Source organism: Hibiscus syriacus, unplaced genomic scaffold (genome assembly GCF_006381635.1).
Source record: "Hibiscus syriacus cultivar Baekdansim isolate YM2019G1 unplaced genomic scaffold, ASM638163v2 tig00112523_pilon, whole genome shotgun sequence".
In the NCBI taxonomy this organism is placed as follows: Eukaryota; Viridiplantae; Streptophyta; class Magnoliopsida; order Malvales; family Malvaceae; genus Hibiscus; species Hibiscus syriacus.
This window is the reverse complement of record NW_024063355.1, coordinates 71,469-215,647: the sequence shown is the minus strand read 5'-3', so window position 1 is coordinate 215,647 and position 144,179 is coordinate 71,469. Positions and strand designations below refer to the sequence as shown.

At 34.9% G+C, this 144,179-nt stretch overlaps 13 protein-coding genes, 1 long non-coding RNA gene and 5 pseudogenes across 21 annotated transcripts in view; 10 read left to right on the top strand and 9 right to left on the bottom strand.

Annotated features, from left to right (window-relative positions):
- Positions 1-4,792: 4,792 nt before the first annotated feature.
- On the bottom strand, positions 4,793-5,805 carry LOC120181374. Its single transcript, XM_039186525.1, has 3 exons — positions 5,272-5,805; positions 5,032-5,181; positions 4,793-4,915 (listed from the first exon to the last, which is right to left on the bottom strand). Exons 1-3 carry the CDS (start codon positions 5,803-5,805, stop codon positions 4,793-4,795), a joined length of 807 nt encoding a protein of 268 aa, XP_039042456.1.
- A 9,599-nt stretch (positions 5,806-15,404) lies between these two features.
- On the bottom strand, positions 15,405-17,616 carry LOC120181462 (annotated as a pseudogene).
- Positions 17,617-23,948: 6,332 nt separating this feature from the next.
- Positions 23,949-26,255, bottom strand: LOC120181464 (protein SPIRAL1-like 3). Its single transcript, XM_039186580.1, is given in 4 exon segments — positions 23,949-24,197; positions 24,932-25,105; positions 25,108-25,254; positions 26,147-26,255. Coding segments are annotated over 3 exon segments (372 nt in total). The 5' UTR covers positions 25,225-25,254; positions 26,147-26,255; the 3' UTR covers positions 23,949-24,116.
- Positions 26,256-29,986: 3,731 nt separating this feature from the next.
- On the bottom strand, positions 29,987-33,395 carry LOC120181465. Its single transcript, XR_005521755.1, has 3 exons — positions 31,997-33,395; positions 31,767-31,867; positions 29,987-31,527 (listed from the first exon to the last, which is right to left on the bottom strand). It is a non-coding gene; the product is annotated as an uncharacterized LOC120181465 (long non-coding RNA).
- A 5,549-nt stretch (positions 33,396-38,944) lies between these two features.
- On the top strand, positions 38,945-39,436 carry LOC120181373 (pentatricopeptide repeat-containing protein At2g37230-like). Its single transcript, XM_039186524.1, has one exon. It carries the CDS (start codon positions 38,945-38,947, stop codon positions 39,434-39,436), a length of 492 nt encoding a protein of 163 aa, XP_039042455.1.
- Positions 39,437-43,328: 3,892 nt separating this feature from the next.
- On the top strand, positions 43,329-49,737 carry LOC120181372 (annotated as a pseudogene).
- Positions 49,738-52,346: 2,609 nt separating this feature from the next.
- On the top strand, positions 52,347-56,794 carry LOC120181322 (glycine-rich RNA-binding protein 3, mitochondrial-like). Its single transcript, XM_039186485.1, has 6 exons — positions 52,347-52,456; positions 52,805-52,958; positions 53,048-53,116; positions 53,508-53,614; positions 54,816-55,075; positions 56,002-56,794. The coding sequence occupies exons 2-6, from the start codon at positions 52,814-52,816 to the stop codon at positions 56,579-56,581; spliced, it is 1,161 nt and encodes a 386-aa protein (XP_039042416.1). The 5' UTR covers positions 52,347-52,456; positions 52,805-52,813; the 3' UTR covers positions 56,582-56,794.
- Positions 56,795-57,084: 290 nt separating this feature from the next.
- LOC120181261 lies at positions 57,085-59,770 on the top strand. 4 transcript variants are annotated; one of them, XM_039186430.1, is made up of 4 exons: positions 57,085-57,195; positions 57,568-57,616; positions 58,090-58,332; positions 58,474-59,770. In XM_039186430.1, the coding sequence occupies exon 4, from the start codon at positions 58,814-58,816 to the stop codon at positions 59,750-59,752; it is 939 nt and encodes a 312-aa protein (XP_039042361.1). In that variant the 5' UTR covers positions 57,085-57,195; positions 57,568-57,616; positions 58,090-58,332; positions 58,474-58,813; the 3' UTR covers positions 59,753-59,770. The 4 variants fall into 4 exon arrangements, with proteins under 4 accessions (XP_039042361.1, XP_039042364.1, XP_039042363.1 ...); XM_039186433.1 differs by having other exon boundaries at positions 58,471-59,770; XM_039186432.1 differs by lacking the exon at positions 57,568-57,616 and having other exon boundaries at positions 58,094-58,332.
- A 266-nt stretch (positions 59,771-60,036) lies between these two features.
- On the top strand, positions 60,037-62,379 carry LOC120181260. The gene is made up of 5 exons (XM_039186429.1): positions 60,037-60,747; positions 60,895-60,943; positions 61,036-61,282; positions 61,399-61,497; positions 62,105-62,379. Exons 1-3 carry the CDS (start codon positions 60,047-60,049, stop codon positions 61,240-61,242), a joined length of 957 nt encoding a protein of 318 aa, XP_039042360.1. The 5' UTR covers positions 60,037-60,046; the 3' UTR covers positions 61,243-61,282; positions 61,399-61,497; positions 62,105-62,379.
- A 680-nt stretch (positions 62,380-63,059) lies between these two features.
- Positions 63,060-68,992, bottom strand: LOC120181317 (annotated as a pseudogene).
- A 4,572-nt stretch (positions 68,993-73,564) lies between these two features.
- Positions 73,565-97,748, top strand: LOC120181248 (eukaryotic translation initiation factor 5A-2-like). 3 transcript variants are annotated; one of them, XM_039186417.1, is made up of 8 exons: positions 73,565-73,741; positions 74,159-74,281; positions 74,384-74,440; positions 74,525-74,599; positions 75,270-75,370; positions 76,885-76,892; positions 90,091-90,100; positions 97,738-97,748. In XM_039186417.1, coding segments are annotated over exons 1-6 (480 nt in total). In that variant the 5' UTR covers positions 73,565-73,618; the 3' UTR covers positions 76,886-76,892; positions 90,091-90,100; positions 97,738-97,748. The 3 variants fall into 3 exon arrangements, with proteins under 3 accessions (XP_039042348.1, XP_039042349.1, XP_039042347.1); XM_039186418.1 differs by lacking the exons at positions 76,885-76,892; positions 90,091-90,100; positions 97,738-97,748 and adding an exon at positions 87,679-87,689; XM_039186416.1 differs by lacking the exons at positions 76,885-76,892; positions 90,091-90,100; positions 97,738-97,748 and having other exon boundaries at positions 75,270-75,404.
- Positions 77,588-81,036, bottom strand: LOC120181244 (cleavage and polyadenylation specificity factor subunit 6-like). Of its 2 annotated transcripts, none has more exons than XM_039186412.1 (3): positions 80,961-81,036; positions 78,435-80,875; positions 77,588-77,939 (listed from the first exon to the last, which is right to left on the bottom strand). In XM_039186412.1, the coding sequence occupies exon 2, from the start codon at positions 80,802-80,804 to the stop codon at positions 78,648-78,650; it is 2,157 nt and encodes a 718-aa protein (XP_039042343.1). In that variant the 5' UTR covers positions 80,805-80,875; positions 80,961-81,036; the 3' UTR covers positions 77,588-77,939; positions 78,435-78,647. The 2 variants fall into 2 exon arrangements, with proteins under 2 accessions (XP_039042343.1, XP_039042342.1); XM_039186411.1 differs by having other exon boundaries at positions 77,871-77,932.
- Positions 84,829-88,043, bottom strand: LOC120181246 (annotated as a pseudogene).
- LOC120181371 (malate dehydrogenase, chloroplastic-like) lies at positions 88,058-91,142 on the top strand. The gene is made up of 2 exons (XM_039186523.1): positions 88,058-88,111; positions 90,579-91,142. The coding sequence occupies exons 1-2, from the start codon at positions 88,058-88,060 to the stop codon at positions 91,140-91,142; spliced, it is 618 nt and encodes a 205-aa protein (XP_039042454.1).
- Positions 91,129-92,126, bottom strand: LOC120181247 (protein EMBRYO DEFECTIVE 514-like). Its single transcript, XM_039186415.1, has 2 exons — positions 91,760-92,126; positions 91,129-91,613 (listed from the first exon to the last, which is right to left on the bottom strand). Exons 1-2 carry the CDS (start codon positions 92,066-92,068, stop codon positions 91,320-91,322), a joined length of 603 nt encoding a protein of 200 aa, XP_039042346.1. The 5' UTR covers positions 92,069-92,126; the 3' UTR covers positions 91,129-91,319.
- LOC120181370 lies at positions 94,597-97,352 on the top strand (annotated as a pseudogene).
- Positions 97,749-105,488: 7,740 nt separating the features above from the next.
- Positions 105,489-109,166, top strand: LOC120181245. 2 transcript variants are annotated; one of them, XM_039186414.1, is made up of 8 exons: positions 105,489-105,627; positions 105,971-106,260; positions 106,364-106,435; positions 106,918-106,979; positions 107,241-107,391; positions 108,018-108,098; positions 108,194-108,283; positions 108,759-109,166. In XM_039186414.1, exons 2-8 carry the CDS (start codon positions 105,988-105,990, stop codon positions 108,879-108,881), a joined length of 852 nt encoding a protein of 283 aa, XP_039042345.1. In that variant the 5' UTR covers positions 105,489-105,627; positions 105,971-105,987; the 3' UTR covers positions 108,882-109,166. The 2 variants fall into 2 exon arrangements, with proteins under 2 accessions (XP_039042345.1, XP_039042344.1); XM_039186413.1 differs by lacking the exon at positions 105,489-105,627 and having other exon boundaries at positions 105,891-106,260; positions 108,759-109,164.
- A 12,280-nt stretch (positions 109,167-121,446) lies between these two features.
- Positions 121,447-122,568, bottom strand: LOC120181348 (myb-related protein 306-like). Its single transcript, XM_039186508.1, has 3 exons — positions 122,420-122,568; positions 122,200-122,329; positions 121,447-122,116 (listed from the first exon to the last, which is right to left on the bottom strand). The coding sequence occupies exons 1-3, from the start codon at positions 122,550-122,552 to the stop codon at positions 121,462-121,464; spliced, it is 918 nt and encodes a 305-aa protein (XP_039042439.1). The 5' UTR covers positions 122,553-122,568; the 3' UTR covers positions 121,447-121,461.
- A 21,209-nt stretch (positions 122,569-143,777) lies between these two features.
- The window catches only part of LOC120181342 (transcription factor TCP14-like), a 1,296-nt gene continuing 894 nt past the window's right edge, over positions 143,778-144,179 (top strand). The window contains exon 1 of the mRNA XM_039186504.1: positions 143,778-144,179. This exon is cut by the window's right edge and continues 894 nt beyond it. Within this exon, the coding sequence (XP_039042435.1) occupies positions 143,841-144,179 (339 nt within the window). The 5' untranslated portion in view covers positions 143,778-143,840.

The following is a 144,179-nucleotide window of genomic DNA, read 5'->3' as shown; positions in this document are numbered from 1 at the left end:
CTCCTCCGTATTAAACGCCATATCAGCGATCTCTTCCTTTGCCCCAACACCAAAACTGATACTTTCCGTTGCTTTGCTGCCTCCACAATTGCCGGACCCTTCTCCTTTCCCTCCACTTTGGCTACCTCAACTTCAACCTATACACAAATAAAGTATATTAATTCACTTGAATATTACAAGTTATAAAATAATTATGTGACTATTAAAAGTTACGAAATAATCACTTGACTATTCATTATGTTTCAAACTCATCTTTTCCGTTAAAAAATAAACGATATTCTGAATTGAACATTAACCTGCAGACTGTGATATATAAAATCTAATCCCAAAATCTCAAATGACTATTATATCCCAATCATCATGCAACTTCCAGCCTAAACAATAGTCCACGAAAAAGGACGAATTTAAAACGATGAATAGTCGGCGATTATTTATATATTTATGTATGCTTTTGTCTTTTACTATTGTACCCTTAAAATAGAAGTGAAATTGAAGTACGTACCCCTGGCATCTTCGTTTGACAAATATTTTTCATGGTGTGAAGCAATTCATTTATCCTTGCATTACGCTTCCTATTAGACGACTCTGCATAATATCAACAAACATGAATAAACTTAAAAACAAATAATTTAGTAATATCAAATATTAATTTATTTAAATTCGATTTACTTTTTGTTATATCATTCAATACAATATACTGAAAAATAAAATAAAATATTTATTTATTTATTTATTCGAAGCGATTAATTTATGGCAACGTGAACCTGTTTTTCTGGGATTGGTTACATGAAGAAGAAGAATGGAATCTTGATAATCTCGAATGGCGTAAGACAATGCCCATTGCCCAGTCAAGCGCTCCTCTAGCTTCCAGACTCGAACCAACCACCACCATTACCTTATTGCCACCTTCGTTGTTTATCAGCTTATCCTCCTCCTTGCCGCCGCCGCCGCCTAAGAACTGCACCGTGTGCTGATAGTTTTCGAAGCAGTTTGAGGCTGATTTCCGCCGGAGAGACTGTGATGGAGGTATGGTGTTTGTTGAGTTGAAATTTACGTTGGGAAAAGTTGATAATGTAAAAGTAAGATTGAAGAGGAGAATTAGGAAGTGCAGCCGACAGATCATGGTAATAATGCATTAGTCCTCCAGATCGGCGTTGACTTTACAACCAAATTTACACTACTCGTTTTCTTGTCTGTTTCTTTCGTTTTCCTCGCGGTGGGGGCATTTCTCCAGACCCACGTGCCAGCCATGTACATCACGCATTATAATCATCACCATTTAAGTCTTAATTTAATTAGTATCGATATTGTTTTTTTCTTATTAGAAAGTATTACTATTGTTTTCAAATTATATAATTTAAGAGTAAATAAATTTGATTACTTGATCAAATTATTTATAATTATTCTGTCATTTTTATCATAAAATTTAAATTTATTAGAAATAATTCTCTTCTTCCATTCTTCTCCCATATGACTAGAATCAGATTTTGAGTTTGTTAAAGGAATATTATACGATTTAATTTAAATACATTTTTTATAAATGTTAAAATTTTATTCATCCAAAAATAACCTCTAATAACAAACTAAGAGCCTCCAAAACAACAAAACAAAACAAATCATACAGTGACTATAAACAACCTATAAAGAATAAACAAATTCATTATAAAAGATCCCAATTTACCGCCAGCCTAGAGGAGGATGAAGCAACTCTTACCCTCCCTTTCAACCTCGAACACACAACAAACTTCACTTGCAAAGCAATACCATTCACACCCCGAGTAACATGCCCAGGCAACCTATTGTTTATCTCCTGTCAAACAAAATAGAGATAACAACACCAAACTGTTCAAAAAATAGTAGCCTTCAAAGACTTACTACAACCCTGAGCACAAACCAATCCTACCATATCCAACCAGCAAACTGTATTCGAACCGATAAGACAAACATAAAATTTTAGATTAAACTTGACTAAAAAACCAACAACCAGCAAAAATATGGTCTCTATCCTCTACAGCAATGTTACAAAGAACACAAACACGATCAACACTCTCTCTAGTTTAGAATACGCATCTTAGTTGGTAATCGATCAATAAGAACAAACCAGGAGATGAACGAGAGTCTAGGGATATAAAGTGCCCCCCAGATGACTTTGAACCAAAACACCTTGGCCCTCTTACATCGAACCACTTCCTAGACCCTCCTCGCTTGATATTCCCCATCCAAGCTACCTATAAGGGCAAAATCATCTACAGAGATATTCCATATCAAACACCCCTTCAAAACATATTCTTTGCCCAAGCTACCCAAAGAGAACCGGATTAGGAAAACAAAAATCACAAACATTTCATCATACAAGCTCTATTCTATCCAAGAATACATTTGATTCCAAGACCCCCTTCACACTTGGGGGAACAAACGCGTTCCCAACTAGCCTGAGCGCCCCTCGTCAAACTATCAGAACCCTTCCAAAGAAAGACGTTATACAACTGTTCAATTCTCATAATAACCTTGGAAGGCAACCGAAAAATTCTACTCCAAAAATTTTAAACACTAAACACCACTGCTTGGATAAGCTGCAACTCCTCGCAAAAGATAAACACTTTGAAGGTCAACTTCGAATCTTTCTAACGATTTTACCCACCAAACCCTCACAATCAATACAATAAAGATTCCGTGAAATAAGGGGACCTCCATATAACGAAACGAAAGAGCCCCAATCCAGAAACCAGTGAGCTCAATCAACCTCTGTACATCCGAAACCCCCACACCAGCGCAAAATAATTCACTCTTTGAAATATTCATTTGAAGCTCTGACATTGTGTAAAACACATTCATAATACTCTTAACAACTAACACTACCTCAGCATGCCCTTTAGTAAAAACTAAAAGATCATCCACAGAACAGAGATGGGTAAGACCAATTCTTTTGCACCTCGGATGAAACTCCAACAGGCCATATTCATCCGTCAGATTTAAAATCCTCAATAGTACATTCATGACAAGGAAAAAGATATAAGGAGACAACCGGTCTCCTTGTCTTACATCCTTGGCCCCCGAGAAGAACCCAACAAGACCACCATTCAGGTCAATGAAAAATTTAGAATGAACTATGCAAGCCCAGACCCAACTATTGAACCGACGAGAAAACCCCATAACCTGAATCAATTAGAAAATAAATTTCGAATCAATCGAGTCAAAAGTCTTCCTAGGATCCACCTTCAAAACACAACTAGGCGAAAGATGCTTTCGACCATAACCACTCACCAACTCTTGAGCAAGTAGCACGTTCTCTACCAAATCGCTCCCAATAAGGAAAGTACTTTAATTCGGCAGAATCAAACTAGGAAGCCACACATTCAACCTATTAGAAAGAATCTTTATAACACACTTATATACTATGGAACAACATGATATGGGACTGAAATAAAAAGTAGATACTAGAGCAGCAACTTTCAAAACCAAAAAAAGAATTGTGGAATTAAAATTGGGGATCATATATGAAAACTCAAAAAAATATTTCACCGCACTAACAAAATCCTCGCCAACAATCCGCCACGAAGCTTGAAAAAAACTTGATGGGTAACCATCAGGGTCGGGGCCTTGTTCCCATTCATAGCAAAGAACATATCCTTTTATCTCATTTGAAGATACATGAGCAATCAAACTATCTCGCATTTCACCTAAAAGCTCCATATCTAAAATCTCCTTGAGCAAATCATCAGAAACATGACCCACATTAACATCAGCCACCCCAAGAGCATCCGAGAAATGCTTAATCAACTCCCCAGAATTTTGCTTAAAGCTATCAAGCATATTACCTTGGGAATCCGTAAAAACCTGGATAGTATTAACATTCTGTCTAGCAGTAACTTGCCTAAAAAAAGCACCTGAGTTTTGACCATCTTCTTTAATAAATTGCACCCTCGATTTCTGTCAAAGAAATTTCTCCTTAGCATTACACAAGTCATCCAAAACAAAACATAAATTTTTCTCCTTAGCAACATTCTCCACAAAGGGGAAAGATAACACTAACTTCTGAACTTCCTCAAGCTCCATCCTAACACCATCAATCCGCTTTGACAACTCACTATAATTCTCACGATTCAAAGCTTTAAGAGGCACCTTAAGTCTTTTAAGCTCAGCATTCAGTTTCCAATAATCCTCCACCACCCTAAAAAACTCTGGATTATTAGGCCAAAAGTGAAAAAACTTGAAGGGCCTAGGAGGTCTACCCACCAAAGCCTGAATAAGAATATAACTAGGACGATGATCCAAACAATGTGGGACTATAAACTCCACTGTAGCAAAGGGAAATTTCTGCAACCAAGTTTGATTGACCTAGATCTTATCCAACTTTCAAAGCAAATTATCATTCTCTCTTTTATTAAACCATATGAAAAATGCACCAACGTACGAATGATCAAGAACATCAATCTCCTCCAAACAAGCAAAAAAATCCAACATAACATCAGTTACACCCTGGCTGCCATCATAATCAGAACTTTCTCGAAGGTAACGAATAATGTTGAAATCTCCCATAAAGACCCAAGGATGCACCCCAACAATAGACCTAACACGAATAATATCCCCTATAATTGACGCCTCTTATCCCTATCATTAGAACCATACATAACCGAAAAGTAAAAACAAACATCTCATTCTTCAACAAACAAGTAATATGCTAACCAGAGTTACAAACTTTCTCCATCTTCCAATAATCCCTACTTAAAATCCATATTCTCCCATTTGAAGCCTCTAAGTAATTCGAGATAAAATCCCAACCATAAAAATGTCATTGAACAATAGCACCAACATTGACCTCCCTTATTCTTGTTCCCAGTAAATACAAAATTTCAACCTTCAACTTCCTAACCAACCCCAAAACTCTCCTCAACTTAACAGGGTCATTACAACCCTGAATATTTCAAGTCAAAATCATCGTAAAGAATGAGAAACACCTCTTTTTTACCACCCTTTCCTTGCCTCGTCTTGTTAGCACCAACACTTCAACAAATTCATTAATTCAGACACTCCATCCGCTGCAGCTCTAGTTTTCCTATGAGAAACAACAACCCCTAGAGCATCAGACAACAAAGAAAACTGATTTGGACTGTGCACTAGCCCACCATCCCCATCCAAGACGCCACCACTACCACTAACAACACAACCCACACCTTCATTCTAAACCAGAATATTACAAACCGTAACATCCTCGGATAATTCTCTCAAAGCATCATCATCCACATAGTCAACATTACAACTCAAACTAGCCTCACCAAGAGTTTCCATAAGATCCACAACAGGACAAGTAGTCACCCCTTCCACACTCTCTGCAACTTGTTTACCTTTAGCAGCAACATCCATATTATCAACATTACAACTTGAGTCATCCTCACCAAGAGTAGTCATAGGATCCACAACATGACAAGTTGCCACCATAGTACTAATCTTCCTCTTTGAACAGTCATTCTCCAAGTGACCAAAAATATTACAATGGCCATACCTTGAAGGAGCCCACACCAATTCAACAACACCAACAACCCTATTACTCTCATCAAGCTCAACCATGACAAAACTAGGAAGAGTAACCTTAGCATCAATATTAATACATATTTTTGCAAATTCAAATTGATGCTTTAAAGCACTAGCATGATCAGTATAGAGAGGTCTACCAAGAGCACTAACAATATACCTGAGACCATCTTGCGAGTACAACTCCAATGGAACATTCCAAAGCTTCACCCAAATCGAAATTGAAGCAAGAGATATCATATATGGAATCATCCCAGGAACCCACTTTCGCATAATAATCACATTCTGCTAAATGTGCCAAGGGCCTGACTCCACAAACCCAATTTCGAACAAGTTGAGAAGGAAAATTCAATATACACACACTTGATGCTAAGAAGCGAATCTCAATAGAACCTTCCCTCCCCACAATTTATTTACAATTTTCTGGAAGAGAAAATAACTTCAGTAACCGAAAATGCCTTATAATATACGATTTTAACCAACTTTTTTTGGATTTGCGAAAATGACCAACAAATTCGCAACGCGAACTCCAATTTCGCAACACATGTTCCAAAATCGCAATGATAATATGCAAATCGCAACGCAAATATGTAAATCGCAACACAGAAGTCAAATTTACAACGCGAATTTATTTTTCATAACACAAATTTCCTTTTCGCAACAAGATTTTCTAAATCGCAACAAGAATTTTGATTTCGCAACGGTAATTACCGATATAGGTAAACAGTACTATCGCAATGTGATTTTTAAATTCGCAACGCTAATTACCGATACAGGTAAACACAACTATCGCAACGCGAATTTCCGAAACTGAGTTGCGAATTACAAATTCGTGTTGCGATTGTGCAACGTTGAGAAGACACTGAGATATCAATCAAAGACAAGATGGAAAAGAACAAATCAACATAAAAAAACGCACTCTTACAAATGGTTCAGATTGTGCATACAAGGTTAAAGATGTATATAAAAAATTTACCAAACTATGTGATCAGCTGAGACATCAATTAAATGAAAATATGTTTCCCTGAAATTAACATGCTTATTTTATAGCCCGTTGAAGAAGAAAGATGAACGTCCATAAAGCTTAAACGGCATACAAGTTTTTTAACTAACAAACAAAATTCAGCAAAAAACGTGAACATCGGTTTGTTGAAAATATATAGAGAAACAAAATGCCAAATCGACCGAGAACTAGTTTCTGCGTCTGCTTTTAGCAGTCTTAAACCCACATATACAAGGCTTACCACAAGGCGTCCGTGAAGTCTGCCCATAACTTCCGCTACTTTTACTCCGTCCCTCACCACCACCATGAGGATGATCAACTGGATTCATTACAACTCCCCTAACCACAGGCCTCCTGACCAACCACCGACTCTGTCCAGCCTTCCCAAGCTTCTTAGCTCCATGGCTAGGATTTCATAAATTCGCAACTCAGTTTCGGAAATTCGCGTTGCGATAGTTGTGTTTACCTATATCGGTAATTAGCGTTGCGAATTTGAAAATCGCATTGTGATAGTGTTGTTTATATTGCGATAGTACTGTTTAACTATATCGGTAATTAGCATTACGAATTTGAAAATCGCATTGCGATAATACTGTTTACCTATATCGGTAATTAGCGTTGCGAATTTAAAAAGCGCATTGTGATTGTACTGTTTACCTATATCGGTAATTACCGTTGCGAAATCAGAAAAGAAAACTTGTGTTATGAAAAATAAATTCGCGTTGCGAATTTGAAATTCCGTGTTGCGAATTTGACTTCTGTGTTGCGATTTACAAATTCGTGTTGCGATTTATATATTCGCGTTGCGATTTACATATTATCGTTACGATTTACATATTCGCGTTGCGATTTTGGAACATGTGTTGCGAAATTGGAGTTCGTGTTGCGAATATGTCGGTCATTTTCACAAATCTAAAAAAAAGTTGGTTAAAATCATATATTATAAGATATTTTCGGTCACTAAAGTTATTTTATCTTTCTGGAAAAATACCTATGGGTCGAGACTTACCCAAAAAAGCATTATCAATTGCTTTGCTCCATCAACTAAGACCTCCCTAGGCGGCTTAACCAAAACATTCCCTTCATGTTCAACAGAGGGGAAATAATTCAAAGATTGATTCAAAAACAAGGTTTTCCAATCCTTACCTGAGGTAGACGAAACACCGTCCAAAAAAATCAGAACTAGATCATGCTCATCGTCCACAACCACAACAACCTAAACCGATGAAGCCTCCCTATTCTGCAAAAGGGGAAACTCTGCCAAATCGAGATCTCCAGACCCATAAAATTCCACAACAACTGAATCAACCATGAAATCCCATAAAACTTAGAAACAAGAACAAGGCAACAAGAGAAAAACATAATCGCAAAGAAAACTATGAGCAGAAATGAAATTCTTAGGACCTATTACTTCCTAACGTGCACCCAGAAAAAAACAGAAACATATGTCATCTTGTACATTTAAATATATATAAATCTCTCAAAATTAGAGTCAACTCTTTATACTATTTTTCGTTTCTAACATTATGTATTTATTCTTTACTTTTTATGTTACTATCTTTATTTTTCTTCTGTTATTGTTAGAACTTTGTTTCTATAATACAATTCTTTTGTTTTATAATATTTTTTGGTCTTTTTTATCATTCGTTGGTCATTTTAATTTATTAAAATATTACTTATTTATTATTCTGTTGATATTTCTTGCATTGAACCAACAGTTTGGATTTAAATACACAATTTGTATTCGATGATAGTTTTTTCATGACATTCAATTCTGATTTACAGTTTTTATGGTCTCTTTAGTAATTTGATTATATTTTGTGATTTGTTTGTCAATATAATCAAATTTCTATTTGTATCTATTTTTATTAAAATCTTTAGATTAAATTTTTAATATTTTTTTATATGATCATTGTATTATCTTAAATGGTTAATTTTTTTAGTAAATAGTTATAGAATAATATTTAAATATGTAAGTAAGAATGAAAATAAATCTCCAATAAAAAAATATAAAAATATCTAAAATATATCAAATTTTAAAATTTTCAAGTAAATATCCCAACTATCTCCACATCTATCACTGTTTGGTAATAATATAAACACAACATGAAAAAATGGGCGATTTTCCCGATATATCACCAGTGAACATTATATTTTCCGATCTAACACCGGTCAGATTATATTTCTCGATCTAAAACCCTTAGCAGTAAAGCACGCCCCCTGCACCGCGCTATACGGTGATCTGGCATACACGTGGGTATAGCGCGTCCCCTGTAGCGCGCTATACCTAGATATCTGACACGTGGGGTATAGCGCGGTGCACGGGGCGCGCTATACCCCTAATTACCCACCCATCCCCTATAAATACCCCCATCCTCAATCACTTTTATCACACCAAATTCTCTCAAATTCTCTAAATTTCTCTCAAATACTCTCTATTTAAGGTATATTTTATAATATTTTTACTATTATGTTTTTACTTTATTTAATATTTTACTAATATAATTCTTTTGCAGATATATAATGGAAGGCAGTCTACTTAGCTCGGATGGAATCATATATCTCTACACTTGCTGATACGGTAACATTTTAACGTTTTAATTTTTTTAAATTATTAGTAATATTTAGTTATTTAATGCATGATTATTAGATTAAGAATTAAATATCTCGACACTTTGCTGATACGGTAACATTTTAACGTTTTAATTTAATTTAAATTATTAGTAATAATTAGTTGATTCATTTAATGCATGATTATTAGATTAAGAATTAATTTTTGTAATTATTTATTTTTAGGAGAAGGACCGTGTATTAGATCCTTTTATTAGGAATCTTAAGTTAGTAATACCCAGCCGTGTCTTGCCGTGTTTAGTAGAGGCTGGATTCAATTATATAGGTAGATATCAGGGTCACTGTAAGATAGAGCCAGACCTGATTTCTGCCTTAGTAGAGCGGTGGAGGCCGGAGACCCACACATTCCATCTTCCGTGTTGAGAGTGCACGATCATGCTTGAGGATGTTTCTATGCACCTGGGGCTTCCGGTGGATGGAGATGTGATATCGGGGATAGCTTCCGGTTCTTGGACTACTTTGTGTCGGGATAGTCTAGGACGTGTCCCGAAAAATTTTATCGGAGGTAGGATACCGTTAAATTGGTTAAATGCCAATTTTCGGAAGTTGAGCGCATACGCCTCTGAGGATGAGGTTAAGATGTATGCACGGGCATGCATACTGCAGCTGATAGGAGGGTTGTTGATGCCGGACAAATCGCGCAACCTAGTTCACTGCATGTGGTTGCGACATCTTAGCGACTTTCGTCTCGTCGGATCATTCAGTTGGGGCTCGGCAGTTTTAGCTTTGATCTACAGGGAGATGTGTGGATCCACTGACTACAGGCGTAATGCTATCGACAGATGTCTCCTGCTGCTGCAGTCTTTGGCATGATATCGATTTCCCTTTTTATGTCCCGTTGTGAAGAACCCATTCGTATTTCCACTACTTCTGAGGTAATTATAAAACTGATTTTGTATATTAATAATTTTATACAGCGTATAACAAATTTTTGTCCTTGAATAGGTGGTCTACTGATAGGAAAAATCATCAGGAGCTACCTGATGATTTAGAAAAAATTAGGGTGTTAATCGATCAGAAGGCTGGCACACAGGTATGAATTTTAATATTTAAAAATAGATTTTAGATTATAGTTATATAATTAGATTATTATTTTGATAAAAATTATATATTATTTGTTTTAGTTTGAATGTGTTTCATATTCTACTGATGATATGAGGGCGGTGATCCCACCTGAGTTGAGGGGTCCATTAGATGTTTGGATGGTGATGATCTCTCTGATCTGTTATGCGACCGTCGAGTGGCACTCCACTAATTGCGTGCTCCGGCAGTTTGGTTGTTTTCAACCAATTCTGGAAGCACCTCGCAATATGGACGAGTTGCATAGCTTAGATAGACGCGGCAATACAGATACAGATTGGCTGGTGAGGCATCATGGGTGGGTCGTGTTGTGGGAGGATCGATATCGGTGTCTTCCCCGTAGAGAGCCCATTTTTGATGACCTCTTGATGTATGCTGAGGATTATTATGAGTGGTTCAACAGTAACGAGAAACCGTTTCTACTTCTCGAGGATGCACGAGGGCAGACATTTCCACGACGTTGACAGAGACGTTCACCGACACAGCACCATCGTCCCCCGACTCGTAGACGGAGAGCAGGTGCTTCCGGTTCATCCTCAGCTGCACAAGCAGGACCTTCCCAGCAGCCACCGCAGCCATATATGATGCCGCAACCATATATGATGCCACCATCGCCTTTCCATTACCAGATGCCGCAGCTGCCTTCACCTGGTTTTATGACCCCGTCACCATCATCGTCACAGATGACCCCTCCTAGAGGCTATTATGTGTCTATGTTTGCATATCCGACATGGGGTTCATATACTGGATATTTGGCGGGTTCAGCCTCATCACCCATGGTCGCAGCACATACACCGCCTCCTGTACAGTTTTCACACTCAGCGATGTCTGGGTTTTATGAGTTTTCCCAGTTTTCGCAGGCCGGTGAGATAGTCAGTCATACACCTCCAGGGTCCTTATTCTACGGAGGTGCTTCATCGTCATCAGCTCCTCATCAACCTAATGTACCTGCGCAAGACGACAACAACGACTACGACGATGACGACGATGATGATGGTGATGATGATGACAGCGAGGAGTCAGAACCAATGATACGAAGAAATCCTCCTCGAGACCGACAGCCACCGCCCTGCGGAACACATTCGCGTCACAGGCATCGATAGATTTTGTTTTTTATTATATTTATATTTACTTTATTTTGTTAAATTGTAATTTTTTTTTATTTCTCATTTAATACTTACTTTATTTGTTAAATTTGTTGGATTTTTTTAATGTATTCAGTTCGTTTTGTTTATTACCATTAATATCAGTTATTGTAATTTGGTTATCATTTACCATTTAATACTTATTGTATTAGTTAAAATTTAATGATTGTGTTTGTTTTTTTAATCTTCATCGGTGATTATCAAATAACATTAACTTCAAGTAAATGCAAATTAAAGTACAATAATTATTATTTGATAATAAAATACATCATTTCCTCATCTATTGTTACTTGATGACAACAGAAGTGGCATGTTTTCTAGTGTGTCCTGGGTTTCTACAATGCCCACATCTTCTGTTTTGTCTAGATCTTTCTCTAATATTCATATCGCAATGAATTCGATTGGATTTTGGACGACCACACTCCCTCAATAAACTCGGATTTGGTACAATCGGAAGCCAATCTTGAACCTCATCAGGGTCTTTGTCATTACCTATGGGGGAAACTCAAATTCGTATACCTTAAAAACTTCAGATAATAGGTATACGAGATCCACAAAATGGTTATAGTCTTGACGTGTATGCGAGCAAGTTGCTATCACATGAGAGCATGGATACTTCAGAGATTGAAAAAACCCGCAGTCGCACGTTCTGTCCCTTAGATTTACTCTTAACGTCACAGCTTCAATCCCTTGAAGAGGTCGCGACAACTCTGTGACACGAAACATTTCATGCCTTCTAGAGAAGCTTGTTACAGACATTCCATTTGATGCATCAATTTTTTTCTGTAGATCTGCAACTAATCTAGGGTGATAGACATGACCGCCTTGCATCCATGCTTGAGTTTGTCCCCCGAGCTTCACAAAAAGCGCCCCCAAACAAAAATATGTAGTCTTTACCAAAGTTGTTACTGGTAAGTGACGTGCACCCTTTAAGGTTGAATTGATTGCCTCTGCCAAGTTGGTCGTCATGTGTCCATATCGATATCCACCATCATATGCGTTCGTCCACATTTCTTTATCGATGAGGCTGATGTAATCATATCCTTCCTCGTTCTTCGCCCGCAACTTTTGAAACATTGATTCAAACGTTCGAGGAAGTAGTTCGTAACCTGATCAAAAAATGTATAACTTACTAACTTGTTGTCATTGCAAAATTAAAACGATCTAAAGAAAACAAACTTGCTAAGTTTCACTTACTTATGCGCACAATTAATTGACGCTCATCATTCTTCTTGTACCTTCCATGGTAATTCGCGGCAATGTGTCGAAGACAATACCTATGTTGGACAAAGGGTGGTTACCACATTGGACCCAAAGACTCCATTGTTGCTTTGATCCCAGCTCCGCGATCTGAAATGACACAGATGTTTTCCCTCGTGATATCATGTGCCCGTAAATTTCGGAGGTAAAAAGTCCAAGAAGTTGTATCTTCTCCTTCGACAAGAGCAAAAGCAACTGGAAGAATGTTGCGATTGCCATCTTGGACAACTGCCAATAATAAAACTTGCTTGTATTTTCCATACAAGAAAGTCACGTCGATCTGGACCACAGGCTTGCAGTATTTGACAGCATTAACGCACTGTGGGTAACTCCAAAAAACCCGGTAGAATTGGCATCGATCGCGAAGAACTCGATCATTATAGTATGCATAGGAGGTTTTGAAGTCCACAATTGTCCCAGGATTCAACGTCCGCACCAGCCTAAACCAACCTGGAAGTTCGTTGTAAGATGCATCACATTCGCCATGAAGTTTGACAATGGCATTTTGTTTTGCCAACCAAGCTTTTTTATAGGAGACAGTGTACCCATATTGTGATTGTATAGCTGAAATCAACACTGCAACAGCTATATGAGAGCTTGCTTTGACCATGGGCATGATGGCTTGGCATATCACTTCAGAGTCCAAGTTGGGATGATCTTGGTTGACCCCTCCAGCACAACATGTGTGAGGACCGTTGTATATTGTTAGTTCTCATCTGTTGTTTTTCCTCTTCCTCTTCGATACGCGAACCATCCAATTGCATCCGTTTTCACGCTGGGCACAGTAGCATACATATTTTTCGGTCGTGGAGCAGTCTACTCTGGATTGAACAGAATTACGGATATTATAATTTTTTATAGCCATCATCGCTTCTTCTTTGCTTGAAAACTCCATACCTAAAGATAACTCACCATTATTTATTGATGAGTAATACCCATAGTCACCGAGATGAGGCATATCCGCAAATTCTGGCCCGTACATTGCACCATAATCAGCTTCATACATGTGTGCAGGAGGGTCAGTTTGTGCCACATTTCCTGGAACTTCATCATCATCAGAGTTGAATTGTGGTGATTCCGAGTGAATGAATAGTCTAGTCTCAGCACCATCCGCACCAGGCTCACGAAGCGGTTCTTCTGGTGGAGATGATGGTTCCTCCATGCTCTCCACATTTAGGTCGAAGAACCTACTACTTGCACGCCTTCCCCTTGAACTGGAATGCATATCGACATTGATCGAAAAAACTTGCAGTCGAATGCTTCCCCCTGGAGCTTGAAGCCATCGTGTCAAATGAAAACTGCATAGATGGTTGCGTCGATGACATCTCCATATGGTCAAAAAAATTTGCAGATGAATGCCTTCCCCTTGAACTGGACGCGGTGTTGCCATACGGATTGTTCGTGGACCTACCTCGGTACATATCGTAAGGAGTTGCGGATGAATGTCTCCCCATTATGGCATTAAAATCAATACACATTACTGTAGTCGGGCTGTCAACTTGTTCAGCCAGTCCATAGTGTGAGCTTAAAGATTGACCCCGAACAGCACGCACTTGAACAAAATGTGTATACATCTCAATAGCGGCGTCTGAATAATTACTTTGAGCTTCAACCATCATTTGAACATCATCATTGTTCGAAAGTTCGAACGCTGTATAAGTTAATGGCAACAATGACGTTGGAAATTTGTACTGCAACGGCGACATTCTTCTACTACTTCCAACATGAATCTTCCTCGAAATCTTCGTTATCAGCTCCTCAAGAGTTATGTTTCTCTTGAATGATATTTTAACACGCTCATTTGATACGAAAACAACGCCGGTTCCATCTTCTCGAATTTCACCTTCATAATAAACAATAGCTGAAAGTCGCGCCATTATTTGAGTTTAAAAGTGCGGCACTATTATATCTGCAAAAAAATGAAACAAACCTGATTTAATAAATTATATATGAACGAACATATAACACAATAAAATTTTTACACATCAACGTAAATAAATTAAATAATATAATTTAATATTATTACCTGCACCGCAAAACTATTTCGACGTATGCTCTCGCTTTCCAATTTTACAAACACAAAAATTAATTGAAAATAATTAGTATAATATTTTTTTCAAATAAATATAATAAAAAATTATAACAAAATTACCTTATAACGAAAAATCGTACGAACTTATAAATAAAATATGAGAAGATTGTCAGAATTATTGACTCGTTAACGGAATTGTTGTATTAATTTATAAGTAGAAAGGAGAGATGTGAGAAACTTAACCGGCGAAAAATAGTATTTATAGCGAAAATTTATACAAAACGTGGTACCTACCCCGCGCTATATCGAGTAAAGATATGTCGCAGTACCTGCCCCACGCTATATAAAATTATGTCAGGAGTAAAGGTATGTCTTGGTACTTGCCCCGCGTTATACCCTTACGTGGCGTATAGCGCGCTGCAGGAGCCGCGCTATACCGGCATGTATGCCAGATCACCGTATAACGTGGTACAAAGAGCGCGCTATACCCCACGTGACATCAAATTATCGTATAACGTGATGCAGGAAGCGCGCTTTATTGCTAAAGGTGTTAGATCGAAAAATATAATCTGACCGGTGTTATATCGAAAAATATACTGTTCACCGGTAATATATCGAAAAAATCGCCGAAAAAATGTATCATTATATATTAATTATGCTAATAATATGTATAATTTACTTATTATATATTATTTAATATATTAATACTCAACATGAGTATCAAAATGCATAAATCAAAACACAAATATTAAATAAATCCGTAAATGGAACTCTTCAAAAGGAAATAATCTCTCAATCATACTAAACTAACTCAGCAAAACCAAAAAACAACCTGCAAAATAATCATTCCAAGCTTCAATGCAAGAGCTCGGAAAAAATGGATGACCGGCGGCATCGGGATAAGAGCCGACAGCAGCTAAACGGAACATGCTAGTTTACTTCGAAACACCATTAGGCAATGCAGCAGACTTTGGTGCCCCTGATGGATTCAGTTCGTCCCATGCTTCAATCCATGTTGCCATAGCATCCGCGAGCTTGTTGAAGTAGTCATCGACCTTGCCGAGCTTCTCTTTCACCTGCTTGGCGAGTTCGATGTAGCATTTCTGAACGCTGATGCAATCCTTAGGGAGGGTGACCGATTGGAAGAACGGGATCAACTCTTCTTGCCAGTAAATCCCTTTGTACTCTTTCTTAAGGTTTACGAACGGGTTGCTCGCTTTGCTGTGCCAAATGTACGGCAATCCGGGTCTTCACTCCCCATCCGAGGTGATCGCAAATAACCTGTGTAAGAACGGACAGACGACGGTTAACGGCTGGAAGTGTAGATACGGCCATAGACTAACGGCGGCTACAAAGATAAGGTACCTTAGTGCACCAGCCAGCCCACATATCGTCGTATCGGCCAATAGGCTGACCATCACCCATGAGGCCAAAGTACATTGCCGGGCCAATCAGTTCACGGTTGAATGCGAGGTTCATACCACACATCGGAAAGAGAGTTCCCTTCGGTATTGACATGACGGAATCGACGTACCTGATCGGAATTCGACATGCTTTAGCTGTTGGCTAAAAAAAAAGCACGTGACACACAATATATGGTTCGGATTACCTTATATAGTCTTGTAGTGTTTTTAGAAGCTGAACCGAGACCAAACAGAGTATTATAACATGCCAATTCAGATTGATTCGGTTCATCATTTGGGTAATTATAGTTTTGCAAACAGAAAAATACCAAAATTGATTTAAACCATGTAGGCATGTACAAATTGATCCTTAGTGTTACTCTATTGAATCATTTACTATTATAACTTACAAAATGACAACACGAGTATTCATTATGTTTTAAACTATATTTTTTATTATAAATTGACGACATTATGAGCTATACGATAAAATTTAATATCAAAATCTCAATCTATTATCGTAAATCAATCATCATGTTAAGGTATATGTTAAGGTATATCTTAGACAACCGACAATATATTTAAAAAAATAACTTTGAAATATAATAATAATCCGATACCATTTATAAGTTTTAATAATTGAATAGTTTAATAAAATAATATTTTATAATCAAATTATCATTTAATAAATTTTAACAGTAGGAGTTAGGAAAGGAGTATCCTATAATCGTGATTACTCTGTAAACTTTATCCTATATTTTACCTGGAGTTTCTCTCAAGAGGCTTGACCAGCTGAGTCGGTGCATCATAATCCGGGATGTTGAGCCAGAGACCGTGAGACACGGCGGTCGGAACACCCTCCCGGAGACTGAAAGGGTACCCACGAACGAAATCGGCGCCATCTCGGTACGGATCGTAGAGTGTGTTGAAGAAAAACGGAGTCGAAGGACTCAAAAGGTTCTTTATGTGCTGCTCCAATGCATTAATGTCATTTCCAGACGGATCTTTAGCAACCTGTAAAAACATTGAAATATCAAATCAAAATCCAAACTTAAAACCCAATTTTGAATTTCAGTAGCTGATTCAAACCCAGATCTCCAAAAACAACACAGATTGAAAGCAAAATCAATGAATGCGATGCTTACGAAACAATCGTCGTCAATGGTATAGATGTACTTCTTCTTGGAAACCATATATCCAAAGCACCTGCAAGCAGAATCTTTGAACGAGATACAGGAAGCTTTAGGACCCAAAATCCTGTTGATATCGTTCCTGTTGTAAAGCTCGTAATCGAATCCCTGGGGGACTTTGATGGTCTTCGAAGGATCGCCGTCTTGGACAATGATGAGATGGTAAGGCTGGAAAAAGGGCCTCCACATCTCCAAGAAATCCAAGTTCCGGATGGTGGGAATAACGATGTCCAGCTCGTCTTTCAACAGAGGAGCTGGTGAGATGGCCGCTGGTTCCGCCATTGATAAGAGCTTGGAGTTTCTCAGCAGAGCAGAGCAAAGCAAAAATATAGTAGTAAAAGAAAGGCAAAGGTGAGAATTGAGAGGAAGAGGGGACGCGTGTAAATAAAAGAGGTGATTAATACCACACGGATGGTACGTGCGAAGAAAATGTGATTGAAAAACAGCTTAATTTACGGTACACCTTTCCATAATCTGGTGCCCCTAGACTCCGTAGGTCCGGGCAGTCCGGCTAGTAGTCCTTCAAATTTGTGTGAAACCTTATCCCAAATACTCAAGGAATTGTAAATAGAGGTTCACAAAATATTCGATTTTGAGTAAAAAATATTTGAAATTGGATTTGAAAAAAATTAATTTTTTTAAAAAATCGGATCGGATATTTTAAAATCGGATAGTATAATCGGTTTGGAAAAAAAATGGACGACCAGTTTTTTATCGGATTAAAAACCGGTTTGAAAAAAACTGATTTTTTATACGTAAAAAAATTCGGCCTAGGGTTTAAAACATTAGCCGTTAATATAACCGATTTGGGAAAAATTGGACGACCGGTTTTTTTACCAGATTAAAAATCGGTTTTCTTCAAACCAAAACTGATTACACCATCAGGCCCTCCAAACCAGTTAGGATCCGAACTGATTTTTTTAAAATCCGATTTTTTGGTTAGGTAAAAAAATTGGATCAATTTTTATCTGATACAGATCAGATTTAAATCCGACTTTGTGCATGTCTAATTATAACTAGGCCTGTTTCTGATTTTCAATGCCCTTGGTGAACCAAAAAAATTAACTCCCTAATTGAGAATTTAAATTATAATTATATTTGTATATTCGATCTTATTATTACTGATATTATGATATAATTGATGATAATATAATCATCATAAGCATCATGGTTGTGAGTTTTTAATAACATATGTTATTATAGACATAATGTTTGGATATTGTGATTTCAATTGATATCACATTTAAAAAACATGTAAAATAAAATGTAATGAAAACATTATTTTTAAGTTAAATTTAAAATAAACATTTAAAATAAAATGTAATGAGAACATTTTTTTAAGTTAAATTTAAAAAAATATTTAAAATAAAATGTAATGAGAACATTTATTTTTAAGTTAAATTAAAAAATAAACATTTGTAATAAAAATGCAATGAGAACATTTATTTTAAGTTAAATTTAAAAATAAACATTTAAAATAAAAATGTAATGAGAACACTTGTTTTTAAGTTAAATTAAAAGGAAAATTCCTATAAACGTCAACAAAGAAAATTCTAAATACTATAAAATGGGGACGTGCGAGACCGGCACGGCGACTATTCCAATTAAATTTCAAACTTCAAATTCAAATTGCCGGTGGGGTGACCTTGTATAAAGTTAGGTCAATGAGAACACGTGCACGTCGGCAGAAGAAGGTCGACCTTTATTATTTATTTTTCTGGAACGGCTGGGGTTTTTAGCATTGTGGGGGGATGGACTGGGAAACAGTCTCTGCTTTCAGTTCACGAAGAAAAGTTAAACAAATCAGAGGCATTGGTCAATTGAAATGGACTCTGCGGCAACATTGATGGGTCTATGATGATGACAACTCATTTGATTTTCATTATTCAAATCATTTAGCATTAATAAAAATTTAATTCTATAAAAATAATAATTACACTTCTTTTTAAGTGTTTGTATTTAGGGGTGTGCAAAATTACCCGACCCGTCAACTCGAATCTAAAAAAATCGAGTAATTCTCTAAAAAAAAATTACTCGGCCGGGTCGGGTACCCGGCCCGACATTTCCCAGGTCAGGCCCGGTTCACAAAATCTAGTTTTTTCGGGTACCCAGTTACCCGAGTACCCGGTTAGTTTTATTATTTTTATTTTTTATATATAATTATATAAAATATAATGAATTATTTATATTATGGATTATTATTTTGTATTTTGAACTTTTAAATTTTATGTTCGGATATTAGAGTATGTAATTTGAAGTTTCGAACATTTAAATTTGGTATATATTTTTTTAAATTAATAATTTGAAAATAAAAAATTAAAAATCGGGTATCCGTAAAAATTAATAATTTTAAATTTGTGTAATTTGAACATTTAAATTAATAATTTGAAATAAAAAATTAAAAATTAATAATTTGAAGTTTCGATTACCGGGTACCCGTAACATCCGGATCGAAAACACGGGCCGAGAAATCATCGACCCGGATTAACACACCCTATTTGTAATCACAGGCAAAACATACAAAAGGAATAATTATGTCTCGTTAAAAATATTTAAACCTAAGAAGAAAAAGAGTACACGTAATAACACCGATGTAAGAGGAAAAATTAAGAGATGATTTGTTTATTTTAGAATGATTAGACATTGAATGATTCAAATGTTGAATAATTCAGAGACTTTGTATAAATTAGCTCTGAATGTGACATACTGTTTAATAATGACTCTGAATGATTCAGAATGTACTTTGATGTTGAATCATTCAATATTATTTTGTTAAATCAATCGGTACTGAATCATTCAGAGATGAGAAACAAATACGTTGAATGTTGAACAGTTCAACGTTAAGTGCCAAACAAACAGTCCCTAATAAACAAAAGATGCCAACTCATTCCAACCCCAAAGCAGGTAAGCAAGCCCCACTGATGAGGCTCGACAGTGTCATCTTGAAGCAAAGGTATTAACTCGGTAGGAGAACCAACAAAAATGATACGGTTCAACTGTTAAGCTTAGCATTCTTGGTTAAAGCATCGGCGATCTTGTTACCATCACGACGAAGATGTTGAGTTTTAATAGTTGATTGGGGTCGACGGAGATTTAAGAAATATTCATTGAAATGATGATAACCATTGTAGTCGTTCCGAAGGATACGAAGAGTTTCTAAACTGTCAACTTCAAGAATAGCTTGTCGAAAACCAGCACTCCAGGCCAGATCGAGACCAACGACACACCCCAGAGCTCAGCTATGATCACAAAATATGCACCAATGAACTTGCTGAACCCAAACTTCCAAGTAGCCGATGAGTGAGTAACTCCGTCACATGATGCTAACCATCCGACTCACGATGCAAAGGGCTACTTTCAGCAATGCGGTTCGACTGCATTTTCAGCCGGTCTTCCTCCAATGCTCGAAGGGTAATATCTACCAGGCGTTTACTATGGTCGATCACACTACCACCGTTATCTATGGGAGTTTCAAACACTTTAAAGTTTCGAGCAATCCATAAGTTCCAAAGAATAGCGTCAAAGCAAAGGTCTCAGTCATTATGATCCATAACAAAATAGGAGGGATTCGTTAGATTGTCCGACATCCAATCAATTAAATTGAAAGATAAAAAAATCTGATAATATGTCACCTTTTTTTGGGAACAATGAAGCGCTGTCAAAACAAAGTGAGAATGTCAAGCCTCAGCCTGCTCTGTCCAGTTGAGTATTTCTAACTTCAAGAGGAGGGCTGTGAAATATCTGATTCCCAGCCTATCGTTCGTATCCAATGAGCTAAAACGTCGGCTGCTTCATTTGCTTCGCGTCTAACATAGGATAGTTTCACCTTCCATGGTATTGAAGAAGTTTCCGAATCCTTTGGATAATCAAGACTTCATTCATATGTGGACTGGCGTTAAGAGTTTCCACAACCTCTTTGTTATCAAGTTCAACTTCAACGTCTTTGAAACCGCTATTCCACGCAAAGTGCAGACCATCATAAAGGCCCCATAACTCAGCTTGAAAGGCTGAGCATAGGCCAATATTGCGATGAAACCTCCTAGCCAATTTCCGATACTGTCCATGAGTAGTCTTCCAGCAGTGGCTTCGGTGGTTCTCGAATTGGAGGCTCCATCAGTATTTAATTTGCGTTCCAGCATTTGGAGGTCTCCGCTTTTGCCACAGAGGTTGTTTGATCCCTTCTCATTGTTTATCGTCATGGTTGCTTTTAATAATTTCCGTGAGGTTTGCATTATTTCCATCGACGACCAGACCTACCCATTGAAAACAAATTGTTACGTTGCTTCCACAAATGCCATAGAATTATTCCAATATATGTCTCCATAGTAGGCTCTTGGTCCAATCCTGTAGAGGTATATAGATGTTAGTTTGAATCTAATTATCTAAGCAAACAAAGGTAAATGATAGGAATTAGTAAGATTATGAATCGGAACTAATTTCTCCCAAACCATTTTAGCTGTCGGACAATCCCGGAGAACATGATAATTGTTTCTTCGCCCCCTTGACAAATCGAAACTGCAGTCAGACCACGTCTAGCTCTTTCCGAGTTGGTCATTAGCCGGTTACTGAGAATGAGCCAAAGGAATTGTCGCACCCTTTGCGGACCATCAAAATCCCAAGCTAATTCGAGCACTTGTCCTCCATATCCCAATTTACTCTGCATCTCATGAAAAGCTGAGCTGACCGAACAAAAACCTTCATGATTCCATCTCCAAGCAGGTTGGTCCTCCAAATCATCTATAGGGGCGGGTGTGCAGTAATATATTTCACAATATTATCATCAAACAAAGGTCGTAATTTATTAAGGTTCCAATCTCCATTTCCTCCAGAAAGTCACGCACAACAGCATTCAAATCAATAGCATTTTGGTCAATGGTAACATGAGCCAAGGAATAATATCCGGGAGCCAAGTCACCTTCCTCCCATTACCAATATTCCAGCAAACGTTGTTACGGATAAACTCCCGGACCCGAACAAGGGAACGTCAAATGAAAAAGCAATTTTTAGCTTCAATGGTCTTGGGGAGAACTTCGTTGATTTTATACTTAGAGCGAATGACTTTAACGCATAACACCTCAGGCCGCATCAAAAGATGATATCCCAATTTCATTAGGAACGCCTCGTTTGGGAATGAAGTGACCGCAATCCAAGGCCACCATGGTTAATAGGTTGACAACAGGTCTTCCAATTAACAAGAGTCATCCTATGTTTTTCTTTCAAGCCACCCCATGTAAAACGTTGAGCGGTTTTCTCGATTTGGTCGCAGACGCCTTTCGGAATAGCCACAGTTTGCATAAAATATTTGGAATAGCCATATAGTAGCCTGTGCAAGAGTCACACATCCAGTAAGGGCAAGCTCTAGTATGAAACAACAGCATGACCAGATAATTACCCAGGTTTGTGGATCGTTGAAAACTCAAGGAAGAACAAATTTTATCTGCAAGTCATCTCAACATTGGAAGAAAGAACACCTTAGTTCGTTTGAATTTACCTTGTGCCCAGAAAATCTGCTGAATTGATCGAGGATAGCTCTAACCAGATTAACTTGTTATCCGTCACTGGCTTAGAAAAATCAGGTCGTCAGCAAAAAAAAAAACATTTTTCTAAATAAATTTAGATTTTTTTATTAAATCACGTTGCATGTGAAAAAAATATTTCATGTTATTTTTTTGAAAAATTATCAGATAATGATTATATATTGACCGGTATAATGCTTGATTACATGTGAAATGATTTACTTTTTTGGAGGTTCAATAATAAAAAATATATAATTTTCGATTTAAATTCAAATAATTACGTCTATAAGATGTGCATATATTTTTAATAAACTAGAAGTATTATTTTTTTTTTAAAAAGAGAGTTCTATATGATTAAAATAACGATACGTAATTCGCTAAAAACTTTCCTAAACCTAGCTGGGGAAAAAGTGCGTCAAATTGATATCGATACTATAACAAAATATTCACAACAAGATTCTCAACTGCGAAACTCGCCATGCAAAACTGATTCACCAGAGAGGAAAAGGGCCTGCAATGAACCATGACCCCCCGAAAGCGGCCACTGCCCATTCATTTTTTTCAGAATTAGACACTATACTCACTCAACTATATCACCAGATTTTAACCACAACCTCCCTATACCCGTCAGTCCGTCACCGCAAACGTGGTTTCCAGATAAGGCATCCGCTATCACTCAGCAGACCCCCTTCGCAGTCTACTATCTCGTCTCAATTGGGCAAAAAGAACAGGGTCTAAGCACTCTGCTGGGGAGCAGCTTGCTATCTGTGCACTCTGCAGTTCTATATCATCAACATAACCGAACCACAGGCCACGTTAGAGCCCCCACACGATTCGACTGGAATTTAGATTATAAACAGATCCTACTAAACACATCACTGTTAAAAAGCTATTATCTAAAACAAAATTTAAATCAAACAAAAAATATTACGATTCGACTGGATTTTAGATTTTCTCAAAAAAAAATTACTAGTGATCATTGACATTTAACTATTATTTTTAAATAAAATTTTAAAAAAATCGAACAAAAACATTATGGTTCGAATGGAATTTATGTTTGTATTAAAAAGATTTGAACATATGAATATATTCGTGTTTTAATTTCTGTCATGTTTTGTGTTTCGTGTATCATATATATCTAATATCGTCAATCCACTAAACACGAATAAACCCCCCAGCACTCCAGCAGTATTACGTTGTACACCACCACAACTGAAAATATCTTCACATATAACAGACTCATAGTACAATTGTTTCCCTCAAGTTTCTGAGGGTTTTTAAGACAGCAATTAAGGAGTGATTCAAACGTTTAAATATCCAAGCCTCACTTACCATTACCGCCGAACAGGTAATCCAGGGAGGATCCGCCGCCCGGAGCAGCATGAACCTTCGTCGTAGGCCGATCCTGTTCGCATAAATTTATCAAAGCAGTCAAAACACAAGGATGTATGAAATGCGTGAATTGGCAAAAACATATGTGCAATAGAGCTGAGGACAAAAGATTCAATCAGGGGTTCATCATAAGGAATTATGTTACTTTGACTCGAGTCGGGACAAAATCAGGAAATTTTACGGGTGCCGAATATAAAGAGTAACAAAATGTGGTGTCAAGTTTTAATTATTAAGACATCAATTTTTTAAAAATTAGGGGTCAGAGTCTAATTTTGAAATTTGCAAAGACCTTAGAAGTATTTAACAAAAAATGAAGGGAAAGATATTTCGCCAATTTTCAAACTCAACAGGGAATTAAAAGTTTTTAAACAGAAAAATGAGGTCAAGACTTAATTTACCCAGTTTCAGAACTACCAAGGACCAAGAAAATATCTGAACCCAAAAAAGATTTAGGGTCGAAGTTTAATTTGTATACTTCAAACTAACAGGGACCTAAGATGTATTTTTGTCCCAAAAAATTTTAGGAGGAGCCAAATGTTATGTTGGGCATGAGTATTTAGATATTTAAATGAAGAATCAAAGTAATATGACATGCAAAGGTTTCACTTAATATGACATGCAAAGGTTTCACTTGATCATCAGAAAGCTTAATTTTCTATTACAAGAGTATTATGTAAGATCAATAGCATACATTTGAGCAAACGGTACTAAACTACCATTCAAAGAAAATTGTTGCTAGGGTCTTACCGTTAGGAAGTTGCCACAATTCTGGCCATCAGCACGGAAATAGTTGTTCGTAATAGTAGTGTTCCCGGGAATGCCGGCAGGGATCTCCTTAGCAACACCAGGAGGCGGTGAAGGTGAAGCAGTAGTGGACTTTTGTGGGGTTTCCTTAGCAACTCATTCTGCATCCTTGGAACTTCACTGCTGGTGGAAGAGCTAGTGCCATTCGTGGTTGCAGCCGGTTTCGGAGCTTCTCCACTCCCGAATAGGTAGCCTAAAGAGCTCTGTCCACCACCACTGCTAACTCCACGACCCATGATCTCTAGCTTCAACTTCTACACAAGTAGCTAATGAAGGAAATCACATGTTCTAAACAGTGAGTTCTATAGATATAAACACAAAAAGTTATCCTCAATACGTATATTACTTGAATTTAGAAGAATCACTCAAAGGTATGTTCTGGCATGATCATTTCTATGTACTAAATACATACATCAGACAAATACTTTGGGAAAATGAAAAATCGGAGTAGCATAGATCCACCAACACAATTGAAGCAAAATTTTCGGAAATTGACACCAAAAATTGAAAAAAACGGCATAGATTAAGTTTTTATTTACATTTAAGTTGAATTTAAAGTTTATTCCATGAGTTTTTAGTTTTAGTATATGAATTATGATTTTGTGCATTGTTTACATGAGATTTTAGTTTCAGTATAACTTCCACAAAACACTAGCATCTTATATGTTGAATTACCAGTGATCTTATATTTAAATTATACATTTTCTACTATTATGGATAGATTTTACATTTGATGTTCAGCAATGCACTAAAATTTCACTGCTTTAAGCTATGAAACCTGAAAAAGTGGGAAAATACAATTTAATTACGAATACATTTTTCTTCTAACAATCAAGCAAATCCTACGCGCGAGATGCGAAATATTATCTCACGCAGTCTTCAATTTTGATCGTAACAGGCAAATCGTGAAAAGAAAGGATCTAAGCAACAAAGCTGAAAATAGATCAATGAAACTCAAAAACATGAAAAGAAACTTCACATGCAGAGCATTTATATGGAGAAAAAGCAAACAGAATTCGAACGAACAACTCAAAATTTGTACTCAAAGTTAGAGCTGAAACGACAAAAACAGCATGATAAGGAGGGAAAAAAGATTTTCTCGGTAAACAAACAGAAAATAAATGAAAAGCGATATAATTTTTGAGTGAGCTTTCTTACCTTGTCCGGGTTCTTCTTCGGATCAGATCTGGAAAAGAGGGATAAAGACGGACTTGAAGCTTTAAATTATAGACGGGTCCAATTTCCATTTTTGGATTCTTTTATTTTTTGGGTAAACAATAACAATAGTCCGCAAACTTTAGGAATATTGCATTTTGGTCACCAAACTTTTAAAACTTGTAATAAAATCATCAAACTTTTAGTTGTTTTCATTTTGGTCCTTACCATTACCTCCCGTTAATTTTTGTTGATGTGGCACTTAACGCCATTAACTTTCTGATGTGGCTTCTTCTTCTCTCTTTCTACTTTTTGGTTTTCTTCTTCTTCTTTCTTCTTCTTCTTCAAAGCAATCATCCTCGAGACCTTCGTGTTCGTCTCTTGGCATTGGGTCCATCAACTGCATCATGGCTTCTTCTCGGAGCTTGTTGAAGAGCTTCTCAAAACTCACGCTGATTCTCTTGGCATTGGGTCCATCAACTGCATCATGGTTCTTCTTCTCGGAGCTTGTTGAAGAGCTTCTCAAAACTCACGCTGATAATAATTCAAGGATTGTGGATGTTAAAGGCCACCATTATCAACTATTGCCTTTCGGTACAGGGAGGAGGAGCTGTGTTGGTATGTCTTTAGCCATGCAGGAGCTGTCTGTTGATCTGGCAGGCATGATTCATTGCTTTGACTGGAAGGTGACGGAGACGCCGAGTACTGGTGGTGTCGACATGACTGAACGACTCAGACTTGTAGTACCGAGGGCTAAAGATCTCAAGTGTTTCTGGGTTCCAAGGAGGTAGTTCAGCAAGTTCTTCAAGGGCGCACTTGTAGTGCCCTGTTGAGTCCATTTTGAAAATGGGTTTTGAAGCTGAAGATGAGGAAGAAGAAAAAGCTGCCATTTCAGCAAAGTTAATTGCGTTAAGTGTCACGTCAACAAAAATTAATAGAGGTAATGGTAGGAACTAAATTAAAAATGAATTAAAAGTTCGATGATTGTATTACAAGTTTCAAAAGTTAGGTGATCAAAATGCAAATACTCTAAAAGTTTAGGGACTATTTTTTTATAGTTTACCCTATTTTTTATTATTGCTTTTGTTCATTTATTATTATTACTATTATTCGTGGTAGGCATGTATTTGGACCAACTGCCAACCTGGCCAGAAATCTCGAAAACACTGCTTATTCGATATTTAATAAATAAATAAATAAATATTAATTATTTGAGTTAATGGCATCATACATCCTCAAAACTATGATCATTGTTCAAATTGGTCTCTACTTTTAATATTCTATTTATCCCCAAACTATTATCCTAGTTCTAAATTAATCCCTACTTTTAAATATTCCAAATTTATCCCCAGACTACTATCTTAATTCTTAATTAATCCCTAAACTTTTGATCATTCAATTTCATCCGAAATTGTTGATATATGTTAATCAAATCGCCTTTAATAAAACCATTAGACCAATCTATATTTATTATATTTTGAAACAAGAAACTTAGATTAAACTATGGTGGAAATTATTTATATATTGGATGAAATTAAGGATAAAATGGAAGATTCAAATTTTGGAGACCAATTTAGAATAAGGGTCATATTTTAAGGATAAAAATGGAATGTTTAAAATTTGGAGGACTAATTTAGAATGAAAGTAATAATTTTAGGATGAAATTAAAACATTCAAAAGTTCAAGAACCAATTTCAAATGAGGATATATTTGAGAACATATGATGTAATTAACTTTAATTAATTTATATATTTTAAACTAAATTCAAATAATTTTTTTCATTATTAGACATAAATATGGTCAAATCGAATTGTGAAACAACTTGTTTAATGTCCTAACGCAGGAAAAATAACTCGATATTTCAAAAAAAAAATTATCACCAACATTAATGTTTATAGATTTGAAAGGAAAAAAAATCAAACTCGCTACCCCAACTCAGATCAGCATGGTATAGTAGCTAAAGTTGATCGAATAGCTCATTCCTCAATTTTAGAAAATAAATATTAAATTTAAAAAAAATCAAACTCGCTACCCCAACTCAGATCAGCATGGTTAGTAGCTAAAGTTGATCGAATAGCTCATTCCTCAATTTTAGAAAATAATATATTAAATTTATTTTATACAAATATTTATTTATTGTCATGACTATATATTTCATACATACATACATACAACATGAAATCTCATCACCAAGAAGAATAATTTCTCAGGAATTGACTAACATCAATGGCCTACAACGTGTGAAGATCTAAGTGCTTCTGATCCTACAGTTTTTAATTGTGGCCTAAATTAGGAGTAAAAGAACCTGGACCATAGTAAGAGAACCCAAGAGATGATCAAAGCGATAGACATTGTACCCTATCAGGTAGATTCTTAGGGATCGGTAATGCGATAACGTATCTTTGGGAGAATTTGTGAGGACTCGCAATTGCATTTGAGGATGAGGGTCTCCCCATCAGCTTGCCCTCGGCCATGGAACATGACGAAGCGATTGATGACTGAAACTTTCTCTAGATCCTGACATTCCAGTCTCAAGTCCAAGATTGAGGCTTTGTCCAGACTGCTTAAATAAAGAGAAAAATTAATCAGACAACAACTAAACTAAACAAAGATGTGTGCGGTCTAGCCTAGACTTGGTAATATTAGACATGGCATAATACACGACGAGAATGCACAGATTACCAGGTTTAGTCTAGACCAAAGCAAATCCTAAAGGCGAACCATATTAAATTCGGAATTGATTGATCCATACGAAGGCCAGCCAATGACTGAATCCTGGAATATACTGAAATTCAAAGAGGGATGGCGCTCGGTTTTGTAATATTCATGTTTATTTTGCACATGAAAACCCTTTTTCCCGAAGCTCACATTAAATAATTGATTGCAACTTAATAGCAGTTTGCATCCTCTAAATAGATAATGACACTTCGACAAGCCCATGAGACATCAAATTAATCAAACTGAATAGGAGGGCTGTGACTGAAATTTTCACCACAAAATGTTGGACTTCAAGATTCAAAATGTACACTGGATAAGATATCATGCATGACGATACTGGTAAAGAAGTTTATGCAAGTTACCTCTGTAAAAAAATTTCTAGCATCTTTGCCCTGAAGATAAACTCTTCTGCAGCCTTTATGATGGATTGATTTCTCTCCTCCTGAAACTTTTCAGAGCGACTAAAGCAGAAAGACAAGAAAAAAATATCATTAGCGAGATAGTATGCTAATAAATATGATATCCAGATGAGAGAGTAAAAACAGAGCTCAAGGATTTCAAAAGTGATTAACCAGTACTTACATGCTTCCACTCCCAGGAGGAACAGCTGTAATACTTTCAGGTATATACGCTGTGCTGCATGCATCTCCTAAAACTGATCTGGAAAAAAATAGGCCAGAGTCTCATAGTTTTTGCTGGCATCTGCGGAAGAACAACTCTTGGAGGAGCACGAAGTGTTTGCTGCATAAGCTGTTGTCAAAACAAGCCTTCTTTTTGATCTAAGCACTGACGGCCACCAATCTTCAACTATTTCAGGTTCATTATCAATCTGCAATTAAGATCAATGTCTGTAAGCTGAGAACTTTCGGAGTTTTAAGAAGGAATAACAAACATTCAGGATAGTTGACATTAAGACACCTTCTCAATCAATCGATTAGCTGCATGAGCCCATGAAGTGAGTGAGAGGAGATAAACCGCTTACTGTTGGCATAATTGAACTTAGCTGGGCTTTACCCAGACTAGTGTCAGCTGCAGCATTAACCTGCTCACTGAATAACATGCAAACTGTCAGAAGACTGACCAATGATGAAAGCTTTTTCCGTAGCATTCATCATGGCAATTTTCCGAGTATCATATATGGGCAACATTTTCCCATTTTTAATTGCTCCATACCGATCAAACCAGGATGGAGCCATCTGGGGACTGATCCGAGAGTGTTCACCACTGACATCAGCAGCTGAATTATTAGAATTGGAGAAATGTTGGGAATCTTTCCGAACAAATGGTAGCGGACTATTAGAAGATAACCGTGTCTCATGGTTATCTCCAGTTTTAGATAAAGAGCTTAGCATTTTAGAATCTCCAGAAGGAACTAAAAGATGACCAACCAGGGCATCTCTCATCATAGAATTGGATCCAGAAGATAGCTGCTCTGCACCATGGGAACTTAACTGCTGACAATCCAATCCAGAGTCTGGAGGTGGACCTTTAAATTTTTAACACCCCTATTACCAGGATCAACCTCTGTATTTTTCATGGCCTGCACCTGATGCAACAAGGAATAGTTCTGATGTACAAAATTATCTGGTCTTAAAGAACGGCCAAAGCTTCAATGTCACTTTGCATACTTGCGGGTTTTGGATGGCATTATTCTCCTGCTTGTTGGTTGTTCTTCTCCAATAAGGCTTTGTGGTTTAACACAGCAGCAGAGAACTCAGAGAGGCCACTGTTTCCTGCCTGAGCAATTTGACAATCTAGCTTCTCTGTTCCAGGAAGATTTGTTTCTGAGTTACTACGGGGATCCGACAAATTCTGTGAGGCTGGAGAAAACTTAGCTCCTAATAATGTTCTGGGGATGAGACACTTGTTAATACATTGGGCATTTTCGTAAAAGCACCTTGCTGAGAAGATTCAGCAGTAGCAGAAGGTGGGAAGCTGGCATAGCCTCCAACACTGGAACCTGGGCCTGGATCCCGTGCATGGTTTTGGTTGCCAGACCTACTACTTGGGAAAGAAGTCTCTGAAGAAGAGAAATCATCGTCTGGAGAAGTTGTGGGTATATGATGTTGCTGATTCATTCCCAATTGAATAGTTTGAGCTCTCTCAGAAGAGCCATCAATCCACTTCAAATGAGATGCCAACCCTCAAAAGGTGCATTGACTGATTCATCGGGTGTTACTTGTCCACTTGCGCCAATAACATGCTGGCTTTGAAGATGTCTTTTTAAATAACGTATCAGAGGTAAAACCAACTGAAACATTTTCCTGAATATTATATTGTGAGCCTTTATTGCTGGCTAGACCAGAACACTTGAAACATTATTCAATATCTTCATGGGATGTTCCATCAGTTGAGGACTGAATAGAAGCCATTGGACCCAACCATGTATGATCCTTCCTACTACCTCAGAAGAGTCATGAACTGAATTTAAAGAATTAACTCCTTGCATTACACAATCCGGAATGGTAAACCTCGAGATGGAGGACCAAGTTTTTAAACCAAAACCCAGAGATGCAGAAGGCTTATTACTCAAACTGTCCCACTGATCCATCAGAAGTTTCTGCAACTGGCATTTCAGATGATTGATTGTGCTCAGAAGAGCTCAAGTGTGTTGCAGTGCCATGCTCTTCGCTCAACTTTTTGAAGAAGTTTCCAACATATTTTCACTGCAAAATCCCAAACTCAGTGCACAAAAGGGGGGGGGGGAAAGAAACAAGCACAAAAGTAATAAGGAAGCAGAAGAGTTGGCAGTACCAAACGGCAACAATAATGATTAACAGATTTTTACTATCATAGCTTAACCATCCAAAAGGCTATTTTTTACATCTAAGTTACATCCAAATAAAAATGACAAAGACAATGTTCAAGTCAAGCTAAAAATTGAGAACGACAAATATTCACCTACCTAACTGGAGCTATCTTGTTCGGCACAAAACCGCCAAAAGGCCTCTCAGGTGCAGAATCAGGATTTGAACTTTTGGAAAGTACCTTGTCTACTTGAATGCCCTGAAAACAACCCCAATATGCAGACAGAGAAAGTTAACAATAGAATGTTTGGTCTTCTGAAGGCTTACCACATAAAAGGAAGCTGGCAATTTCACACTATTTACATATATGTACAAACAAAGAAATAACCTTATCAGTGCCTGTAGACTTTCCAGCAGCATGACAAGTATATTTTGACTGAACAAATATCCTTGGTCGTGAACTTCCGATCCTTCGGAAACATTGGGTATTGCCTGAATATGTGTAACACTCTTAGTTCCATAAGAAGGTTCAACCTTTGTATCCAGATCCCCCATAGGATGATACTGAAATTTACGGGTTATGCAAGGTTTATGGCTAACTTGAATGGATGACTTCTGTTTTCCTCTCAGTGGATCATTTGCATCCAGCCAGACATTGTCCAATGCCACTGGTGGAAGTATGCTGGGATAAGTTAGAGCGAATACTGTCATTAGAATTTTCTTTTACATTAAGATTCTCCATATTGTTACAGGCACTCCCTTGTCCTTGTAATTATTTCCAGATGAACCTAAGGTTTGAGGGCTCTTATCCAGATTTTGCTGATATTCTGCTGGCACCCCAGTTAGTCCAGAGTTACATTAGAATCAACACTTCTCCAGAGAGTAAGATTAGGTTGTGGGGAAGTTGATGGTTACTCTCCTTGGTGGTCCTTTTCGTTGTTGAATCTGTTATTGAAGCAACATTGTCCTGATCAAAACCTTTCCTATTCACCTCTGGGCTTCCCAAGCTGGAATTCACATTCAGTGATTCAATATTAGAATAAGGATCAACAATCAAAAGCAGAACCATGACCTCTCACATACATAGAACCTCTGTGATCATTATTCTGAGAAAGTTGCAATAAGCTTTCATTATCTTGACTTTTTGATATGGCACCACCACCACGTGATGCAGACTGAATTAAGTTCCAGCTGTTTGGCTTATTGTGAGTCTGACCACAAGGATCATATGCAGCTATTCCTTGGGGACTTGAAATGCTGTTTGCACTTACTTGATCAGGACTCTGAGCAATATTCCCCAGGAGTTGAGCACTTTCAGCTGCATGCTTCTGTAGAGGACTCTGATATACCATTTGCTTCGCTCTTCTGTTGACTGTTTAACAAATCTACGAGGAGAATTGTTTTGCATTCTCCTGGTATGTCATTTGCAGTCTGGGCTCCTAATTGCTGAACCCCAGGAACACTAAAAAGTCAAGGTTGTTATTGGCATTAATAGAGATGGGTAAAGGTTTAGAGCTCAGAGTCAAGGCATTGTGCAAATTGTCATCAGTCCAGGGGGATTGCATTTCGCTGCCATCATTGACAATTGACGCTGGATTGCTCCCACTTGGAGGTTCACAATTCTGCAAACCTAAACCACTCCACTCTTCCTCTGCCCTTATATCATTACTGGATGTTTCTGCTACAGCAGACTGCATAAGAGCACTCCAACTTCCACTTTGCAGAGAAGGAAACCCCCCTAAACAGTCTGTACTATCCAACACTGAACCCAGGTTGGTGCTTTTTCCAAAGACATCCCACACGTCATCTGAACCAAACAAAATCTTTTCTTCAGTGGATCCAGCGTAGCCACATTCTGGGAGGAGGAAACCTGACTTGCTGACTTCTCCAGGGATGTTTCTGGAGGACCACAATGCTCTTTAATCTGAAGAGACTCCTGCATCGCTTCATTTTTTGGCTGCATAGCCATTTTCTGCAAGTTTTCTGAATGAAATAGACTATTTAAACCTTGAACAGCCACAGCCTGTCTAGAAACAAAGTTCCATCTTGCGAGCCAACTTGATCTGAAAACATGCATACTGATTACCGGAAATGAATTACTGCCGGTTGGCACCTGCTGCATTAAAGTCTTATCCATTTGGACAGAAGAATATTGATACGGATTTCCTCTCGCACTACCAGTAGAAATTCCATAAAATGATTGATCAACTTGTTGAGGAACCAAACCCATCAAATGCTTGTGGCCTTGGTCAGGGGAAAACATAAGGCCACCAGAGGATCCCTGCATGGCTGGAGAGGCACCATGCTGTAGCCAATTTGCATTTGGTGTCATGTGCTCGGGCTTCCAGGTATAATTTAAAGCATCATGAACAGGAACACCATTGATTGGAACTGGACAAACACCATCTGATAACTGTCTCGCAACAGCGGAAACCTGATTCGTAGAGCTAAACTGCCTTGTTTCTGGTAGGTGAAACTCTGGCTTTAGAAGTTGTTGTCTCATTAATTCTTGCATTATAGCATGTTTCTGTAGCAACTGCATGTCAGTCATTCCTGATTGCTGCCTTGGAAAAGATTGGATAGGATGCTGTCCAATAATTGTTGTTGCGCTCCAAAAAGTCATAATTTTTGGGAGATTCATTAGAGTCCAACCTCAATGGATTCTTTTGATGAAAATCATGGCCATTTCCTATTGGTGAATCGAGAACTGATAGACCTCTAGGTGCTCTATCCACCCCTAATAAGTTTGTTTCCTTCTGCCTTGCCTGGAAAGACTGATGCCCGGAAAGACTGATGCCCTTGATTATAGCCATTTGCAATTGGTGATTGGTTTGTGATTGACTTCTAGCAATTTCAGGCCTCAGACCTGATTTGTGAAGTTCATCCCACGAGGCAGGCTTGAAGACTGACCACTATGTACTCTGTCAGACTCTGCTAATGCCAATGGAAAGTATAATAATGTCAACTAAAGGGTAGTTTAAAAGTACGTAATAGCAATGGACTAAGATCTCGGTACAAAAATTGTTGTACCAGAGCAAGTAGAAACTAAAACAATTGTACCAGAGCAAGTAGAAATTAAAAAAATGTACCAGAGCAAGTAGAAGCTAAAACAATCAAAATGATTCAATTATACCTAATGAACACTTAAATTCTTCAAACTGGAAACAAGAGGCCCACCAACTTGTCTCTGGCCTCCAACCCAGAAACTGTTACTTAAGCCAGGCCAGGTACCATCAATTACCTGTGATTGATGCTGGCCCTGGGAGAAACTCTCTTGGCCAAGGAAATTATGGATCCTGTCTCCAACTTCGTTGCCAGGCATAGGTAATCCAAGCCAAAAATATTTAGCAGCTAAAATATTGGGGAGAAGAAAATTACTACCTGCAAGAAATAAGAATTAATTTAACTACTATTGGTCATCATTTCTATGAAACCAAACCAGAACTATAGAACAAATAATTTTACTTCCATTTGGACTTTCCCTATCCCACATTCCCATACATTCTGACAGTAAATCTACCAAAAGATTTGCTCTGAATTCATCATCAGTGGCAAGATGTTCACAACCTAAAATTTGAAGTTTCTTATTTCTCACTCCAGCATCTAATGGCACTGTTTTTCTTTGTTTTGTTATCAACTTAAGGTGCATCCTCTTTAATCAACATGGGGGAAAAGCTTCATTTAGGTCTAAATCACTAATTCAGATGTATATACGAGAACAAGCTGGAAAAACAAATAGATAAAGATGCAAACATCAGAAAGATAGCAATAAACCATGTAAGCATCAGTCAAGAGAAAAAGAGAAGGCAACTGCCCATTACCAGAAAAAAAAAAGCATCAAAGACTACATAGCAAGCTCAGAACTCCAAATACCACAAAAAGGAAAGGAACGTTCAAGAAGAGAAACCACTATGTGAATGTAGGAAACTAAATTAAAGATGAACACGAATAAATTAGCATAAAAATGTTATAACCTTTCACACAGTAGGAAGAATAGAACTGTCGCAAGTTTTGCTCAATTTAAACTTTGCCACTGTTGAAAATAAAATTTCCCCAGCATCCTCCATTTTTTTTCTAGGCAATCAAACGGACTCTAACACTCAAAACATTACGTAAAAAACTCAAATTTCTAACCAAGACAACAAAAGATCGAAACAACAACAAGCAATTCCCACCTTAACTAAAACAACAGCACAAATAACATAACTGCCCAGCCCTAGAACACCAGAGTCCTAACATAGATTCAGCGTCTCGATATGAACTAGAAAAACAAAGACATTATAGTTACGGGAGAAAGAAAGAGAGCTGGGCTTACGGTGACATAGTGTAGCCTTTGAAATTGAGCTCGAAAAATCGATCTTAAAGAGTGTCAAAAAAAATTAAAAAAAAAGTTAGGGTTTGAAAGCGAAAGAGTTCTTTAGCTGATAAAGAGAAATAAAGTGAATTAATTAGTGCGAAATTTTCAACGATCAGGGGGAGGGAGCGAAATGAGGTCCGGATCCTAAGAGTGCGTTCGGATGGGAGAGTATGAGATTACCGGGGAAAAAGCTTTTTCCAAATGTAATTCTTAAGATTCCCGATCTTCTATATTAAATCATTCTCAACAGTGACATTTTGAGAGTTTATTATTGGGAATATGATTTCCTTCAATTTTAGGTATTATTATATTCTCGAAATTTTAGACTAAAATACCTTTAACATAATTTTTTTTAAAAAAATTATTTTTATTTTGTCGTTAAATAAAAAATTTTACTAAAAAAATTCTACAAAGGTTAAATTACAAATTTATCCTTAAATTATTTTATATTTACAAAAAAAAAATTATAATTATAATTTTATATGAAGTTCAAGGGTTAAAATAAAATTAAATCATTTCATTAAACCTATTTATCTTTTAAATTTTGTAAAAATTATATAAATTTTATTAATTAAATTTTTTTAAAAAAATGTAAATTAAAAATAGTAAAATTATATATCTTCTATGATCTTTTATACAAATATTTCATTTGAATATTTAGAATTCAACTTGTTAAAAACTGATATATAATAAGACAATTTGATAAAATATACATTCTAATAATCTTTTATTCCTTTAATCAAACATTGTAATCTTTACATTCCTCTAAACGAACAAACATAACAATGCAACATTCCCAGTAATGTGTTAGGTAACGTTACATTCGGTTAATCCTATTCCCGGAGATAATGCTACATTTCATGAACCAAACGCACTCTAACTGTTAAACAAATAAACCGAATTAAATCAAATCAACTTAATTAAATGTCTCAATTTTACTGAAAAATTAAGTGGATGTGTAAAATTAAGATAATGTGATATTCTACTCAAAAATCTTGAGTTAAGTGGATGTGTAAAATTCTCAAGTTGGTATCAGAATGATCAAAACTTAACCTTATTTAATTCATACTAATCAAACTATAAGAATTAAAGTTTCTTATAAAGATAAAAAGATAACCCTGAGAAAAAACAATGTGATTTTGTTTTTTTCCTCAATGTGACCCTCTAGCTCGAAAAAAGAAATTAGTGTCTTTGACCAACGGTTTTCGTTATTGATCAAGATTCCGTTAATTCTTACTATACATTAGATAAATTACATCATCCATCACTCAACTGTCTTTTTTATTATTTTGATCACTAAATTCATCGTTCAACTATCTTCTCTGTTCTATTTTGATCACTAATTTTAAAAAAAAATATAAACTTAATTAACTTTTGAATAACCCCCTTCATAATAAACGTGAGGCCTTATTGATTCTTTTTCTCCATGTTCATCAAATTTCATGAGCCTGCTTGATTCCCTACGTAACACAGTCCCTTCAGCAAGCAATTGTATGTTGAACAGTTGGTTTGCACCCAAAAACTCGAAAAGCATTCCCTAATTTGCCTCTTTTGCACAATCAATGAATGAGAATTGTATATGTTGTAACATTTGGATTATACCCATTTTCCAAGGCCTAAGGGATATTAGTGTGAAAGTGAGTAGTTATAACCCATATCTCATTACCAAATATAAAATTTGAGATTTGACAGAGACTCGAAAAGAAACTTGAAGTTGCAGTTGCCACTACAAGCCAAACCAGTTACTAATTCATGGCATCCAACAGAAATGTCTGAAACTTACAGATGATTGAAAGATTTGCTTAAGCTTTAACTTGCCATAAACAAAAACTAGAGAACTTTTAATCTGCACCAAAATAGCATATACATATTCAGGGAAGGTTCATTGGAAGCAAAGCACGAAACCAAACACACTCAAGCAAACATGATCGTCACCTTTCCTTTCTTTGAATTGTCTGAATCGGTTGGTGGAGTCCTCTTGCTCCAGCAATGGAAAATTCTCAAGAGAGGCATCCTTGATGATTGATCAAATACCATTGAAGCATTTTCTCTAGAGTAATAGCTTGCCCGAGCTGAGAAAATATTAAACAGGGGAGCAGAAGGGAAAACACTAACTGCATGCAACGTAGGAGATGGAATGTTAAGTGAATGACAAGATATATTTGCCAATCTGTTGACAGAAGGAATGGATGAGAAAGAGATTTACCCCATTCAACAGCTTTCTGCCATTTCAGGAAAGATATCAACATACTTGGAAGCCAAGAAACACAAGGTGAATACTTTGCTACTGGCAAAACTGCTATCTTTATGCTTCCTAACAATGATTGGTGTCCCGCCGCCGCCACCGCTACGGCTGCCTCCATCAGCGACGAGAGAAGAAACCTTCCCATTTTTTTTTTTTTGATTTGTTACCTATATAGATGAAACTAATGCAATCCATATGAATCAGAATAGGAAATTTTCAGACATCCTTCGTTTCTTTTGTTTTTTCCAGTTGGATGCTGGGTATCTTGAACTTTTATTAGGATTAATTTTTAACTTTTAAGTTTGAGTCGAGCCCCTCAACTTTGCATGATATATGTATATTAATTATTACATATGAAAAATACAAAGAAATATATATGTATATATGGTCATAGAAAACCATTTAAATTGAAATCAATCAGTATCATAATGTTATAAATTTTATACTAATTTAAAAAATTCAAAACAACTAGAATCCACACAAAAAAATCAAATAAAATTTGAATTATAAAATAGGATTGGTTAACTCGATTAATTTGAACAACGCGCCACCTCAACAGCAAGAACAAGTAGCCAACACCCGCAGAATCCCGCGAGGTAAGACTCGAAGCCCTGAAAAAATAGAGGACATTATTTGTAGAATGATGGAGAACCGGGCTTGGACCACCGGCTTACAGAACTCCATCCGTGCTTTAGCCCCTGAATTCGATCATTGATTTATTTATAACGTTCTCCATGGTGCTAAGAATTCCGAGCAAGTTGCTGGATAAGCTTGTTGAGAAGGAGATTGTGCTTAGGCCAGAAAATTCTTCAGAGATAGAAGCTAATGCATATGATCCAATGATGAAGCAGGTTGTTCTGGATCCTAATGCATATACCACCATGGTCATACAGAAAAAGCTCCGTCAATTGATGAAGGGTGTTCTGGATTCTACTGCGTTTAATAATTTGATCGTGGACATGCAAAAGGTAACCAGTCTTGCTTTTGAAGTTCTAAAGATCATGGGTAGGAGAGGGGTGTCTAAAGATGCCGATGCTTACAAATTGATCATCGAAAGCTACTTAAGGAAAGGTGAGCCTGCTGATGCTAAAACACCATTGGACAGTATGATCGAGGATGGACATCTTCCCGAGTCTGGCATATTCAAGTCGGTGATGGAGAGTTTGCCTGAAGATGGAAGGATTCAAACTGCAAGCAGAGTTACGAAGAGTATGGTGGAGAAGTGAGTGAAGGAGCATATGGACTTGGTGTTTAAGATCCTGGAAGCTCTTACCGCCGCTGTCTTGTCAACGGACAACATATTGGCTGCATCTGTAGTTGTTACTTTTGTTGTCCAGTCATCACTAGAACCTGAAAAGGTTTGATTGGTTAACTAGAGAGGATGTTCCAGTGCTTGAAGCTGTAGAGAGCCATGATGGTTTCAGAACATTCGCTTCGAAATTGCAGGCGAGAAACCTAAAGTACATATATTCTTGCTCAACCATCTCAGGATATATTTACCTGAGGTAATTAGATGTAGCTATACTTGTCCAGTCATCACTAGAACCTGAAAAGGTTTGATTGGTTAACTAAGAGGATGTTCCAGTGCTTGAAGCTGTAGAGAGCCATGATGGTTTTCAGAACATTCGCTTCGAAATTGCAGGCGAGAAACCTAAAGTACATATATCTTGCTCAACCATCTCAGGATATATTTACCTGAGGTAATTAGATGTAGCTATACCAATTTCTCTCTTATCTTACACGGGCAGTTTCATTTACAGCACAATGTCTTCCCTCCTAAATGTCTGTTGTTGTATGTTTTACACCTCTTCCAGACTTCGACAAAGTACTTTTTTTGGACGACAATGTTGTGATCCGACGTGATTTGTCTCCACTGGGAGATTGATCTACAAGGGAAGGTTAATGGAGCTATAGAAACTTGTGAAGGTGAGATGATTCGATCTTATTTTATCCTTTCAAACAAGGTCGGATCTTTGACAAACGTTTTCTCATTAACCGATAAATTAAAGGACCATACTAATTATATTTTGAAAAAACTTAAATATTAGTTTGAATATTATTGACCAAAGACTATATAATCATGCTTATTGAACGAGTCGATCGCGAGTTGGGTAGTACTCGATTAGTACTCAATAAAAATTGTTGCTGCTCGACTCGACTTGTTGTTCGCTAAGTTCGTTAAAATTTTGCTCGAACTGTACTCGTTAAGAAAATTTGTTACTCGACTCGTTGCTCATTAATCTCGTTGCTCGTTAAGCTCACCAAGTTTTTATTTTATTTTTTTAACTATAAATAAATCAACTAAAATTATGTAGAACTTAATAAAACATAAATTAATTTAATCATAAAATTATCAAAAGAGTTTATGAAACAAATTCAAATTCTAAACATCAAAATAACAATCTATAAATACGTTAAAATAATAATTAGAGTTTGATTTTTGAGTGTAGTGAAATAATTATTAATTATTAATTTAGTATTTTAATTATTTATTAGAAATCATATATAATTTTTTATATCTATAGTAAATTAGTAATTTTTTGAATGAAATAATTTTTTTAAGATAACTATTGAAAAGTTATAAAAACTTAACGAGTTGTTCTCGAATACGAGTAGAGTTGGACTTTGCTCGACTCAGCTCATTAAGTTCTCGAGTCAAGCTCGAGTTTGAGTCGAGTCAATCAAAGTCGAGCTTTTATTGAATTTTGACTGAGTCGAGTTCGAACTAATTGTTCAACTCATTAAGCACCCCTAAACATAATATATTAAACCAATAACTATAACTATGATTTGACGTGAGTAAAACTTGACTTATTTCTAAAAAGTTGAATTTTTTTATTTCACTCTTAATTTCATATTTTCGATTTCAAAGGGTTTCAAATAAAATTCGAGTTATAAAATAGAAGTCGAATGATTTGAACTTTTTAATAATTAGTTAATTGATTTTTAACATTTAAGTTCGAGTATAATTCTTCAACTTTGTATGATATATGTATATTGCATATAGAAAAAGAACTCAATGTAGCCCTTTGACCAACTGTTTCCGTCATTGACTAACTATTCAATTAATATTGCTGTTATAAATTAGATAAATTACACCATTCATCACTCAAACTATCTTTTCTTTTATTTTGGTCACTAAATTCATCACTCAACTATCTTTTCTCTTCTATTTCGATCACTATATTTAAAAAAATTCAATTTTATCACCCAACTTTTAAATTACTCTTATTTTAATCATCATGAATAAATGTCAGGCCTTGTTGATTCTTTTTTTTCTTCCTGTTCATCAACATTTCATGAGCCTGCTCGATCCCCACGTAACACAGTCCCTTCAGCAAGCAAATGTATGTTTGAACGGTTGGTTTGCACCCAATTCCATCCATCACTTCAAAAACTCGAAAAACATTTGGATTATACTCATTTTCCATCATGTTGTGTAAAACTCGTTGAGCTTCGTCGACGTCGTTTTTCTTGCAGAGCATCTGATGATGATGGAAAATGTGGAACAATCTGGTGCTAAATCAAAACCAGACAATGATGATACATTAGAGAAAAGTTCCATGGCTAGATCCGGCTCGTTTGCTGTAAACAAGGCCATCAACAGGCCATTGAAATCTGATAAGGTCCAATCGCTCGCATCTTTCTCCATCATGCTGAGAATTTCACTCGTGTTATTAAAGGGTATTGATTTGATTTTTTCCAGGAAATTACAGCTCGAATTCCGGAGGTTCCCTCGTCTAGATGCAAGGCCGATGATGCAATACGCTTGGAGTTTGGAAGGCGCGAAAATCATGGTAAAAACCTGAAGCTTGCAACGATGGATTCTTTTGGGATTACTGAAAATGGAAGGATAATGAAACAAAGGAGATTGGATTTTAAATGAACAAGACATGTCAGGGTATAATTTGCAAAGACTGAGGGGAGATATTGAGGATAAAAAATCAGTTAAATGGCAGCCAGCTTGCGAGTGACGACTGGCGAGCGTTGCGATTGCGTCGCAAGGCTTTTGAACTACCGGTGACGTCGATGACCTTGGACTAGCGGAGACGACGGGAGAAATGGGACGGGGAGCGGTGGCGTGAAGAACAAAGAAGAAGAGAAAAGAGGAGATGGGGGCGCCGCACGGGTGATAGAAGGGAGATGGTCCGACCTGATGCAATTTATAGGGACCATTTTGAAATTTCGGGATTTGAGGCGGATGAGTTTTATAGTAGGTAGGTTCGAGGCGTGACGGGATTAGATATAAAATAAAAATTGACTCAACTCGACTCGGTTATATATATATATTAAATATTTTATTTTTATAATGTTGAAATATATTATTTAATTATTAAAAATTATAAAATATATTTTAATAATTTTAAAAAATAATAAATGATTATAAATATATTATAAAACAATTATTTTAATTATTTTAAAGTATTGATATATTCGAGTCGAGTGAGATCAAAATCGGGATTTTAGTTTAAAAATCGAAAAGGGTTAGGGCGGAAAAAAACTAAGAATTATTGGGGCGAGGTCGAGTATAAACAATACATTTTCGGGTTGGAGTCGAGGCTACCAAAAACCCAGCATGTCCTTCCCCGTGCACATCCCTAGTTTTGTGTTTAAAATAAAGTGGTTTAACTACAATCTTAGTCTCTAAAGTCTCAGGATTTTCAAAATTAAAATTTTTAAGAGTTCAATGACCAAAATAAAAGAGAAAATAATTGAGTGATGAATAATATAATTTACCTAATTTATTACAACAACAATAAACAGTACGGTTGATTAATGACGAAATACGTAATGAAAAGACTACATTAGATATATATTTTAAGTTATCACTCAAAAAAATTAGATGGAAGATCACATTAATTTTTTAAAAAACACAATAGCTTCACGTGTCTTCCTGTCTAAAAAATAACACACAATCTAGAGTTTAATGTGTAATGAGTGTTGTTTACTAAAACAATTAGTTAAACTTAAAGGGGGCACGTGTCAATTGAGGAGAACATGCACTTATTAAAAAAAATGACGCAGGTACCACACATCGAAGGTCTGGACCTACCGGGCCAGCCGGGTATGGACTCTGGACCGAATAAATGTATTAACAAAAAACAATTTTCAAATTTCAGCATCGTTCTCTTTGGCATTGCTTGTTATTGTTGTTCCCATTCCTGCTTCGTACGCAACGCATCCCGTTATTCCCTTTTGCGTCTTCGCTCTCTCACTCTCTCCTTTATTTGAGAGCTCACACTCACGGATCTATCTCTCGCGCGCTTGCTCTCTCTCTTTTAAGGTCAAATCACACACGAATCAGGTACTTTTGATATTGCTTTCCCCACATATATTTTATTCCAGTCGATCTCTGATTGATCGTTACAGGCTTATTGCTGCTGTATTCGATTGATCTGCTAGCCGTCTGTAAGATCGTGCCTGTTTTTTTTATTCGGTTGTTGAATCTGCTTCGTGCTTTACATGTCTGTAAAGGTTTTTTTTGAGCTATCTGTTTGATCACTAGTTGTTTTTAGATGGAAAATAGTATGTATACGCCTTCTATTTTCTAAGAAAAAGAATTTGTTTTGATCGCTAGTTTTTTTAATAGAGGTTACAGTAATGGCTGAGAACTTGTGCTGAGGACTATTTTAATTATAAATGTTTACACAAAGATTGTCGGATTGTTATTAGATTTTTTGTTAGGCAATGTCGGGCTTTTGTTGAGCCCCCATTCTTATATTTAGTATAATTTCTAAATATTACTTGCAATGAGTATTTTGTTTCTTGTTTCTTTCTGCTGTCATCATTTCAATCGATCCTTAGTTGAAACTTGTTTATTGATTCCTTGAAAATCATGCAGATGGCCATGCAGGAAGGAAGTCCTGCGGATATTCATATTCCCAGTGCTCAAGTTGTTGGAAATGCTTTTGTGGAACAGTATTACCATATTCTTCACCAATCACCGGATCTGGTGCAGATTTTATCGAGATTCAAGTCGTTTAAGTTGGCCTGATATATATGGCAACATGACTACAGTAACAACAATACAAGTATGTTAGTTGATAATTTCCTACATGAGCTTATTGTTATCGAGAATTCGATACTGTACGACCTCCGTGCAGAAGATGACTAGTTTCTAGACTAAGCTGATAACTAGTTTCTGATAATAATTGCTGAAAAATTGCAATAAATTTTATTGAAGAATTTCTTTAAAAAGTATGGATGTTTATGCCTTTTAGGTGAAGCTTTTTATGCCTTGTTTGGTGCATATGCCATATTTTAAACTTTAGTGATGGATAATTAATCAAATATTCGTTTCTGGAGACATTTGATATAGTAATATAGATTTTATAATTTCAATAGAATTTTTTATATATAACTGTAACTTATCTTTAACATGGTTTTATTGACCGGTAAACTGATGTTTGCTCTGCAGGCAATTAATGAAGGTACTATCACTGAATTATGAGGAATATACAGCAGAGATAAAAACTGTGGATCTCAGGACTCTTTTGAGAAAGGGGTCATCGTAGTGGTATCTGGATGCTTAACAGGGAAAGACAACATTAGAAAGAAATTCACTCAAACCTTCTTTCTAGCTCCACAAGACAATGGCTACTTTGTCTTGAATGTTTTTCAGGTACATTGCTGACACAGAGGTGCAAAACACTGTTCCGGTTAATGGTGCCAGTGAACAGGTTCAACATATGCCACGACACCCGAACCAGGTTTGATCTAATTCTTTCTTTTGCATCGTGTTCATATTTTCTTTATGCACAAATCATGGAATTGCTTTAAAATTTTCTTCCAGGGCTCTCTCATCCCATCTTGTGGAGGACCCATTAATTAACCCTGAAGAGGAAGATATTAATAATGGAGTTGAAGTTTGTGATCCCTCTGATGAGGAAGAAGGTCAGTAATTGAAGGAGGTTGTTGAACCACAAATGTTGTCAGTCAGAATGAAAGTGTTGTGGCTAACGAGTCAGCTCCCGCGGTTCTACAAGATGCTCCAAAGAAATCGTATGCTTCAATTGTGAGTTAATGTTGATTCTTTTTACTCTCCATTCAAGTTTTGGTGATTCTTTTGATTTATAATTGAACTTAATTGTATATTAGGTCAAAGTGATGAAAAGCAGTTCACCATCTCCGGTCCATGTAACTACCAGAAATGTAATGGCGGCACCTGCAGAGCAACGGTCAACCGTTCTGCAAAACCTGCTCCAACAACACCAACGGTAGCAGTTCCTAATAGTGATAATGCACCTGAAAGTAGCAATGAGAATGGGGAAGGTAATTGTTAATTTCATTTATGCCACACGATAATAGAACAGCTGTTTTCTCTGTGTTGGCCCAACTATTTTTTTCATGAAGTATCTGTGTCCAACGCATATTTGGGGATGGGTATAGGGATAGGACCTTTTAAAGGTCCTCCAAATACATGGAAAAACTTAGAAAACAATGAACTTATCTGTTTTGGACTTATACCCATAATTGACATGTTCATTTGAATCCGTGAAACATAGATTGTTTTCTTTATCGATAAAGTTAGATCCACATCTTTTCTATTTTAATCAATTATCCAATAAGGGAGTCAAGAAGCTTAACTTGATTTTGGCATGTTTTATCTTTTGTCATGCCGATTTTCCTCTTTGATGTACTCAATGCATATTCTTTCTTGGTTTAAAATATAAACCTAGTGTGCTTTGTTACCTAATCTGAAGGACACTCCATATGTACGGAATTGCCTTATAATGCAACACCTGCACAACTTGAGGAGGCATTCAAAAAATTTGGGCCCATTAAGCACAATGGCATCCAAATTAGAAGTAATAAGGTTAGCTAAGATCAGTTTGGGGTTCTCTTTCCTTTTTGACTTTTAGTTCAAGTTCTTACTGTTTTATGCGTTTCTTGCTTCCTGCAGCAGGGATTCACTTTTGGTTTTGTTGAATTCACGACTCAAAGTTCAGTGCAGAGTGCACTTGAGGTATTGTCTCGTACCTTTATCACTCTTGTCATAAATGTGGTGCCATCATGTCATCATCACATCACTCTTCCTGTCAATCACTTACATGAAAAACGTTTCATAATATTAGCCTACCCAAATACATATTGTATGCGTGGCAAGTATTCTATATTCCTCTTAAAACTGAAATGAAAATGTACTTGTTTATTTCATCTGAATGGATTACCTGAAACAAGAAATAGAACACAAATCCTAGATCAGTGCCTTCTAAGTGACAGTATGTTTGAATGGATTGCCTGAAATGTGGGCCTTTCGATCACTTGAGAAGTATCTGATTAGATTATTTCATCTTGAACTTTCTTTAAGAAAACTATACCACTTTGTAGGTAATTTAATCAACTACTCTAAAAGAATAGATCCACCTTGATTTGGCATCCGATTGCTGCTCTGACTCTTCATTTTTTCTTGAAGTACCCGTGTCCAATACATGTATTTTACACATACTTGAATCAGATATGGGGATCTGTTCCTCCAAGGACTCTCTAAATACATGGTAATCTTGGAAAAAGGAAAAGGAAATTTCACATACCTGTGTCCAACATACCCGAGTCCAAGTAACATAGTTGGCTTCTCTTTCATTTCCTTTGTTACTTCTGGACTGTATATAACTGCGAAACATGCACCTTGTACCAATTCTTGCACATTTACATCTGGTATTCTCCTTAACCTCATATTAGTTCATCATTTAGTTTGTACTTTATTTGCAGCCTTGTTGAATTCAGTTGGAAATTTGAAAGCTAAAAGCAATTAAAATGTTAACATGTATTTTATTTTTTTTATAAGAAGTGGAGGTCTCGTTAAAAACCCCCTTCATAATTATAGGGTGTTCCACTAAACAGCGGAAGGAGGAAAATAGTGCCTCTAATTTTATTAATAAAAAAGAACAGTACATAGCAGATCAGTACAACAATACTAATAACCCAGTCAGGAAGCATGAAAGAAGAGACAAGAAAAAACCAAAACCCAACCAAAACACCCTATCTTAACCTATTCCTTCCTTTGCTAGAGTGTCTGCTTCTATGTTTGCTGGCCTAGCTACCCAACAGAGAATGCCCTCCAAGATCCTAATCTTATCCGCTATTTCTTTAGAAATAGAAACATACATACTTGGACATTTATCCAAGCTCTTAAACTACTCCGCACACTTCTTACTATCACTCTCAATAATCAACTGCCCCTTAGAATACCAGCTAGATGATTCAAAAAAGATTAGGCCTGATTTAATGGCTTTAGTTCCATTAAGTGGAGGACCTGGACCAGCAGCTTCTGAAAAAGTTCCAAGAACTGTGCTGAAGCTATCTCTTAATCCCACCTATACCACTTGCCTTCCAATCACTATTGACTGCAGCATCTACATTCAAAGCGAATCCATCGATATAGGAACATTAGAGAATTTTGCTAGGAACCAAGCTGCTAATCTGAAACCTTGCTGTGAAAAAAAACTGAACCGGATTGAACATCCCCTTTTCGAAACAATGCATTCTACATTTCCAAATCGTCCACAGAACTACACCAAGAATAATCTCCAAATTGTTGAATGAGGTACTAGTTCCTCCCAAGCTGATAGAAAACAAAGCGCATTTTCATGTATAACTGCTGAAATTCCCCAAAAATGCATAAATCTATTCCACAATCTCCACGTAACAATGCAGGAGAAAAAATAAGTGCGAAACAGTTTCTATTTCCTGTTTGCATAAAGGACACAGTGGATCCATTATCCCTTGAACACCTCTCCTTATTAGTTCAGCCCTTACAGCCAATTTTTGATGAACCACTTGCCACATGAAAGTCTCCACCCTTGGAGGCACCAAACCCTTCCAAATATAACTTTTCCAAAACTGATTTGGACCCATCTCGATGGAACAAGAATTTATACAAGATCTAACTGAGTAAACTCCATCCTCATTTCCTCTCCAAATTAGGCCATCTCTCAAATTTTCCAGAAGACTAATATTGTTGATTGCTGTCAACAATTCAATCCTCTGATCCTCCCTATCACTCAAATTCCTTCTCATCTCAACATGCCAATTCCAGCCTCTAACTCCATATTCACCAAACTCAAGTAGCCTTCTATTTTGATTAGTAGAGAGGGAAAAAAGCCTAGGGAATATTTCTTTGAGGGGGACTCCCATAACCCAAATGTCATGCCAAAAACGAATATCCTCGCCATTCCCCACCTTGATTGGAAAAAGCTGCAAAATCTGTAGCCAAAGGAATCGTTTTAAAGTGATTATTCAGCACAGATCTCCAAATCCAGGAAGCATTTGCTGGTACTCGATTGTTGAACACCAACGACTTTTTATATAAGTTATATTTATTGCAAATCAGCTTCCTCCATTGTCGTTTGCAAACATCCAATACCATTTCCCTAAAAGGGCTTTATTCATTAAATTGAGATCCATCACTCCTAAACCTCCATTGTCTTGAGATTTACATACTGTCGTCCAATTTACCCAATGAATTTTATCCCTTTCAGAACCTCTCCCCATAAAAAGCTTGCCATTATGGAATTTAGCTTCCTGTTCACACATTGTGGACCAAGCTTCACATTATGGAATTTTAAATATTACACTTGTGAATTACCTGGTCCACAATTCTAAGGTCCAGAATCAAAGGTTTAATTACAAAAATCATCCTTTATTTCCCCTTTCTCAGCTGTCCTTAAATTTTGTTTTAAAACTTTTACCTGGTCCACAATTCTAAGGTCCAGAATCAAAGGTTTAATTACAAAAATCATCCTTTATTTCCCCTTTCTCAGCTGTCCTTAAATTTGTTTAAAACTTAACTATGATATTAATCATGGACCTCTGCTCAGTGTTTTATGTGAGCATATTTTGAATTTATCGTTGTGATGAATGGCATTTCAGGCCTCTCCAATCACAATTGGCGATCGCCAAGCCGCTGTGGAAGAAAAGAGGACAAGTACTCGAGGTAATTCGAATTTATTTCAGAGAAATGCTTTGACACCAGAATTTCTTCAAAATTTCCATCTTTTCTTACTAATAATGTTGTTTTACCGAGATGAACTCTTTAGTTCATCCAATGATGGTACCGAAATTAGGAAAAATATGTTCTCAACCTTGCTATTGCAATATGTTCAGTGTGCATATAATATAGAATATATACTTGAGAAAACTGCTGCCTTTTGCAGTTGTTAGCAGTGGGAGAGGAAGGTATGCATCGGTTAAAGGGGGTTTCGGAGTGACAGTTTCCGTGGCCGAGGGAACTTCATCAATGGGGAGGAGGAGGGTATGGCAGGAATGAATTCAGAAACCAGGGTGAGTTTCGGGTCAACCCAGAGGTCCAGGTGGACGGAACGGAGACAGTTATCAGTGGGCTAATGAGAATGAAAGGGGGGTCGTCAAGGTGTGACCCCAAAGCCTTGAATTTATTTGTTTCAGACATTAGCTGAGAAAGTGACCAGATGATTTTCGACGGTATAAACAAAGATTAGGAGCTAAAGATTCAAAGTTTTTTATCTTCACAGATTTCATCTGTATGAATGATTAACTATTTTGTATTCTTGATGATATGCTCTCAAATCTTTCCTTATTACATACATTTATTCCCGTGAAAGCATCAAATGATCGGTCATGCATAGGCGGTGTTATCTTAGCCATAAGAAGCTTAAGCTTGAATTGAAATTGTGGATCAAAGCTTAGAGTTTGAATTGAATATTCAATACTAGTTTATATATACATGCACTTGGGTGTTCCTTCAAGAGGTTGCAGACGTTGGACTGGCAGTGCAGCAAGAGAAAACCTAACCTTTTTTGGTCCACCATTTCGTGTTGCTTAGGTGTCTGAGGCTTTGGCTTTCCCGAAGGACTGTCTGTGTTTCGTTAGGCCATCCTAGCTTCGGTGTTTCTGGAGTTGTCTGTGTTTCGTTAGCTGTTCTGAAAGTGTCTGGAGTTCTAGGGTGGAGCACTCTTGTTGGCTTTGTTTCTCTGTACTCTGAGGCGGCGATCCATTTTCACTTGAATCTCCTATCAATCTTCATTGCAAGAAAAGAATGAATTAGCATGTTTCTGTAATACGATTAATATCTTTAATTTCTTCAATGTCGGTGCAAGGTTTCGCGCCGGAAAACTGAAAACCGAATATTGGAAACATTCAGTTGAGAAGTAAGAGCTTACATAGGGAAGGCAAAAGATTTGACACTTGCATCCGATGGATCTTGATGAACATCGCACACAGGATGGGAAAGAGAGAGTTCTTTATGAACATTGACCTTACGAACCCGAGATTCTTTCTTCCTCGTTGTGTTGGTTGCTTCTGCTTCTGTATCTCCATGGCGGCCCCTTCGAGTCACCACTTTGCCTGGTAGTTTCAGTCGCTGTCTGATTATTAAGTGGAGTGACCGGGAACGGACTGCCAATTAAACTCATGTTCCCCGTGTGGATACTAAACAATAACTCGTTGTCTAAGCCGATGACACCACCTCGACTAGCAAATTCAGCTGCTGACAAATTGTTCCACGGAGTGCCTGGCGGCAACGGACTACAAAGTGGCGAATCGTTATAGAAATAAAACTCACCACTTTGCCCGGTAGTTTCAGTCGCTGTCTGATTATTACGTGGAGTGACCGGGAACGGACTGCCAATTAAACTCATGTTCCCCGTGTGGATACTAAAGGGTTCCCCGTGTGAAGGCTAAACAACGACTCGTTAGAACGCATGCTCCATTCCCTTGTAGCTGCAGTTGTTGTTCTAGCAAAGGCATGAGACGGGGTGTTGGCTTCGGTAGGTTGTTCTGCAGCCAATGTTTGACGAATCGATGTGGCCGGATCATCGTCACCGGATGACGATGAATGAGATATTATGAGTATCGGCTTTTTCCCCGTCAAAACACAAAGATTTTCACTCGGTGAAGCAACTCGGGTCCGTATTTGAAACACTGTCGGAATCATGAACTCCACTCATATTTCCACATTCAACCAGAAAATTATGCTTTAATATGCAACAAAAACAAAAAATAAATCAAACTTCCAGGCTCTATCTGTTTTCATAACCAAACACAAACGAATGATGAACAAGAAAGAAATTGTTGCAAAACTCCCAGATATAATCGTTAATTAACCATAATTTCTAATCAAATTCAAAACCACATCAAGAAACAAATAGAATCAAAGAATAAGATTCGAACTAACAAAATCAAATGATAAAAACCAATTTAAAACTTACTTCGAAGATTTTAAAAATACAGGTATCCTTTCAATGAATCCCAATCAGAATCGCTTCATTGACTAGGAAATGAGGTTTAGGCTCCTCTTTATCAACCGAGTATTAAGGAAACTTGATAGTTAAAAATAAAAAATAAAAAAGATTGGGAAGCAAGAAAGCTAGAGAAAACGAGAGAGAAAATGTTGGATGAGAGGTAAAATTTGAAGGGCCTGCCATTGGTATAGGCACTTTGTGTCTCTGTTTTATCTATAGTAATAACGAACTTTAGCCGCCAAAAAAACTATTTAATTTGTACATGTTTATTAATCAGGGGTAAAGTACATCTTGAGTCATTGAACTATACTTAAATAATCAATTTGGTCACTGAACTTTAAAATGTTATAAAATGGTCATTCAATTTAGGCAAAAATGCAAAAGAGGTCCTATACTTTTTTAAAAACCAATGTGACCTTCTTATTATCTCTTCTCTTAATGTAGCCTTCCAATTTAGAAAATAAATTTAATATGACTCTTTGACTAATGTTTTTCGTCATTGACTGTTATACAGTGTTGACGTGATAGTTTACTATACTGATAGATTATCATGCAGCACCGTAAACTGACATATCAATATTATGAACTGTCACACCAACACAGCACAGTAAACTGACATATCAATATTATGAATTGTCACACCAACACTGTAACGATCAACGAAAATAAAATGTTGGTTAAAGAGTCACATTTAAAAAAAATACGTTGATCACATTAATTTTTTAAAAAAATATAAGGATTTCTAATACTTTTTGTCTTCAATTTATCAAACGGCCAACACGAATCAACCAGAAACCCACACACGTGTTGCCATCGTCTACATAAACCCTGAGGGTTTTACTTCGAGATACAACCCTGGAAAAAAGGGTTTTCAGTTCCATAAAAGCAGAAGGGTAGGCTTCGGAAAAGCCTCTCAGTTTTGTTTTCCCGTAAATTTCTTTCTCATTTTCGGTATCTTCTTGAACCTGCTCGTTTCACTGACTGTTCATTTTCAAAGGGTTTCTTTCAGTGCTTGTATCGCTAAAGGTGTTTCCTTTTTCAAATTTTATTGTATTACCATATTATTGTTTTTTCTAGTCCAGATTATCATGAAATGATTTGCTTTGGATTGCTTGTTTTTGGGTTGCTTAAGATCAATGAGAAATCGGAGTTTTTTTTTTGGAGTGATTGAAAAAAAAAGTTAATTTTTGGTATTGATTTTGTTATATCCATGCCATGTTTGTGTAATCGTGTTTAAGTTATTTTTTGTACTAGTTTTGATGTGTTGATGATTCGCAGTACATATATTTTCGAACATTTGAATGCTAGCTCTTTTAGTCAGTGTTGTGATTGTATATTTTCTGGGTCTGATCTGTTTATATATTTGTTATCTAGGTCGAAACAATGGCTTTCTTAGGTAAATTTGGGAGTATACTTAGGCAGACCACAAGTATGCAGGTCAATTCTCTGCTTTCTGCATCGAGGCCGGGACTCTTTCAAGTGTTTAGAAGCATGTCAACATCACCAAGCTCGAAACTTTTTGTTGGAGGTCCATCAAACTTTCCTCTGTAGAAGTCGAGTCCTTTTAATTTCCCCATTTTTCTTGGGGCTTCTCATCATCTTGTTTTGAATTGCCAGGTATTTCTTACCAAACTGATGATCAAAGTCTGAGAGAAGCCTTTAGCAAATATGGTGAAGTTATTGACGGTATGTATCCTTAATTCAACTTGCTAGTATCATGATAAACAGGATTGAAAAGTCTCGAGATGCATAAATCTTAGTGCCTGCATTTTGTATGAAATATAAGTCTGTTTGGTTGTAAGCGGGATAGTGTGAACGTTTTGGGTATCATCGGCGAACTAATTTAAGAAGTGACTATTTGTTTCTGACTTTGAATTCGTCTATGTCTGGGTGCCTATGCTATTGGGGCACTGACAGATAAATGATAATTTGTCTCTCGTTTGAATTTGCCTGTCTGATTGCTTATGCTATTTGGTGCACTGAAAACAGTTTCACTGTTGGTTTTCTATTTGTTGATTTGTTTTTGCTGTTTGCTAGTTTCGACTTTGTAATACTGTTCATTTTATATTTCCTTTAGCAAAAATAATTGTGGATCGAGAAACCGGCAGGTCGAAAGGATTCGGCTTTGTCTCCTACACTTGTACTGAGGATGCCTCCAGTGCAATAAAGGCCTTGGATGGACGGGTAATGATATAAAAGTATATAAGTTTTTTAGGATTTACATGTTACTTTGATCAATGTTACTGGACTTGATTGTGAGTGTCGGATATAGCATAGTTGTAAAAAGCGCGCCTGAGGCGCAAAAGCGCAGAGGCTCACTGGACGGGGCTTTTTCAACACTGAAGCGAGGCACGTAGCCTAGGCGCACCTAGGCGCAGCGAGGCTCTGAGGCGTGAGGCTCAGTCGAGGCGCAATTGAGGCGGATGTGGGCTTAAAACCTTGTAATTATTACTGCAGGGCCTTCTCTTCTATGCATACATGGTCTGCAAAAATGAACGACCATTTTCGTTATGTTGTTTCAAACAAATAAGCTTTGTAACCGTTTTTGGTCCTTTCTTCACCTAAGTTTATTTATCTGTCAGTATTTGATATTTTCTTTTCCGCTCATCAAAATTTGTGACAGTCTAAAAATTAAGCAAACCTATAATAGGAATGCATTGCGATTAACTGATGAAACTCGGAAAGAAAAGGTACTTCTATGTATTAGCATAGATTAAAAAGAATGTTTAATTAACTTACTGATTAATAACTAAGTGAAGGATATAAATCTATGATTTAAAAGTTTTGTGAGTATGTATACTTAAATTATTTGAATTTTACTAAAATAATTAAATTTATTTATTTTGAAATCTAATTTAATTATTCTGAAATTTACATTATACTAATTTGATCTATGATTAGTTTGATGTTTGATGATGATTATCAGTGACTTTATTTGATGTTTTGTTTTTGCATGTTGAATGTTTTTGTTAAACTTAGTACTTGATTATGCTTGTTGATAACTTTTATGACGTTAGGTTGGTATTTTGAATTTGAGAATAAATTCTATTGAAGCCTAATATTGGGTATCTATGATATTTGAGTTTGATTGCATTAATATATACATGTGTTACAATTTTTTGGATATCATGCGCCTCACCTTCATGAATCCCGCGCCTTTCATGCGCCTTGCGCCTCAAGGTTCCAAGACATTTTGCTCCTCGATGCGCCTTGAGCCTTTGATAACTTTGGGATATAGTTATGTGTCCACCATGAGTATGTTCGAAATTTTCTAATTTATTTCATGTATTTGGAGAGTTCTTAGAGGGTCATATCCATAATGATGATTTGTTGGAATTTTTGGTTGACTGGAATTTGTGTCATTGTGTGTGAATCCTTGTTGCAGGAACTCCATGGCCGTCAAGTAAGAGTAAACTATGCAGCTGAAAGATCTCCTCGCAACTTTGTAGGTGGAGGTTTCAATAGCAGTTATGGTGGCGGTGGATATGGCGGTAGTGGTGGCTATGGAGATGATAGTGGGGGCTATGCCAGAAACAATGATTTCTCTTCTGGAAGTTATGGAGGTAATGTTGGATATGGTAACACTGGTGGGGGTGATAGTGGCTATGGGGGACAAGGAAGTTATGGCGGTGGTAACAACTATGGTACTGGTGGTAGCTATGGAAGCAGTTCGGGTCAATCTGGTCCAAACAACTACGATGGTGGGGATTTCAATGCTGCTGCTGGTAAAATAAGTGGTGATAGTTTTGCCACCAGTGGTTCAGCCGGATTCGGAGGTAACCAAATGGGATTCGGTGGCGGTAATGTTGGATATGGTAACATTGGTAGCGTTGATAGTGGTTATGGTGGCCAAGGAAGTTATGCTGGTGACAACAAGAATGGTGCTGCTGTTAGCTACAGAAGCAACTCTGTTCAATCTGGTCCAAACAAGTACGATGGTGGGTTCAATGCTCCCGCTGGCGACATTGGTGGTGATAGTTTTTCCACCAGTGGTTTAGTTGGATTTGGAGGTAACCAAATGGGATCGGTGGCGTTAATGTTGGATATGGGAAGACTGGTGGTGGTGGTAGTGGTTATGGAGGCCAAGGAACTTATGGTGGTGGTAACAACTATGGCACTGGTGGTAGCTATGGAAGCAATTCTGATCAATCTGGTCTAAACCAGTACGATGGTGGGAATCTCAATGCTGCTGCCAGTGATATTGGTGGGGATAAATTTTCCACTAGTGGTTCAGCCGGATTCGGAGGTACCCAAATGGGATTCGATGGTGGTAATGTTGGATATGGTAACATTGGCGGCGATGGTAGTGGTTATGGAGGCCAAGGAAGCTATGGTGGTGGTAACAAGTATGGCACTGGTAGTAGCTATGGAAGCAACTTTGATCAATCTGCTCCAAACAAGTATGATGGTGGGTTCAATGCTGCCGCCGGTGGCACTGGCGGTGATAGTTTTGCTACCAGTGGTTCAACCAGATTCAGAGGTAACCAAATGGGATTCGGTGGTGGTAATGTTGAATATGGCAAGACTGGTGGTTGTGGAGGCCAAGGAAGTTATAGTGGTGGTAGCTATGGAAGCAATTCTGATCAATCTGGTCCAAACAGGTATGATGGTGGGAATCTCAATGCTGTCGCCGGTGACAGTTTTCCCACCAGTGGTTCAACCGAGTTCGGTGGCGGTAATGTTGGATATGGTAACACTGGTGGAGGTGGTAGTGGTTATGAAGGCCTAGGAAGTTATGGTGGTGGTAACAGGTATGACACTGATGGTAGCTACGGAAGCAGTTCTGAACAATCTGGTCCAAACAAGTACGATGGTGGTAATCTCAATGCCGTCTCTGGCAACATAGATGGTGATGGTTTCGCCACCAGCGGCTCAGCCAGATTCGGAGGTAAACAAATGGGATTTGGTGGTGGTAATGTTGGATATGGTAACACTGGTGGTGGTGGAAGTGGCTATGGAGTCCAAGGAAGTTATGGTGGTGGTAACAATTATGGCACTGGTGGTAGCTACCGAAGCAATTCTGATCAATCTGTTCAAAACAAGTACAATGCTGGGAATTTCAATGCCGCTGCTAGTGGCATCGGCGGTGATAGTTTTTCCACCGTGGTTCAGCCGGATTCGGTGGCGGTAAAGATATCGGGTTCAAAGTAGAAACAGGAGGAGATTATGTGGGGAATGATGCACGGACTGAGAACACAAGAGATGAAGAAGAGTATGAAACTGTCGAATTTGCCAAAAGGGCATGAAATAAAAGTCTGAACTTTGAGATCAACCTTTGTTCTTTAATGGTGGATTTGTTGTCATATTATTGTTCTGTTGTCTGAACAAATTTTGTTTTCCATTTTATATGTTGATTTTGTCCTCTAAATCTTGATGCATTTCATAAAACCGGACTAACATTCATCAGAAGCATTATTAAGTTGATCAAAAATGAAGAAATATATATCAAGCTTAAGATTAATCTGAAAAAAAGGTTAAGGGATCAAATTGGAAAGATTATTAAGTTTAGGGATTAAATGATGTTTTATCCTTTAATTTATAGTTACACTCTCTCTTTCAGCTTCGACTCCAAACCTCAGCTTCGTTTACACCAAACCTAGCCTTCGGATCAAAAACCCCAATTTTGCTACTCCGCCCTCACTGATCGTTGAAACACTAGCACTAATCGAACTCAGTTTATCTTCCTCATCGAGCTAAAAAATAAGTCCCTTTCGCTTTCGAGCTATTCTTTTGGTCACAATTTCAAAGGCTTTCACTACGTTGCTGTAAGTCCACTTCTCCATGTTTCTCCTCGAGACGCTGAATCTTCGTTAGGGCTCAGGAATTCTAGAGCTGGGCAGTTATGTTATTTGTAGGTGCTTCGGTATTTTGTTGTATTGGTTTCAATTTTTGGTATTTTTACATTATTTTTTAGTGTTAGCGTCTGTTTGGTTGCCTAGAAAATGGAGGATGCTGGGGAATTTTATTTTGAGCAATTGCACAGTTTAAAAATTGAGCTGAAATTATGATAGTTCTTTTCTTACGGCTTTCTGAAAGGTTATAAACATTTTTTAATGCTAATTTATTCGTCTTTATCTTTACTTTGGTTTCTTAAATTTCTCATTAATTGGTGTATTTATGTTTCTATCATTTTGCAGTTGCTTTGGCTGCTGCTTCAATGCTCCTTTCCTTTTTTTTTTTTTTATGGTATGTGGAGTTCATTGAGCTTGCTATGGTAGTCTTTGATGCTCTTTTTTTTTCTGTTAATGGGTGGGGCTGCTGGCTGTCTTTTCTTTTTCTGTTGGCTGATTCTCACTTGATTCTATTAGTAGCTTTATACAGTTCGTAGCGTTATTTATTTGGTTCGCTAAACTGCGTTTCTCATATTTAAATCTGAATTTAGTGATTTAATGAACTCTACCTTCAATTAAATTTGACCTATATAAAGCTTGGTTTTCATGTTGACTATTGAGGATGCCCCATAAATTCGTTAGAAGACAAAAGAAAAACGGGGCCTTTAGCTTTCATACAACAACTTGATGTAGTGAGAAAATACTAAACTGTAAATGTTGGCTTTGTTTCTAATGTCAATTTTATCTAACGAGGGATTCATATGATTGTCTGCTCTGTATGGAATTTCAGGAATGTGAAAACTTTAATTTAATTCTAATTTCTTGTAGGTAGTAATTTTTAAAGTTTAGCTTCTGAATGTTTTTGGCTTGGATTATCTATGCCTGGCAACGAAGTTGGAGATAGGATCCGTAATTTCCTTGGCCAAGAGAGTTTTTCCCATGGCCAGCTGCAATCACAGGTAATTGATAGTAGCTGGCCTGGTTTAAGTAACAATCCGTGGGTTAGAAGCCAGGGACAAGTTGGTGGGCCTCTTGTTTCCAGTTTGAAGAATTTAAGTGCTCATCAATTAGGTAATAATTAAGGCATCTTGGTTGTTTTAGTTTCTGAACACACTGGTCCTACTACTATTGTACTGAGATATTTTAGTCCACTGCCATTACATGTTTTTACTGTTTAGTCAACATTATTATATTTTCTGTTGGCATTAGCAGAGTCTGACAGAGGACATAGTAGTCAGTCATCAAGGCTGCAGCATGAGGTGAACTTCACTCAATCAGATTTGAGGCCTGAAAATTTCAGAAGCCAATTGCAAAATCAGTCAGCAATTGCAAACGGCTATCAGCAAGGGCACGAGTCTTTCCAGGCAAGGAGAATGAAACAAATGTATTGGGGCTCGATGCAGCACCTACAGGCTCATCAAGTCTTGATTCACCAATAGGAAACGGCCCTGATTTTCCTAGGAATGGCTCGTCGAGGTTGGAATCAACTGAATCTCCCATAAATTATGATCTTATTGGAAGGCAACAACAATTTAGTGGAAAGGATCCTAGCATGATCCAACCTTTGCCAAGGCAGCAATCTGGGATGACTGACATGCAGCTCTTACAGCAACATGCTATAATGCAAGAATTACAGAGACACCTACTTCCAAAGCCACAGTTTCAGTTTCCAGAAGCAAGGCAATTGAGCTCTGCAAATCAGGTTTCCTCTGTTAAAGAGGAATCAGATAGCCTTTCTTCTGCTCCAATTGATGGTGCTCCTGTCCGTGATGCTTCAAGTTATTCCTGGCAGCCTGAGCGCATGACGCAAAATGCAAATTGTATGCAGCATGGTGCCTCTCCGGCCATGGGAGGATCCTCTGGTATGTTTTCTCCTGGAAAAGGTCAGATGTGTTTGATGGGTATGGTTCCTCAACAAGTTGATGAATCATTTTATGGGATTTCTACAAGTGGTGCAAGAGGAAATGCGTATCAATATTCTTCTGTTCAAATGGATAAGCCTTTGATGCAGCAGGTTCCAGCCGGCAGTCATTCCTTTCTGGATAATCAATATATGTTTTCAGATCAAGTTGGCTTGCAAGATGGAACTTCGGTTTCTAGACAGTGTGAGCAGGATAACAATGTATTTGGGGATGTGGCTGGTCAAGGTTTAAATAGTGAATTTCATTCAGAAAACTTGCAGCAAATGGTTATCCAGCCGAAAACTGTAGTGATGCTGGAGTCTCCTCAGATGCAAGCGCATTGCAGTCCTCCAGAAACACCCCTGAAGAAGTCAGCAATTCAGGTTCCCCTCTCCCAGACTGTGGCTACGCTGGATCCAATTGAGGAAAAGATTTTGTTTGGCTCAGATGACAAATGTGGGATATATTGGGAAAGAGCACCAACATGGGTTCAGAGTTGGATGGTACGGATCTTTAAGGGGATTTCCCTCTCTGCAAAGTGGGATTTGGAGTACTCTTATGATGTCTGCTGTAACAGAAACATCCAGTAATGATATAGGGGTGCAGGAACAGTGGAGTGGTTCGGATTTGCAGAATTGTGAACCTCCAAGCGGGAACATGCCTGCATCAACTGTCAACGATGGCACCAAAAAGCAGTCAGCTTGGGCTGATAACAACTTTCCAAATGCCTCGTTGCTGAACTCTAAACCTTTAAGTATGTCCAATACCCATAAGTTGGTATTGCCAGAGAATAATGCCAGCCAAAATTCTGCAAACATGCAAAGAGATATTGAAGGTTTTGGTTATTATTCAAGACCAAATAATGTTGTGCACGAGGGCAGGCAATGAACGATATAGAGGGTGATCCAAGTAATAGGAGTGTTAAAAGATTTAAAGGTCCATCTTCAGACTCAAGTTTGGAATCTCAGCAGGTGTGTTCCCAAGATGCAGAGCAATTATCTTATGGATCCAATGCTCTGATGAGAGATGCACAGGATAACCATCCTTTAGCACCTTCTGGAGATTCTAAGGTGCCAAGCTCTTTACCAAATGCTGGAGATAACTGTGAGACACAGTTATCCGCTAATATGCTGGCATTTGTTCAGAACGATTCCAAGCATTTCTCCAATTCTGATAATTCAGCTGCTAATATAAGGAGTGACAACGCTCAGATCAGTCCCCAGATGGCTCCATCTTGGTTTGATCGGTATGGGGCAATTAAAAATGGGAAAATGTTGCCCGTATATGATACTCAAAAAGTTGACATGATGAACGCCACAGAAAAAGCATTCATTGTTGGTCAGGCCTCCAACAGTTTGCATGTTCATACAAGTGAGCATGATGCTGGTCCACTGGATAAAGTGCGGCAAAGTTCAAACTTTATGCCAACAGAAACTGAATATATCTCCCCCCACTCACTGCCACCTGATAACGCAAGTCAGAATTTGGTGGCTGCAAGAGCAATGAAGCGCAAGATAATGACACTTGAGTTTCTACCATGGCATAGAGAAGTGACACAGGGTTCCCAAAGGCCACAGAACATCAGGTGAGTGGAATCATTATCCCATTTGCTGCAATCCTTTTAACATTATGTATCAATGATCCAAAGGGCTACAACCTTTCTGAATGATAATTACTAAAATGCTAAAACTAATTGCTCTTTTCTCTTCTTGGAAATATTTGTTGGTTGCAGTGCGGCAGAAGTAGAATGGACGCATGCAGCAAATCGGTTGATTGAGAAGGTGTGTTGTGTGTCAACTGTATTTGAATGCTTGATTTTCCTTCTTACAATCTCTGATAGTTCTCAGCTTACAGACATTGATCTTAATTGCAGCTCAAGGATGAACCTGAAATGATTAAAGATTGGCCACCAGTGCTTAGATCAAAAAGAAGGCTTGTTTTGACAACACAGCTTTTGCAGCAACTACTTTGCGCTCCTCCAAGGGTGGTTCTTTTGGCAGATGCCAGAAAAAACTATGATACTCTGGCCTATTTTGTTGCCAGATCAGTCTTGGAGATACATGCAGCATGGCGTATATAACTGAAAGTGACACAGCTTTTCCTCCTCTCAGTGGAAGCATGTAAATACATCGTTTTTTGAATCCTCGAGCCTGCTTTTACTGGATCTCATTTGAGATCATTATTGTTAGCATACTACTATCTTACTAATGACTTTTGTTTCTCCATTCCATTTTAGTCTCTCTGAAAAGCAGAGGGAGCAGAGAAATCAATCCATCTTGAAGACTGCAGAAGGGTTTATCGACAGAGCAAAGATGCTGGAAAACAGTTTACGGAGGTAACTTGCATCTATTTTTACCAATACATTCATCCATAACATCACTCATTCAGTTTGATTATTTTGTCATCTCATGGGTGTCTTAAGCTGTCATGTATCAGTTAATTTATTCGCAACAACTGACAAGGTTGGTTTGGCTTTTATCCAAGCAAAGTCACTCGGGATATACTTGTTAGATCCATGGATAGTATTAATTTTCCCTTTGGTTAATTGTTTACCTGCATAGGCTTAATAATCCTGTGGAGGATGCAAACTTTTATTTTTTTGCAACAGTTATTTTGCTTTATTTAATAGACTTTAAAGAGAGTTTTTTATTGCTTTATTTATTTATTTTTAACCAGTGGGATTCTTTATCACTTCCATCCATCTTTGAATTTCAGTATATTCCCAGATTCAGCCATGGCTGGTCTTATATATCTGTCATTTCAGAATTCGATATGGTTCATGATTTTCTTTACTCTAGAAATAAGATTTTGCTTGGGGCTAAACCTGGTAACTCTGTGTTGTTCTTAGCTCTAATATTGCTAGTCTAGGCTAAGATTGCATCTCTAAGTTGTCACGTTTTCACCGATCGTATTGCCTTCTAATATTTACTTTGTTTAAGCAGTCTGGTCAAGAGAGCCTCGGTCTCAGACTTAAGATTGGAATGTCAGGATCAAGAGAAGGTGTCAGTCATCACTCGCTTGGCCAAGTTCCATAGCAGGGGTCAAGCAAATGGGGCGCACAAATTCTTTGGCCAAAGATACGTTATTGCTCTACCAATGCCTGGAAATCTCCCCGACAGGGTACAATGTCTCACACTTTGATCATAATTCTAAGTTGATTGATTTTTCCCATTTTTGGGGCTCCAGCTGCTTTTCTTATCCAACCTCATATTTCTCTTCTATGCTCCAATTTATTCTGATCAGAATTGAAGCACAATCTCAAAAAAGAAAACAAAAATTGCTGCACAGATTAATTTTTATTTTATGGTAAAAAGATAATGTTTGACTGAATATATATTTTATCCCTCTTTCTTTTTTTCTAGAGTATTTTGACCCATGACATTTCATTTTAGGCTAAAAGGACTCTTATTTTAGAATGTTAACCGTTTGTTAAATAATAATTTTATCTATAAAGGGGTCTTTTTGTTATAAGCTAGGAGATAATTGTTCTAAAAAAATAAGGATCAAAGTGATTATTTAATCAAATTTAAGGTTATTTCTAACGTTATACCAAAAGAAATATAACTAAATCTACAATTATAAAAAAAAATTAATTTTATAATTGTGGGCCCTGGGCAGGTGCCCCTTCTGCTCAGGTCTCAGGCCTAACGACGGCACTGAGTGCGGTCAATTCCTGAGGAATTACTGTTCAGATTAACCATTTTGGTTTCCGACGGTTGTATGCATGCATGTCATGTAATTATGTTATATAAGAGTTGAATTCAAAAATCAATCTTCACCGAAAGACAAACAATGTGTAAACTTGTAACGGCAATTGTCTTGAAATAATCTGAATCTGAGCCAACCTGAGATCTGAAATGATTTATTAGAACCATTTATATCATACATAATTACAGAAATCACAGTCAGTACCACACTAAATAAGCACATATTCATGATTAGGAGAAATTTACGAGAGAGAAACATGAATTTCCTCGCCAATCATTGCAAATATTTCATCCACCCTGTAAGAAAAAACAAAAAACAGATTACCAAAACTTGTGCACAAAGACATATCTTGTTCACAGGTTCAGAACTGTATACTAGGACTCAAGATTGAGTGCTGATATAGGTGATTATTCGAAACTTGTTCAACTTTTTTGAAGATTTTTCTTGTAATGATAATATCCTTATAGGATCAATTCCGAACATGCATCAAATACAGACAAAAAAAATGCAGTTGGTTCAAGTGAAGAGTGTGTGCAAGAACAATAATGGAAAATTTACTCAAATTTAAAATATACCTATGAACATCTATGTTCACCTCCGCAAGCCAGGTTGTAATATAAACCTGTAAAGAGAACTACAAAGATTAGCATACATGGTAGCTTTAATACTTAATTATGGCTATAAAGCTGGTTTTGTTATCCTATGATATTCTGAGATAATTTCTTTTTGTACTCGTCTTTGATATTTGTTTCCAACGCATATTCAGTCATGGGCAAATGCATATGATCCTCCAATGACTCATAAAATACATGAAAAATTGAACATTCCTGATACTTGTGCTTGAGTGGGACGCTTTTTTGACTTCTAGTGAGAGAAGCTCCTGCTCACTAGATTCCAGGATATTTCAAAAATTTCTTTCTTTGAAAACCCCATACACTCTCCCCGGCGTCACTCTTTTCATAACTCAGTGGTCAGCCACTGCCGCGACAGTCACCATCAATAGTCTCCGACCGTCGCCCTGCATCGAAAAAAGAAGGAAAATATACCATTTGAATCCTCTCTTCACCCCAAGCATGGATCGGACGCAGTTTTTTCAAAATCGAACTAGATCGGAGTAGATCTAGAGGAAGATTGTTGATTCCGCCAGCCGCTTTTCCTGAAGAAACAAGCTGTTGCTTTGTGAAAATATTATCCACCACCGACCGACGCAACCTTCACCTCCATTTCACTGCTAACCCAAACCTATCTCCAAATTTCCGTTCTTCTCTTCCGAGTTAAACACCGGGATTTCCAGGTTTGCTCGCTTCGACGCCAGCATCAAGGATAGGCTTCCACAGAGAACCTAAGCCGAGTGTTTCTACAATTCTGCCGCCGTCGACAGTTACTATTCCCGCTACAGTAATTCAGTTCTGAGCTTGGTTCCTTCTCCTTAAATCGGACGACATCAGTTCGACTTATAATGTTTTCTCCTTCGGTAGCCGCTGGATCGTCTCGGATCCGAGGTAGGTTGGTTCCGAGGTTATTACAAGGCCTTCTCACCTTTGGGTTTTGCCAACGGAGAGGCCAGACTTCGGTTTATGGTTCTGCCCGAGAGTTCTGGCTCAAAGATGAAGGCTACAAGTTATCCAATCACAGTCGAAAAATCGTGAACGTCTCCAAAAACTCGCAGAGGCCTTGAATGAGGGATACACCTGTTGAGAAGGAAAATGTTAATGGTGGTAATCGAAAGCAGTAGTTGAGCGATGTAGATAGAAGGGGTAAGGTTAAGTCGAGATCAAGTGGGGAAATGCATACGAAGGGGTATTCTGATGAAAAGTCGACTGAAGATGCAAGGAGGAGAATCGAGTTTCACAATTGGTGGAAGGAAGGCCAACCGAAAATCCGTAATGGGTACAAAGTGGTTGCTACACGTTATTTATCAAAAATTTACCAGAGAAAATCCATTGGAAGAGGTTTGGATTTTTTTTGCACCCACGGTCCGGTTATTGATGCTTTCATTCCTAACAAAAGAAATTCAAAAGGGGTTCGTTTTGGGTTCATCAATTTTGCAAAAATCTAAGAAGCAAGGAAAACAATCTCATAAATGAATGACTCTATATTGACGAAGCAAAATTAGTGTTTCTTTGGCTAAATTTAAACCTCGACATTCTTTTTGGAGAAAGACCTCTACAACTATTTACCACAAATCGAGGATGGAAGTTGTTTCGAGAAATATTCATAGTGAAGTTGAAGGTGTTATGTACGAGGATAAACTTCACATGTTGAGTAAATGTTAGTGGGTTGGTGCAAGGACTTTATCAAAATCGATAATCTCGCTAGTCAAATGCAAGCCAATGGACTCACTGGTTTCTCATTAATGAGAGCTGTTGGAAATACGGTACTTATGATTTTTGAAGACTCTTCTTCATTGAGAAGTGTGAAGAATGATGAATCACAAACTCTCACTAAGTGGTTCTCCAGAGTTGAAGCCTGGTCAGAAAGTCTGGTGGAATGTCGTCGAGTGTGGTTAGTTTGCGAGGGAGTTCTTTTTCACGCTTGGAATTGGGATACTTTCAAAAACATTGCAGACAAGTGGGTAATTTATTAGCAATCGACGAAAGCTGTCAATCACCATCATCTTTTGATCGGGCGAAAATTCAAATCCTCACAAAGGCAAATTTGAGAATTGACGAGTCGTTGGAGTTGAAGGTCGGTGCTAACTCATTCAAAATCATGGTGCATGAAATTGAGCCTTCCTTCAAACCAAATTCTTGATTCCATGACGAAGTCGATACTCATTAGATCTTTTTTCTTCAATTGGAGCTTTGATTTAGTTTAATGGTTGCAGGTGTTGGTTTTATTTTGTGTTTTATTCTTTTGCGTTGTTTTGTTCTTTTTGCTGGAGGTGTAAATTAGAAAAAGGATGATTGTCGGTGGGATTTTCTGGTTGAGGAAGTGAGAGTTTTAGGTGTTTTGGTTTGTTGTAATGGTGTATTTCTCCATTCGAGAATATTCTGTGTTTCCATATGTATTCGATACTATTATTAATAAACTATGAGGTACTCTTTTCTTCCTTCCAATGTTCGTTAACATACTTCTTAGTATGTGGACGAATACGAAGGGAGTTTTTAATGAGGCCTCCAACTTCTATAAAAAAAATACTTGTGCTTGAGTAATTATGCCAAATGCAAAATATACAACAAAAGAACATCGAAAATTTAGCTAGGTTCCATCATGAAGATAGCCACATCATGAATTTGAAATGCGTTTTTACTTGGATTTAAGTACAAGTGTAGGACAAGAGCATCTAACACGAGTATGTTCAATTATTTTTACATTTTTTTATGGATTTAAAAGAATCCGTGGAAGATCATATGTCTATACCGATGTTCCAAGGTGGTCATACACAAGTACCTCTAGGGAAAAAAAAGCCGGAATAACATAAAATATGAATGATAATGAACCAGAACCTGCAAAATTTCATTGCCTGGCTGACGGTTGCCTTGAAAAGTTGGCATATCGGATTTTCCGTCCTTCAATCGTGGATGGACTGGCTCGAAAGTTTCATCGGAATACAAGTTGCATACTTTGAGATCACCAAATTCTCCAGGGTAAAGCTTGTCAGACCAGCAGAACTGATTGCCCTGTGAAACTTCACAGCTAATGGACTTAAGTCCAATACAAGCAATCGCTACATGAAACAAGAGCGAATGAGAGGAATAAATGACAGAAACATTAACAAAGAAACTTATGTTACTCGAATTTTGATATAAGTGGCAGGTATGAACATGTTTCCAACTAAGATATACTACTAAATTTTTTATGTATTTGAAAGATCTTCAAAATATCATATCCTGTATGCATATTTAGATATGTATCAGACATAGACGTTGGTTATCACAACATATAGAAAAAACCAAAACACATGTCAAATAAGTTGTTTTGACTCTTTATCTTTCTTGAAGTACTCGTGTTTGACATTGCATAGCTATGAGAATATGACCCCTAAATATTCTTATAGTAAACAAAAAAAAATCTTAGAAAAAAGTGACAATACATGTGCCAGACACATACTTGTATACGAGCTCACACCGGACACCAACGGAGTATATCAAGGGTGAAGTAGAATAATAAAAGGCTATTCCATTTACCTTCAAACTTAGTTCCAACATGAACATCTGAAGGAGCTCTTCAGCTAATTTTTCTGGGGATCATTCAAAGATTAAAATTAACCAAAGGAAATGCATATAAAACTCATGCACATAATATTGTATACTGTCTTCGATTATCATATTAAACTGCAATTCAAGCAACAAAATTTATTGCGAACGACTTTGAATTGTTCTACCGTTCTAGTAATATTGTATGGACATTTAAAACAGATTTACTATTCTAAGGTCGCCCGGGTCTATGTTACTCGGACGTGAGTATAAGGTAACGGCATAGGTATGTATTCGAGAAGTATATGCTTAATTTTATATATAAAAAAAATCTTTTTTGTTTATCTGGTGAGTCAAGTCCTTGTTCTATTGCCTGATTATCCATCAAACACAAATGTCAAACATAGTATTTTGGAGTAACATAGGTTTTGGACGACCATCATGATTCTCCTATGGTTATCTCCTTACTTTTAACCTCTATTTGAAAACTTGGTAAATTTGCTTCAAGACCATGCTCGAGAATTAATTTATAAAATTAATATGCACACAATAAAAAGAATTAATATGTAAAAAGGCATGAACCTTTTGAGATTGGGTCTATGTTACTTAGATTAGGGTGAAAGTGTTGGACATGAATATTGGTTTTTTCCTAAGAATTTCATGTATCAGAGGATCATAAACCTATACCCACATTTAGATACGAGTCAGAAGTTGATGTCAGATACAAGAATTGAAACACTCGTAATCTTTAAACTCTTAGCATGTTAAATAATCCTGCAACTCCCTGGAAGCTATATATGAAATAAATGATTTTAGAGTAAAGCTTTACCAAAAGAAGAGATTGACCAAAATCCGAAGACAGCAACCCCACCACAATCACCAGTGTCGTTGACATCCTCACTAGTGCTCGAAAACTGTACAAGTGAACTACTGTTGCCTCCTTTGAGAAAACATCTCATGGATTTACTAGCATTCATCATGTTCATAACAACCACCACCTGTAGAAACTATCAAGTTGATCAAATCCAAGTCTATACAAGAAAAATTAGATAAATATACATATTACTGCTAGATGCATTTGCAGTATTATAAGCTATACTACTAAGACTGGAATGCAAGTGTCGGATGTAAGGATATATCCAACACAAGTGTGTTCAATTTTAACCTATATTTTCATGTATTTTGATCACAATTGTACACCGATATCCAGATAGACGACGGACACGAATACTTCAAAAAAATTAATTGTTGGAGCACCAATGATCATGAGTAAAAAATACATACCATGTCCTTGTAAGATGATAAAAGTTTACTTCCATGAGATTCCTGAAAGAAATTATTCAATTAGTCTTTATCATGTATAAGAAAAGATGTTTTACTTTTACATGAAATTAAGAACTTACAGTCCAATATCTAAACTCAGAACTTACAGTCCAATATCTGAACTCATTTATATTTATACATGCAATCGCCTTAGAATATAAATTTTGCATAACCCAAATTTGACCCTTTTTGTACAAAAATTAATACGACCTGTAATTATCAAAATAGCATACCTGCTGCTTAAACAACTTCAAAGAAGCTTTTTTTCGAATATCTGGCATGTCCTTTAGAGCTCCCAACTCCATCAACGGCATGTATCTGAAATCAAATTGACCCATGAAACGAAAATTAACAATACCAAACAAATACACAGTCAATGATATCGGGAAAAATAAAATATGGGTTTTCATCACTTTTGGGATAAATAAGCGTTGACGAGTGAAGTGGCGTGAGTTCTGGCGGAGGAGGAAGAAGAAAGCCACTGTTGGCGGTAAGACGCCATTTTCGACCACTGATTCCTTAGATTCCGTTGAGCAGCCGGCCTCCATTGCCTTTCCGAATACGACGGTGATGGGAACGGAGAAGAGCTCGAGCTTTGTGGTTTAGGCTCTGGTGTTTCCATCTTTCAGTCGAGGTTGCAGTTTCAGTGACGGTTCTCCATTTGTTAATAAAGCCTAGCCCTTTTAAGGTCATTGCTTATAATTTGGGCCCATATTAACATTGTTTGGCAACCCAAGCTCAAAGTCCATTAAACAATTCCTGGTCCAGGCCGAGCCAGATGCACCTGGTTTTTAAACGGTTAGGTTTTAAGATGGACATTTGACTTGAAGATGATGTGTTTTGATCCGACTCGATTTTATAGAGACTCGATTTTTTAAATTTTTTTTTCAAGTCGAGTCAATATTTTTAAAGGATCAGGTTGGACCAGTATGAGTTTTTTGTGTGAAAAATATCTTACTATATATGAAAATAATAGTATAATTGACCTTTATATTAAAGGATAATTGTTATAAATCGTTTTCTTTATTTTTTATTAAACTATTATTTTATCAAATAAAAAAAAATTATATATATTTTGGTTTAGGTCTAGTACAAGTTTTTATCCTAAAAATAGGTTGAATTTCAGATTGAGCGAAAATTCCCTAAATTCGAGTTAAGTTTTTGGTAACGAGAAGAGGGTACTCTAATTGAATTGCCTTAATCTGAAATACCTAATATTGATGCAAAGGCTGGTAGTAGTAGGGATGGGCATAGGAGTCGAACCCGACAGGTTTTGACCTGACCCGGTCGGGCCGGTTTTTTGGGGGGAATCGGGTTCAAGTCGAATCGAATCGGGTTGGGTTTTTTAAAGTTGATGTTCGGGTCGGTTCGGGCTTAGGGGTGAAAAATATCGGATCTGACCCAAAAAAATTACCTTATATATTTATGAATAATTACAGTAATATCTTCTATATATTTTTTCAATCAAATCACTTTTTTTATTGAATAAAAAATTATTTTATTATTATTTTAGGTCAGGTCGGTTTGATTTCGGATTTTATCTCAAAAAATCGGGTCTAATTCAGGACGAGTTAATGGTATATATTTTTCGGATCGGATAAAGGATGTGAAATTTTCGGATTGGATCAGGTTGGTCCAAACCGACCCATGTCCCTCTCTAGGTAGTAGGTAGCATGTTGAATAACATGGATGATAAATAATTGTGGGCGTTTCCTTTTCTTTTATCGTAGTTTTTTTTTTTTCTCTCTTATCATTTTCCATTTAATGAGTTGTCCATCGCCTCTTTGAACGATTCCAAACACATTCCCATAATTCGGCACACTTGTTTTTTAATGTTCTTGGTGATAGGTAATAGACGTATGTATGGTATGGTCGAGTTATGAATGAATTATATATATATAAATTAGGATAAATTATATATTTAATACTTAAATTATCAGTTTTAGTATATTTTAGTATCTGAAATTTTATTTTTTTTTAAATTATACTTAAAGTTTAATTTTTATTTTATTTTAGTACATTGTTCAAAATGTAACGTTAAATCTAAAGTTTAGGTATTAACACGGGCCAAAATTGATAGTTTAGGTATTAAACGCGTTAAGTTTTTAACGATGGGCTATTAAAATGAAACAAAAACTAAACGTTAGTTATGATTTTGAAAAAAAATAAAAGTTTAAGAATTAGAACAGACTAAGCTGATAGTTTAAGTACTAAATACGCAGTTTACCCTTTAAATTTAGTTAAGCTCTACATCTCAAATAATCTCAACAATTAAAAAATTATTATTATTTTTAAATATTTTGAGTTAGAATATGATGTTTATACATATGTTTAGACATTTATTAACAAATGATTATTTTTTAAATAAATATTTTTTATAATCACTTAGTTTAATAAAAAGTAAATTGAGTTGGCTTAAAGAAATGGGTAAAGTAGACAGATGATTATCTTATTATAGAGTATACATACAAATTTAAAATCTTTAAAATAAATCATATTCTTTTTTATTATTAAAATCAATTAATAAATTATTAATAAATCGGGTGTTTGAGGAATCTTAACTAGGGATGAGCATGGGTCGGGTTTCGGCCAATCCGACCCATCCCGAAAAATATATAACCTTCACCCGACCTAACTCGACCAAAAAAATATATACCCTTTATTCAACCCGACTTTTTAAAATAAAATCTGGATCCGACCCTTAACCTGAAATAATAATAAAAATATTATTTTTATTTAATAAAAATAATGATTTAATTAAAAAATAATATATAAAGGAGTATTATTGTAATTATAAATATATAATGTAAAATTATATTTTTTCGAGTTAGGTCGGATCAGATATTTTTCACCCTAAACCCGAATTTGACCCGACTTGACCTAAACTCAATTTTTTTATAAAATCCAACCCAATCAAATCGAATCGAAATATATCAGATTTTGGTCTCATGTCCTTCCCTAATCTTAACTTGGAGATTTTCTAAAACGAATTAATTATTTTTGTATAAAATGAAAATTGTTTCTCAATAGAGAAGTCTCGTCATTTGAGCACGTGTAAAACTGGTGACCTCTGAACTTATAATGGTTTTCATTGAATAGTATGTCTAATCAAACTTTCCCCGCCTCCCGCACAAGTCACACATACTTTTATTTTTTTATTAATTTAATGTTAATAAGATATTATAAGTTTAAATATAACTTATTTTATATTTAAAATTTATACTATCAATAATTATGATGCTTAAACTCGATACTAAAAAAATAATATTAATTTCTGTAATATCGATGTCGCTGGTTGATGTCAACTTTTGATGATTTAAGTTTAATCTACATGATAGGCTTCCAAATTATATTTTTTTTCATTTAGATGTCTAATTTTTTTACAGGTCAATTTTGGTATTTAACGTTTATAATGTTACACTTTTAGGTGTTTTGGTCGTAACGGATATTAAATCTCGTCGTTACATGACACATTTCGCGTTTAAGTAATTTTGAAAACTTTAATTTTTTTAAAATTTTATAATGACGACACATGTCTTTTAACGACATAATTTAATGAGGATAACAGTCTATACACCTAAAAATATAACCATAAAATATTAAAAATCCAGATTAATCGAAAATAATTTAAACACTTAAATCAAAAAAATATATATTTTGAAATACTTATTTTTATATCAAGTTTTATATGATATGTAAGTATTATATGTGGGTTAATAGTTAAAAACCACAGTTTCAATCCAGATATGAGTGGCTTTGTCCAAAGCTATTTTAGTCTATGATTGATACATTCCGTTAGTAAGTCGCTTCATTTATACTTTATAATAGTTTATTATTATTTTTCATTATATGAATATATTAATTAATTTTTTATAATTTTATTTTATGAAAATTAATTGTAATTATAATCATACTGATTTATTATTTGCAATTATAATTAATAATAGCATGTTATTATTAAAAACGGTTACCCATCTAATATATATAAAAAAAATTATTATATGTACGAATCAAATAAGCTCAATAGTTAAGATTTTAAACTTAAACATTGTATGTATAGTGCTATGAGCGTACACACCCTACAAACACACAAAGTCGACTATTAGGGGGAGCGCCATGAGCGATTGCTCGGGGGGCCATCTTTTCATTTTGTAATAAAGGCTTTTGTTTTTTTTCATCTTTGTAATTTGGACTCCTAATTTTTTTAATCTTATTTTTTACCTTATAATTGAGGTTCTAATTTTTTTTTTAATCTCACTTTTCATCGTTATTATTGAAGTCTTTAATTTTTTTCAATCTTCTTTTATATTTATAATTGAGACCCTTAATTTTTTTAATCTTATTTTTTTATTTTATATTTGAGACCCTTAAGTTTATTCAATCTCACTTTCTAAATTTATAATTAAGGTCCCTAATTTTTAATCCCACTTTTTACTTTAATAATTGAGGAAATTAGTTTTTTTCAATCTCACTTTCTACCTTTATAATTGAGACTCGTGTTTCTTTTAATCTTAACTTTTTAGATTATAAGTGAGACACCTAAGTTTTTTCAACATCACTTTCTACCTTTACAATTGAGACCCTAATTTTTTCAATTTCATAAAATTCTCAATTTCTCATCCTTTCTCCATTTCTCTCGTTAATTCATTTAATTTTGAATTAAATCTAATCATATATATATATATTTTTTACAAATCTCATTCTTCAATTTACCTAATATTATTGAACTCTCTCCGTCTTCTTCAATTTCAATCTAACGACAAAATAATACGTTATTCTTTAATTTTTTTATTTATTATTCAAAATCAAGCTTTATACCATAATCCATACTCACGTTCGATTTTTCATTCTATAAAAGTATTTTTTTAGTTTTTGCTCAAGGCTTAAAAAATGTTCGAGACAGCTCTACAAATATAACTACTCAAACTCAAGATCTCTATAAAGAATAACATTTACTCTTATAATTAAAACCTCGTAATAAATGTAATGTATCAATAACTAATATTATAATACTCACCTTAATCAGTTAATATCATGTTAGCACATTAATTTAATATTTTATCAATATATATAAATAAATAATATTATTAAATATTTATATATGAAATAACGAAAAATGGAAAATATCCAATCCTTGCAAATCGTAAAATAAAATTGGGAACCCTAACTCACAGTATTTAACTATATATAATAACGTACAAAAGCTCGCACATCTGTTCCTCCCCCAGTCTGCTTTCTGCTGCACACCTAAAGAGGAAAGAAGTTTTTTTTTTTTGAAATTCGGAAATGTCTGACGAAGAACATCATTTTGAATCCAAGGCCGACGCCGGCGCCTCCAAAACCTACCCTCAACAGGCCGGAACCATCCGTAAGAACGGCTACATCGTCATCAAAGGCCGCCCCTGCAAGGTCACTTCTTATTGACGCCTCTGTTTGATTTTAACTTCTAAATTTTCTTTTTGATTTATGTTATTTTGGGATTTATTTATAATTTCTAACTGAGTTTTGATGCTTAAGATCTATTGCTTGTTTGTTGAATTAATTTTAATAGTTGGATAATTGATACCTTTGCATTAAGAATCGGATATGATGTTACGTTTTAGTATTTTCTTTTAATTTATATTGACTTTTGTTAAATCAAAAAGAAAATTAGAAGAACAGGACTAGGAACAAACTAAATTAAGACTTTAGTATTAAGAGATTGGAACTTTTTGATGAATCTTCTTATTATGAGCAATCTGATGGTGTTTGTTGGAGTGTTATGAATTATTGGTTGATGGGTTTTTAGCTTAACTTACGGTTGTTCACTTGTATGGCGTTGGCCAGGTTGTAGAAGTTTCGACCTCCAAGACCGGGAAGCACGGTCATGCGAAGTGTCATTTTGTTGCAATTGACATCTTCACTTCCAAGAAGCTGGAAGATATCGTCCCGTCTTCCCACAACTGCGATGTATGAAATTATAACCTACTTCACCAATTGCTATTTTTTTATCAATCTTCTAATCTGCAATGCATTTGCATTGGTGAATTGATTATTCCCTGGTTTTAACAGGTTCCACACGTCAATCGTACTGATTACCAGTTGATTGACATTTCTGAGGATGGGTTTGTAAGTTTGTTTGGTTTTGTTTTTGCCTTTCCATTTTTTGTGCGGCCGTCTATGTTTTTCTTCTTAACTTGTTAAATATTTCAGGTGAGTTTGCTGACTGACAGTGGAGACACTAAGGATGATCTGAGGCTTCCAATGGATGACAACTTGTTGAAACAAGTAAATCAACTATTCTTTTACATGTTTTCGAAGACTGGGTCTTTTGATATAGAGTAGCTTTTATTGTTATTCAATTTACTTTTGAATTCCAAAAACAGCAAAGCCTTTTTCCTACGGTTGACTTCTTGTATTCCCTTCATGCTTATTGTCATCCTCATATGGAGGACCCATTAACCTCTTATCAGCCGAGTACTGGAGTTCAACTTAGGATATAAAGTATTCACACAATCTTTAACCTGTGAGCATTTTTTGTGCTACTGGCCCCTTCTGCCGAATCACCCTTGTGTCAAGGGGTGATATTGACAGCACCGTTTGTGGTCTCCTTTCTTCTATCCAAAGAAGAGAGATTAAAACCGTGCACAAGAGGGGTTTATGTTTTATTGGCTGCAATCATTTATTCCTTAAATAGTTTCCCGGCCTCTGGATGAGCGAACACCATATTCCAATGGGGTTATATAGTCCTATTTTCACATGTTTAAACTAGCTGAAAGCCTGAAACCGTTTCTTCTGTTTTTGTTTCAATGCTGCTCTGCATTACGTTTCTTATTTTACCCAGTGCTTACATTTACATACGACTAATCTCCATCCCAAACATGAGAATGACTCACTTTTCTGTATCATGAAGATGGTAATTTAATAATTTACGTTTTGTGTGGTTTGGTGAGTGCAGATCAAGGATGGTTTTGCCGAGGGGAAAGACCTGGTTGTGTCTGTTATGTCTGCAATGGGGGAAGAGCAGATCTGTGCTCTCAAGGATATTGGTCCGAAGTAGTTTTGGATTCATTTATTTGCAAACCTTAAATGGAACCAAAAATTAAGACTTCGGTAGTCTATATGCTGCTGCTGCTTTTATGTTTTTTGGTCTTGGTAGAAAACAAAAAGAACAAACAATATTAATAGTTCCTTCTGGGGGTATTTTTGAAGTTATAAGGTATAATTATGATTATAGTATATCATATAAGAGTATTTTATAATCAAAATTATCGTTATGACCTTCAATTGATCGAACTGATATCTGGAATAATATTGAATTTAACTTGTAACATAATCAATTTTGCTTCCCCTTCATTTTGTTTCTATATGCTCTGCTTCTTTTGCTGTGATTCGAATTTCTCGAGATTCTGAACTTGCTGAACCTTACTTTTTCTAAGGTGATTGTTACTGGCTTTTATGCTTTGGCTATATTTTGCTAATGTCATGGCACTATATATGGTATGCTTCAAAGATCATTCTGTCGTTCCAGAAGAAGAGAACCGTGAGCTAATCGATGTGGGATCATTTTCTTCAATACACTACTTTTGTTCTCACTTGTAAAGTTTTCTGCAGCATAAATGAATTATTGTTTTTGATCCTTGGTGAATTTCATGGCTTCTTTCAATGTTCCTCAATGGCAGTTCTTCAATCATGCAACAAAATATCCCTTGTCGATCCGTTAAACGCCTAGTTTTGCAGCTTTTGAAGAACATGAAACTCATGACAGCATCAAGAACAACAACGATGGAGTACAAATAAGCAATCAAAATCCCTTCTGTAGCCATAGAAAAGCTACCGATTAAACCACCATCACCACTGTTATCAATAGCATGATAAGTTTTCACAATACGGTAATGGAACAGTGCTTCAATGGCCACCAATGCCAGATTCACAGCCATTGTCAATGTCAAACCGGTCGAAAAAGCATCCCCTTTCAGCATCACGCATGCCTTGACGATAGCTAAATAACCACCATTGGATTGTTCCTCCACTGCTGATGAAACCAGAGCTAAGTTACAGACTACAATGGTATTTGCAACCATGAATGAATAAATAAGAAATCCCGGAACCGAAATGAAAACGATCCATCGAGGAGCCAATGAGAGCCCAAACCCTTCAACAAGATCAAAAGCGAATGATATCAGCAACAAAGCCGCTGAGTGTGCTGATATTGATACAAAGGAGATTGCAGAAATGGGTGACAAAGAGGGGCTTGCAGAGGGAAATGATTGAAGCAAAACCCGGTTTCCTTTGGTTTAGAGTTATGAAAATGGAGGATTTGGCAACGAGAAAGAAAGTAAAAGTGAAGGGAAGAGCGAAGATTGACGAGTAAATGGTTTGGGAAATCTTGAAACTGAGGACCGTAAAGAGTTGTGATGAAACCGGGAACCCTAAAGCATGGAAAACCGCCATGAGACGAGTGTGAATCGATGGCAAAACAATGGATGACGACGGAGCAAAGAGATGAGAAAGAAGAACTGAGGATGCATAAGGGAAAGCAAGAATTGCAGCCATTGTTGTAAAGAACTGATAGCTTTGAAGGAACTTGTAGATTGATGTTCTCAAGATTTTGCTTGCTTTCTCCATTTGAGTACCTTTGTGGCACTTGTCTTCCATTGATCCATCTCTCTATATCATAAAACTATATATATACAAATCAAAGCTTTCAATCCTTCCAATAAAAGAAAGGATTAGTTAAGATCAAATTCAAAATCTAATATCAATTAAGATTTAATTCATTAATAATGTACTTAACTTATCATGGTGCTCTTCTTGCATATATTGTTGAGTAGAGGCTAAGATTGATGCTTTGCTTTAAAGAGAACAAATGATCATAACTCTATAACAAAAGAAATGGAATCTTAAATATCAAGTCTTCTATCTTATTTATGATTCCAACACGTTTTTATCTAACTATGTATTCATATACATCGAATATTGGAAGGGGTCGTATTATCAAATTTTAAAAATACAAGGACTTGATTTAAACTCAAAATTTGAGAGGTATAATCTATTCTGTTGATACAGATATAGATATAACTACATGACATGAAAATAACAAAATAAATACACATAACACAATATATAAATGTATTAGAATTTGTGTGGTGTATATTATTAATATATTCTACATCTCTCTTCAAAAAAAAATCAACATGGTTAACATACAGCTGAAAGCCAAAACTAATCCCAAAAAATAAATTTAAAAGATGCAAAAATGATACAAATAACATCAGAAAATGCACATCAACATCCTCAAACTAAATCCCTATTACATCATATTCCAACTCTTCCTTCAAACTTTGAGAAATTAATCCGACGGCTTCAGCGATTTCGAGCCATAAACATCATCATCCACGATATCGGTTTCGGTTTCATCGTGTTAATATTATCTAAAACATAAATGCAAAACAAGAAAAGGAAAGAAAGAACAACAAAAGTACTTGTTTCATTCTATTCGAGGCTGTCAAAAGGAAATACACCATTTTACTGTCACGATTTTTCTACTAGGAGATCATCTTCCATGCAGAGATGCAGTGTTTTTACTGAACAACTTCAAATCTCGAAAGATCAAATACTCTTCAAGCTATGAATCAAATAGAAAACACTTGTAATTAGGAACAATTTTCTAAAGAATATGACATCGTGTATGATCATAGTTGGCTTTGTGCAGCAGAAGTAAACTTGAGAATGCACTATTAAATAAGGTTTTCTACTCGACATTGGAATAATAACTCAACAAGTACATTTGATCTTTTGTGCATGGTAGAACTGTATGTAAAACAAGGGAACTACAACAATAAAAATTGCACAAATCAATACTTAGGACGTAGTATATATTCATAATTGGATGAAGATAGCAAAAATATGAATAAAAACCATCATAACATGAATCTTAGCTAGCCTAAAGCATCATTTGAGATCTTCAACAATTAAGATACATGACTAAAAGCACGGAAATGTATGAGCAATATTGAACGTCAAGACTCCAATAAATTCAGAGAAAAGAAAATTCAACGACGATTTTATTGTAATGAATATTCAGATGATACGATGAGGTAATGATTTTCAAGGAACTTACTTCTTCCATGAAAAACTGAGACCATACTCCACGGGTAGAAGCAGTCACTCAGGCCATGTATCAAGAATGGCTATGAAATGATGGCCACGGGACGACCAGCTGAGAAAGATATCAAAAGTGAATGATGAACCTAAGGTTTCAGCACTTACTGATTCTTTTCTTATTGATATAATCTTAAACTGAAAGGTTCTGCTATAGAAGTTATCAGATAAGTCAGTCAGAGGTAAGTCGTCGTCTCTTCCCATAATCAGCATCTCTAGATCTTGAGCGATGTTCCTCCTCCTGATATAATCGTGACTTGCTGTGTGTCCTTGATGACTGTCCCCTATCCCAATCATTACTATGCTCAGACTCACGGTTTCTGTACTTATGGTGATCTTCATACCTGTCTTTGTCTTCCCTATATCTGTCCTGATCCCTCTCTCGATCACGTTCCCTATCATTGTTGCGGTCACGATCTCGAGAGTGATCCTGATCCCAGTCACGCTCCCTATCACGTTCTCGACCAATGTCTCTATCATCCTGGTGCCGTCTTTCTGGCCAATCATAACCATGGCCCACATTCGTCTCCCCAGTCATGTCCCTATCATATCCTGGTTCTCTATCATCACGATACCTTCTTTCAGACGAGCCAGACCACTCCTTTTCTGAAGCTCTATCTTTTTCTTTCACAGGGTTTTGCCAACTTCCTCTATCGTGACTAGCTACACCGTGTTGATGATCAAATGCAGCTTCCTCCCCATAACTAGACTCTCCAGCTCTCCCAACACCATGCTCATCACCACCCCATCCACCCATACCAGGATCTGACCATCCCATATTAGGCCTATCTACACCACTTGAAGGCATCATCCCCATGCCATTCATGGGCATACCTCTTCCAAAAAATGCAGGGTTAACATGAGGAGCCACTCCAGGCAAACCAACACCGCCAACAGGAGGGAACGAATTTAACATCCCAGAGAATGGAGACATTAGAGCACCAGGAAAGCCTCCATAACCGCCCATTCTTCCCATAGCTCCACCAAAAGAAGGACCAAAGCCTTGACCCGTCATAGATTGTGGACGCATGAGGTGTGGCGCTACACCAATACCTTGTCCGAAACCATTTCCCATGATTCCTCTACCGCCCATCCCGCCAGCCCTGTTCCTCATAGGACCAACTGGCCCTCTGTTTCCCATCCCCTGAGCATTGCCTCTTCCCATGTTCCCTCTCCCATAACCTCTATTGTTATTATCTCCACCTTGATAATTCCCACCAGTTTGAATGTTAATGCCAACAGGCTTGCCTCCAGCATCGTTACGGCCCCTCCCGGCTTGGGAAAGAGCAGACTGTGCCATCTGTTGGTTCCGATTTAATTGAGCCTCTCCCATTTTCTTAACAGTAAATGGTGATGCGAAGGCAACAACACAAGGCCTTCCATTAAACACATGCCCGTTCATTCCCTCCTTACAAGCTGTGGCTGCGGCTGGATCATAAAACTCAACCTGACAATATCCTTTTGACTTCCCACTTGCTTTCTCGTCAAAAAACTTCACTTCCTTCACGGGCCCATACTTACACAACTCTGACTCTAGTTCAGCATCTGTCGTCCACCAATGCAAATCCCCAACAAACAATATCGTCCCACCACCACTTCCACCCCCACTTGCACAGACCCCAGGTGCAGAACCACGGACAGCGCTAGCCACACCCACATTTCCGACACCATTCCCAATCATAGGACCACTGCCGCCACAACCACCACCGTTCGCTTTCACATTCCCGGCTCCTACTACTCCTTGCCTCATTAAACCCTCATTCTCAACGCCCCCCACATTCCCTAGACTACGCCCCTGCTGTCCCATACCACTCACACCAGCTAAACCATTGTAGTTATTATTACTACTTTGGTCTACAGCCATATCATTCAACTTAATCGACGCTTGTGCTAATTCAACCCTAAGCCCACTTCCACCACCACCGACACCCACATTGGGTCCCTTCACATCATTATAAGCACCACCTCTGAATCCTTGACTCTCATGAGAAATCATAAAATCTCCTCTTTCAACACCATCTGCAACCCTAGGATTCAAAACACCAGATTCAAGTGCACCCATTGGTGACCCACCAACTTTCCTACAAACATTATTATTATTAACAAAATTATCATTCTGATTAGCATCATCCTTAGTTTCCTCCTTTCTAAACACTAAATCTTCGTTTTTTCTCAAAGAATGAAGAAACCCTTCACCAACATTAACATCGTTATAAAGATCCTCATAATCATCATCTTCTTCGCCAAGAAAACCATCGTCAGCAACAGCTGAGATTGCTTCGTTTCTATGCATCAGTTCCATCTGATCCCCTCCCTCTCCCTCATCCATATTTTCCCCTCAAAATTCCAAAAATAGTTATATTTCTCCTTTTCAAAGCTTGTAACTTTACCCCCTGATTACTGGGAATAAACGAGAGAAAGCCTAAGTTTAATAAAATTCTATCATGAATTAATCAAAATTAATTAATGAATTTAGGGATCTTACCAGAATGGTTGAAGTGAGAGACCGAAGCGAAAGAAGGAAGCGAAACCCTAACTTGAAAGAGAAATTACATTGGAACTTTTTTGTCTGGGATTTTCATTTTTAGTAACGGTACAATACCATCGTTAAGATTTCAAATGCCATTTTTTTTAATTATTACTACATTTTTTGTATATATAAAACTCATTTTACATTATTAGGATTCTATTAAAGGCTTAGTTAGGGAGAGTATTATAAAAGGCTAGAGAAATGTTAATGGTTGAATTAGTATTTTATCTAAAGTTCAGGGGTGTGTATAAAAAAAAGTTCAGGGGTTAAAATAAAAATTAAACCATTTTACTATATTTCACGTCATTAAACTAATGGAGATTAATGTCTCAGTGATCACTTCTTAATTAAAATGAAACAAAAGTGATAACGTATTAACTATTAAAATAAAAGTGATCAACTCTGTAGTTTAATCTTCTTTTTATAGACACAATATTATTGTCCAATTATATTAGTGTTTACGGATATATAAACTTACATATTTAGATTAAGGTGGGGCCAAAATACACGGAATATAATCTTATTGGCGGTTAGATTATGGATTAGGTAATCTCTCCCTCATTTGAGAGACATAGGTGAAGGTTGTACTTTAGGGTTTACATATTCTTAGTGTTGTATATTCTAAATAGTACCATGAAGGTTCTTGGAATATATTACATATAAACTCAAGCATGCATGCATGTATTTCAAGTGTGATCTTATTTTCCAGAAGATTTAAATACTAGAAAAATCCTTAATTATATTAATTTTCATTAAATAAACACTGATATTGACAAATTATTTCAATTACCATAGGTGGTGGAGCTATATGTTTTTTTAGGGTAGGCAAGTGCCCATCCTAAAATTTAAAATTAATTTATTAAGTATTCAATTTATATATATATATATATATATATATATATATATATATATATATATATATGTCAATCCTAAAATTAATTTGTGCTTACCTTATTTTTTTTGTCTCCTTCTTGAATTTGTTTATGCTCAAAAGATAACTAAAAATGTCTATTATAAACATTATTTTTGTTTGGATTTAAAAATCCATTCATCAAGCTAAAATCAAAATAAAACAAAAAATATATCTAGTTAAAACTCAAATCCAATATATAACCCAAATTTAATATACAATCTAGATCCAATACCCTTAACCCCAATAACAATTGGTAATCGATTAACCCAACCCCCTCCAAATCACTTTGCACCCAATACCGAAAAAGGAAAAATTCATTACTTATTCCCAGATTTTAGCGAAATTAATTTAGAAAAACTCTAATAAAATGATAAGATTATATAATCTATAAGAAAATTGTAATACAACCTAAAAATCTGCAAAAAAAAAGTAGTCTACAAACCTGGAAAAAAATAGAGAAGAACTACATAAGAAACTAAAATAAATAGTTTAAATTTAAAAGCAATGTCAATCCTTTATTGAAATTTTTCGGTGACAACAAACATCTATGATCATGAATCCGTACGATGAGTAACTTCATGACAGCGAGTGAACAAAAATTCTCTAAGACTACATAGATTAAACCACAGTGAGTAACTTTCAAAAAATCAAAATATTATATATATATATATTAAATCAAAGAATTTTGTTTATGCACACTAAATCAAAGAATTAAAATTTACAAATACTAAATCAACATATAATCAAATCTATATTCAATAACATTAATTAATAAATACATTTCAAAAATTAGAATAATATATTTGAATCAATTAAAGATTAAAATCTATAAACACTTTTGAATAATTAATAAAAATATTAATATTACATGTCACAACCTATTTTTTTGTGAACCATGACATTCTTGGTAAAATCGTATTTCTTATATATATATATATTCATAACATTTTCAGCTTTTAACTTATTTTCTTGTCGTGAGAATGTTTAAGGCCCCATTAACTTAAATTTTTGTAACATTTTAGGCGAAACATAAAATATTAATAGTATTCATAATATTTACTTATTATAACTTATTTTCTTACCTTATATAACATTTTAGTGCAACATTTATGTTACTCTGACTAATAACTTTTTTTGTTCTGATTTATAATCAGCTTTTAACTCAGTACATTTTTTTTACCGGTCACGCCGTTTATTAACTCTATTTTAGGCGTCTCACAACATAACTTCTTGTTATAGACAACTTGTTTTGTACGAGACATCTCCCGCCAATTCTGAATACATTACAAGGTTGACATTGTTGCCTCATTTGACGGGGAAAGCTGGAGAAGAAACTCAAGCCAAGATAAAGGTATTGCACGAGGATAAATTGTCAAGTTATATCAAATATCTAACGAATATGAAAACAAAAGCTTTATCAGAGTGCGGTTACAGGCAACGATGTAGAAGAATTAATAGTATCAAATTAAAAGTAATTTGTATAAATTAAATATTTATTTATTTATTTTAAAATAAAATATTTTCTTTTTTGATCATTAAAAAAATACAAATATTGGAAAGTCATTATATAAATATATAATTATTATTTACTAGATATATCTTGAGAACATTCAAAAATAATACGAAAAATAATATATATCTAAAAATATTTATAAAATAATCTAGATATTTGTAATATTTGATATTACATCTAGAATTATCTATAAGATTCTCAACATTTATAAAATTGATAGCTAAAATGTTGATATGTATCAACAATCAAATGAATACTAAAATCTATAAATCTAAGATGAAATTTATCATTGTTACTAGAGTAGTGAAGAGTATATCCACCATGAAATTTTAGTTGTGCCCATATTTTATCAAAATTTTATGTGGTGAATATATATGTGTGCGCACATTAAAAATATTTTTAGATCCGCTATTGATTACCATAAGTGTTTAAGCTAAAATGATAATAAAATCTTTAAACATTGCTTTATCTAGATAAAGTCTTGCATTACCTTATTTTGTTTAATATTTTTTAGCTCCATACTATTATATATCATGTTTCTTAATTAAATAAGTTCATAAATATCGTGTAAACAATAATGATCAAATAAAGTCATGTAACATGTCATACTTTACAAACAATTTTTTGGGTCATAATCATTTATTTAGGTATAACATAAAAATTAAGACTTATTTGAAAATTAAAAGTTTACTATAAAATTATTTGAAATATCAGTAATAAAAATATTTTATAATAATCAATTCAAATATAATAAAAAAATTGTTAAACTCCAAAACTTAGACGCATGGAAGACAAGAAAAAAGGATTGTGTATTCCATTAAATTTGCTCAAATTAGGCTCACACACACCCTTTGTAACAGTCAATTCAAGTGTAATAAAAGAAAGTTGTTAAACTCCAAAACTTAGACGCATGAAATACAAAAGAAAAAAGACTTGATATGCCATTAAATTTGCTCAAATTAGGCTCACACACAAAAGAAGCGCAAAATTACTCAGGTAGGGCAGTGAAAAAAATTATTGGCTCACATAGGATCTTGCTCGATTTTCTGATATAGTGTGAATGTTACGATGTTCGTCAGGAGGCGCCGGGAACACAATGCATCTTTAAGAAGACGCGGTGACTATAATGCATCTTCCGTTTTGTTCTTATGGTAATCATGGCATTCCAATTACATGAAAAATGGGGAAGAATTAGGAAGACACATTGTGTTCCTGGCGTCTTCCCAATAGTGTAGCAATCACACCATCTCAAGAAATAATTCTGACAAAACTCTATGCGAGCCAATTATTTTTTCCAACGCCCATGCGAGCAATTTTGCCCTAAAGAAGCAGATTACAACGCATGCATATTCTATGAAACAATGGTGCAGATAGAAGAACCATAGATAAGACGAGCCCTAATGAATGAGCTTAAAATATAGGATAAGTAATATAGCAAGAACTAGAAAACCAATTACGCCCCACGCTATTATTTTGTTCCTGTTCATCCTTCTTGATATGCTTGTCAGCAGCTTCTTGCTCTTGCTAATGTTGTCATCTACTTCATGGAGCTGTCAATACATAAGATGCGACGCAGGTAGATATTTATGTTACTCGAATTCGGGTGCAAGCGTCAGATACGAGTATGCGAAGAGCGTTTAAATATTTGTTAATGTGAGTGTTGAACACAGGTACTTAAAGTAAAATGGAAAATCGAAGCACCACATGAGGTTACGTCTCAGGTGTGAGCAGGACATGGGTGTTTACTTTAAGAAAAATGAAGAAATCAAGCATCTTAAGCTAGTTTGGAAGACAAAGAACACCATTTCGAAACACAAGATTGGATGGAAGACAAACTTTGGCATGGGCATTAAGGAGAGATTGACGTTGTTGATGCAAATCCTGTAGGATTGAAACACCCAGCTCTTCTGTTTCCAGAATTATTTTTCTGCTTTCCTTAATTCTTTCAGTAGACTGGTTTAATCTCTCTGTCGACATCAATAATCTGCCTTTTTGATCCACAGCAGAAGCCTATGCATGCGACCATTCACCAATCAGTATCCATTACAAAATGTTCTGCTGACAATAAATAAGATGCAAACGAAGAACATTAACAGAAATATGAAACTGGGATTGTTATAAATGAATAATCGGAGAGATGTGTTCAAGCATTTTTAAACCTGCAAATTAGGGTTTCAGCTCACAGTTCATGATAAGGAAAGTGAAGGCGAACAACCATGTGAAGTAATGACATCAGAGAAAGGAGAAGGAAGTAAATTGTTTTAGATTAGATTATCAGCTTAACTAAATGATGGCCATTTAGATAAAAGAGAGTGGTTTCGGTTACCACCGTTGTATCCGCCGCTCCTGACCCCAACAACTTGTCGCGATCATCCTGATATGAATCAGTTGAAATGACTCTTTTAACATCAGTCTTCAAGTTGCTCAGGTCATTTTATATTATCTTAACTTAGCAAGAAGTGTTGCCTTTATGCTTGGCTGCAAACTCCTTGCTTCAAGGTCCATTTTCCAAATCTGGAACAATTCCGAAAAAGGATCAAATTAACAAGGAAAGTAGAAACAAAGAAGAAAAAAAGCCACGGAAAACGGCTTCCAACACTACCAAAGCATCAGCATCATCCAGTCCTGCTTGTATTTCAGAAAGTTTCTGCTTTTTCTGCTCTGTGAATCGAGAAAACATGAAACAGGATAAGTAATCTCTGAACCAATCTTTCTAGATACATATAAATAACTCGCTTGCACATTTCGCAAAACACCAAATAATTCATTTGCACATGTTAATGCGTTGCCTGCATTTTAAAATGCAGTATTTCATCTGAATCTACCCAAAAAAACCCTATAGATAAAGTGGCTATAATGCCAAAATACCCTTAAAATAACATTTTACCAGTTGAGCAGAAACCCAAGCATTAAGAACTAGAGTGCATTTAGATTTCCACGGATTTCCCAGCACATCTGCTGCAGGAAATCCAATGTCTCAATCGAAGCTAAATGCATCATATCCCAGTGTCTTCCTACTGGTTAAATCTACGAGATAATGTGTTGGAATTATTTATTTCACGAGATAACGTTCTCCCAAGATTAATTGTTGAAGTTGGGCGAATTACACAGTGTTGGCCGTAGGTCGCCATGCCTTCCGGGCGACCTACAACGTGGAAGTCACCATGCACTCCCATCGACCTCCTAGGTCGCCATGCACTCTGGGCGACCAAGGAGGTCGCCATGCACGCCCGGCGACCTTGTCTCCTTGCATGGCCATGTGATATTTCTGCACGTCCCGCTCTATGGATGCAACGCATGCATGAGGGAGCAAACGGTTAAAGCTTGGTCGTCGGGCATGAATCTCCCAACTATGACATGCAGGGCGTGCAGAGGGTTAAAAGCTTGGCCGTCTTGTATGGCCATGTGATATTTCTGCACGTCCCGCTCTATGGATGTAACGCATGCATGAGGGAGCAAAGGGTTAAAGCTTGGTCGTCGGGCAGGAATCTCCCAGCTATGACATGCAGGGCGTACAGAGGGTTAAAAGCTTGGCTGTTGGGCGTGCATGGTGACCTCCTTGGTCGCCCGGAGTGCATGGCGACCTAGGAGGTCGCTGGGAGTGCATAGCGACCTATGGGTTGGGTTGTGCATGTCCCATGCACACGATCATTCTCTCGTCGGAAGCTGCCACGTCGTAGGTCGTCCGGAAGGCATGGCGACCTACGACCAACAATGTGCAATTCGCCCTACTTCAGCAATTAATCTTGGGAGAACGTTATCTCGTGAAATAAATAATTCCAACACATTATCTCGTAGATTTAGCCCTTCCTACTCATTAGCATAAACAAATTCAAGAGAATAGGTTGAATATGTACACTCGGATAAGCGAAGCATCATAGAACCCAGTCATGCCCAACTTAGATTTGATCTCTTTCGCTACTTTCTGATAAATGGTTATATATTGAATAATTCAAGTAAAAATAATAATAATAATAACTTTAAATAAAAGAACAACAAAATGTATCATTTCTAGTTTTATATGGAATAGGTTCTCATTTTGGAGTGTTCTTTTTATTAGTGCTACTTTAGGTGTATAATCTTATGCAAAATCAATATCATCTGGTTCATTGATGATACATACAATTATACATAGTACAAAAGAATTATACGTCCTATTTTTACTTGTTTCGTGCTATAATTTAAAGATGATATTAAATCAGGAACTTAAATTTTGAAAGATGAACATTTGCAAAAACAAACAATAGAGCTTTGATCTCCCTACGAATCCAACGATAAACACAAATTGTGATCGATCAAGGAAGAGATCAACGACGGGATTAAAACAGCGGCGTAAGAGTTTACCTCCATTAAGAACAGCGGCGGAGGCGCAGCTTCGCGTCAAATAGGCGGAGAGCTCGCAGTAGTGGCGTTCATAACCGTCGAACACCTCACTCATTTTGGCTTCTTCCCTAATCTCTCTCGCCCGCCCGCCTACACTCGTGCAAGATATATTTTTTGCTAAATCAGATAAACAAGTAGTTGCAGAGGAAAACGAAAACGAAATCGAATTAACGAAGATACACATACCGGAATCGCGCGGTAGAGATCAACGAAGAATTATTAGAGAAAAAAGCGAATTGAGAGATGGAAGGAATTAATGATCCTTTTGGCATGGAATGTAACATAAAACATGCAGATGTAATATTGCAATTTCAGAACGAAAGGTCGCTAATGCCCTTGACTTTCACTTCAAATTAACTCTAATGTGGCGTTTAGTTGGTATGAATCCCTTGGAATTAGGGCGAATTGGAATCCAATTCCACAACTTTCTCATGTTTGGTTCAAGTTTTCCAAGGGAATTAGAATCTATCATGGCTTCAACTTTCCATCAAATAAGAGAAAGTGAATTCCATCCATTCTATGATGAAATTCAATTCCCTTGTTGGAGGGAATTGAAATTTGACTATACTATCCACATCAATCTTTTGGTAACTTATTCATATATTGAATAAAAATATTTTTTTTATTATTTCGGGTCAGGTTTCTAATTCATATATTCGGATCGGGTAGGGTGAAACTTTATTTTGGTCGGGTCGGGTTAGTTTTTTTAAGTGTGATATTCGGGTCGGGTTGAGCTCGGGTTTAGGGTGAAAAATACTCGACCCGAAAATATATATAATTTTACCTTATATATTTAGGAATAATTACAATAATACCCCTCTATATATAATTTTTTTAAATTAAGTCACTGTTTTTATTGAATAAAAATATTTTTTTATTATTTCGGGTCAGGTCGGGTCGGATTTCTAATTCATATATTCGGGTCGGGTTGGGTGAAACTTTATTTTGGTCGGGTCGAGTCGGTTTTTTTAAGTGTGATATTCGGGTTGAGTCGAGTTTAGGGTGAAAAATACCCGACCCGACCCGACCCAAAAAATATATAATTTTTTACCTTATATATTTAGGAATAATTACAATAATACCCCTCTATATATATGTTTTTTTTTCCAATTAAGTCACTGTTTTTATTGAATAAAAATAATTTTTTATTATTTCAGGTCGGGTTTCTAATTCATATATTCTGGTCAGGTCGGGTGAAACTTTATTTTGGTTTGGTCGGGTCTCGGATGGAGGTTCCCTTGTTCTCGGGTCGGGTCGGGTGCACCAAAAACCCGACCCAACCCGACCCATGGCCATCCCTAATTGGGATGATTTTAACTTATGATATTTATTAGCATGATTTTTATAATTTATTGAAATGAATAATCAATCAATAAAATTTAAATTTAATTTTTTTTAATTTTTTTAATATATTACTACATGTGATTTATAAAACAAACTAAAATTAAGCAAAAAAAATAAGAAATGTAATCATGTCATTTTACATTACTAAAATCAAATTCATTTGACATGTCTGCGAACCAAACAGAATATGGAATTGGATTCCAATTCAATTTCCTGCGAACCAAACAGAATATGGAACTGGATTCCAATTCCTGACAGATTCCAATTCCCTCATAAACATTCCAGCAAACCAAACGCCACCTAACTAAACCACGTGTAGATATTTTTTCCTCCATAAAATATATAAAAAATCTCTTATATTTTGTATATGTTTAAATATAATTTTTTTATTACTGAGGTCATTTGGTTCGTACCGTTCAAAATATATTATATTTTAGATATGATATATTCAGTTATTAACATATTATTTTTGTTGTATTGTTCTATTATCACCAGCAGTGGCAAATATATAAATATTTTTTAAGGTGTACACGCATATAAATTAAACACATAAAATTTTGATTAAGGGTGAACACAACTAAAATTTTAAGGTAGACAAAACTATTAAAATATATAATTATTCGAAGAAAATTCGAATTTCAAAATGTGCATGTGCTCACCTTAGATTCTTAATGGACTCACCACTAAATAAAACCGATCATATATTAAAATTAAAACAAGTGAACTACTACCTTAAAACAAGAGAAAGTAACACTTTTATTAATACACAATACAATTGTAATATAAAACACTTGCCCTATTATTATTTTTTCTTCTCTACCTATAAACTATCTTATTCTAACATACTTTTTACATTCTTCACTATTGTAATAACAATTAGAGATGCACATAGCCGGATTTAAATCCGATCCGGATCGGATAAAAATTGATCCGGTTTTTTTACTAAGCCAAAAAATCGGTTCAGATCATAATCGGTTTGGAGGGCCGGATGATGTAACCGGTTTTGGTTTGAAAAAAACCAGTTTTTAATCTAGTAAAAAATCCGGTCATCCAAGTTTTAAACCTTAGACCGGATTTTTAAACCCCAGACCAGATTTTTTCCGGATAAAAAACCAGTTTTTTATCCGTTTTTTTTCAAATCGGTTTTTAATCCCGTAAAAAATCCGGTCATCCAATTTTTTTCCCAAACCGGTTATACTATCCGGTTTTAAAATATCCGATCCGGTTTAAAAAAAACTGGTTTTTCCCAAATCCGGTTTCAGATATTTTTTGTGCAAAATCGGATATTCGGATTTTTTGTGCACCTCTAGTAACAATGATAAATCTCATATCATATTTATATATTTTAATGTTCATTTGATTATGGATATATGTCAAAGTTTTAGCTATTAATTTTATAAATGTTGAGAATCTTTTCTAGAATAATATTTTATATATTTTCGGTGTTACCACATCGGATGTTGTCATAGCTAACACATTCGTTGCTCAGAAGAAAAACCTTAAGCTCATTGATGTGGATGTTCCGGTTGTAGGAGAACAATCAGGTATCACCATTTTACCACTGCTGTCAATGATGAAACCCGCTATTACCTTTACCGGTGAAGAAGTGGAACATCTGACCGTCCGGATTCACAATGCCGGGACAGAGGTTGTGGAGGCAAAGGCAGGTACAGGGTCTGCCACACTGTCCATCGCCCATGCAGCCGCAAGATTCGTCGAATTATCCCTTCGTGCTCTGGGTGGAGATGGGGACGTCTATGAGTGCTCATTCATGCAGTCCGATCTGACCAATCTTCCATTTTTTGCATCTAGGATCAAGCTCGGAAGGAATGGGGTAGAAGCTTCAATTCCGTCTGACCTCGTAGGGTTATCCGAGTACAAATTGATGGCATTGGAAGCTCTTAAACCACAATTGAAGGCCAGCATTGAGAAGGGGACTGAATTTGTTCGGAAGCAACTGGTTACTTTTGACAATATCAAATGAATGCTAAATTCAACTTTCTTTTAATCTTTGGCAAGAACAAACAACGCTAAACAAAGACACAGTACACGGCAGCATTTGATCGTTAAATCACCATTCAAAATCTGTATAAAGTAATTCAGGAACCTAGCTAGAACAGATTCGGATACAGATTCAAACTCCCATCCAAGAACGAGTGGCTTACTTTCTCGACTTACCACCGCGGCCTCGCGCACCGCCTGTTCCACTACGTCCACCACCCGATGCCCTGTTTGCATTGGGTTTCTTCATCTCGTCCGGCAAGGGAAGTATATGATCAACGCACTTCCTAAAGCTGAAATCTTCGACGGTTTCATCCTCCCTAATGGCAAAGAAACATTTACTTTTCCACACCGGATGGATCCGGATTTGAAATGCTTTGATCCCTCCACCAATTTTTTTATCAGACTCTTCGTGACCTTTCTTAAGCAATTCCAGCATCACCCTGTGTTCATACTGTGTGTATAAAGTGAATTATAAAACATAATAGTAACAGTGCTAACAGTTCCCATAAAGCATATATCGTTTTACAAAACCTACTGCTTACTCATTAAAGCAAAGAAGAAAACTGCAAAAGAAGAAAGTTAAGATCTTTTAATTACCTTGTTAAGGTTGAATTGAGTAGGCCAATAGTGAAGGAGATTGTAAAAGTAATCAAACATCTCCACAGACGATCCGAACTCCTTCGGGCCCAGACGGACCCGACCCGACTCGGAGGGCTCCGACTTCTTATTCTCTATGCTTTCTTCCTCCACAGACTTCTCCACCATCTGTTTCTTGGATGCCTTGTCGCTTCCTTCGCCGTCTTCTTCTCTCCCGCGTTTCGATTTCAAGTCGCCGTTGTTGACCCCCTTAGAATCGACGCCGTCATCGGAGTTCTGGGCCGGCGGGGCAAGAGTTTCGGTATCCATGTCTTCCGTCAATGTTTGACGGCAGGAGTAATTCAGTAGGAGAGACGCTTTTTTTTTTAATTATTTATTTTGGTTTTGGCATATAAACTATAAAAGGAGGTACCTTAATTAGGGTTTATCAGAATAAAAAAAAATTTATGGGTAAACTACCTATTTGGTAATCAAATTGTTATTTTATTTGTACTTCGGTCACCACACTATTTTTTTATATTTTAGTAACTAAAATTGTTTTTTTTTATTTTAATTATTCACAGTTATATTTTCCTTATGGTGACATGATCTAATACAATATTTTTTTAAGTATTGAAATTAATATATTTGATCAATTTGTTATAATTTAAAATAATGTTGTAAATTTAATTTTAGCATGAACCAATTAATCTCGGTGGTAAAAGAATTATTGTTGTTCCTTGAGGTCTTAGGTTCGAGAACCATGAATGTCAGGGATGTGAACATTCAATGTCAAATGCTTGAGAATTATCCTTTAATAGATATTGTCTTGTATTTACCCCAGATTAATAAAAAAAACTTTAACATTTAATTTTTTTATCAATTTAGTTCATATTCAAAATAACTCAAAAAAAATAAACATTAATATTTGAAAATCTTATCTTGTATTTACCCCATGTTAAAGTTCTCTCTCATTGAAACCATCTTCTCTATTTGAAAATCATGCTATTCAAGGACGGAACAAAGATCAAATATTGGGACGGGTTAATTTTCTTTATGAAAGAGCAAGGTTCAATGAAATATTTAAATATAAAAATTTGGAAGAGAAAAAAGTCTTATTTAATTGATATTTAAACTAAAAAAAATACCTAAAATACTAGTACATCAAAATTTTTGAGAGGGAAAATAGCCCCTCCCACCTCCTTATTAGCTCCGTCCTTGATACTATCGTCATTTGCCTTTATCGTCGTCTTCTCTATTAAATCTTCTAATCATATTTCACACATTTTTTCTTTCAAATTAGCAATTTAGATTTATATGAAATAATTTTAAAATCAGTGATGGACTTGAGAGGCGGGCGGGGACAACCATCCTTAAAAATTTAAAATAATTATATATTTTAGATTTTTTAATTACAATTTTGTTTTCAATCCTAAAAATTTTATAAATTCAAATTCTTCCCTAAGTTCAATCATTTTTCACACATTTTTTCTTTTAAATGATCAAGTTAGATTTGTATGAGACCATCTTAGAATCAGGATGAATCGAGGGGGAGAGTTAGGGCAGTCGCCCTGAAAATTTAAAATTACTATGTATTTTAGATTCTTTATATATTTTCTATTGAAATTATATAATTGTACTTGTTTGTATAATCTTCTTCTTCTCCTTTTATTAGAATCGCTCATATATTATCAAATTCGTTTTTTATTATTCTAAGATAAATACAAGTTAGTATCTGCTCAAAGATAATTCTCAACCATCTGATATTAAATGTTTATACCTCTGACATTTATAATGCTCGAATCTATAACCTCAAAAAACAACACCAATTTCTTTATTACCGAAATCACTTGGTTCATACCATCAAATTCGATTAATTTCAACAAATAATGACCACAATATAAATATAATCGTAAATGAGGGATCAAATAAATATTTTATCCTATTTAAATTATGTTTTAATAATTAAAGCACACATGGCAAATATTCATTGGGCCATTTAATTTGGAGACCAAATTCATGGAAATCAAACTCATGTAATAATTAGGATAAAATTTATTTATTTATTTATATAAATAATAATAATAATAATTTTTTGTTATAACACTTTTCAAACATACGAGATAATAGTTAAATTAGTGGAAAATTTTATCGATATAATACAAATACTTAAGAAATTCAATCAGAACAATCTGAAAACTAATGGATCAATTTAAAATCAGGACCATGGTTTGAGGACTTGTTATACAATTAACGCATCAACTAATTTTCAACCGTGAAGTTTAACGTTCGTTACCGAAAACCGGTTAAGAAAAAAGAATCAGGCGAGGAACTGAACGAGAATTACGTGATAATAATACGTTAACGTTGGACGGACGTCACCGAGCCTAAACTCCAAAGCATCGTTTAAACCGAGCCTCCAAATACTAGTAAAATACTGAATTTTTCTCTTTTGGTTTTGTATTTTAGTTTAATTCTGCTAACTTATAAATATATAAAAAAGGGAGAAATGGAAGCTCTTCAATCATCGATTTGATCAGCTTCCAAGCAAAGAAACACATTGGGTTTTTCAAAGCAAAACCTGGGTTTGGATTCTTCGTTGATTATCATATTGTGTTTTGATTCTTTTGGTAAGCATTTCAGATTCACAAAACAACTGCAATTTTAGTTTAATTTTATGGTATTTGTTTTATGATTGGGAATGTTGTTTGGGTTGATTTAGAATTTTATTATGTTTGTAAACGGTTGAATTTTGGAAGTATATTTTGCAATTCCAACTTCATTTGTATTCTGACATTAGTGGGTATTTTCTTTTGCTACATTGTTGTATATCAAGGAACTCTCGTTTCCGATAGAGAATGAGTGATCATCTGGTTTTATGTATGGACCGGCTCGCGACACCCGACAGTTCGTAACCGATGCAAGAAGCCGAGGTTGCGGGATCTTGGGGTGAAGATTCTTCTATAGTTGTTGAGCCAGATGTCTGCGCTATTGGTGTTGAGGATGTGGAAGAACATGGTTCATGTGACGAAGAAGAACCACTCATCCTGACGGTCGAATGCCGAATCTGCCAGGATGAGGACAGCATTGAAAATTTGGAGGCACCTTGTTCATGCAGTGGCAGTTTGAAGGTATTCCTTCATTGGGGAATTTCGTGACTTATAGCGTAACAGCTTGATCGTTATATGGTGTCATTTGCAATCTTATATATTTATGGTTTTATGGCTTTGGCTGACAAATTTTTGTTGTCCAGTTTGCTCATAGGAAATGCATTCAGCGTTGGTGCAATGAGAAGGGAGATTTAATTTGTGAGATATGTCATCAGGTACACCCCTGCTCCAGAAATGTTGTTGTCATCATCATTTCAAGTAGGATGATCAAATATGCTGTTTTTCTATAATCGTATTTTACACGTACCTTATTGCATAATTCATGAATATAAACAAGTATCGGATTTCATATTAGTTTTTTAAATTAACAAGGGTGTAAATTTGCATTTACAAACTTTTGAGTCACGGTACTCTGGTGCTTGTCATCAAATGCATTTGATAATTGATAGTTCTTTTTCAGTAGCCATTACTTGGTGACTTTTGTTGTCATCTGGTGTATCACATGGTATATCAAAATATGATAGACTTATATGTATTTGTTGGAAGATTCATATAATATATCTGTATTGTTAAACTTTTCTTCTGGACAACAAACTCGATCATCATTATCTCATTCATTGAAATAGTTATGTATGAGTTGAATTACTGGGCCACTTTACTTATTCCTGAAAAAAACATTTGATTTGCATTCTTATGAACTGGGATATATTGTGCCACCACCTCCTCAGCCAGAGGTTACTACAATTGATATCAGCCAAGTCCCACAACCCTGCACTTAGTGTCGCTGAAACTTTTTTAGCTTTTTCTTTCTCAGTTTCGTTTTTAATGTCGGTCTTGTAACTGCAATTGAAACTTTGATATTTTCTTGGACCCTTTCTTATTTGTGAGGATTTATGTCAGAACCTTTTCGGTGATCTGTAGGATGGGTCACTATGGTATGCTAATCACCTTTGATCCCTTAGTTCCCTGTGTTTTCTATTGATACAGTGAGTGGACAGTCTCTTGTTCTTCGTTGGGTTACCAACTAATTTTAGCAGTGGCAGCAGAACGCCCTATTTTTGGGCAAGGCTATGATGCATATTCGGATAACGATTCTAGTGGAGCTGAATTTTTCCGCGCCGCTTCCCTTACTGTAAGCTTCCGTTTCCTCTATGAAAATACAATTTATTAATCCTATCTTGCTCTGACTCTTCATTTTGTTTGAATTATCCTAATCCAACACTTGTGTCCGACACGTATTCGGATATGATATTCCAAGGACCATCCAAACAGTTGGAGAAACTTGGAAACAAATTGATGCTTAAACACAAGTCCAAGTAACAGAGCCCCTTACTTGTTGGCTTATGTTAATTAAAATATTGGCGATTGTATACTTTATTTTCTTTACATTTTGCTGCACACAATAGATCGAGTATAAATGTTCGAGTCATCTTTTGTGTTATGCGATGCATTATTCTATTGTACAATTTGCCTAGTTTTTTTCCCCCTTTCGCACTGGCAGTGTACTATTCACGAACCTTATTTCCTCTTGTAATTAAGGTTATAGAATATCGAGTTGAGCCCTATATCCCAAATTACTGTTTTTGCTTAGATGGAAAGATAAATAATTTTGGGTTTCACTTCAATGGAACATTTATTGGGTCCTTATTGTCCACACCAATCAATAATAGGAATCTCTGCTAATATCCTTGTTCCTATTCTGTTTATTTGCAGGCACTCGCTCTTCAATTCTTGAGGCATGTTTTGTACCTAGCCAGTGGAGACACGGACGATGAATTATCTTGATATATCACTGTATGCATGGCTCAAATTTGCATTGATCTTTTTGTAATTCACAACTTTTAATTGTTTGATTCCAACTTCTCTTTCTTTCTTTTTTTCCATCTAGATTTCCCTCCTTCGTGCTGCTGGGCTTCTTCTCCCCTGTTACATTGTGTCCTGGACTATCAGCATATTGCAGCGCCGTAGGGAGCAACAGGTAACAGCTCCGACTTTCTTGAAAAATGACAGCACTTAGTTGTGCCATGTTGGTCTATATCACAGGAGAATACTAAGAATGTAGATTTGTATCCGTTTCTCATGATACGTACTATGCATAATTGGTAAGGTTCGAGTCTTGTTAAGAATGTGTGTCCTGTACGACTGTTCAGTTTCTTCCAAGTTCTTTCATGTATTTAGAGTATCTACGGGGGGTCACATCTCCACTCCCCCGGCTGAAGAGTCGAGTAACATAGCCCAAAAAGCATTCCATTGATGATATCTTCCGCCTCTCGTAATGTTAAACTGGATCGTACCATTTTTAGCTGATTCAAATTATTTTAATTTGTATGTCTCTTGAAAACTTTCTTTTGGCAATTAGTTTTATGCATTTTCTCTTTTAACGATTCAATCAGGAAGCCGCAGCTGACGTTGCTGTAATGATACAATCATCGCAACCTCGGGCCATGCATTACAGTGTAGCACTGGGACCTTTAGCGACACCACAACAGGAACCACTTCAATAACACAACAGTCATTTTCCCGGCAAGAAGCTTCGATGGTGAAGAGGCCTTAGTTATCCTTGTTAGCTTGTTAAGGTGAATTGAGTAGGCCAATAGTGAAGCAAATTGAAAATACTATCAAACATCTCCATAGACAGCCCGAATAGGAGGACTTCGTCTTCTTCTTTAGGTTTTCTTTCTCGACGGACCTCTCCACCATATGTTTCTTGGATACCTTTCGCTTCCGTCACCATCTTCTTTCTAGGACTTCGATTTTGTGCCGTCGTTGACCCCTTGATAATCGACTGCCATCGTATTCTAGGAGGGATGATTTTTGTGTTTTTAGGTTTGACATATGTACTATAATGAAATTATTATATCAATTGAATAACAAAAATTATTTAAATACCAATTTGCAAAAGATACATAAATCAAGTAGTAAATGCATATTTAAACCCTTATGGGATCATATATATATTTAATCCGCTTAACAAAATTATCTATTATTCCGAAAATTAATGAAGGGGACAAAAGGTAGCTTTGGAACAGTAGCGTTTAACTATGTCATAGGTCGAATTAAATGGAGTTTTTAGTTTATTTGTATACATTTATAATTTTAATTTTTAGGGTAAAGTACACAAATGGTCCCTTGATTATAGGTCGTTATTTTGTTGAGTCTCATGATTATTAAAATTTATAAAATGATCTTCTAATTATACGATGTTGCTTTTTTTTAGTCTCTCGACTATTAAAAGTTATAAAATGATCATTCAACTATTCATATGTTCAAAACTCGTTCTTTTCTGGTTAAAATTGACGGTCGTCTGAGTTGGACGTTAATATGTTGATTGTGATATGATAGTCGTTTAAGATTTTGAGATCAAATTTTATCATATTTCAGTCAAAAGGTTAATGTCGAGCTCAAATTCCCATTAATTTTTTAATGAAAAAGGACGAGTTTAGCAGTGATAGATTCAAGAATTAAAAAATGGGGGTCCAATATAAATGAGCAACAACTTACCAGTGACTTGATTGAGGAAGTTCATCGAAAAATCGCCGGTGAACGGCGTCGTGACGGGTGGTTTAGGCACAAACAAAAGACTGAGAAATGAGAATTGAGTAGCAGTGTGGTTGGAGTCTGTGGGTTTGAACGCAAAACAGAAGCTTTAGTATTAGTAATACCTAAAATGAAAGGTTTTTAAATGATATATATTATTTTAATTAGTTTTTCAATTGAAAATATGGAATAGATTGACAACTTCAGAGCACAAATTTCAACTACAAAACAAAGAGTGCAGAAAATAGCATAAATTTCAACTACAAATGTGTAGAAAAGTAAAAAATAAAATAAAAAGAGTGCAGAATTTTGAAGTTTTAATATAGTATATTAAGTGTTGGTATTTTTTTTTAGGAAAATGGGTATGCAATTGCTACCTCGTGGGCCACGTAGGTCTGCCCCTGATTTAGTATATATGAATAGTCGGATGATCATTTTATAACTTTTAATAGTCAATGACTCAATAAAATAATATTTTATAGTTGAAGGGTCGAATCTCACTTTGAACTTAATCATATCTTTCAAAAGACACAATAAAACTCAAACTAAAAATAAAATCAATCTTTTAGATTAAATCAAATCAAAATCTATTAAATTCAAATCACATATTCATCCCAAACAAATTAAAAAAGTGACAGACGATACGAAAATTAAGTAATAATGATAATAATAATAATAAACCTCTTCTTTAGATGGGAGTTGTTGGGTAAAATTGATCCAATAAATCATGTGGATAAAAATTTAATTCATTAAATCATCTTTAAAATTAATTTGAGATATACAACGAATATTACGGTGTAAGAGAAAGTCATTATACTCACATAACAAGTTTACCTAAATAATAATTTTTTTATTAAAATTTATCATATTGATACGTGATGAGTTTTAAACTGTTGAAGTATGAGTGCATACGTGGTAGGAGCGGCAACTAGTGTATGTGGGAACTGTGAGTTAGTTAGTTGTTGTTCAAGATTAGTCAAGCAGTTAGAGGTTGGTTACGAGTCTGGTAAAGCTGTTATGCAAGCTTTCATGTATAAAAGAACTGATGTACTACCTTGATGAATAACAAGTTCAGTTACTTCACTTAGTACTCTGTTAAACTTGAGTGTAAATCACAATATGGTATCAGACGCTGGTGATTTTGGGGCGTGGTAAAGGTCTGCTCGTGGACGGTTGAGCATACGTTGTGATATGATGCCTTCGGTCTCTCCGCTTCCTAGTGGTGGTGTGAGCAGTTCTGATTACTCGGGACTTGCCTCGAAAGGGTTCACGAACAAACGTCTGAGCGTTGTTCTTGATGATCGAAATTTCTTGTTGTGGAAACAACAAGTACTGTTAACGGTGAGGAGTCATCGACTTGAGAAGCTACTGTCTGGCTCGGTTGTTCCTCCGCCTGCAATGGTTGTGCTCGATGATGGCACAACAGCTGAGAATGAGGGTTATGAGGTTTTCGTGGCACAAGACAGTGTCTTGGCCTCATGGTTGTTATCTACGGTCAGTCCATCCTTGCTGCCACATCTAGTGGGGGCAGAAACGGCTGCACAAGTGTGGAACACTATAAACAAGATTTTTGTCTGTAAATCGACGACGACGGTGATGAATCTGCACTATCAACTAAAAGCAGTTCATCAGGGTGAGTTAGGGATGCGCATGTACATATCCCAAGTTAAAGAGATATGTGATGCGCTGGCTTCGTGTGGCAGCCCGGTGTCCGATCTTGAACATATTGCCACGATCTTGAATGGTTTATCGGCAGAATATAGGCCGGTTGTGACGGTGCTGTCGGCCAGTCATGATACGTTGACGTTGGAAGGTGTAGTCTCGGTGCTCATTGATGCTGAGACTCAACAGAAAAACTTCACTCGATTTGACAGTATTGTTGTTGCTGCCAATGTGGCGCACGTAAAGAATGCTATGAGTAATAGGTATGATCGATACGCTCATCAAGATCAAGTCAAGACAGACAGGAACACAAATTATAACAATCAGTCTGCTCGTGGTCGAGGGCGTGCCAAGGTTCAGTGTCAATTGTGTGGGAAAAATGGACACCTTGTCAACCGATGCTGGTACAGGTTTGACAAGTCGTTTTCTGGTTTAGATGAACCGGATGCGAGAAGCTCGGCCAAGGAACAGCTGCCTACGGCCAATGTGTGTCATTATAGTTCCAATGCTTGTGTCTGTACAAGTAAGCCAAGTGGAAGTTCAGGAGGTCTGGAGAGTCAAGACCGACTCAGACCACTTGCCAATGTGGCCGTAACGAGCTCTTCCCCTGCCTCGTGGTTTGTAGATTCTGGAGCTACTCACCACGTGACCTCTGATGATATTGAGATTGTGGATGGATCATATTACACAGGTGCTGGTAAGCTAACTATTGGCAATGGTGCCGGTCTTTCAATTGCTAAAATTGGTCGAACTTCGGTTCACACTGCATCTCGTTCGTTAGTACTAAGTGACTTATTACATGTGCATTCGATAACTAAGAAGTTAATATCTGTGTCCAAGCTTGCTAGGGACAACAGAGTATTTTTGGAATTTCATGCTGGCTATTGTGTGGTTCGGGATGAAAAGTCGGGTGATGTGCTGCTGCGAGGGCAAGAAGCTGGTGGCTTGTATGAGTTTGATGGTTTTCTGGCTCGGCGTAATAAAGATGCTGAAGCGAATTTGGCTCATAAGTCTAGTAGTAGTAGTAGTCAATATGTACTGTGGCATGATCGTTTAGGTCATCCGTCTCATAAGGTGTTGCTGCAAGTTTGTAAACACTGTAACATTTCTTTACCAAGTAATGTCAATAAAGAAATGCTTCCGTCACGTGTTCCATGCCATATGGGCAAAAGCCACAAGCTCCCGTTTAGTGCATCTGAAACTCAGTAAGAAAATCCGTTTCAGTTAGTTTTTACTGACCTATGGGGTCCGGGGCATATTGTGTCGAATGGATTTAAGTACTATGTGTCGTTTGTAGACGCGTGCTCGAGACATACCTGGGTGTACCTGCTGAAAGAAAAAGGGCAGGCAGTTCAAGCATTTCAGTTGTTTCAACAACTAGTGCATACACAATTTGGACAGGTGATTAAAGCGGTGCAGAGTGACTGGGGAGGTGAGTTTCGCTCTCTCTCGGCTGTGCTTGCTCGGTGTGGAATTCAACATCGAGTGACGTGTCCATACGTGTCCCAGTAAAATGGGGTTGTAGAGAGAAATCACATATACATTTTCGAGATGGCACTGACACTACTAGCTCGAGCCTCTCTACCCTTGAAGTTCTGGTCATTTGCGGTTGTAACAGCTGCACATTTGATTAACAGATTGCCAACTAAGGTACTTCAAGGACGTACGCCGTTTGAGAAATTGTTTGGGAAACCACCAACGTATGATCACCTAAGGGTATTTGGCTGTAGGTGCTTTCCTCACTTATGGTTGTTTCAGCCCTATAAGCTTGCGTATAGGTCGCAACCGTGTGTTTTCCTGGGCTACAGTGTAAGTCATCGAGGATATCAATGTTTAGCGCCTAACGGACGAATCTATATGTCTCGCCATGTAGTTTTTGATGAGCAGGTGTTTCCGTTTGCTGAACGTGTGGATAACAAACGGTTGACGGATTCAGGAAGTTTGGGTTCTGGGGTGTCGCTGATGGTGGTCCCTGGTGCTCGGCGTGTCTGTGGTAGTGCCCTGCAGGAGTATGCAAGGAATGGTCAGACTGGATGTGGTGGAACTGGGCATACACCAGTGTACAGTGGGGTAGTACCTGAGGTTGCCTCCAGTAGTAGTACTGATCGATCTAGTCAGAATGTTGCTACTAGTACATGTGAGAATGTGGCGAATGTAATGCCAGAACGGGTAGAGCAGCCTGATGAGCTACTGATGGGTGAGTCGGTTCAAGCTGATGTATTTGGTCAGCGTAAAGGTGGCATAGCACGTTCAGTGGGTGGAAATGAACACCCGATGGTCACTCGCAGTAAACGAGGTATTTTCAAACCGAAAGTGCTTGTTACACAGGTTAAAGGAAGTGCTAGTGAGCCTTGCACGATCAGTCAGGCTCTTAGAGAACCAAAGTGGAAAGAGGTTGTGCTTGCTGAATATGATGCTCTAGTAAGGAATGGCACGTGGGTGCTTGAACCGTTACCAGAAGGGAGAGCAGCGGTTGGGTGTAAATGGCTGTTCAAAATTAAGTATAATGCTGATGGATCTGTGCTGAGGCATAAAGCTCGGTTGGTGGCTCGAGGGTATTCACAGGTACCGGGTCGTGACTTCACTGATACGTTCAGTCCAGTAGTAAAAGCCACCACGGTGAATGTTGTACTGTCACTGGCAGTGACGCGTGGGTGGAGCTTGAGGCAGGTGGACGTGAATAACGCCTTCCTCAATGGTGAGCTTGGTGAAGAAGTCTACATGGTGCAACCACCAGGCTTTGAACAAATGGCGAGTGATGGAACTCGGCTGGTTTGTAAGTTGAAAAAGGCGTTGTATGGGTTGCGTCAAGCGCCACGAATGTGGTATGTAAAGTTGCGTCAGTTTTTACTGGAATTGGGGTTATGTGGTACAACAGCTGATGCGTCATTATTCGTATGACAAGTTGGTGGAATTCGTACGTTGATCTTGGTGTATGTGGATGATATTATAATTACAGGGGAGTCGAGTGACGCTGTTGATGAGGTTGTTGGGTTGCTCGACAGGAAGTTTTCCTTAAAGGACCTGGGTGAGCTTGGTTACTTCCTTGGTGTTGAGGTCAAGAGGTTGTCTGATCGACTAGTTTTGAGTCAGCACAAGTTTATTTGTGAGTTGTTTGAGCAGACAGAAATGCTTGGTGCTAAACCAGCACCAACGCCAATGGTAGTCTCGCCTAAGCTAACGTGTGACGCTGGGAAGCTGCTTACAGATGCATGTATGTATAGAAGTGTGGTTGGTTCCCTGTTATATCTGAGTCATACGAGACCAGATATAGCGTTCAGTGTTAGTAGAGTGGCCCAGTATATGCATCGACCGTGCGATGGTCACTGGCTTGCTGTGAAGCGGATCTTGCGATACTTAAGTGGAACAGTTGACTATGGCTTGGTGTTTCGACCGACTTCTGTGCCTGAATCCTGCTGTCTGACTGCGTTTGTTGATGCTGATTGGGCCAGCAACGTTGATGACCGCAGGTCAGTCTCGGGCTCGTGTGTGTTCCTTGGGTGTAACTTGGTGTCGTGGAGTGCTAGGAGACAGAAAACTGTGGCTCGCTCGACTACAGAGGCCGAATATCGCAGCATTGCTGATACAGTAGCTGAGGTAGTATGGATTCGGTCGTTACTTTCTGATATGGGTGAAACGGTTGCTATAACTCCTATAGTCTGGAGTGACAATACTAGTGCGGTTGCCATGAGCGCAAATCAGGTGTTCCATGCTCGGTCGAAGCATATAGAGTTGGATATACATTTTGTACGTGAAAAGGTGGCTTGTGGAGCAATTCAAGTGAACTACTTACCTGCAGAGCACCAGGTTGCTGATGGGCTGACAAAACCGTTGCCAAAATCTGCTCATATGTTGTTTCGACAACAAGTGCAGGTGGCAGAGAAGGAGAGAGCTGAGAATGACGGGGAGAATGTTGAAGTATGAGTGCATACGTGGTAGGAGCGGCAACTAGTGTATGTGGGAACTGTGAGTTAGTTAGTTGTTGTTCAAGATTAGTCAAGCAGTTAGAGGTTGGTTACGAGTCTGGTAAAGCTGTTATGCAAGCTTTCATGTATAAAAGAACTGATGTACTACCTTGATGAATAACAAGTTCAGTTACTTCACTTAGTACTCTGTTAAACTTGAGTGTAAATCACAATACCACTTTAGCAAATAAATACCGTAAATTTCCAAATTAATTTTAAAAATGATCAAAGAAACCAATATTTTTACCAGCTTGACCTGTTGCGGAAATTTTGCCGGCGTTATCGACCCTAATCTCTAAGGTAACGTTTAATTGGCATGAATCCCTTGGAATTAGGGGGAATTGAAATCCAATTCTACCATTTTCCCATGTTTGGTTCAAGTTTTCCAAGGGAATTGGAATCACTCATGGCTTTAACTTTCCATCAAATGAGAGAAAGTGAATTACATCTATTATATGATAGAATTCAATTCCCTTGTTGGAGGGAATTGAAATTTGACCATACTACCCTCGTCAATCTTTTGGTAACTTATTCATATATCGAATAAAATTTTTTTATTATTATTTCGGGTCGGGTTGAGTTTCTAATTCATATATTCGGGTTTCTAATTCATATATTCGGGTCGGGTGAAACTTTATTTTGGTCGGGTCGGGTCGATTTTTTTAAGTGTGATATTCGGGTCGGGTCGAGTTCGGGTTTAGGGTGAAAAATACCCGACCCAAAAATATATATAATTTTACATTATATATTTATGAATAATTACAATAATACCCCTCTGTATATATTTTTTTTTCAATTAAGTCACTGTTTTTATTGAATAAAAATATTTTGGTTATTATTTCGGGTCGGGTCGGATTTCTAATTCATATATTCGGGTCGGGTAGGGTCTCATATGGAGGTTCCCTTATTCTCGGGTCAGGTCGGGTGGACCAAGAACCCTACCTAACCCACTCTACCTAATCCGACCCATGGTCATCCCTAATTAGGATGATTTTAACTTACGATGTTTATTAGCATGATTTTTATAATTTATTGAAATAAATAATCAATCAATAAAATTAAAATTTAATTTTTTTTAAATTTTTTATAATATATTACTACATTTAATTTATAAAACAAACTAAAATTAAGAAGAAAAAAAACAAGAAGACAATCATTTTATTTTACATTACTGAAATCAAATTCATCTGACATGTCTACGAACCAAACAGAATATGAAATTGGATTCCAATTCAATTTTCTACCAACCAAACATAATATAAAATTTGATTCTAATTCCTGACAGATTTCAATTCCTTCACAAATTCTAATTCACTCCTAAACATTAAAGCGAAACCAAACACCACCTAAAACTTCGTTTAAACCGAGCCTCCCGAGTACTGGTAAAATAGTAAACCGATTGATTAATTTTACTGAATGTATTTAATATATAAAAACGGGAAAGAAAAATGGAAGCTTTCAATTATTGATTTTGATTAATTTCCAAGCAAGGAAACCCATTGGTTTTACAAAGGAAAGTCTTCCGGGGTTGGAGTCTTCGTTATAGATATTTACAAAGAGGGAAGCTAAAAGAGCATATCAGATTCAGACTCCCGATAGAAACTGATTTTTTGTTGTAATTATTTTTATTTTTTATGTTCTGAATTTGTTTGATTAATGGGTTTGTTCAGCTCCGATCATAATTTTGGTATTTTTTTTTAATTTTGGGAATTATGTTGGATTGTTTGGTTATCCTGAAAATGAAGGAAATAGTTTGGGTTTTTCCCCCAATTTCTGTGGGAGATTCAAAAAGGAAAAATTTTGAAGATTTTGAGTAGGAGCAGTTGAATCTAGCATTAAATTTTATAGTCAGAGACTTGTTTGTTAGTTTTTGAAGTATGTTTTGCAGTCTACTTTCAGCTTCATATGCATATTCTGATTTTAATGGGAATTCTTGCTGCATTTTTGTGTGTTATCAGAACCCTTTCTTGCAAAAATGAGTGATCGTCTCGTATTCTGTGTGGACCGCCTTACGAAACCCGAAAGTTTGTTATCAGTGCAAGAAACCGAAGTTGTGGGATCTTCGGGTAACGGTTCTTCTATAGTTGCTGATCAAGATGTTTGTGCTATCGATGTGGAGGAAGTTGAAGAACATGGTTCGTGTGATGAAGAAGAACCACTCCTCCAGACGGTTGAATGCCGTATCTGCCAGGATGAGGACATCATTAAGAATTTGGAGGCACCTTGTTTGTGCAGTGGCAGTTTGAAGGTATTTATTTGTTTTGGGAAATTTTTAGATTTATAGTGTACCAGCTTAATTACGATATGGTTTCGTCTTCCTGCTGTGGCTGACACATTTTTTTTATATCCAGTTTGCTCACAGGAAATGCGTTCAGCGCTGGTGCGATGAGAAGGGAGATATAATTTGTGAGATATGTCATCAGGTATACCCCTGCACTGGGAATGTTGCTGTCTTCGTCATTTCATCTAGGATAAACAAAATCTGCTGCTTTTTATGTTCATATTTTACATGTACCTATTTGCATAATTCATTAATATAAACAAGTGTTGGGATTTTTAAGGTTTCTTTTTCCTTTCTTTTCTGTTGATGAATCACTGGTTAGTTTTGTACATTAACAACAATGGGGTAAAGTTGCATTTACAAATATTTGAGCCACGGGTCTCTGGTGCATGTTGGAAGATTCATATGATATCTCGGTGACTTTTGTTGTCAATATGGTATATCAAATATGTGTGATCATCTATGTATTTGTGGGAAGATTCATATGATATCTCGATTTGGTTAAACTTTTCTTTCTGACAACAAACATAGTCATCATCTATCTTATTGATTGAAATAGTTTAGTTTTTGTTGAGTTATTAGGCGACTTTACTAACATTTCCCTCCAAAAAAAATAATTTGCAGTCTTACGAACCGGGATATATGTCACCACCTCCTCCGCCAGAGGTTGCTACAATTGATATCAGGCAAGTCTCACAAGCGTGCATGTAGTTACCCATCATAGACATGATAAAGATCAGTGTCGCTCAAACTATGTTAGCTTTTTCTTTTCCTGTTTTGTCATCAGTGCTGGTCTTGTTACTGCAATTTAAACTTTGATATTTCTTGGACCAGTTCCTGTTTGTGAGGATCTGTATCCGAACCTGTTCAGTGATCTGTAGGTTGGGTTGCTATTTTATGCTAATCACCTTTGACCTCTGAATTTTTTATTTTTTTTATCGATACAGTGAGTGGACTCTCTCTGGTGCTCCTTTGGACTTACACGACCAACGGATCTTAGCAGTGGCAGCAGAACGCCGTCTTTTGGAGCCAGGCTATGATGAATATTCCAATAACGATTCTAGTGGAACTGAATTTTTCCGTGCTGCTACACTAACTGTATGCTTTTGTTTCCTCTATGGAAAAAAACAAATTATTAACTATCCTATGTTGATTTGTCCCTTAATTTTTCTTGAAGTATACTTGTCCAACGCTTGTGTCTGACATGGATTCAGATATAGCCCTACCACGACCATACAAACATATGGAGAGTGTTAGAAAAGATTCGAACATACCGATAATGGGTAGATACCTGTATCCAACACTCAAACCTAAGCTCGAGTAAAATAGGTCCTTATTGGCTTTTGTTAAGTAAAATTCTTGGTGATTCCGTACTTCCTTTTACTTATTTTACCAGTTTGCTGCACACAATAGATCGAATATCAATGTCCAAGCCATTTTGTGTGTTATGCAATGCATTATCTATTGTATGGTTTGCCTGCATCTTCCCCCGGCTTTGGCAGTGTTCTAGTCATCAGCCTCATTTCGACTTGTGGTTAAGGTTATCGAGTTGAGCCCTAAATCTCAAATTATTGTTTTTTGCTTTGATGGCAAAGATGGTCGCAATTTTGCATCTCATTGAACATTTCTCCAGTCCTTATTGTCCCTGCCAATCTGTAGTAGGAATCACTGCTAATATCCTTGTCTTATTCTGTTTAGATCTTATTTCATCTGTTTGTTTGCAGCTTCTGGCTCTTCTATTCTTGAGGCATGCTTTGTACCTAACCAATGGAGACACGGACGATGATGTATCTCAATATATCTCTGTAAGCATGGCTTGGATTTGTGCTGATCATTTTTGTAATTCGCAATTTCTTAATTGTTTGATTCTAACTTTCTTTTTTTGTTTATTGTCATCTAGCTTTTCATGCTTCGTGCTGCTGGCTTTCTTCTTCCCTGTTACGTCGTGGCCTGGGCTATCAGCATCTTGCAGCGCCGTCGGGAGCAACGGGTAATGGCTCTGACTTTCTTGAAAAAATGAGAGCACTGTTTTACTTGGTTGTGTCGAGGTTGATCTAGATCACAGAAGAAGAATACTGAAAATATAGATTTGTATCCGTCTTTCAAGTCTCATTAAGAATGTGCTTCTGTTACCAGAATGTTCAACTTCTTCCTAGTTCTTTTATGTATTTAGAGGATCTCTTGAGGGTCATATCTCCGTTATCCACGGCTGAATATTTTTCGGGTTTGATTACTTAAAGAAACCGAAGTGTCGAGTAACATAGCTCTGAAAAAGCATTCCATGAATGACATCCTATGCCATTCCTTGTACTAATCATACACATGCAGCTTTAATAAGCTAAAGCTAAATCGACTCATGTCGTTTTAGCTGATTCAAGTTATTTTAATTTGTATTTCACTTAAGAACTTTTTTTTGGTATTTAGTTTTGTGCATTTTCTTTTCTTTTTTTTTCCGATTGAATCAGGAAGCCGCAGCTATTGCAGCAGCTGATGTTGCAGCAATGATACAAGCAGCGCAACCTTGGGCCACACATTACAGTATGGTACCTGGACCTTCAGTCACACCCCAACAGGAGCCACTTGAATAGCGCGAAGAAGATTATGCAATTTGGACTCGACATAAGTGTTGGATACAGGTATGTGTCCGGCATAGGTCTATTCAATTTTCTTTTCTCACAAGTTTTTCCATATATATGGAGGATCCTAACTCCATATAAAGTCCGAATATGTATCGGACGCAGGTGTAGAATTCATGTATTTTAGGGAAGGCGAAGAATTCAACATGGGATCCTCTTTTCCATGTTTCAAGGATGCAATTTTCAGAGTTATTGATTGTACAGGAAACTTGAATCTCATCACTTTGCTTTTTCTTCATGAGGAACATTGTCTACAGTTGGAGAAATAGTCATGATTATGACTATGAATGGATAGTAAAAGTAATGAATATTCTGCACGATCGGATTTGATTTTACAGATTTGAATACCGTGAATTACGATATACATGGATTCGGTTTTCCTTTGTTAGATTCAGATTTGCGAATTCGAATCTCGAATCCCGTTCGAACCATACGCTTCAGCTGGTGCTGTCTCAGACGACGTAGTTAAAATTTCCCCATCATTGTCTTGTATGCTTCTGTTGGTGGTTCAACCAGATCGGGTTTCGGGCACGGGAGTCATCGATGTTGCTCTGAGATGAGATCAGTGGTCTTTGTAGTCCTCGCTCGTTCAAAGTCTTTGCAGACCAGACAAGATTTGGGACCTGTTTCTCCTATGATGTTTGATCCCCATCGGTCAACCTAAAGGCAAGTTAAACGAGGATAGGATTCCGACCCCATTCACGACAAATCCACTATGACGTTTGGTTGCGAGTTTTTCTTCTTCTTAAAAATCGAGTAGGGCTTTGGGTCAAGTAGAATCTCTTTAAACTCAAGTTGGGTTAGTTGCGTGTTTTATCTAGGGGTGTTCATTTGGTTAATTCAGTGGCCGAACCGACCGAATTATCATTTTTGAATTAATCGAATTTTTTTTTTCTTTAACCGTTAATCGAATCGAACTTTTTTTCGAAAATATTAACCGAATCGAATAAATTTCGGTTAATTTTCGAATTAATCGAAATTTTTTAGATTTTTAAAATTTAATATTTTTTAATTAAAAAAAACAATTTATAATTAATTTAAATAATATCTAATTATAAATAATATCTAATTAATTTGATTCAAACATTTTGCATTTAGTTTTGATATTATTTTAATTAATTAATATTGATTTGGGTTTTAAATAGATTTTAAATGGATTGAGCCTCTTAATATAATTATATTTAAAGGTTAATTTGGTTAATTAACTGATTTCGAACCGAATTAACCGTTAACCGAATTCAAAAAAAAATCTTTAACCGTTCTCTGACCGAATTAATTCGGTGGCCGACCGAATTAATCGAACTAATTCGATTCGGTTGATTAATTCGGTTAAAATCGAATTTTGAACACCCCTAGTTTTATCTTAAAAATTGAGTGAAATTCTGGGTCAAATAGAATCTTTTTAAACTCAAGTTGGGTCAGGTGACAGATGAAGAAGTATAATGTCCTCAGAATTCGAGTGAACAAAAATCCATGTCGATCCTTAATTTTATCGTGATGGTTGTGTACTATATGTTCGGATATAATATTTTTATTTTTCAAAAATCATATTTCGGATGATATTTATTTTAAATATGTGATAAATATTTATAGAAAACAATATTTAAGAAAAATAAGGAAATACAAAGATGAGCATGGTTTACTAATAAAACTTGACTTTTTTTCAATAATAATAAAATAATTAAAGTCTATTTGAAACTTTTGGATTTATCCTTGTATTATTTGCTTTCTTTTTTTCCTTCTAAAGTCCCACTTACCCCACAAAATGGAGGCCACTATTAAGTTTAAAGGCTTTAGTGACCATAAAGAAACCAGTAAAGGAAAAATAAAATATATAAAGACAACAATTTGAGAGAACATGATTGGATACATGTGGGCCTTTTGAAACATAAAATATATATTCCAAATTCTAAATTATTCCCAAGGATAAGTTATCCTTTACCAAATATATTATTATTATATGAAATAAAAGGCAAGGACAGAGACACTATATTAGAATAACCTGTTCCATTGTCGAAAGATGAAAAATGGATGAACTACGTATTTAGTATCTAAATTATCAGTTTTAGTCTGTTTTAGAATTTAAACTTTTAAATTTTGAACGGGTACTAAAATAAAAATAAAAACTAAACTTTAGGTATGATTTTAAAAATAGAAAGTTTACTAAAACGGACTAAATTTGATAGTTTAAGTACTAAACACGTAATTTACCCAAAAATACATCATTTTATTGACAAATAATTTTATATCAAATGTGTAGGTCTTCTAAAATAAATGAGAATAATGTGTTTATTTTAAGATCGTAAAGCAAGAACATAGAAATTTAAATTATATCGAAAATAAATATAAGAGAATATAATAAAGCATATTAAATCCTAAAATCTTAATCATATCTATTTTTTTTATCAAATTAATTTCTTCACTAATATATACAATATAATTTAAGTTATTTAGAAATTCCCTCCTTTTGTATTGATAATAAATTCCAAGTTGCAAAAAAGAATTAAAAGAACAAAGGGTGTCATCACCTTGAATCCAAAACATAACTTACAATAGATTGCCAAGACAGCTCATGCTTCATGAGCAAGATATATGTACATGATCACCATGAGTGTCTCATGGTATTTTAAAGTTGGGACCATGTGCATTATATAGTTATATTTTCGGTTCCGATTTTGTTTATCGTTGATATATCTATAATATTTTCTATGTCTGCGGTCGAGATAAACACGGTGCTATTAAATAAATTGTATTATTATTCGATAAAACGGATGAACGATAAATTAATAACTTACGCCTTCAATCAACCAGGTTTCAAGAGCACAATCCAAAACAACCTTTCAAACAACAATAATCAGCTAATCAATTCATATTTATAAAATGCCTTTTTTTACTCTATTTTGTTGTTGTTTCTTCTATTGACCATACGAAGAATTAGGTATACTCACATGCCACCTCGGTTTCCACTTCTCTTCTATGGTAGTTCCGGTGGCAACCGCAAGCGGCGCACGTCAAAGCCCCGTTCGTCCCTTCCGAGTCGCTCGCCATGAATTCCCGGCAACCGTCGAAGGCGTACCCTCCGATGTTCTCCGCTTGATTCTTCTGGCACTCCCCGTATCGCACATTCGTAATCATTGTCGATGAAGTGCTACAACTTCTTCTTCTCCCACTTTTCAGCACCACTTGACATTTCTTCATCCTCTCCTCTGAGCAAAAAAGAAAAGAAAAGTAATTCGTCTTGGAAATGGGGTTTTCTTTTCTCATCCAACGCTAGAAGAAAGCTCCAAGAGAATGCAAGCTCTCCTCGTTGAGGTACACAATAAAGAAACGTGAAAAGAAGTAGCTGGATTTATGAGGTTTGATGACTAACCCTAACCCTAGCATGTGCATATTTATAAGGTTCAATGGCATTGTCATCACTCCTTGTCACGCCATTACTTTCATGGTCTCTTTTATTTATTAGGGTAAACTACGCATTTAGTACCTAAACTATAGTTTCTATTTCAGTTTAATACCCCATTTAAAATTTAACGTTAAAATTTGATTTTTTTTTTTAATTTTTAAAAAATTAAAAGTTTAGGTACTAGAACGGACCAAAACTGATTGTCTAGGTACTAAATGCGTAGTTTACTCTTTTATTTATCAGTTATGTTCAATCCGCTACTTAAACCTGATGTTATTCTAGTGAATCAAATTTTATATTATAAATAAAATAAAGTTACATGAATTTAATTTTAAATTTGTGTATAATAGGTTTGGTATATAAAATTGTAGTTTGAAAAATCGAATTAATCATTAATATAATGAAGGGTAAATTGCGTATTTAGTATCTAAACTATCAACTTTGATTTATTTTAGTACTTAAACTTTCATTTTTTAAAAACCATACCTGAAGTTTAGTTTTTGTTTCATTTTAGTACCCGTTGTTAAAAACTTTAGTTTGTGTTTCATTGTAGTACCTCATTCAAAATTTAACGTTAGATTTTGAATTTTTTTTGAAAGTTTAGGTACTAAAACGGACTAAAAATGATAGCTCATGTACTCAACGCGTTAAGTTTTTAACACCGGTACTAAAATGAAATGAAAACTAAACATTAGGTACGCTTTTAAAAAAATAAATAAAAGTTTAAGTATTAAAACGGGTCAAAACTAATAGCTTAGGTACTAAATACGCAGTTTGTCCTATAACAAATGATGTGTCATATAGATGGGATTTTATTGGAGGAACAATTAAAAGTAAACTTGCAAGCTTGGGAATGCAACGTGTAAGAGTATTATTCAAAGAAAGAATTAGACAAAAGCAAAATGGGAGTGAGTGGAGCAAAATCTTGTCCTTTGCACAACATTGGAAGTGACCTTGAATTCTCTTTTAGATATGATATTTCAACTGCCTTTGAAGATAATATGGAATTAATTTTCAACACTTAATATATATAATAATTGTGTATTTGGATTTGGATTTAGATTTGAAGATATTTTAAACTTTTATTTTGGATATTAAATTGTACTATACGTTTAAATTTAAATGTTATAATTAGAATGCATTGAGAATTTGAATTAAATATTTTATTTAATTATGAGCAAGTATATTCGATCGATTAATCGAACTATTCATCTTTATTCCATCATATTTTCTTATATTATAAGCTCTAAACTCACTAGGAAGACGCCTTCTTAGTAGGATAGAGCCATTTGTTGGACCAAAGGGATTATGTCATAAAATATTTTGGAAGAATAATATTTCAAGTTCTTGTTAGTTTTTTTAATTGATCTATGATAAGTACAAGATAATATTTATTTACAGATAACTCTCAACCATTTGACATTGATAGATCGTATCCCTAATACTCATGGTGCTCAAATAATGGACCTCAAAAAATAATAACAACTCATTTACCACCGATGTCGTTTAGTCAAATATTGGTCAAGTAAAGCTTTTGTCCCTCTTTATTTTCAAAGTTAAATGCATAATAAATTATTATCTCTCTCTCGATATTTGATTCTAATTTTATCCCTCGATACAAACTCATTTTAAAATGTTTTTTCATCCTTGCAAATCTTAAATTTGAACCCTAACCTTTAATTTTTTTTATTAGTATAAGGTGATTACAAGCAGTAATATATGTTCTGAAAACTCTCAACAATCTGACACTGAAAATTCAATTACCTTACAATCGATGATATTCGAATCCAAAACATATAGAGATAACAATCGTCCCTAAACTTTGAAATTTAAACCTTAAATAAAATAGTTGACATCAATATAATTTCGTTTATGGAATAATTTTTTTCATCGTCAAAGTGTAGATTAATACAAAAACGGTTGGGAGGTAATGATCAAAGTTAGTGATGAATTATTAGTCAAAGGAATGGGATTAAGACAATAGTGGGTCACACATGATGCCTTGAAAAGCAGCTCCATGTGGCCCATTGAACCTGTGGCAACAACTTCTGTCTAAGTACCTAAGATTCTAATAATTAACACAATTGCCAGCCAGCCAGCCCACCATGCATCGATCAACCACTCTCTTCTCATGTCCCATCAAATTCAATCATAATTTTTGTTCCTTAATTTCGAATACTCTGATTGATTGTAAGATATTATCTGTTTAAAATACGTATAATATTAAAATTAATTCATTTTGTCTCATACTATTTTTTTTTGGAGTATTTTAGTCCTTAACATTTTATTTTGAGGCAAAAAGGTACATAATATTTGACAGAATAATTACTTTGGCCTTTTTTTAACATTTTAGCTCTTAACATTTCATTTTAAATTAAAAAAAAAACTCTATTTTTGGAACATTGATTGTGTGTTAACTAATGATTTTTTTATCTATAGATGGAATATTTTTGCTCTAAAATGAAACGTTGAGATCAAAATGCTAAAAAAAGAATATGGATTAAAAGATCATTTTGATAAACGTTGGGGGTTGTTTTTGACATTATGCTTTTATAATATTTCTTAGTTATTCATAACGTACATATATCATACAGATGTAATTATTCAAACTCAGAATCTCTGTATAGAACATTATTTCTTTTAACTATTGTGATTGTTTGAGTTTGTTTTTTACATCTTAAAAATGAAGTAATGTTAAATATCTAACATGATAACTTTATTTAAAATACTTATGGATGGAGAACGATTAGGAATAGTCATAGTCGTTTTTTTTTTTGTAAATTTTAAAATATATTATATATTTTAATTACTTTTTATATATGTTACTGATAATTTTTTTTCATTCTTTAAAAGTTTAGAAATTCGATTATTTAATATAAAATTCTACATTAATTTAAAAAAAATATTTATTATGTATATAAAAAGTTTAATCACAATTTATACATACAAATTTAACTAATATCAAATATTATCAACCAAAAATTATTTTTATAATTAATATTAAAATTCTGTTAATTATTATCTGTATATATTTAAACTTTTTAAAGAAACTGAGGTAGTAAAGAATCAAATTATGTACTTTCCCATCAATTATATTATCTTCTATTATTGGTTGGTGCATATAGTTGGCAAAGTAAGTTTGAGCTTGATTGGATTTTAATTTGAGTTGGATTTGATTGAAATGGATACTAAACATTAGAAAAAATTTATATTTATAAATAAATAATATAGTATTTTAAATAATTTCAAGAATTATATACTCTAATTATAATTATTTCTAGGGCAAATGGTTCATTGAGTAAAAGATATTGTTTTATTAAGTCTTTCGACTATTACAAGTTACAAAATGGTCCTTCGATTATAGAGAGTTGCTTTGTTTAGTCTTTTGACTATTAAAAGTTACAAAATGGTCATTTGACTATTCATTATGTTCCTAATTGATCATTTTCCATTAAAAAATTAGCGAGAGTCTGAGCTGTATGTTAACCTGTTAACTGAGATATGATAAAATATGATCTCGTAATCTCAAACGACTATCATATCCCAGTTAGCATGTTAACGAGTTTGGAACATAATGAGTAGTCAATGATCATTTTGTAACTTTTAATAATCAAGGGACTCAATAAATCAATTCCCTATAGCCGAGGGACTATTTTATAAATTTTAATAGTCGAGAAACTCAACAAAACAGTACCCTATAGTTAGAGATCATTTATGTTATTTCTAATAAATTATTATTAAGTGTACTTTACTGTTATAAGTGCATTGCATTTTTAGTTTTTAACACTTTCTTATAAAAAAAATATTTTACTTTTATATAATCATCAATATTTAATTGATTAGAGATTAATCTAAATTTGGTATCGTAGAGAATTAATATGAAGACATCATTTATAGTCCAATTTATTTCATTTATAACGTCATAATTCAAACTATGAATATTGTTTAAGAGAATTAACTCTTATCCTACTAGATCAACTATTAATTAATAATAATAATTATCTTTTTCTAATTTTATATTTGTAAATAAATTCAGGTGGATTTACAGGTCAAGTGAGTTGGATATTAGGGGGTGTTTGTACACTATAATATTGCTATACGAAAAATTAATTGTTCTCCAATCGAATTAATTTTGATAGCCGACGGTTTAACTAAATTAACTTGATTCGAGGAATTAATTTTGATAGCCGACGGTTTAACTAAATTAACTTGATTCGAGCAATTAATTCAATTAAAACCGAGAAATAAACTCCATACGATAAAATATAATTATTAGTATTTGCTTTCAAACAAACGTGAGAGATCATAGCGCAATAGTTAAGTCTAAGGGGGCGTTTGGATGAGGAAATGTGAGATTCTCATGGGAATAGAATTCACATTCTCCCGTTTGGTTAGTTGGGAATCTCATTCCCGATAATGTAATATTACCAGTAGTGGATTTTTTTGGGTATATTACATGGAATGTCATTACCTTCCTTTCCTTAGGTACTGTTGGATTACCGGCATTTTGGACTAAAATGCCCTTAATTTTTTTTTTTCAAAAATATCATTCTTCTGTCATTGAATAATAAAAATTCTATGAATGTTAAATTACAAATTTATCCTTAAACTATTTTAGATTTACAAAAAAGTCTATAATTAAAATTTTATATGAAGTTCAGGGGTTAAAATAAAATTGTACCCTTTCATTAAACCTTTTTATATTTTCAATTTTATAAAAAAAAATTATATAATACATTTAAATTTTTTAAAGAAAATATATAAATATTTTCCAACTTGTTAAAAAAACAAATATATAATAAGGACAATTTGGTCAAATATACATTCCAATAATCTTTTATTCCTTTAACCAAACACGGTAATCTTACATTCCTGCTAAACTAACCAAATACAAAATACAACATTCTCAGTAATCCTATTCTCTGGTAATCTTACATTCTTACTGATAATCTTACATTCCGTGAACCAAACGCTCTTAAAAGGCAGGTTGTGCCCCCAATGGAAGTGGGAAAAGAAAAATGAAGAAAAAGGTACATACGATTGGTGGGGTGGGTATATGGTCCTATCAAATAAAAAGAAAATGGGGCCAATTTTACATAGCCCATCACAAATATCCTAAATGTCTCATATGTAGTACAACAAGACAAGTTGGCACTTGGATTGGTTCATGCTCATTTGGGCCTCACCCCAACCCCCATTTTCTTTTTCAACAATCACATGCTTATTGTCTTGTGCATTCTATGGTGACCAAAAAAGCATTTGACAAAACTAAAATCAATTCGGATTGTAGTGTTCGATTAAGGGATGATCATGTGATTTTATGTCAGAGGTAACAACTTTTAGAAATTTAGGGATATAAACTTATACCGTCAGGAAAAATACTAAGAAAATATCTTAACTATATGAGAATTTAAAATCCTCAGGTGGTGTGATAGTTCTCCCAGTATTGGTTATATTTTATTTGATAAGTGTTAATTGCGGTAAAGTCGAAAGAAAATAAGGGGTTAATAGTGAATTATATTTCTTGAGAGTGTTGATGTGTAATTTTTTGTGTTAATTTATAATTTCGCAAACTTTCAAGGGATTTAATTGCAATTTTACCAATTTTGATCACACCTGACTTCGCAATTTTGAATTGAGTGTCACCTGGTTCACTTGGTTTGTTTTGTGGATCTACGTTTTTATAGTATAGCAGAAAATGTTATATGTTTATATAAATTTTAATATATTAATAATATATATTAAAAGATTTAGAATTTCATACATGTTTTCAGACTGAATTTGAACAAAGTTTTGTAATATTTTAATTGATTTAATTTTACTATAATTTAATCTAAATATTTTATTTTATTTAAAATATTGATAAATTAAATAAATAAAGTTCGGATTTACTAAAAGGTACTTAAAGCAAAGCAATCCGAAAGAAATAAGAAAAATAAAAATATTTTTATTTAATTTATCAAATTGTTAATGTGTCTAGTTTGGACCTAAAATTAGTGTCAATAAAGATAAGGGTAAATTATACGTTGAGTATTTAAATTATCAATTTTAGTATTTTAATTTTTAGTTTTTTTTTAAATCATACCTAAGGTTTAGTTTTTGTTTCATTTTAATACCTCACCATTAAAAGTTTTAGTATCCTCATTTAAAATTTAACTTTAATTTTTTTAAAAAAATTAAAAATTTAGGTATTAAAACTGATAATTTAGGTACTAAACATATTAAGTTTTTAACAACGGGGTATTAAAATGAAATAAAAACTTAACATTCGGTATGATTTTAAAAACATGAAAATTTAGATACTAAAACGGGCTAAAATTAATAGTTTAATAACTAAATATGTAGTTTACCCTAAAGATAATTACACAATATGATTTTATCTACGTATTAAAGAGCTTGCCATTGGGGCTTGTTTTTGCTAGGCATCAAGTTCGTCGATTCAAAGAGAGGCCACTGGGCCTTCCATTTCATTATTCGAAAAAGGTAATCCCATCTATTACATTGGATCAAACTCATTACTCATTACACATGTTATTAGATTCATATTCGAAACTCGATTTAATTCCTACTTAAAAATTTTACATTATGTAAGTGAATCGTAATATATATATATATATATAATACGAGTAAAAGTTTTAACTATAAAATGATACATAGTCAAAATATATAATATTTACTATTTCCCTTTACTCAGACTAAATTATATGATGATTTTCTAGTTATTTACAATTTGATTCCACTTGATCTTTATCGTATTATTTATAAAGATGTTCATGGTCTGTCTTATTTTGATTTAGAAGTTGATGTCTTACTCTAGCCTTTCTCTTTCATTCAAAAAATATATAAAATAAAATAAATTTATTATTTATTTTTTTATTTTTAAATTTTGGGTTAAAAATTAAACTCATGTACTTTTTACACCAAAATAGGTTTTTATACTCTGGGAATTTAGTTTCATGGCGGGACAAAGATCGTGTTTGATCTCAATATCTTCAATTGTCTCCTTAATCGTCTGTCGTTGTAATATCATCTGATACAATTGACTACTTCAGGTAGTTCTGTCTACCTGAAGTCTTGTGTATTTTTTATTTGTTTTGTTGACCTATATTTTTATAATCTAATTTGAAATACCATAAGTTTATATAAATTTTAATATATTAATAATTTATGTTAAAAGATTTAGAATTTTGTGTATGAGTTTTATTTTTAGTTAAGTAAAAAGTTGAGATGGATGAATGATTTAATTTGACTATTATATAATTTTAATGTTTTATTTTATTAAAAATATCGATAAAAAAATTAACTGACTCTTATTCCCATATGTAACGAGATAGGGGGAGGTAGGATAGTAAGCTGCCCCCAACGCCAGATTGAGAACAGCTTCCGTGAGAGACCTCCAATTATGAAATATACTCAGTGGTACTCGAAATTAGTGTCAATAAAGATAATTGCACAGTATGATTTTATATAAGTTTTCTCAAAAGAAAAAGCTTGCTATGGAGGCCTTGGTTTTGCTAGGAACCAAATTCGTAGAAAAAAAATAAGAAAATGAGCGAAAATATATGTACGAGATTAACGGAAAGAATTTAGAAGATACTTACTAATAAAAATAAGTAGTTAATCTTAATCTATTTTCACCCATCTAATGATATTAAATTTGTGCAAAACTAACGAGTTTTGCACTATTTAACTGGATCCTAGCCCTATATATAAATCCAACGATCTTAAAAATATGTAAAACTAAAAATTTTATATTAGGTGTAAGTAGAAAACTAAAAGTTTTATATTAGGTGTAAGTAGATCTTAACTCATAAATATATATATACACACACATATACACACACAATGTACAACCTTGTGATTTTACACAAATTTAGAGTCGTTGGATAAGTAAAAATATATTGATGATATTGATAATAAGAAATAATGAAATATTCATTGAAAAAATGAATTAATTTCAACCTTTTATTTACACACGAACGCACGCACATACGAGTGTACACACGCGTGTGCGCTAGTGGCGGATGCACTAAGCTCCCATAAAGGTCAAGTGCATCCCATTATTTTGAAAAAATGGTTAAATTTAGCTTAATGTGTCAAGGAAAAAAGAAAAAAAATACAATTTTTACATACCCATTATTTTTAAGAAAAGAAAATTAAAATTTTAGACCCAAATTCTTAAATTTTTGGATCTGTCACTAGTGCGCGCACACACAATCTCGCGAAGAAGTGCGTAAACTTTTATTTTATACAAGTTAATCCGTTTTAATGTCATGCGTGTAAGTTGGTATTTAAGATTTTAGACTTTAAAGTTTAAATTTATATTTAAAATTTATGACTTTAAGATTAGAATTTTATATTTTATACTTTAAATAGGCAAGTATATATGCTAAAAAAGAACCGAGTAATTAACTAATTATCAACCCAATAAATAAAAAAAACTATTTTAAAAGAAAAAAATAAACAAGCATGCAAGAGTAAAATTGAAATTCTAGCGAAACAAAACAAAAGACATGTACAAGATAATTAATATAAGTGAAAGACTTATTAAACAAAGAAAAATAAAATATAGATATACAAAACAAAACATAATTATGAGAAATAAATAAGAAAAATAGATGTTGTTTATAACTGAATCATTTATTAGTATAAGTAGGGACGGACGCAAGATTTTATGTTAGGACAAACTCATCATTTTCCATTAAAAATGAACGATATTATGAGTTAAACGTTAACTTGTTGACTGAGATATAATAAAAATCTATCCTAAAATCTCAAACGACTATTATATCCCAAAATCTCAAACGACTATTATATCTCAACTATCATGTTAACATTCAACTTAAATAATTGTTTGTTTTTAACAGAAAAGGACAAATTTGGAACATAATGAATAGTTAGTGACCATTTTGTAACATTTAATAGTTGAAGAACTCAAAAAAGCAATACTCCATAATCAAAGGACCATTTTGTAACTTGTAATGATCCAAGGACTTAATAAAACAATACCTATAATTGGGAACCATTAGCGTTCTTTACCCAATTATATATCCGTAATGTGTGGAATATATACCTTAAAAGATAAAATAAAGAACCCTAATTAAAACCAGAATTCTAATTTTTTTTCTTTCAAAACAGCCCATCTTCTAAGAGCCATTTCTCTATCAGATCCCCCAAATTTGGCTTGCTTTCATCTTGGAAAACGACTACGTTTTCAGGCGTCATCAAATTTGCATTCTGCTTCTCCACCGATACAGATTCATGCGAAACGTTATCCGATGAACTGCACGATTTGTTGAAGCCGGAAATCGAGTCGAACCCCTGACTAAACGGTGTCGTTTCGCCACTGAACGCTCCTTCGTCACCACTAGAGCTGGTCCCGGAGGAGCCGTTGATGAACGAACCCTGAGTCACCGTGTCAGCCGAGTTCGTTCCATTATCACCACCGTCGCAACAGGCGGTGACTGGTTTCGGCGTGGTTTTCATCCAGTTCTCGAGCAATCGAGATATATTCTCGACGCTCGACGCATACAACTCGTTCGACGGCTTCAAATCAGTTGAACGAGTCGGTTTATCGACCGACAACGCCTCGGACAGCGCCTGTTTAGCCAATCGGATATCCGTCTGAAGCCTCCTCTCCCACTGTCCCTTGGAGACCGATTGAAACGAAAAAACCCCATCCTGATTTTGACCACCTTTAAGCTTCTTCTTCAAGTGGATGTTCCAATAGTTCTTTATATCATTATCTGTCCTTTGAGGAAGATAAGAAGCTATGGCAGCCCACCTGCAAATCCGAAAACGAAAAACCCACACTTTCAACAACAACAACATTTTCATCGAGTTAAATCACTGGGTTTACATTCATACCTGTTTCCCAGAAGAGCTTGGAGATGGATAATCGTCTTCTCTTCTTGCTCTGTGAAGCTTCCACGCTTGATGCCCGGCCTGAGATAATTAGTCCATCGAAGCCTGCAACTCTTGCTGCACCTAAGCAAGCCTGTAAACAAAAAATCAAACAGATATTAACGTAGGTGCCTTTATATTTATTGCACTCTTTAATGAACACAACTAACGCCGAATTGATTACCTGTGTTAGTGGGAATCGATCTCCAGTTTCCAGGACCGTGTTCTTGGATGTAAGAGACCAGTATGATATCTTCTTCCGGTGTCCATGGACCCTTTTTCACACCCAGTTTGTCACAGCAAGGTGGTCTGCCCATTTCTTCACTTTGTTTTTTGTCACTGTGTTTTTTGTTTGATGGTGATGAAGATGATGATTTGATTCTGGGTTTTGAAACTCTGAAATGTTTTTGTGATTTAGCTTCAAAAGGCAAGGATTTGGGTTTGTCTATATATAGAGAAGAAAGAGAGGATCATCCCCCGGGAAGGATGTGTTTAACACTAATTCTCCCAATTAGTGATGAGGTAAATGGGGGTATGCAAATCCAAAAGAGTCAACAAACATCATTTACTCATTGTTTGCCAAAAGTCAGATGTGCTTGGACAGTTGGACTGGATAGGCACGTATAAAATTTTGAGGTAGATTTTATAAAAAATAAATAAATATTTAATTGAAAAAAATTAGATTTTAATATATAGCTCTATTGCTCGTATTTGCCTATTTGGCATGCAAATTAGGTTACGTCTTACTGGCTGATCTAGAAATACTGATATATATATATATATATATATATAATGGGGAATAGTCCGCTTAGATTATATAAAACTAATAAGTTTTACATTAATTTATAGTCATTATATTTAAAAAAATAAATGACTTAGATTTAATTAAAATTTATAACTAATAAATAAATATCTTTTAACTCACAATAAACAATATCTCATTTTACCACACTCAAATCCAACACCTTACCTTAAACCCTCAAAATCTTAAACCCTAAAACTCACACCATAAATTTTAAACCCTAAACCCTACAACTTAAAACTTAAACCCTAATCCTAAAAAATTGGTTTAATCTGAGATGAAGAAATATTTATTTATATAGTTAAATTTTAATTAAATTTAAGATTATTTATTTAAATATAATGGCTATAAGTTGATGTAAAACTTATTAGTTTTACATAGTATAAGTGGATCTTAACCCTATATATCAATAAATAATATAATTTTTTTATATGAAGGTGGACACAAATAAAATTTAAGAAAGAGTACTAATAATAAAATGATTAACTAACTAAATAAAATTCAGATTCTAGAATGGACAAGGTGTCACTAGCTTCAACTATTTTGAGATCAAGTTAAATCAAACTTAACATATGTTAAAAGCTTAAGTATATGTTTTATTCATTCATGATATTCAAAATTAATCAACTACATATTGAACTAGCAATATGAGATGTTTGATCCAATTCAATAAGGACAGATGGCTTTTGAGACAATTCAATAAGGACTTCGTTTAGGAATACTCTTTCTCCTTCATTTAGGTTTATGATTTTTTTTAATTGGAATCTTATCGATGTCCTATCTTATATTGTCCCATCTTTTAATCATACAAAGCCCTTTAAAAATATGAGATGTTTGATCTCTTAGACAATGTATGCAATTCAAATTATAACGTTATAAATAAAATAAATTGAATTAAAAATCAACTCATAATAAGTCTTGTTTTGAGGGAACATGGTATAGGCTCTTTCTTTCTACCACTCAAAACCCGTGGGGCATTCATTGTAGGGCAACTAAAAGAAACCCTAATTCTCATTATTTGTTTACCCTCTTCAAAGGCTTATTTCATGAATTAGTAAATGTGGAGTTCCTCTAGGGTAAGTTGACGTTTTGCCCATTTGCATGCAAGATGAGCTTGATTTTTTCATGGAAAAATACAAATGAAAACACCATTGACCTTCCTTTAAAAAAAAAACTTTGTTATGTGTGAATATATTGGGAAATGAAACCTAAGTCCCTTAAATTAACTAAACTTTGATTTTTCTCACGTGAATCCATACTACGTTTGGTATAAAGTAATAAACCTAATATTAAAGAATATTTTCATTCGCAAATTAAATTTTTAAAGAAATCGTTGCTATTCCTAAAGGTCACAGGTTCGAGCACCAGCGGCTACAACAGAGTGATTGAGCGTTCTTTGTCAAATGGTTAAAAGTATTTAGAACATATACTACTTGTAATCACCTTATCTTAATAAAAAAATCATCTTGTAACACAATAATAATCAATAATGGGGTAAAATATACAAATGGTCTTTGATTATAGGGTATTGCTCTATTAAGTTCCTAAACTATTAAAAGTTATAAAATAGTCCTTTGATTATAGAATGTTGTCTTGCAAAGTCCCCGACTATTGAAAGTTACAAAATGTTCACTTGATTATTCATTATGTTCTAAACTCATCCGTGTTTTTTTGTTAAGAAATTGACCGTTGTTTAAGTTGGACGTTAACATGATGATTGAGATATGTTAGTCGTTTGAGATTCTGAGATCAAATTTTATTATATCACAATCAATAAATTAACATTCAACTTAAAATACAATCTATTTTTAAGGGAAAATGACGCATTTGAAACATAATGAATAGTCAAGTGACCATTTTATAACTTCTAATAGTTAGACTCAACAAAACAACACTCTATAGTCGGAGAACCATTTTATAACTTTAAATAATCGAGGGACTTAATAAAGCGACACCATAGTGTCAGGGGACCATTTGTGTACTTTACCCTTAATAATTAATAACCTAATTTTACCAACAGAATTAGTTCAAGAAGTAAGCAATTTTATATTATTTAAACAAAGTCTCGAGTTTAAATCATTGCGTATGCAAAAAATTCCATTGAGAGATAAACTCACCACCAAAATAAGATATATGATATAAGTCAATTCAGATCAATCAAGATGAATTCATGAAATCAGAAAGGAAAAAAAAAGTAATAACCTAATTTCAAATCAAAGAATTCAAGCAATTAAAAAAAGGATGCCCCACTCATTTATTATGTCAGACCCATTACTATCCCCATAATTAAAATTATACGAAGGGAAATAAAGTCAGATTCGATGAATTAATCATAAAGAAATACATTACTCTAGCCATGTACTATATTACGTTATATTATATTATAATGAGGACCTACTTATTTTAATTTTTTATGTTTTCATAAATTTTTATGATAAATATTTAATAATATAATTATTATTCTTTATAGAAAATTCTACAAATTATAGAATTATAAAATTGGTTGTATTTTGATTATTGAATAAAAAAATTATAAATGAAATTATTGGTGTGATAGATAAATACATTTAAATAATAGGATATAAAAGGTTTTATGTCGTACTTAAATTTGAATTAATTGGTTAAATACGGAATGAGTATACCATATAAAGAGCGAGATGTGTGAAACCTGCTCTTGGTCTTGGGCCATCATTGAATATGCTGAAAATGATGGTAAATCAAGCATGCATTTGCGGACAAGACTTCACAAACGAACAAAATGACAAATCATTTGATTTTTTTTACTTCATTATAAAATAAATTAATTGACCCTTATTTCCATATATAATGGGGTAAGAGGAGGTAGGATAGTAGGCTGCCCCCAACGCCAGAGCAGTTTCCGTGAAAGACCTTCAAATTATAAATTACGTTTTTCACAAATATGTGATTAATTTATTTTTTGAATGATCATAGTATCGAATATTATAAATGTTATCACTTTAAGTATTCGGGCTATCAAAGGCGTTAATTCTCCTTAAGTGACATATGTCACAATATGGTAATTTTAAAAAAAATTATTTAAAAATAAAATTATATTTATATTATTTTTAAAATAATCCAAAAACTTTGAAATATTTCATCTCATTCCCTAAACCCACATTGGTTGCCATCCTTTATCATTGACGAAGCTCCACTCGACCTCACCTCTCCCGTCGATCAAAACTCCTATGAATTTGTGATTGATCGATAGCCGATTGATGGTGAATCAATGTTTTATACCCCGCATATCCTAGATTAAAAAATGCGATCTCATGCAATTCCGACGACCAATCAACAACTACAACATCATGTGACTAGGAGGACGACATAGACTATGTCGATGGTTGTGTTCGTGGGCATAAATGACCACAACGGGTTAGGGTTAGGATTTGAGAATTTTAGGGATTTTGAAACTTTTTTTATTTTAAGAGAAATTTGTTTTTTAAATATAATAATATTATATAAAAAAAATTCAAAATTACCCGATTGTGACATGTGTCACTAAACGAAGGAAATTAACATCATTGACGGCCCAAACACCTAAAATGATAACGTTTTTAACGTTAGACATCTGGATCATTCAAAAAATCATTTAGACACATATTCATGAAAAACTCTATATTTTAATAACTTGTTTTATATTTAACCTTTTTTTCTCTATAATTTCTATTATAATTATTTCTTTTTGAATAAATAAGAATTTAATGGATTTTTTACAATAACGAATTTTTAAAAATAAATAAATCACACCGTAATGAACCGAATCTCATTCAAAAACACTCTCGAAATAAATTTATAACATAAAAGAATATGTTTGCCGACGTGATTTGTCCATGAATCTTAAAATGAACGAGATAACGTTGTCCATGCAAACCAAATGCCCCATGCTTCCTTAAAGAAAGCTTTGAAACACACATTTATATAGTAAGATGGAATATTAAATCCTTAAATAAAATCAGATATCTTAATCGTAATATTATGAACGAAATAAACTAAAATAAAAAATTACCTTATAATATATTTTTATAATAATTAAATCTAATATCGATTTTTAAACAAACTTATCAAAGAAGGATTTACCGACGTATAAAAGTGAAGGATGTTAGGGGGATTCATTGTAAAGCATGATTTTGCCCTCTATAGGACCACTTAATATTTTTGGATAAATTAATTCAAAAAAATATTTTTAGATAAATTATATTTATAACTTATTTAATCGTTGAATAAGTTATATTTTATTTTAATCGTTGAATTTTACAATTTATATTTTTATCATTTATAATATTGATTCATTATAAAATAACACTAATGCATTAACTCTCATATACTTTTACTCTGATAGTAGATTCAATTTATCATTTTCATCCCTGGTGTATTTTCGCATAAATTTAACCATCAAAATTGTTTAATTGCATGATTCTATACTATAACCTTAACTTAGAACCCTAAATTTCAAACCCCAAAATCTAAATTGTAATCCCGTACCCTTTAAACCATAAACCTTGGACCCTAATTTAAAACGCTAAACAATAGTAAATATTTTAAACATTAATACAACTGAGCAACTTCGAATGTTAATTTGGCGCATAAATTCGATAAGGGCGAAAATGATAGATTATGTTTACTACAGGAAAAAAGTAATCATTTAATAAAAAAAGAATAATTTATAATTTGGCATAAATTTAAGATAAAATGTTATTTTATTATTTTTTACAATATGTTAATTATAATTATAACAATCGAATACAAAATGTACACATCATCTGAATTTGTACTCAATTCACATATATAGTCAATGGTACCATTTAAGTGTAGATAAGATGAAATGACTTTGAACAAAAAAGATAGTTAAATTTGGCTTTTGGTGCCGCATGTGGTAACAAAAAGATAGATTTGGCATCCTTTGTATAGACTTTCGATAATGCCATGCATTGCTATTTAATATACACTTCGACTTTATCTCATTGGTATTTATTGGACGGGGTTTCTTATGTGGACACTTCCTAGGCCACGTGTCGACCCACGAAAAACAGAAAAAAAATTATCGATAATAAATTTTGAGTTTACAGTTAATGTCTAACTGATGTAATTAGATTAATATCATATTGATTTTATGTAAATTAAATGGTAAAGTACATAAATGGTCCTTCGACTGTAGGATGTTGTTCTATCGAGTTGTCCGACTATTAAAGGTTATAGAATGGTCTCCGTCTCCCGACTGTAAGACGTTGCTTTTTTGAGTCTATTGACTATGAAAAGTTACAAAATGGTAAGTCGACTATTCATCGTATTCCAAACACGTCCTTTTTTCCCATTAAAAATGATGGTAATTTGAGTTGGATGCTAATATGGTGATTGATGTGTAATATAATCTGATATCAGAATATCAAACGACTATCATATCTCAGTTAACAGATTAACTTCCAGCTCAAACTGCTATCAATTTCCAATGAAAAGGGCGAGTTTGGAATACAATAAATAATCGGTGATCATTTTGTAACTTTGAAAAGTTGGGGACTCTAAAAAGCAATGTCCTATAGTTAAAAGACCATTTTGTAACTTTTAGTAGTCGGATGACTCAATAAAACAACATCCTTTAGTCGGGAGATCATTTGTATATTTTACCCTAAATTAGTTAGACTAATTATAATTTTGGAATCAAATTAAAAGTAAAACCGTATTTTGTGGACATTCGGCGTAAAAACCCGTATATGAATCTATGAAATCAGTATGATGTATCGAGTTTTTTTTTTTGGGGATTTAAAGACAAGGAACAAATACAGCAAATGGGAATATTTCTAGAAGTCCTTCTCATTTATTTGTTTGTTTACTTTTGGGTCCCATTTTCTATACCATCCAGCTCAGTTGGTAGAGCACAAGGTTCTTAACCTTGAGGTCGTGGGATCGAGTCTCATGGAGGGCATTTCATAATTTGGAGGTCTCTTACGGAAGATGCTTTCAACTTAGTGTTGGGGGCAACCTACTATCTTACCTCCCCCTTATCCCATTACATATGAGAACAATGGACAACCATTTTACTAAGCTATAAAATGTTGCTGCTTTGGATACAAGCTTCCACACTAGTTGGTTGTACGACAATGTCAAGAGTATGAAAAGTTATAAAATGGTCCCCGACTATAGGATGTTATTTTGTTGAGTCCCTCGACTATTAAAAAAATTACAAATTGATCACCTGACTGTTCATTATGTTTCAAATTTATCTTTTTCCGTAAAAAAATTGAAAACAATCTGAGATGGATGTTAATCTATTGTGTGGGATATGATTAATTTGATCACAAATCTATCACAAAATCTCAAACGACTATCGTATCTCATACATCATATTGACATCCATCTCAAACTATTGTCATTTTTTAACCGAAAATGATAAATTTAGAATATAATGAACAGTCAGATGACCATTTTGTAACTTTTAATAGTCGAGTGACTCAAAAAAGCAACATCATATAGTTGGAGGATTATTTTCTAACTTTTGATCGTCGAGAGACTCCAAAAACAATAGCCTATAATCGATGGATCATATGTGTACTTTACCCATAAATTTATTATACTATAGTAAAAATTATTGTTTACGATTAATTTCATCCTTGCCAGTACAATCATAAAATTGGCGTCTCCAAAATTTATCGATTCTTTCAAAATAAAAATCTATAAATATTGCTCAATCATTCTAGTGATCATTCTCCAACAACCGATTGGTTTAGTGGGATGAGGCACTAGATCTCTTAAATAAAATAAATTTGAATAATGACGATTGCGAATGGAATAAACTGAATTGAGAGGGTCGTCCTTGCCTCTGCGGTACATGATCCGGATTAATCGATTAATAGATCAAATACAAGTGGTTATAAAAAAAAATTAGTGACCATTGAAGTAATTTGATTATGGTCGCATTAGATGTTATATATATTTCAAAAACAGTACAAGTTCATTCAATTGTATATAGTGTACTATTTATGATTAAATTTCAAATAATATTAAAATCTGGCAAAACTTTCGAGATAATGTTCTGAAAGAAATTAATTCATGAGCTAATGCACTCCCAAGATTAATTGTTCAAATAGGGTGAAATCCACAGTGTTGGCCGTAGGTCGTCATGCACTCCGGGCAACCTTGTAGGTCGCCATGCACTCCGGGCGACCTACCCTTGCTCAAATAGAGAGAATGAACGTGTTGCATGGCACATGCACGTCCCAACACATAGGTCGCCATGCACTCCGGGCGACCTACCCTCGCTCAGCTTCCCTCGGATTCCCTCGCATAGCTCGCTCGGTTGCCCTCGGATGCCCTCGCATAGCTCGGTCGGATGGCCTCGAATGCTCTCGGATGGCCTCGGTCGGATGGCCTCGGATGCCCAGCGTGTTGGGACGTGCATGGTACATGCAATCTTTTGTAGCTCGCCGGGAAGACATGACGACCTACGGCCAACACTGTGGATTTCACCTTATTTGAGCAATTAATCTTGGGAGTGCTTTATCTCGTGAATTAATTTTTTCCAGACCATTATCTCGAAAGTTTGCAAATAAATCAACATCAACAATAACCACTAACTAATTTTTAGGGCTCCTAAATACGGTTCATGTCACCTTAAATCAGTACATAATTTATCCATGCATTTACTTGGTTTACGGTTTTGACGTGGAAATACAAGATAGTGACTTAACAAATTTAATCATTTATTTTAAAAATATTATTCTATTATTCATTTGATAATGTATAAATTATACGTTTTTTTATAAATCTAGGTGAATATAAAATAATATATGTTCAAATGCCTAATTATTTGATAATGAATGGTCATATCTCTACTTACGTAATATTTGAACTGAAAATCTTATGGAATAATAACAAATCCTATAACCATGATAATTAATACATAATTAAGTACATTATATATATATATGATAAAGTACATAAATTGTCCCGACTATAGGGTACTACTTTATTACGTCATTCAACTATTAAAAGTTATAAAATGGTCTTCCGATTATATAGTGTTGCTTTGTTGAGTCCCTCAACTATTAAAATTTACAAAATGGTCACCCAACTATTCATCATGATCCAAACCCGTCCTTTTTATTAAAAACGACGATATTCTAAGTTAAACGCTAACCTGCTGACTGTGATATAATAAAATCTGATCTCAAAATCTCAAACGACCATCATATTTCATTTATCATGTTAACATCCGACTTAGATAACTACCAGTTTTTTAAACATAAAATAACGAGTTTCAAACATAATGAATAACCGAGCGACCATTTTGTAATTTTCAATAGTCAATAGACTTAACAAAGCATCATTCTATAGTCAGATGACCATTTTGCAACTTTTAACAGTGAGAAACTTAATAAAACAACACTCTTTACGTACTTTACCCATATATATATATATATATATATATATATATATATATATATATATACATTGAACTAAGATATGAGTAAAAGAGGCTGCCCTAATTTTGATGAAAATGACACGATTTAACCTAAATGACACTTGTAAGTCGGCTAGCTCATGTGGCAACGTGGATTTTATTTTCATTTAAACAAAGATTTAATTGCAAAACGATATATAGTTACAACTTACAAGAAAAGCAAAGAAAACGACGTCGTATGTTTGTTATGTTATATATCTTTCAAAAACTGTTAAAAGGGTTTATCAATCCTTATTAAATTAATGAAGACGATGACCCTGCTGATCATTGCTCCTTGGTCCGGGCAGTTCGACGCTTAAGACGACGAGGATGAACAACACACATTCGATGAAATTTACGTGAAACTAACAGAATTACGAATGATTTAATCAAATCAAAACCTTAAAACTTACGAATTTGATATAGTTTGAATTATTCTTTTTAATTAAAAAATATGTATTAAATTAATATAAATATAATATGTAATAATTTCGAATTGTTTTAGTGTATGTATCACTTTAATAAGTCTTGCATATGGGATCGAGACATTAATAATATATCAAGTTGTAAATATGTTTATTTTATATTATCAATCATTAATATTTGATTTATTTATTGATTAATCTAAATGAAATATTTAATTTTTTTATCAAAATTAAAAATATAATATTTTATTTCATGAAACCAACTTATATTTGATAAAGAAACTCAATTTTTAAATAATATAAACAAAGAATGACACAAACGTGCACGAATTGTACGTGATATTAAGTACACAACTTCACACGTCATGGGATCCGTGTTACAAGTACAACTTGCTATATGGCTTATTATTATGCCTCCATGATGTGATGTATTAATTTTAATACAATTATTCATATAGATACGTTGATTAATTAATTTAAATTAAGTATTATAAATATTTATTATGAGAATAATTCTTTTAATTTAGTTTATTCTATTTATAATGTTAAAATTCACATTTATGATTTTATTTGATAGATATATCTCTATACACATCAGGATTAAATATTAGGAGGAGTATTGTACTTAATTTCAAAATGATAAAGACTTATTATGTATTTAATCTAAAAATTTAGGGGACAAAAGTCCAATTTTACTTAAATTACAACTTAAGCACGAACCAAGTGGCCTCCGTGGTAAATGAATTATTGTTATTCCTTAAGGACTCATGTTCGAACACCATAGATGCCAGGGGTGTAGCGTTCAAAGTCGAAAGATTAAGAATCATCTTTAAACAGCCTTGTACTTACTCTATATTAATAAAAAATAAATAAACTTAATTTGCTAAATTATATAAGATAAACAAATTTATCAACAACAACAACAACAACAACAACCTATTCTCATATGCAATGGGGTAAGAGGGAGGTAGGGTAGTAGGCTGCTCCCAACGCCAGGTTGAGAGAAACTTTCGTGGAAGACCTCCGGCAGTCAGAAAATTAAAAGATAAAATGCAATGCATGTATAAATAAATAAATATATAGTTGAAACAGCCTGCATATGCAGTCTAAATATGCGCGTCTGTAGAAAGTAATCCCTGCAAATAAATCCCTACGTAAAAAGGCTCTGCATATAGATAGAAACGTAAGATCCGACTAAAATTAAGAAGAGAAAACCTAAAGAGAATACTACACAGAAGTCAATGATAGCAAACAACCAGTAATAACAAGGCAACCAACCCCATTCTTGTTAATAAATATTCCCATGAGAAAAATCTACTTCTATTAATTTAAAATTGAAAAAAAACATTTTAACATTATTTAATAAATAAATTTTAATTTTATAGATGAAGAATAGAGAAAGGACTTTGTCTGTTTAAGAATTTATTCTGACTTGATTCTACATTTTCACAATATCATATTAGGGTTAAGCAATATATATATATATATATATATATATTGATTAAAAAATATTTCAAATCATAACGTATGGCTAGTTTATAGTTCATAATATATTTTTGGGTAAACTATATATTTAATACATAGACTATCAGCCTTGCTCTATTTTAATACTTAAACTTTTATTTTTTTCAAAACATACCTAAAATTTAGTTTTTATTTTATATCCACCATTAAAAACTTTACATGTTTAGTATCTAAACTATCAGTTTTGATTTGTTTTAGTACATAACTTTCAGTTTTTTTCAAAACTTAACATTAAATTTTGAACGGATACTAAAAAAATAAAAATTAAAGTTTTTAGCACTTAATACTAAAATCAAACAAAAACTAAACTGATTAAGTTGAGATAATAAAATAAACAAAAACTGATGGTTTAGGTACTAAACACATAATTTACCCTACATTTTCTTGGATCTTTACATGATATCTTCAAAATAAATAGAAAAAAATACTTTAATATAAAACAATGTACTGAATAAATCTAAAAATATATTGGTCCTATAAAATGAAAATTATCCTAATTCAGAAAAAGAAACCTAGTGGGTCCCGAAAGAGGACACCTGTCCCATGACTGGGCATTGTTAGGTACCGAGTTGGTTAAATTAAAATAGCAGGTGCCAGGTTTCGAGTCTCTGGATTGTTTGATTAATTTAATATTTTTAAGATCATGACTAGGGTGAGGGACACTTGTCGGAACAGCAGAATTTAAATTAAATTAAATTGACAATAATCTCAAATTACATCCGAATCTTGGAAGACTGCCACGTGTTTGATTTTCTTAAAGAAGCGGGACCCAGCAACCCAAGGAAGAAAGCGGCAAATGATTTGGTGTTGTTAAATCCACGGAGAGTGAATGGAGTTGACCCATGACCGAAGGATTAAATGAGGGAGAGAACCGACGGTGGTAGATGATTAAAATTAGAGCTGTGGGTAAATCACTCGTTAGGTACCTAAACTATATTTTGGTCCGTTTTAGTCCTTAAACTTTCAGTTTTTTCAAAACTATACTTGAATTTTAGATTTTGTTTCGTTTTAGTACTCGCTGTTAATAACTTTAGTTTTTTTATTTCAGTATTGTTCAATATTTAATGTTATGTTTTGAAAATTTTGAAAGTTTAGATAGTAAAACGGACCAAAACTGATAGTTTAATTATTAAACGCATTAAGTTTTTAACGGCGGAATACTAAGATGAAATAAAAATTAAACGTTACGTATGATTTTGAAAAAATTAAAAGTTTAAGTACTAAAATGGAGAAAAACTTATTGTTTAGGTACTAAATATGTAATATACCCTAGAAATTTTAAATAACGGACTATACATTCAATATAATGTCGAAAGGACTCAGAGTGTGTCGAACTGGTCCTCCTATTCCACATTTATTCTATGCAGATGCATGCTTATTATTCTTCCGTTGTTCGACTAATGAATTTGTCCGCATGAGTGAAGTGTTTGATATATATAAAAAACGAGCCTCTGGGCAGAAGGTGAACTACACAAAGTCCAACATCTATTTTGGTCCTTCTACCCCTGTTAATATTGGCTTATCGTTGAGTTCTATTCTTGGGGTGATCGTTGTATCTGACCGCGTGACGTATTTGTGTATGCCACTTGTGATTGGCCAGAATTGCTCTGCAGCGTTTGGTTTCTTCCGTGATAAATTGAGCTCTCGTATCCGCGGATGGACCAAAAACACTTATGGAGGCCAGACTGTATGTCAAATCTGTGGGGAAGGACTTCCCACATATGTAATGGGATGTTTCCTTCTTCCGGAAAGAATTGTGCATGATATTACGTCGGTTCTCCGTTCATATTGGTGGACGGACGATCCATCGGATCGTGGATGACCTCTTGTTGTTTGGGACACTATTTGTCAACCGAAACGTGCTGGGGGACTTAGATTTCATGATCTCTGCCAATTCAATCTTATCATAATTGGTAAACAGATTTGACGTTGTATACGTCACCCCACCAGCTTGGTTTCTCGGATTTTATCAGCGAAGTATTTCCCTGACGGCCGGATTCTTGATGCACCTTTAGGTTCTAGACCGTCATTTGCATGGCGTAGTATATGGACAGCTATCAAATAGTTCATTCTGGGTATTTTTTTCAGATAGGCATTTACAGCTCAGTTCATGTATATAGAGACGCTTGGGGGGTGTTGCTCCTGTTCAGTTGCAAGCTTCATACATTGATAGTACTGTGGCTCCTATACGTCTAGGTGAGTTTATGATCGATGGGGAAGCTCGGTGGAATATGGAACTTGTTCGACAGGTTTTCCATTATGCTAACGCTGATACTGTTCTTAATTGCCCCATTGCTCCGGTCTGGTCAGATATATTGATTTGGGCAGGCCATTCATCTGGTAACAACACAGTGAAATCGGGATATTCTTGGCTTTCTCGGAGAGAACGTTCTGTGCAATCTCCGTCACGCCTCCGGCTTTCTATTTCATGGTTGCCTACATTTCCATGAGTGCGACTATTTGGTTGGCTTCATGAAGCATTGCCTGTTGGTCGGCGTCGTTACCTGGCTGGGATTGTAGATGGTCGATGTAGTATATCGAAACCGCCTCTGGGATTTGTAAAGTTAAATGTTGATGGTGCCTGTCCGTCTGAAGAACGCTCTCCGACTATAGGCGCCCTAGTTCGTGATCATGATGAGTTTGTTTCGGTAGGCAAGGCAAGAGGCCTCGACTGTCCCAGGGTTCCGAGTTGTGTGGAAGCGCATATGCTTTGTGTTTTGGTCTGCAATTAGTCAGAGAGTTGGCGCATTCTCATGTGATTATTGAGAGTGATGCCTCTACGGTCGTTACTCAGCTTCTGCAACATGCTTCAGATTTGTCAGTTTCGCATCAGGAGTACATTCTCAGACCCATCCGTCGTAATGCAAACGCAAACGCAAACGGAGCTGCTCATACTTTGGCCAACTTCGCATCTCGTTCCTCCACTATAATTTCTTTTATGCATGATTATTCGTTATATTAATCTAATGTTATTGTTACTGACGCTATTTTATGTTAATGAATATATTATATTTTCCACATCTATTTCTTTACATTCATGCATGTATCTGCTGGTTTTTAATTTGTCTGGTCGCCTAGTGTTTATGAGAAAAGTCCAGGAAATTTGTTTAGCAAAGCTCTGTTTTATTTTAAAATCTGGATTTTATTGAATGTTTCGAGTGACAAAGTATTGAATTGGTTGTAATTCCAAGTGCGAGTGCGCTCAATATTTTCTATGCATGATAGGCTTTGAATGGCGTCTTCTGTGTTGGATATATATATATCAGAATTATAGTGAATACTTTAGTCCTTTAATCGTTTTCTTCAGCATGTTGAAATGTCTGGACTGTTTCATCAAAACTACTTTATTGTTGCAATTTTCTTTAGGTTAATATGTCTCATAGTAAAGAAGGCTTCATCCATATGGATATGTTTGCTTATGAACATACAGATGTAGCCGTAAATTGTTTGACATGGTGACGACTCAAAACTCTTTGTTTTGTTCCATTTTGGTATGTTGTAGATCAATGAAGAGGAAAGTGATAAAGTCTTGGAAGTGGAGCAGAAATACAATGAGGTACGCAAGCTGGTATTCAACTTCAACCCCAATATTTATTTCGAAGATACAAAGGTTACAAAGACCTTTACCCTCCTTGACGAAGGAGTTAAAAGTACTGCCACCCGAATCAAGTGGAAAAAGGACACGGGGAGAGCTTCTCCTCTTTTAATGTCTATTCAACTTCTTGTTATTTGTTTTCGGTGGAAACCATCCTAAGTTACTTTCGCTAAACGTGAAGGGCCTATCTAATGGAGCTAATCATGAGAAGAAAGGAAATAAGCGGCAATTCGCTGAAGAAGTGTTTGTTTATCATACTCAACAGCCGGTATTCTTTCTCAGGCCTTTAGTTTCTTATAAGTTATATTATAACTGAACCTTGATAGTGATTTGCATTATTCTATAGCTTGCATCTGTTTATGTGATGGTATTTTATTTGATCCTTCATCTTCAGCCATGCCGCATATCAGCTCTACGTTGTGCTAAATTTCTTACATATGAATGCAGCTTCTTTACGTGGTTTTCTGATGCACAGCAGAAAGATGACACGGACAGAATTCATGATGAGGTAAAATCTAAATGAATTTCCTGTTTGAAAGTTTAGGTACTAAAACGGATCAAAAATGATAGTTTATGTACTAAATGCGTAGTTTACCCTTTCGTATAAACGCCACTAATTCTGATAGAAAATCATTGTATGTTACGGAAGTGTTAAAAGGTAAACTTAAAGCTTATTCTTGTTTTTTAATCCAAGCTTTTGATATACTTTTGCATTATTGTTATTTTTACAGTAATAAGAAATAAGTTGCAATATGGGATTAAAAATAATTAGTTTAAAATGAGCAGAATTAGGATGTTGTTAAAATATTAACGTAATATTTTTAATTTATTTTATTCAAGTATTATATAAAAGAAATTAAAGGCTTTTTCATTTAAGTACCTAAAGTATTTTTTGGTCAAAATAAGTACCTAAGGTTAATTTTTTTTTTTGTCAAAATAAGTACTTCAAATATTTTTTGTCAAAAGTATTCAAACTTTTTAATGTAAGTTTCAAAAGACTTGACATGTGGTATTAATTAAAGAATAGTTTAGGTACCTAGATGAAAAAAATTAATACTTCAGGTACCTATTTTAATCAAAAAATATTTTAGGTACCTATTTTGACGTGAAAGATAACCTAGATATTCGTTTTGATAAAAAAATACTTTAGGTTCTTAAATGAAAAATATGATATACTTTGGGTACTTATTTATTAAATTAGCCAATAAAAAATAAGTATATTGTTAAAATAATATGTCAATTACAGCAAATTGATTCACGAATTTCACGCAATGGTAAGTGGCTTTGTTGGTATCTATGAAATGACACCGTTTGTGAAAGAGAAAGGGTGTGGAATACAAGATTGGATAATAGGATTACATATGGATATAGTAAAATAAATAAAATAAAATAAAATAAAATAGAATATTTTTTTGCATTATTTGGTTTTATTTTAAAAAAAACATGATCCTATTTTCATTATTTAGTAGTTATTTTATGATTTTATTGTATCTTTTCCTTATTTATACAAAATTAATTATTATTTTTGATTAAAAAAATGTGGTTTTCTCATTATTTAAATTATGTCATATAATGATGTGATGTGCACAAAATATTAAAATTATTTTTCATGTCATGAATAGAAAGATTCCTTTGTTGGCAATTTTGGGGGGAAACCAAGATAATGGGTACCCTTTTGGTAGGGTCATTGACCTGGGTTTTTATCACTTTCTTTTTTTTTCCTGACGTCGTGGTATTAAATTTAAATGACAAATGAGGAAAATCAAAATAAAATAGTTGTATTCTTGAATAAAAAAATTATAAATAAAAATTTATTCCATTTTAATAGCTAGATATTCAAATAAGTGTTTAAATATTTATGGTGATTTGAGCAATCACAAGAATTAATGAGTAAAAATAAATCTAAATAAATTATTTATTTCCTCAATTAATGCTGACCCTTATTCCCATATGTAATGGGATAAGGGGAGGTATGATAGTAGACTGTCCCCAACGTCAGGTTGAGAGTAACTTCCGTAAGAGACCTCCAAATTATGAAATGTACTCTGTAGTTATATTTTTTAAGTTTGATAATATAATCTCTCATAATATTTGATCTCGAATTCATCCCTAAATTAGAATCAATATGAATCATTCAAATCATAAAGCTGTCGATATAAAATATATGGTGAGGCCCCCATCTCCGCAAAATTGATGTCTGCTGGTTGTGCAACAACAGCAATAAACAGGAACCTCCAATTTTGCAGGCACAATATTGACCATGACTCGTTTCTCTCTATCCTCTTGCTGTATAGGGCTATGTTGGAGGGTAACCTGTCTTCTTCACGAACCCGACCTCATGGGACACCCCTCCCCGTACTCTCCGACGTACGTTCCTAGTTCGGCCGCCCCAGTTTGTTCATGTTTGAATTAACAATCATCTGATCTATTAATTGATTAATCTAGATTGGGTTTTGTAGATGAATATTATGGGGTGATCTTTCCAACCCAGTTTATTATATTTATAGTTTTCAGGATTCGAACTTTTAATTTTATTTACGAAATCTAATGTCTTGTCTCACTATACAGACTATCGGTTGGTAGCAATTCACTTTAATTGCATTGTTGATGTACTATTTCATTGTCGTAACAAAGTGCATCGCCTTGCATTGTTTTGTAATAGTATTTAAAAAAAATATGTTTTTGATTTTAAATTTATTTGTTGACGTGACAATAATGAAATAAACATGGATTATCATGTAAGTTGTAATGTTAGCATCTTTAAGAAATTAATGGTCTATTCATCATTTTTGGTTAAATCAAAATAGTTTTGATAAAAAAAGTTAAGATATATGTCAGAAACTAAATCTTTCCGCCTATTTTTTCAGACTTAATTAGAAATTTGGAGACAATTACGGAGTGCTCTAGAATATGACTATAGTTCTGGAACACGATGAAAGGATCTAGAACATTATGGAAAGTTATAGAATACTCTGGAACATCTTAAAATATTTTAGAATGTTATGGAATAGTATAGAATGCTCTGGAATATTATAGAAGGTTCTAGAACATCATAGAAGGCTCGAGAACTAGGAAGAAGATTCTATAATGTTGGGGAGACTCGTGGAAGATTCTAGAAGTTTACGGAGAATTCCCCAGGACTAAATTATACTTGATTTGTATAAAAGTTTTAGATGTACAATGTAGATCGTATGATCAAATTAATTTATTATGTTCATTGAGGAGGTGAAATGGTATTTAAAGGAGCCTTGGTCATTTAACCATCCATTCATCAATCAATCATTGAAGCAAACTTGGAAAACATTCTCTAAAGCTAATAAAACTTTATTTTAAACATTAAATATCAAGATATTATAGAAGTTTAGGTTGACTTAATCACTAAAAGGAAGTGTCTAAGCGTCGCACGGGCTAAAGAATAATAAGCCCGTAACATAGATCATAAAGAAGTTTTATTTATTTATTTTATTTATTCGTTTGTTTCTAAAATAAAGCTGCAGTCCAAACTTTTCTTAGAATTTGAAAAAAAAATAGCAAAAAGAAAATATGCTCCACCTTTTGCTCTAAAGCATGGTGGCGGATCCAGAAATTTATAATTGGAGGTCTAAAATTTTAATTTTATTTTCTTAAAAATAATGGGGGTGCAAAAATTTTTATTTGTTCCATTTTTCTATAATATATTATACTAAATTTTATTTTTTTTCTTAAGTAATGGGGATGCACTTGACCCCTAGTGACTTAGTGCATCCGCCCTGGTCTCAATTATGTTATAACATGTCAAATGATAATTATATTAAATTATCTATATATTTTAAAGATAGATTTGATCTTATAATTTCACTTTAGGAATTTTGACAATCTCATTCAAAATGAATGAAATAATTTATTTATCATTACTGCTCGTTAAAGAATTTTACTTTTATTGTAAAATTAGTTGATGGAGTAAGATGAAATATTGACTCTTTAAAATTTTGAATTTTGACATTATAAATAGAGTAAATTGAACCGATAAAATCGTTTTCATAATAAATTTTTATAATACTTGATTAAAATAATCGATCAATTAATCGAATACAAATAATTAAACCAAAAAAAGAATTTTACCTTAGGTTAATCTATAAGCTGCAATAATGGTGATTTTATTGATTTTATATTTTATTTTATACTTGATTAAAATAATTAATATTTTCTCTTTCGTACGAAAATTTTAAATGCCTTTATCTACTATTGTAGCACGTCTTTTATTTTATTGATTTTATATTTGATTTTATATTTCTTATTGACGTTAATTTGATTATTTTATTTATCTATCCATACTTTAGGCCATTGCAGTGTCTCTCTTTTATTAATAAACGCTCTCAATCACAATATATAGCTCATGTTTGAATTATAATAGAGTCAATTTGTCGATGTATAAATAATGATGATTAAATGTGTATTTAAATCTTTTTTTTAATTATCACGTTAACTCTTTTATCAAATATTAACTTCATATAATTTGATTAATATAATTTAAATTATTAAATAATTGTATTAAAAAAATTAAAAATAATGATTAAATTTAACATCTCATAAAATTACAAAGAAAGTAGAGGTCCAAGAATGATTCAAAGAAAATCATGTGAAAAACATAAGCAAAAACGTCTCAAAACCCTAATGAAAATGGGGTATATATATATATATATATATAAAAGTAGTAGCAGTTTATATTATATAAAACTAATAAATTTTACACTAATTTGTAGTCATTAGATTTAAATAAATAAATAATTTAGATTTAATTAAAAATTATAACTCATAAATAAATATCTTTTATCTCTAGATAAAATAATACATATTTTTACCTCAATCTAACTCTTAAATCTTAAATCATAAACTCTAAAACCTACACTCTCATACCCCAAATCCAAACCTTAAACCCCAATCTAAAACCTTAAAGCTTAAATATTAAACCCTAAACCCTCAAACATATTTAGAAAAGAAAAATATTATTTTATTATGAGTTAAAGAAATATTTATAATTAATTATAAATTTTAATTAAATTTAAATAATTTCTTTACTTAAATTTAAATAATTTCTTTACTTAAATTTAATGACTATAAATTAATATAATACTTATTAATTTTATGTAATATAAAAGTGTACCCTAACTTCTCTATATATTTATATATATTATATGGGAAAGTAAAGTTGAGGGATCCTTTGTAATATAAAAGTGTACCCTAACTTCTCTATATATTTATATATATTATATGGGAAAGTAAAGTTGAGGATCCTTTGTAATATAAAATACCCTAAACCAAAGGGTGCAGAAGAAAGGCAAAATGAAATGATTGCTTGAATGAAGATGGGTCCCCAACTATCTTTACTCTCCATTAATAATAATATCAACTATCTATTTTATTTCTTGGGTAACCTACATCAAATATCATGGAACTTAAGCGTTTTATTATTTATACTACTAAACTTTTAATTTTTCAATTATATCACTGAATCGTTAAATTATTAACATAATGTTAAAGTGTCTGACAGTTGCCGATGTAAACACCTCCCCAAAAGAACATATTTGGGTTCGACTATTAACGATTTAACAGCCCAGTAATATAATTAAAATGAAAATGAAAGTTCAATGCTATGGCCGACAAAATTGAAAGATCAATGGTATAAACGATACAATGACTCAAGTTCAATGGTATGTGGAGTAATTTGCCCTTATTTTTTACAATAAAAATATGGGACCCACACTTGGCCACCAATGTCTTTATGGATTCAATGATAAAAACAGCACCTCATGTGGAGTCTGAACCAAAGGGGCTGCTGTCCTTCCGCAATCATAATAATAATAAATAATTCTCCAATTCACAAAATAATAAGAATAATATATTTGTTATATTATTCAAATAAATTTGGTTTTTATTTTATGTTTAAATAAATTTTGAATTTAACAAATATTATCATTACAATATTTAAAAACATGCAATTTGAAATAATATTATATAGATTATATAAAATTATCAGTGTTAAAACAAATAAAATATTATATTAATGAAATCTATTTAATATACTATAGTGATTTTTTTCATATGAAATAAAGATAAATTACAAGCATCTTAATTTTGTTTTCAATAGTATATGATAATTATAATATAATATATGTTCAAAAAAATTTAGTCATTAATAATGTATACATATATTTTAAATGTAGTTATTTAAACGTAAATTCTTTAAAAATAATAATATTTATTTTTACTATGAAAATCACTTAATTAATTCAAGTGTATTAATTTTTTAATTAAAACACGTGTAATCGATTCATTAATAATATATAAACATATACCAAACCAACTCATCATATAAAATAAACCTAAAAAATCAAAATTACTAATATAAAGTTTAAATGTTTTTAAATATTCGATTATATAAATAGCCTTTTTTTTTCTCTAAAATATAAAAATAAAAAGAATTGTTTTTAAAGCTAAACCATATAATTCCCACTCATTGTCTATGTTCCTTAAAGCTTGCCTCTTCCCTTATCGTCTTTTCTTTTATTTATTATCTAAAGAATTGCATCAAAGATATATTTCATATACTCTCTTTACTGGTAAATAAATAAAATTATATATATTTAAAAAATACCAATTAAATTAAAACTTAAAATTTTAAATAAATTTAATTGGAAAAAAACCCACCAAAAGACTCATTTTAACATTTAGTATAACCCACGAAGTAAAAGGATCGATTGAGTCACTCACACCCTCAATTCATTCATCACCATTAGAGAAACAACCTATTACTTTCATGCTATCATGGAAGGAGGCGGCGGCGGCGATCACCAGAACCACCACCACCGTCCTACTTTCCCATTCCAATTACTAGAGAGGAAGGAAGAAGTTAACCAGCCTAGTTCCTCCTCTTCCACCACCCTTCCTTTCCCTTCCCTTCCAATTATTCCCTCAGCCGAACAACCAACCACCGCCGCTCGTTCTGCTTCGAGACACCAGATCTCGGCGGAGCCTTCCATAATCCCACCACCTAAGCGTACTTCGACCAAAGACCGTCACACCAAGGTGGATGGACGTGGCCGTAGGATCCGCATGCCGGCTCTTTGTGCAGCTAGGGTTTTCCAACTCACTCGCGAGCTCGGC

Coding starts and splice junctions, on each gene's coding strand:
- LOC120181374 (XM_039186525.1), bottom strand. CDS start 5,805: ATGCGAAAGTGGGTTCCTGGGATGATTCCATATATGATATCTCTTGCT. Junction 5,182..5,271: donor TTATGGAAACTCTTGGTGAG/GCTAGTTTGAGT, acceptor ATTCTGGTTTAG/AATGAAGGTGTGGGTTGTGT. Junction 4,916..5,031: donor CTAGAGCTGCAGCGGATGGA/GTGTCTGAATTA, acceptor TGAAATATTCAG/GGTTGTAATGACCCTGTTAA.
- LOC120181373 (XM_039186524.1), top strand. CDS start 38,945: ATGGTGCTAAGAATTCCGAGCAAGTTGCTGGATAAGCTTGTTGAGAAG.
- LOC120181322 (XM_039186485.1), top strand. CDS start 52,814: ATGGCTTTCTTAGGTAAATTTGGGAGTATACTTAGGCAGACCACAAGT. Junction 53,117..53,507: donor ATATGGTGAAGTTATTGACG/GTATGTATCCTT, acceptor TATTTCCTTTAG/CAAAAATAATTGTGGATCGA. Junction 53,615..54,815: donor TAAAGGCCTTGGATGGACGG/GTAATGATATAA, acceptor TCCTTGTTGCAG/GAACTCCATGGCCGTCAAGT.
- LOC120181261 (XM_039186432.1), top strand. CDS start 58,814: ATGATCCAACCTTTGCCAAGGCAGCAATCTGGGATGACTGACATGCAG.
- LOC120181260 (XM_039186429.1), top strand. CDS start 60,047: ATGAACGATATAGAGGGTGATCCAAGTAATAGGAGTGTTAAAAGATTT. Junction 60,748..60,894: donor CAAAGGCCACAGAACATCAG/GTGAGTGGAATC, acceptor TGTTGGTTGCAG/TGCGGCAGAAGTAGAATGGA. Junction 60,944..61,035: donor CAAATCGGTTGATTGAGAAG/GTGTGTTGTGTG, acceptor TCTTAATTGCAG/CTCAAGGATGAACCTGAAAT.
- LOC120181248 (XM_039186417.1), top strand. CDS start 73,619: ATGTCTGACGAAGAACATCATTTTGAATCCAAGGCCGACGCCGGCGCC. Junction 73,742..74,158: donor TCAAAGGCCGCCCCTGCAAG/GTCACTTCTTAT, acceptor GGCGTTGGCCAG/GTTGTAGAAGTTTCGACCTC. Junction 74,282..74,383: donor CGTCTTCCCACAACTGCGAT/GTATGAAATTAT, acceptor TGGTTTTAACAG/GTTCCACACGTCAATCGTAC.
- LOC120181244 (XM_039186412.1), bottom strand. CDS start 80,804: ATGGATGAGGGAGAGGGAGGGGATCAGATGGAACTGATGCATAGAAAC.
- LOC120181371 (XM_039186523.1), top strand. CDS start 88,058: ATGGAAGGAATTAATGATCCTTTTGGCATGGAATGTAACATAAAACAT. Junction 88,112..90,578: donor GTAACATAAAACATGCAGAT/GTAATATTGCAA, acceptor AATCTTTTCTAG/AATAATATTTTATATATTTT.
- LOC120181247 (XM_039186415.1), bottom strand. CDS start 92,068: ATGGATACCGAAACTCTTGCCCCGCCGGCCCAGAACTCCGATGACGGC. Junction 91,614..91,759: donor CTCAATTCAACCTTAACAAG/GTAATTAAAAGA, acceptor TTATACACACAG/TATGAACACAGGGTGATGCT.
- LOC120181245 (XM_039186414.1), top strand. CDS start 105,988: ATGAGTGATCGTCTCGTATTCTGTGTGGACCGCCTTACGAAACCCGAA. Junction 106,436..106,917: donor TTTGTGAGATATGTCATCAG/GTATACCCCTGC, acceptor AATAATTTGCAG/TCTTACGAACCGGGATATAT. Junction 107,392..108,017: donor TCCGTGCTGCTACACTAACT/GTATGCTTTTGT, acceptor GTTTGTTTGCAG/CTTCTGGCTCTTCTATTCTT.
- LOC120181348 (XM_039186508.1), bottom strand. CDS start 122,552: ATGGGCAGACCACCTTGCTGTGACAAACTGGGTGTGAAAAAGGGTCCA. Junction 122,330..122,419: donor ATCGATTCCCACTAACACAG/GTAATCAATTCG, acceptor TTTTGTTTACAG/GCTTGCTTAGGTGCAGCAAG. Junction 122,117..122,199: donor CAAGCTCTTCTGGGAAACAG/GTATGAATGTAA, acceptor TCGGATTTGCAG/GTGGGCTGCCATAGCTTCTT.